We start from the raw sequence: 106,219 nt of genomic DNA on the forward strand, positions 1-106,219 counted from the left end.
GGGGATGCAGGCTCCCCGCTGAGCAGAGAGCCCAATGTGGGGCTTGATCCCAGGACCCTGAGATCAAGACCCATTGAGCCACTCAGGTGCCCATCAATTCTTATTTTTAAAAGGGCTCTTAAATACATCATCTATTATTAATGCCCATTTTTACAGATGAGGTAATTGCAGCTCAGAGAAGCTATGCTGTCCAAGATCATAGAAAAGCAGAAATTCTGACTCAGTCTGCCTGCCTCTCTAACCCTGCAAGGGACATCCCGGGAAAATCCGAAGATCTTCAATTCCGGGCCCAGGGAACAGGATGCGTGTTAGTGATTTCCTAAGCTGTTCCAGTCAGTTCCTTTCCCTGCTGTTATTTCAGATAGGATTGTTCCCTGCAGTCTGCCTATCTTTAGGCTCAGTGCCTCAGGATGGCACCTTGGAACACTGGTTCCTGGCCATGGCCTCAGAAGTCTTAGAAGTCTCAGATGTGGGCATCTGCCTTCGGCTTGGGTCCTGATCTCGGGGTCCTGGGATCAGGTCCCTTGTGGGGCTCCTTGCTCAGCAGGGAGCTTGCTTCTCCCTCTGCCTCTGCCTGATGCTCCCCCTGCTTGTGTGTGCTCTTTCTCCGATAAATAAATAAAATCTTAAAAAAAATTTTTTTTTAATAATAAAAGTTAAAAAATTAGATGCTGGGTGCCTACTTATCTTGGTCACATGACTTTTGATCTCAGGGTAGTGAGTTCGAGCCCCAGGTTAGTCATGAAGCTTACTTTAAAAAATTAGATACATGTAAACAATACTTTGTTTATATATATTTATAAATTTTATATAATACATTAATTTTATATAATATATAAATATATAATATAGTTTTATATAATATATATATTAACTTAAGAAAAATAATCAAAAAAAGCTTTAGTTAAGTGATCCATAACTGAGTAAAAATACAACAAATAGCGCAACAAATAAACAGTGAATGGATGGGGAAAAAGTTACTGCAAAGAAAGGAATAAGGGCAGGAAAGCCACAGATAAGGCAAGGCCTGTGCAATTGCCAGAGGCTGAGTGCAAATCTGATTCTGAGCTTCCTAACAGCAAACTCCAAGAAGGAAACGGGATTGGTTACATGATACACAACATGTATTAAGAGAGAAAAACTAAACTATTATTTTTTAAAGATTTTATTTTTATTTATTTGACAGACAGATTACAAGTAGGCAAGAGAGGCAGGCAGGGAGAGAGAGGAGGAAGCAGGCTCTCCACAGAGCAGAGAGCCCGATGCGGGGCTCGATTCCAGGACCCTGGGATCATGACCTGAGCCAAAGGCAAAGGCTTTAACCCACTGAGCCACCCAGGAGCCCCGAGAAAAACTAAATTATATCCATACATAGCATCGTATGCAGCCCTTAGAAGACTTTATTATAGAATATTTAATGATATGGAAAATATTCACAACATATTGATGAGTAACAATTAGCAAATCACAAAACAATATGGACTATATGAAAGGTTAGCCAGGGGACGATGCAAGTTAGAATTTGTTTCTTTCTGCATCTGGCCCCTCTCAGCATCAGCCCAGGACCCTGGAGGGTATTGTGCCAACCACACACATATGGCTATGTTGAGATATGGCTGTGTTTTATTACTTTTCTATTATTGGGTTGGGGGAGCAGAGGGAAAGGGAGAGAGAAAATATATTTAAAAAAAATTTTTTTTAAAGATTTTATTTATGTGACAGAGAGAGAAAGAGAGAGAGAGAGAGAGAGCGCGTGCAAAAGCAGTGGGCATGGCAGGCAGAGGGAGAAGCAAACTCCCAGCTGAGCAGGGAGCCTGATGTGGGACTCAGTTCCCCGGACCCTGGGATCATGACCTGAGCCAAAGACAGACACCTAACCGACTAAGCCACCTAGATGCCTAAGGCAGAGAGAGAGAATGTTTTTTGGTGTTTTTTTTTTTTTTTAAGATTTTATTTATTTATTTGACAGACAGAGACCACAAGTAGGCAGAGAGACAGGCGGGGTGGGAGTGGGGGAGGCAGGCTGCCTGCTGAGCACAGAGCCCAACACGGGCCTTGATCCCAGGACCCTGAGATCATGACCTGAGCCAAAGGCAGAGGCTTAACCCACTGAGCCACTCAGGTACCCCCAGAGAATTTTAAGCAGGCTTCATGCCCAGTGTGGAGCTTGATCCAAGATCACAACCCTGAGATCAGGGCCTGAGCCAAAATCAAGAGTCAGGTGCTTAACCAACCAAGCCACCCAGGTGCCCCTGAAATTATTTTAATAAATTTACTGCAAACAAAATGAATGGGGGAAATTGTCCCATTTGTGCAGTACAAAGGAGCAACTATCACTCACATGTTAGTTTAGCCAATTTGGTGAGAGGGAGTTCGGGGGGAAATTAGCCTTTAAAGGATTTAATGGTTTGTACCAGCACATTTTATATCATTAACTGTAACTTAAATCTGCTGGGTGTTGCTATGGGTTTCTGATCATTGAAAAGGCCTGTAGATCCCAGTTGTGGCCTTGGCTCTTTTTCTAGCTTCCTTGGTGGTGTTGCCATCAAGGAAACTGGGTAGAAGGACGCCTGGGCGGCTCAGTCATTAAGTGTCTGCCTTTGGCTCGGGTCCTGATCTGGGGTACCTGGGATTGAGCACCACATGAGGCTTCCTGCTCGGCGGGAAGCCTGCTTCTCCCTCTCCCACTCCTCCTGCTTGTGTTCCTCTCTCTGTGTCTCTCTCTGTCAAATAAATAAATAATCTTTAAAAAAAAAAAGGAAACCAGGTAGAGGACATGATGGGAGGGGTCTGATTACTTCAGAATAAAACATTTCATTAATTGTTTTTGTTTATTTCTCTCTGCTGGTGTCAATTTTCTACGGCTGTGTTTACAAATTACCACACACTTAGTGCTAATTACATTTATTATTTATATCATGGGTCTTGAATTATATCATGGGTCTTGAATGCAGGCATGGCTTAGTATGATCTTCTGTGCAGGGTTTCACAAACCTGAAATCAAACTGTCAGCCATTCCCTGGTTCTGCCCTGGAGCTCAGGATCCTGCTCCCTAGCTTACTTGGGAGTAAGCTCCTTGCGGCTGTGGGATTCAATTCCCTGTTTTCTTGCTAGCTGTCAGATCTGACAGCTGGCACTCTCCACTCCCAGAAGTCACCCAGAGTTCCTTGCTATGAGGCCCTATAAGCAGCATCACAGCACAGATGTTGTTTGCTTTTTTCCAGGTCAGGAGGAGCTCATCTCTTGGACTTCCTTTTTTTAAAAAATTATTTATTTTTATTTATTTATTTTTTTATTTGACAGAGATCACAAGTAGGCAGAGAGGCAGGCAGAGAGAGAGGAGGAAGCAGGCTCCCTGCTGAGCAGAGAGCCCAATGCTGGGCTGGATCCCAGGACACTGGGATCATGACCTGAGCCGAAGGCAGAGGCTTTAACCCACAGAGCCACCCAGGCGCCCCCTTGGACTTCCTTTATCTTTGATCCCTAAATCTCCTTTAAAAAAAAAAATAAATAAAAAATAAAAAAAAAAATAAATCTCCTTTTAAGAATCCACCTGTAGGGGCGCCTGAGTGACTCAGTTGGTTAGGTGTCCAACTCTCGATTTCAGCTCCGGTCATGATCTCTGGGTCATGGAATCCAGCCCTTTGTCAAGCACTGCTTAGGGCTCTGTGCTCAGGGCACAGTCTGTTTGTCCCTCTCCCTCTTCACCACCCACCGCTCCTGCCCCTGGCTCTGTTTTCTCTCTCTCGAATAAATAAATAAAATCTTAAAAAAAAAATTCACCTGATACTATATTGTACCCCTAAAACTAATATAACATTGTATGCTAACTATACTGGAATGAAAAAACAAAAAAGAGATCACCTGATGAGTTCGGTATCCTCCTGGGATAACCTCCCTTTTGATAAACATAACTGATTAGGGCATTTTATCTGCAAAAATTCCCTTTGCTGTATAAAGCGACATAATCACAGGAATAATATCCCATCATATCTATTGGATCTTGCCCATAGCCAATGGGGAGGATTGTGCAAGTCTATAGATCAATGGCGAACATTCTGTTTTTTGCATTTAAAAAAATTTTTAGGTTTTGTTTTTTAAGATTTTATTTATTTATTTGAGTGAGAGAGATAGAGCATAAACAAGGGGAGGGGCAGAGGGAGAGGAAGAGGCAGAATGCCCACTAAGCAAGGAGTCCAGGCTCGATGGACCCCAGGATCCCAGGGTCATGACCTGAGCTGATGGCAGACGCTTAACCAACTGAACCATGCCAGGTGCCTCAGTGGGGAACATTTTAGTATTATGCCCACCACACTGTTTATCTGCACTTTCTATTTCTTTTCTGTGACACATATGAGTTACTTTTGAGGTAAGGAGAACACCATGAACGTTATTAAAAAAATAGAAAGCAAACCAGTCTCCCATGAGAAATATAAGTGCTGGAGTTTAAGAGACATTTCTCTTGTGAGTCTTCCTAGAAAAGATGCTGTGTGCACCTCTGTCAGTTAAATCTCTACTGAAGACAGAGCTCCACGGGGCTGTTCCTCATAACACCCTTAGTGTGGGACGGTGGTGTCGTGCCAAGTTACAGTAAAAGTAATTCCAGAAACAACAAAGTCCAATTTTTGGCAGACCGCTTATAATCTCGCATTCACATGCAGCATCTGGTAAGAGTTGATTCAGTCTTGGTGATGAGCTGATTTACTCTGGGGCTTAAGATAGGCTTTGGAGGAGTCTTTTCATGAACATTCTAAAGTTTTGTGCATATATATATATAATGTATGTGTGTAGTACTTTGTGGAGAAAGTCCACTGGTTTTATCAGATTTTTGATAGAGTATTTTTGACTTAAAAAAACAAACCCACAAAAACAGTTAAAGACCCATTGCCCTGGGGTGCCTGGGTGACCATGGTCAGTTAAGCACCAACTCAGGTTCTGATAGTGTCTGGCTCTGCGCTGAGCACGGAGTCTGCTTGAGATTCTCTCTCCTTCCTCTGCCACTTCCACTTGTGCTCTCTCTCTCTCTCAAATAAATAAATCTTTAAAAAAAAAAAAAAGAATAATTGCTCTAGAGAAGAATTTCTTTAGCTGGACCCTATCGATACTTTGGGTTGCCTAACTCTTTGTTGTGGGAGGTTGTCTCGTGCATTGTTCAATGTTTAAGAGCATTCTCAGCCTTTACCATGGAGTGCAGGAACATCCTCTACTTGTGACAATCAAAAAGAAAAAAAACAAACAAACTATAAGATGTTGCCAAATATCTCCAGGAGAGAATGGACCTTACTTTGAGAGCCACTGATCTTCCGGAAGAATGGAGGAACCAAATGTAACTAAGGTGAAATCTAGATAAAAACTGTCCTGGAGAGGCGCCTGAGTGGCTCAGTGGGTTGAGCCTCTATCTTTGGCTCAGGGCATGGTCTCAGGGTCCTGGGATTGAGCCCTACATTGGGCTCTCTGCTCAGCGGGGAGCCTGCTTCCCCCCACCCCTGCCTACCTGTGATCTCTGTCTGTCAAATAAATAAATAAAATCTTAAAAAAAACCAAAACTGTTCTGGATGCAAATTGCATCTCTTCCAGTTATGATCTTGGGTAAATTACCTCCTTTCAGCCTTAGTCAGCTTCATGTGTAAACCGAGGATACAGTACCTACCAAACAGGGTTTCGATAAAGATCCAAAGAAATAAAGCATGCAAAGCCCTTTGCAGAGTACTTTATATGGTAGGCACTTAAGATATTGTAGCTATTAATGCTGTTTCCATAGGTGAGACCATTAGATATTTCCTCATGTGCTTTATTTCTTCATTCAACAGGTATTTACTAACTGGGGTCTGTGTTCCAGATCTATCTTTCTTTCTTTTTTTCTTTCTTTTTTGTTTTTTTTAAATATTTTATTTATTTATTTGACAGACAGAGATCACAAGTGGTCAGAGAGGCAGGCAGAGAGAGAGAGGAGGAAGTAGGCTCCCTGCCAAGCAGAGAGCCCCACCCGGAGCTCGATCTTAGGAGCTCGATCTTAGGACCCCAAGACCACGACCTGAGCCAAAGGCAGAGGCTTAACCCACTGAGCCACCCAGGCGCCCCTCTTTGTTTCTTTTTCAAGGTTTTATTTTTTTATGTATTCTCTAACCCCGATGTGGGGCTTGAACTCATGACCCTGAGGTCAAAAGTCACATGCTCCACCCACTGAGCCAGCCAGGGGCCCCTTAATTATTTTTCTAAAAAGTATGTATATATTTTGGGGGCGTCTGTGTGGTTCAGTTTTTGGGCATCTGCCTTCAGCTCGGGTCATGGTCCCAGGGTCCTGGGATCTGGCTCCATGCTCGGCAGGAGGCCTGCTTCTCTGTCTCCCATTCCCCTACTTGTGTTCCTTCTCTCACTGTGTCTCCCTCTGTCAAATAAATAAAATCTTTTTAAAAAAGTTAAAAAAAATTTTTTAAGTACACTCTACTTCCCAATGTGGGGTTCAAACTCACAACCCCACGATCAAGAGTTACATGCTAGGCGGGGAGCCTGAGTGGCTCAGTCATTAAGCATCTGCCTTCAGCTCAGGTCATGATCCCAGGGTCCTGGGATTGAACCCCACATTGGGCTCTTTGCTTGGCGGGAAACCTGCTTCTCCCTCTCCCACTCTCCCTGCTTGTGTTCCTCTCTTGCTGTGTCTTTCTCTGTCAAATAAATAAATAAAATCTTAAAAAAAAAAAAAAGTTACATGCTCAGGGCACCTGGCTGGCTCAGTTGGTTAAGCAACTACCTTCATCCAGCTAAGGGTATCAGGCTCCCTGCTCAGTGGGGAAGTCTGCTTCTCCCTTTGCCCCTTACCTCACTTGTTGTTCTCTCCCTCTCAAATAAATAAAGTCTTAAAAAAAAAAAAAAAAAGAGTTGCATGGTCTACTGACTGAGCCACTCAGGGTCCCCCAGATCTTTCTTAATGAGCTCTGCTTGAATTATTCCTTCTCAAACCCTTATCTGGTAGGTATTATCATTTGTGTTTATTTTTTGTGAATGGCCCTTTTAACACTAGCATAATATTCCATTACATCTATTTTTATTTCTCATCCTGGCCTCCCTTCTGAGATCCAGACCCATGTATCTACCTGGCGGTCTCTCCAAGAATGTTTAAATTTGGCATGTTTGGCCAATTAGCCCGGTGCCTAGCACCTAGTAAGCCTTCCATAAAAGGAGCTACTACTGGCCATCAATGTCATTTTTACCCCTGCCGTCTGATTTACATCCTCTTTCTACTCCTCAGTAGGATCCCAGAATCACTTATTTTTTGTCAGCAGTCCTGGCCCTGGGTTAAAGCCCTGAGTTGTTGACCATGTGTGGGGGAGCCCTTAGGAGAATCCACCCTCATTCTCCCACCTATGGGGAAGAACTGAAGCAATTAAAGAAGACCCTCTCGCTTCAAGTCCACACTACCCTGAACAATCATTTTGGTGGGGAGAATTTGCTAGCAGTAGACAGGATATAAAGTTCCCCCACAGCAGCTTTGCTGGGTGGGCCAGCAAACGCTGGTGATTCATAGCACCAAAGGGGCCTGTAGAGATCTAGATTTATGCTATGGTATGGTTACAGCAACGGTGTATGCTGCGTGCTCCAGAATGGTAGTTCATGGTTTGGGGGGCTACAACAGGGAGCAACTGGGCAGTCACACTTAGGGAAGCAGGGCAATGAAATGGTAACACTGGGGCACCTGGGTGGCTCAGTGGGTTAAAGCCTCTGCCATGATTCCAAGGGTCCTGGGATTGAGCCCCCCTTTGGGCTCTCTGCTCCATGGGAAGCCTGCTTCCTCCTCTCTCTCTCTGCCTACTTGTGATCTCTGTCAAATGAATAAATAAAATCTTTTAAAAAATAAAGAAATGGTAATGCCAGCAAGCTCTGGGTGGGATAAATCTGGGTTTTCAGTCCCACCTTTGCTTCTCATTATCTAGATAATAGTTAGCATGTGGCTCTGTCTTGCTGAGCTTCTCACTTTTCCCAAGTGTCCTGAGGTGATGCTCATTAGTTAACATTTAAGGACTGCTTATTCGTCAGTCAAACCAGAGGAAATTGTCTCTACTCAACCATTAAGAGTTATTTAAAAGTAGGATTTTTTTTAAAATACAGAAAACTATATATTCCCCACCTCACAACACACCCATTTTTAACTTGGTGACACTTAAAAAATAAAGAAAACACATACATGGTTTGAAAATGGAAGTCAGAGTACAAACCAAGAAAAGCTTTCATTTTTCGACCAATTTATACCTACAAAAAAGGCAATTTCATGGGTTTCAATTTAGTATGTGCCAGCCATCGTTCTAAAGCTTTATATGTTTTAACTACCTTAAATTCCTCAACAACCCCACGAGGTAGGTACAATTATTATCCTCCCTTGGTAATAATACAATTTCTCCCAAAGAGAAGCAAGAGGATCCGGGAGAGAGCACAGGCAACCTAAGCATACTCCACGTGATTTAAAAGTTTGAGAAACACAGAGGTCAGTATATGCAATTAAGTGCCAAGAAGGATTATCCGCCGGGTGTCGAAACACAGCCTGCTGGGGCGCCACACTCGGCAGGTATTTGGTCCGACGGGCAATCCCTCACTGACCCACACGCAACTGGGGACCAGCCGCTACGTGGTTCCCGGGAGAAGGCGCGCCGAGTTCCGACGCCTCAACCAATCTTGCTAGAGTAGGCGTACTCCCTGCGAACAAAAGCGTTCGGAGTGACTGCCCCTATGACCACTCAACGCCGAGCCCAGGCCCGCGCCTCCAATCACAGCGGAACTTCCAATTGGTGAGGCCTTTCTGAAGTGGGGCGGACGGGAGGAAAAAGTCCCGCCTCCCTGGGGGTTCTCAGCCAACCGGAGAGTCCAGGCGGCAGCCGCCGAGTTTCGTTGCGCTGTGTGTAATGATCTAGGGCCTGAGGGCGGGGCGGGGAGCAGGCCGGGGTCTGTGGGGAGGGGACGCTTCCTGCGGGCGCGCGGAGCGGAGACGGTGACAGCCACGCGCGCACGTGCGCGCCTGGCCGCAGCGCGGCCCCGAGACCTCCACCGGCCGCTGAGAGGCGCGCGGGGACTGGGCTGCTGCCGTCTAGGGGCCCCGTCCCGGGGCGACCCCAGCGTCCCGGGCCCGAGTCCCTGAGCGCCGGGCCGAGCCCACCCCGTCGGTTCTGGCTCGTGTTTCGTCCCCGTGGCCGTAAGGGCCCGCCCCCCAACTCCCCTTTACGCTCCCGGGGCAGGGTCCTCACGGCCCATGCTGGCCGCTGGGGGCCCTTGCCGACCAGACAGCTCCCAGGCCGGCCAGTTGGCTACCATGGTGGCCCTGAGGCCTGTGCGTCTCCTCCAGGGGGGCTAACAGGTCCAGAGCGCAGGCCTCGGGGCGCGAGGGTCCCGGGTCTGAGCCCCGCGCCATGGCCGGGGCCATCGCCTCCCGTATGAGCTTCAGCTCGCTCAAGAGGAAGCAACCCAAGACGTTCACCGTGCGGATCGTCACCATGGACGCCGAGATGGAGTTCAATTGCGAGGTAACCGGCTGGCAGCCCCGACGGGCTGCGGCAAGGGGGAGCCTGGCGGAATCCGGCGGAATCCCCGCTCGCCGGGCCCTGTCTTGGGTCGGGCACCAACTGGGGCGCCCCTGCCGCGGTGACAGTCAAGGTGGAAGCTTGAGGGATTCAGCTTATATCGTCTCTGAGCATAGACAGAGGTGACCAGAACCGGAAGGAGCCATCTAGGCCCAAATCCTCACGTTAAAGATAATTGCTGGTCATTTTTCATAGGGCTTTTGGGTTTGGAAGCACTTCCTGAAGGTTTTCATTCATTGTTGCTGCAAGAGGCTGGAAAAGCATCCGTGGTGGCGAATTCTGGTTTTCAGTGTCAGGCTTAAGTTCCAGCTCCGTGGGCTTTTTATTTATTTTTTACTTCATTAGATATTATTATGTGCCCCAGGCATTAAAAGTTGCATCTTGTATATTGAAAAGTCTGTACTTCTTTCCCTTTTCCAAAAGCTTTAAAGGAAACAGTTGATGACTAATACTTTTGATGCAGTTTACATTATGATGATAACAGTTACTATTTGTTGAATATATTCTAAGTGTCAGATGCTCCTACATTTAATTCTCACAACTACCCAATGAGGTAGGTATCCCAAACCATATATCATCTAGTAAGTGGCAAAGTGGGATTTTAAGTCAAGCTTTTAGTCAAAAGTAGTGTCTCTCAAGTAATTTAAGTCCTTGCTAGTCCAAAGTGTGGTCTGTGAAACAGCAGCATTGACAGTAGTGACCTAAGTCAGGGGTTCACAGACTTTTTCTGTAAAGGGCCACGTAGTAAGCTTTGCAGGCCATGGGATCTCTGTTACAACCACTTAGATCTTCAGCTCAGCTATTATAGCACAAAAGCAGCTTAGGATTCATTTCCATCATGATAGTGTAAGGGGTGTCATTGATCTTGCTCATCTGTAAGACTGGTGAAAATTACTTAAAAAAACTCAACAATTTAAAACATCTGGAAATGGCCCTAAGGGCAAACATTCATCAAATGAATAAACATCTGTTCAAGAAAATCCGAAAATTTGCTAAGAAAAAGGCGAGAGTCTATAGTATTTGAACCAAGGCTGCTACCTCTCTCCCCATTTCCAGCAAGCAAGGTGGAGATTCCATTCCAGACTGCTGCAGCCCAGAACACAGGGCTCCCTCTTCCCCTAGCTCCCCGTCAGACCACTTTCTTCCCAGGAGGAGCAATACTTCAGTGTTTCTTATCCTGCTCAAGCCTACTTGTTTCTGAGACAGTCCCAGGTGTGTGTAGTTGAAATATGAGTCTTCCTTCTTCTATCCAGCTCCTACTCACAGAATGGGAGCTGTGCCTTGAGCATGGCAAATGACTACTGGGGCTCCCCAGTTGCTCTTATCCCAGACCCAGCTTGCATAATGGTGGTTCCATGCCAGAGGAGGCAAACTGAGAAAATCTCAGGCTGTTGTGTGCCATCCCACCCCTTCCATCAAGGACTCAGATTTTACCTAGAGGGAGAAGAAGGCTTTAAAACCTGTGGCTCCTGCTCTCTTCCCAAAGACAGTTACTTCATTTGCAACAAAATGTGGAGAAGTTTGTGCCTAAGGGAATTCTTAAAAACTGGAGGATTTGGGGGGCACCTGGGTGGCTCAGTTGTTAAGTGTCTGCCTTCAGCTCTGGTCATGATCCCAGGTCCTGGGATTGAGCTCTACATCTGGCTCTCCACTGGGCGGGAAGCCACCTTCTCCGTCTCCCACTCCCCTACTTGTGTTCCCTCTCTCTCTGTCTCTTTCTCTGTCAAATATATTAAATCTTAAAAACAACAAAAACAAAAAACTGGATGATTTGGTGAAGGGGAGTTGGGAGGAGATTATGGATTTAATGAAGATACAGCCTGGACTGTAGACCCACTACTTTGCAGGAGAGAGTCAAAGATTAAGATGGGCTGGGGGAGATCCCTCATGGGATTGAATAAACTGTTCCCTCAAAAGAGTCACCTTTGATTGGATTATTTTGTAGATCAAGTTATGCCCCAGGGTCTGGTTGAAAATAATAGAACAGTAAGACACGATTAAAGGAGTTTTAACAGCTAGATGTGATCAGGGGAAGAGAAAGTGCTCTGCTGAAACCACTGTCACTCCAGGATGACTGTAGCCATAAACAAATTTGTGTGTCTTTGAGGAACAACAACATCATGGCCTTAACACTGTGTGAATGAAATAGATTTCACTAAAACATTCCAGCCATCACTAAATAGGCAAAGAACAATAAAAAGCCCTGGGGCTGGGGTAGGGAGAACCAGTACAGTATCTATATTATTTAGATGATATATTACTTAAAATGCCCAGTTTCCTGCAAAAAAATTGTGAGACATGCAAAAAAGTAGGGAAGTATGACCCAGAAGATGCAAACAGACTAGCAGTAGAAATTGCCATGACAGCGACCAGATGTCAGATTTAGCAGAAAAGATTTCAAATAACCATTATAAATACGTTCTCAGCACTAAAGGAAAGCATGATAAAAGAAGGAAGGTGTGACATTTTCACATCAAGTAGAGAAGATCAAGTAAAGAGATAGGAATTACAGAAAAGAACCAAATGAAAATTCTGGAGTTGTAAAGCACCGTAACTGAAGTTAAAAATTCATTAGAGGGGCTCAGAGTAGATTCAAACAGGCAGATGAAAGAATTAGCCTGCTTGAAGATAGAATGATAGAAATGATACAAGCTGAAAAACAGAAAGAAAAAAACAATGAAGAAAAATGTACAGAGCCTCAGAAAAATGTGGGAAATCATTAAGTGCACATATATATGGGAATACCAGGAGAGAAGAGAGAAAAAATATTTTAAAAAACAGTAGCTGACACTTTCTAAATTTGTTGACAAACAGTAGCATAGACATTCAGGAAGCTCAGTAGACTCCAAGGAGGATAAACACAAAGAGATCCACAAATAGAAAAAGGGAAAATGTCAGGGCACCTGGGTGGCTTAGTGGGTTAAAGCCTCTGCCTTCAGCTCAGGTTATGATCTCAGGGTCCTTGGATCAAGCCCCGCATCCGGCTCTCTGCTCAGCAGGGAGCCTGCTTCCTCCTCTCTCTTTGCCTGCCTCTCTGCCTACTTGTGATCTCTATCTGTCTGTCAAATAAATAAATAAAATCTTTAAAAAAAAAAAAAGAAAGAAAGAAAAAGGGAAAATGCGGAAAGTCAAAGACAAGGAGAAAATCTTGAAAGCAACAAGGGAAAAAGGACTTATACAAGGAAACCCCAGTAAGATTAACAGCTGTCTTCTCTGCAGAAACTGTGGAGACCAGAGGCTATAGTATAACATATTCAAAGTGCTCAAAGAAAAAAACTTGTCAACTAAGAATCCTATAATATTTCAAAATGGCTATTTCAAATATGAAGGTGAAATAAAGACTTTCCCAGGTAAATGCAAATTGTAGATGTTGTTCAAAGACCTGCTTTACAAGAAATATTAAAGGAAGTTCTTTAGGCTGAAAGCAAGTAGCCTCAGACAGTAATCAAATTTACATGGGAAAAAAAAAAGAGCACTGGGAAAAGTAATTATATAATGACAAAAGACAGTAGAAATTAATATTTTTCTCTTCTTTTAATTGACTTAAAGAGCAATTGTATAAAATAATGTATATAATGTACCGTTGGGCCTATAACATACAAATGTAATATATGTGTAGTGCACTTTCCAATAACAGCACAAAGGAGGTAGATGGAAGCAAAGCTGTAATGGGCTAAGGAAATGACCACTGATGGTAAAGTAATAACAACAATGTATTGTTGGGTTTGTAATTTTAATAGATATATGTATATACATATATATATATATTCAATTCAATATATATGTTCCTATATATATATAAAAAATTTTAGTATACAAATATAAGTAGTCTATAAAAAAGGTGGAAAGTGAAAGGATATATAGGTATATATAGATATAGGATCTATATATATAGATATATATGATATATATCACTGGAATTAAGCTAGTATAAATCTCAAGCTGATAAGATTATCTGGTAAACCCTGGAGCAACCACTAAAAAATTCCCCCAAAACACTTAAAAGCTATGATGAAGAAATCACTAAATAAATATAAATGCTTCATTAGAAAATATTCACCTAATGTAAAAACAAGTAGTAAAGGAGGAATGGAGAAACAAAAACGTGAAACACATAGAAAACAAAAGTAAAATGACAACTGTACTCCAAATAATTAGATAACTTAAATGAGATGGACAAATTCCTGGAAAGACACCAACTACCAAAATTTACTCAAGAAAAAAACAGGCAATCTGAACAGACCTATAACCAGTGAAGAGATTAAATTGGTAATAACAATACCCACAAAGAAATGTCCAGACTGTATGTACTAAAGGCCCAAATGGCTTTATTACTGAATTCTACCAAACATTTCAAGAATAATTAATACCAGTTCTTCACATGCTCTTTCAAAAGAATAGGAGAGCAGGGACTATTTCCCAACTTACTTTATGAGGTTGGCATTACCCTGATACCAAAACCCAACAAAACAATCACAAGAAAACTAGAGACTAAGATCTCTTATGAATATGGAAACCAAATTGGGTCTCAGTAGGTCATGTCTTGGATGTTGGAGTTGTGAGTTACAGCCCCATGTTGGGTGTAGATTACTTAAAAAATATATGGAAGCAAAAATTCTTATTTTTTAAAATTTTATCTATTTTATAGAGAGCAAGAGAGAAAGAGCATGATCTGGGTGGTGGTGGGGCATAGGGAGAAGCAGACTCCCTGCTGAGCAGGGAGCCCCAACACAGGACCACAGGACTCAATCCCAGGACCCCGGGATCTCTACCTGAGCTGAAGGCAGCTGCTTAACCAACTGAGCCACCCAGGTACTCCTGGAAGCAAAAATTCTTTTTTTTTTTTTCAAGATTTTATTTATTTGACAGACAGAGATTACAAGTAGGCAGAGGGGGGGCCGAAGCAGGCTCCCCGCCGAGCAGAGAGCCCAACTCAGGGCTTGATTCCAGGACCCTGGGATCATGACCTGAGTCGAAGGCAGAGGCTTTAACTGAGCCATCCAGGCACCCCTGGAAGCAAAAATTCTTAACAAAAATATTAGCAAACTGAATCCAGCATGTATCTATCTATATCTGTCTATCTATCTATATGATATACATATATATCATATATATATATCATACATCATAACCAAGTGAGATTTATTCCAGGAATTCAGGGTTGGTTTAATAGCTGAAAATCAATTAACATAATACATCATATCAGTAGAATAAAAAAAAAAAAATCACATGATCATTTCAATACATGCCAAAAAAGCACTTGACAAAATCCAGCAGCATTTCATGAAAAAAAAAAAAACACTGAACAAAATAGGAACAGAAGGGAGCTTCCTCAACCTGATAAAGAGTATCTGAAGAACCCACAGCTAACTATCATACTTAATAGTGAGATCAGGAATAGGAATAAGACAAGGATATCTTGCCCCCCCCTTTTTAAAAGATTTTATTTATTTGAGAGAGCATGAAATGAGCAAGGGGAAAGACAGAGACAGAGGGAGAGGGAGAAGCAGACTCCCTGCTGAGCAGGTATCCTGCTGTGGGACTTGATTCCAGGACCCTGAGATCATGACCTGAACTAAAGGCAGACGCTTAGCCATCTGAGCCACCCAGGTGCCTCTATCTTGTCACCTTTTTTTTTTTTTAAAGATTTATTTATTTGACAGAGAGATAGAGGACACAAGTAGGCAGAGTGGCAGGGAGAGGGAAAAGCAGGCTCTCCACTGAGCAGGGAGCCCTATGTGGGCTCCATCTGAGGACCGGGGATCATGACCTGAGCCAAAGGCAGCCGCTTAACTGACTGAGCTACCCAGGTGCCCCTATCTTGCCACTTCTGTTCAACAGTGTGCTAGAGGTTCTAGCCAGGACACTTAAGCAAGAAAATGAAATAAAAGACATTCATATTGGAAAGGAAGAAAATAAAAATATATTCAGAGATAACATGATCACGTATATAGACTCTAAGAAATCCCCTATAGAGATTTTCCTATAAAACTATTTGAACTGATAAATGAGTTAAGCAAGGTGGTGGGATACAAGAGCAATACACGAAAACCGCTTATAATTCTATATGCTTGTAACAAACAATATGAAAATGAAAATTTTATTTACAATAGTATCAAAAAGCATAAAATACGTAGGCACAAATTTAACCAATGAAGTGTCAAACTTATACTCTGAAATTATTAAAACATTGTTGGTAGAAATTAAAGGACCTAAAGAAATGGAAAGGTATCCCTTGTTCATAGATCATAAGATTTAACATTGTTAAGGGGGCAGTATTCCCCTAACTGATCTACTCATTCAGCATAATCCCTATCAGAATCCCAGTTTATTTCTTTGGAGAAATTGAAAATCTGATTTTAAAATTTATATGGAATTGCAAGGGATCTAGAATAGCTAAAGCAATTTTGTAAAAGAAGAGGAAAGTAGGAAGACTCATACTTCCTTATTTCAAAACTTACTACAACCATTGTCAAGACAGTATAGTACTGGCATATAGATCAATGGACTAGAACTGAGAGTCCAGAAATAGATCCATTTATCTACGGTTAACTGATTTTTGACAAGGCCTGTTCAATGGAGGAATGAATAGACTTACCAACAGTGCTGAGACAACTGGTGAGCCATGTGCAAAACAATGAAGTTGAACCCTTGTTTCATACCACATACAAAAATTTAAAATGCATCATAGATGTAAATATAAGAACTAAAACTATAATACCGTTAAAACAGGGATAAATCTTCATGACTTTGGATTTGGCATAAGATTCTTAGATCTAACAAAACCATGAGTAACAAAAAAAAAAGTAGTAGACTTCATCAAGATTAAAAACTTTTATGCTTTGAAGGATGCCATCAAGAACTGAAAAGAAATATTAGGAAATCATGTATCTCATGAGGGTCTTCTATCTAAAATATATGAAGGACTCTTATTGCTCAGTAATAAGAAGGCAAATAACTCAATTAGAAAGTGGGCAAAGGAGGGGTGCCTGACTGGCTTTTCAGTAGAACATGACTCTTGATATCAGGGTTGTGAGTTCAAGCTCCATGGTGGGCATAGAGTTTACTTTAAAAAAATGGGCAGAGGATCTAAATAGACATTTCTTTGAGGAAGATACAGAAATGGCCAATAAGCACATGAAAAATGCTCAACATCGTTAGTCATCAGGGAAATGAAAATAAAAAACACCATGAGATACCACTTTACCACAATAAGAGCCAAGCACTAGGATGATTAGAATCAAAAAGTCATATAATAATAAATGTTGGTGAGAATATGAGGAAATTGGAACCCTTATACACTGCTGATGGGAATGTAGAATAGTGCAGCCACTTTGAGAAACAGTCTGGCCATTCCCTCAAACAGTTAAATATAGAGTTACCATCTAACCCAGCAATTCCACTACTAGGTATCTACTCAAGAGAAATTCATGTGTATCTACAGAGAAACTTGTACACAGGTATCTATAGCAACATTATTTATAAGAGCCAAAAGGTAGAAACAACCCAAATGTCCATCAGCTAATGAAAGGGTAAACAAAAGGTGGTATATCAGTACAATGGAATATTATTTGGCAATTAAGAAGGAATGAAATAATAAATACGTGCTACAAATGGATAAACCTTGAAAACATTATTGCTAAGTGGAAGCAGCAATCACAAAAGAGCACCTATTATTTCATTCATCAGCAAGTCTGGAGTGGGGATATGTAGGGAAATGGAAAGTAGATTTGTGGTTGCTTAGAGCTGGGAAAAGGGCACAGGGATAGAGGAGTGATAGCCAGGGGATGCAAGGTTTCTTTGTGGAGTGATGAATATATTCCAAAATTGACAGGAGTGATGGTTTCACAACACTGTGAATATTCTAGAAACCATTGGATTGTGCATTTTTAAAAAAAGGTTATTTGTGAGAGCGAGAGAGAGAGCAGAGTGAGTGAGAACGTGAATGGGGGAGAGGGAGAAGCAGATTCCCTACTGAGCAGGGAGCCCGATGTGGGGCTTGATTCTAGAACCCTGGGATCATGACCTGAGCTAAAGGCTGCCACCCAACTGACTGAGCCACTCAGGTTCCCTGAACTGTGCACTTTAAATAGGTGATTTTATTTATTTATTTGACAGACAGAGATCACAAGTAGTCAGAGAGGCAGGCAGAGAGAGAAGGAGGGAAGCAGGCTCCCCGCTGAGCAGGGAGCCCGATGTGGGGCTCGATCCCAGGACGCTGGGATCATGACCTGAGCCGAAGGCAGAGGCTTTAACCCACTGAGCCACTCAGGCGCCCCTAAATAGGTGAATTTTTAAGGTACATGAATTTTATCTCAGGCTGTGTTAAGGAAGATGTGGCCTTTGACAAAATGGGAACAAAAGACATGACTTTGTTCCAGTAAAACTATTTGTGAACACTGAAATTTGAATTTCATATAATTTTCACAAGTGATGAAATGTTGTTTCAGAATTTACATTTAAGGGGCCACCTGAATGGCTCAGTCATTAAGTGTCTGCCTTCGGCTCAGGTCATGATCCTGGGGTCCTGGGATTGAGCCCCGCATCGGCTCCCTGCTCAGCGGAGAACCTGCTTCTTCCTCTCCCTCTGGCTCTTCCCCTGCTTGTGCTCTCTCTCTCTTAAATAAAGTAATAAAATCTTAAAAATAAATAAATAAATAAATAAGTAAATTTCACATTTAAAGATGGAAAAATTACTCTCAGCTCTCAGATGGTACAATAATAGATGGCAAATTAGGTTTGTGTTGTGAGCCATAGTTTGCTGATCTCTGATCTATCTTATGTATGTATGTATGTATGTATGTATGTATGTAATCTCTATACCCATTGTGGGACTTGAACTCACAACCTTGAGATCAAGAGTCACATGCTTTACCAACTGAGCCAGCCAGGTGCCCCCCTGATCTAAGTTTCTGTTTGGAAAATGTTGTGAGAGATTATGAGAGACTGACTGTTAGGGAAGGGGATTTTGTATGAGAATTCTTCAGCCACAATTCTACCATGAAAATCTCTTCTTTTTTTTTTAAACAGACCCCAGACCCAAAGAGAATGTACAATATTACCAGCTATCGCAGGGCTTCTCAACCTTGACACTATTGACATTTTGGCTGAATAATTCTTTGTCAGGGCAGCAGCTGTCCTGTGCCCTGTAGGATGTTTAGAAGCACCGCTAGATGCCAGTAGCACCTCCCCACCCTCCCAGTTGAGATAACCAAAAATGTCCCTTCTGGCGGTGGCGGGGGGGGGGGGAGTACCCTTCCTTCTCCCCCTCTCCCTGCCACTGTGTTGAGAACCACTAATCTATAGAAGAACGTAAGAGTAGTGATATTCAGAGAGGCAGAATGGTATAGCTTAGAGTCTGTCAAACTTAAATGTGCCAGTAAATGACCTGGGATCTTGATAAAATGAGAATTCCGACTTTGTACTTGTATAGTAGGATTGAGAATTCTGCATTTCTAACACATTCTCAAATGATGCCAGGGCTGCTGATTCAGGGACCACCCTTTGAGTAGCAAAGCAATAGTGGAAAGTGTATAGGCTTTGAAATAAAATAGGCCTGGGCTTGAATTCCAGCTAACCTACTCTGGCTTGGATAAGATACCTAAGCTGTTTGGACCTCAGTTTCTATGTCAGTAAAATGGAACTAGTAATACTGATCCTGCCAAGTTTTGTTATATTTATTTATTTATTTGGCCTTGCAAGGTTTTATAAGGATTCATGGAATGCATAGTGCCAGGCAGAAAGTAAGAACTAGAAGGAACTATCGTTGGCTTGAAGTCGGAGGCAGCTCAGGTCACCATGGTTACTGCCCTGTTGTGATTTGTCAAGCCGTTGCATATCATGACTTTTCAGTGTAAATACCTGTTTGTAAACGAGTATGTTCAAATATTCTGTTAAAAAAGTAACAGTAGGGACACCTGGGTGGCTCAGTGGGTTAGGCCTCTGCCTTCGGCTAGGGTCATGATCTCAGGGTCCTGGGATGAAGCCCCGCATCTGCTCTCTGCTCAGCGGGGAGCCTGCTTCCCCTCTCTCTCTCTGCCTGTCTCTCTGCCTACTTGTGATCTCTCTCTGTCAAATAAATAAAATCTAAAAAAAAAAAAGTAACAGTAGTTTGATTTATGAGGATAGAGCTCTGAGAAACTATCAGTCTTTCTCTCTTGCTATTTTTATGTTGTACATTAACTGAGGAAGGTACTAATGCAAGGAGATGACAGATGCATTTGGAAAAAAAAAAGAGGAGAGATGGTATTTGATGAATTCTTGACTTTTTTGAGGTCAACGGTAGGTGGTGGTCTAAGGATTCAATTTCAGAACCAGTGGTAGTTAACATATGAATCATGTTACCTTATGCTAATAAGTTCAGACTTTTTTACTGCAGAGATAGGGAATAAATCTCTTTCTTGCACTACTTGCTGCATTGCACAGTTGGCTTGTTGTTTCAGAGGATTTTTCCACTTGAGAGATTTGATATTTGTCATTTTGAGAAAGTGGGTGCTGAACGTAATTTGCCAGGAGGCTAAACGGTTATGTTATTTCTTATCTAGGCTGGAATTTTACTCTAATAATTCAATCTATCAGTAAGAAGAGCCAAATATGAAAAATCTATCCAAATTGAGTTGTGAGAGGTCTAATACCATCTTATATTGGAAACAAAGCCTCCTTCTTCTGTTGGTTGACATCCCAAATGTTTTCACATACCCAAGTGGGAATATGACTGGATTAAACACCAGCATTACAGATCATTCTAACATACAAGTGGACAAAAAGTAGAAACCTTTGAAAGGGGAAAACAGAAAGAACGACCCTGTTATTTTCAGTAAGATGTTACAACCCAGACACTTGAAGATTTAGGCAAATGCTTCCCTTCTAGGATGCAGACTTCTGGAGGGCAGTGGTGGTCATTTCAATGCTAGTTGTATATAGTAATGGGACTCTATATGAGGGTACTGAGAAACCTTTTTCTTATTTCGGAAGAAAGATTGTTTCTGCCTTATCTCTGTGTTCTCCCATGGGGTTTTTGCATGCCCACAGATGGCCTCTGTGGATATGGGACATGGGCAGTCAGGTGAATGCTGGATGTAGTTGTGCAGGTGAAGGTAGAAGGAAGCCAGACATACACTGACTGGTGCTGCCATCTGCTGGCCCCCATGTCTGCTCTTTTGTAGGAGGAAGGGCTAGGGAGTAACAGTTACTGTGTGCCAGGCCCCATGCTAAATGCTTTAAATGTACTATCTCATTTGATACAACAGAGACTCGTTCACTTATCCACTCAACAGATATTTACTGAGTACCCGTGTGGACATAGCAGTGGTCAAGACCTACTTAGGATGGAGGTCTTGTCATTGGCTTCATTTTCAGAGTGGGAATTGGAGACTCCAGCAGGGTACATAGCCTGCTTAAAGTCCCTGCAGAGCCACTGTCTATTCTGAAAGAGAAAGAAGAGGACAGGGACTGTGAGATAGTGGGAGAATCTCACTAATGACCAGTGCTTATTTGAACCTCACAACGAAGTTTTCAAGTCAGTTAGAGAGGTCTTTTTTTTTTTTTTAAAGGTTTTTATTTATTTATTTGACAGAGAAAGACACAGTGAGAGAGGGAACAAAGCAGGGGGAGTAGGAGAGGGAGTAGCATGCTCTCCACTGAGCAGGGAGTCTGAGGCGGGGCTTGATCCCAGGACCCTCAGATCATGACCTGAGCCAAAGGCAGATGCTTAATGACTGAACGCCCCAGTTGGAGAGGTCTTAGCTCAAGTTCCAGTTTACTTGTCTGGACTCTGAAGCAGCACAGCCTAGAGGTTATGAGCATCTCCGGAGAGATTGGTCTCAGGAGCCTGATCCTTAGCTCTGCCCTAACCAGCTCAATGACCTTAGACAGGTTCCTTAATCCTCTTCAGATGCCTGTTTCCTCACCTGTAAAGTGGGGAGCATAATAATTCTTCCTGCAAGGGATTGTTGCAGGGATTAAAACCGAGTCGTTGGTAAAGTACTTAGACTTTCTTTCTTTCTTTTCTTTTTTTTTTTTTGTACTTAGACTTTCTAACTCAGTCATTTGTCTATGGCATTATTTTATTTTTTTTTTTTTGCATTTGCCGTAAGATACCATTTCAAAACATTTTGTGAACTTGCCAGTGGGCTTAAATTTTGGCCAGTGGATGATGTGACTGACGACCTCTGTTGCATTGCCTCAGTGTCTGGTTTTCCTTTGAATCAAATGGACATTTTCCATAAGTGAATCCTTTTCACTTGCCATGATCCTGTTTGTAATTCCTTGCTTTTGACCTTCTTTTGCAACAGTTCAGTATTTTCTGGTTGCATATTTAATAAGCTTTGTGGTCCGAATAGTCTTTCCTATATTCAGCCTGATATTCTCTTAAATTTGGTGTGTGCAAATAAATAGCAATTGGTTAACCTCTCTATTCTGAGACCTTTTTATGTGCTTTGAAAAGTTAGTTATTTAACTTTGAAATCCACTTCCTTCTCCTCCACCCCCCGCTTCAGTTCAGGTTTGGAAAAGCCAATATTTAAGGCATTCAGGCACACAGAAAGATATTTAAGAGGGAAGGTCCCAGATTTCCATGGTGCTCATGGTGATTTAAAGTGGTCTCCATGCAGAATGACTTGAAATGTTTGGGGGTGGGGATGGGAAGAGTTTGGAAACAAGGAGCCCAGTTAGAAGACAAACACTCTGGGCCAGGTGTCACACCAAAACCTGAACTAGCTGGGGCCTGGGACAAAACTGGACTGAATCCAAAGGCCTGGGCACTAGGAGGATGAGGCCAGGGATCAGGGCCTTCTGTGACAAAGAATGAGTAGGGGAACTCTAGGCCCCAGATTCAGGAGGTACTACCAAGGTCTAGAGCCAGTCCTCAGGCCACAAGGACCTCCAAGCAGGAGGCAATTTTTCAGTCAAGCCTAGCCAGCATAGTGCTCAGGAGGTCAGCACACTTCCTGTATCTGGTCTGGGTGTGTAGTCAGGGTGTTACTTGTATAAACCCATTGAGAGCCCTGAATTGGTATTTGAACAACCTCTAGCTTCTAGGCAGAGCTCCTCTGTGTGATCTTGGCCATGTCTCTTCTTTCCCCCAACTCTAGGCCTCAGTTCCTAGTCTGAAAAATGAGAGGAAAGAACTTGATTTCCAAAGGCCCTCTGCTTTAGCATCCTATTTTAGGTGATCTGGGCGGAAGAAACTCATTACACAACTCCCCCTTTCATATTTCCTTCTTAGTAGGAAACCATCTTAGGATTTGAGCATGTAGGTGTGAGAAAAATCTGCTGGAGGACAGGAAGGATACTGCTTAGGGAACAAGAGCTGGCATCCCAATGGAAGGGGTAAGTTGGTTTGAGTTTAAGTCCTACCACTGCCACCTGCTGTCTGAGTGATCTTGGACTTACTTCTCTAAAGCCTCAGTTACCACAACATTAAAATGAGAAAAATACCATTTTTCATATAGGATTGTTTAAGGTGTGAATGAATGAGGTGGACCTTTATGGGCACTTATCCCAGGGCCTGACTCTAGGAAGCTCTTGGTAAATACTAGCTTCTCATGTTATCATGAGATGGGGGTGTGGGAGTAAAGCGGAAGGGTCTCATGTTAGAAGGTGCTCTGAATTTTCTCCTTTATTTTTTATTTTTACTATTATTTTTAAAGATTTTATTTATTAATTTGAGAGAGAGAGAGAGAGATCGCAAGTAGGCAGAGCAGCAGGCAGGGGGAGGAGCAGGAAGCTGGCTCCCCGATGAGCAGAGAGCCTGGTGTAGAGCTCCATCCCAGGACCCCGAGACCATGACCCAAGCTGAAGGCAGAGGCTTAACCCACTGAGCCACCCAGGCACCCCTGAATTTTCTCCTTTAATCATCTCCTTCATTTTCTTTGAATCTTTTTCAGATTATCCATGCCTTTGCAATTGTAGACTCTTAGACTCTATAATTATGAGCTGTATCTGTCACCATATTTCTGTTTAAGTATTTATTTTTAATTGATCTCTGTCTAGCTGGATGTCCACTGTGATAGCAGGATTCTCTTCTGCCATTTTTACTCCTTATTCTTTTGTCCCCAGTGTGTAGATTTCCCCCCTTTTTTTTGTTTCTAATGACTTCTCCAGTTATTCCGCTAGTTTTGCATTCTTGTCCAAGAACATTTTTGGTGCTTGTTTATTTTTAATTTTAGAAGTTAAAGGCATTTGAGGTCTTAAAAACCCAGAATTGAGTTTTCTTAGAGCTGCTAATCTTTTTAGCCAGCTGGTGATGAGGCTTCTCTGGTTTGTTACAGGATGATGTGTTCCATCCTCCTGTCTATGCTTTGTCTAATTTAGATTCTAAATCCACATGTTTTAGTACATTTTTAGCACGTAAAAATTTATTACCAAACTAGTGCTGACCTCAGGGGGGAAAAAATCTCGAATCAAATCTTCAGTCACTAGTGTGGAGACTGAAGGTGTTAGAAATCACTCCAACCGCCACTAGGTGGGGTCAGAGCACATCATTTCTATAGTCATTGTGTTCTTTCCCTCTTCCAGACCTCACTGCCATCCGACTTTTTCCTTCTTTGCCAAATTTGGACTGAGCGTTGGAAATTTCCAAAAGTTCTCTGTTAGTGAGTTACGTTACTTACAGTTTCCCCATCCACCTTGCCAGTTTTAATCTCCTAGTTGTAGTTGTTTTGATAATTTGACTTTCAGGTAAAACTTAAAACCAAAGCCCAGAGTCATTATTAAAGTTATCTGAACTGATCTGAGGTTTTAAATTCAGCAACAATGTCTTTATCTAGTTTATTGATTGGAGATTGACTGGAGATTAAAAAAGAGTCTCATAGGGGCGCCTGGGTGGCTCAGTCAGTTAAGTGTCTGCCTTTGGCTCAGGTCATGATCCCAGAGTCCTGGACTTTGAGTCATGATTTTGAGTCCCAGAGTCATGATCCCAGAGTCCTGGGATCAAGCCCCACATCGGTATTCCTGCTCAGCAGAGAGCCTGCTTCTCCCTCTCGCACTTTTCCTGCTTGTGTTTCCTCTCTTGCTGTGTCTCTCTCTGTCAAATAAATAAAAGTCTTTAAATAAAAAAAGGTGTCATAAATATATTAAAGAAATCTACAACCCACAGTAGTTCTCATCCATTTGCAGACATGTTTACCAGCCCTGTGCACTCATACCTAATCCTTCCAGCGTTGTTACACCAGTGTCATCATCGCCGATGACTGAAATGGAATTAAAAGGTCAAGCTAGAAACAGAACCCGAATGTTTAAAATTTCTTTCCAGGGGCGCCTGCGTGGCTCAGTGGGTTAAAGTCTCTGCCTTTGTCTCAGGTTGTAATCTTGGGGTCCTGGGATCGGCCCCTCATTGGGCTCTCTGCTCAGGAGCCTGCTTCCCCCACCCCCTCTCTTCCTGCCTCTCTGCCTACTTGTGATCTCTGTCTGTCAAATAAATAAAATCTTTTTAAAAAAATTTCTTTCCATGCTAGAGCTGGGGTTCTTCATGAGCCAGTTTGCCTGAATGGATTAATGCTCTTGCTCTGTTTTGGTGGGAAGTTTTTTGAAAGAATGTTCTTTTAAATACAGGCTGTAATTTTTGTGATGTCCAGGGCAGGAGGAGTTAATCAATTGGTTGATACTTTGTTATGGGTTTTATTTCGGTCTGTTGTTTTTACCTATTTAGACATTAAAATTGAGCTCTGTGTCTACCTGCACTGAATTTACGATTGTTTCCTATTTGTAGCTCTCTGCAGAATTATTCTCAGTATTTCAACATTTGTGATTGTTGATATTTGCTGAATGTCAGCAGGGTGCTAGGTGCTAAAAAAGGTTATTTTTCAGCAGCATTACAATGACCACTTTGGTTACATTAGAGAGTTTATTTTAATATAGTCAGCTCTTGATTATTATGAGTAAGGAACACAGCAGCAATAGTAGGACCTGAGTAAGGAAAAAGCACATAGAAAGCACACATAAATTAAGTCTCAAGTGTCATTTACATGCCTGAAATGATTTTAAGATACAGAATGGAATGTTACAGAATTAAAAGAAAATTATTGGGGCGCCTGGGTGGCTTGGTCGGTTAAGCATCCTCTCCTGGGATCCAGCCCCACATTGAGGACTCCCTGCTCAGCAGGGAGTCTGTTTCTCCCTCCCCACTGCCCTTCCCCCTGCTTATGCTTTCTCGCTTGCTCTCTCTCAAATAAATGAAGAAAATCTTTTAAAAAAAAATTATTACAGCAGTGGACAAAGTGCTGCATGGTTTATACAAAACCATCTCAAGCTCATAGACTCAGAGGGTGTTAATCCTCCAAGACCACTTGATGACTGTGGAAGCTGAGACCCAGAGAGGTTAAGTGACTTTCCCAACACAGCAGGTTTGGGGGTTTTGTAGCTATTTGACAAGGCTATGATTGCTCTCATGTTGTGAGCTAAATTCCAAAGATAGAGATTGTCTCCTTGGCTTTTGGGAGACTGTATTGTTTTTATAACACTATAACTGTATTGTTTCTTTTCGCTCTGTTATCTGTCAACTGACTTTGAAACGCCTCATCTTTTTTCATAGCATCATAAAATTGGGGCCTAAGAGATTGGGGCATAAAAATGGGGCATAAGAGATTGACAGAAGAAGAAACCGAAGCCCAGTGGAGTTGCGTGGCTCACTCAGGATTATATATGGGCTTGTGTGTGTGGTAGAGGGAGGGAGTTTAGGATCCAGATGTGTTCTCTAGGTTCATTCCTGCTCCCATAACCTCTCTCCACTGTGGCAGGAAACATGCCAGAAGCTACAAAAATAAGGACTTCTTTTTTCCCCTGGAAAACTATCGTTCATTTAGTTTTGAAAGACTGAGGGTCTAAAACCTCCATTTTGTGGCTTCCCAAGGGTCTGTGACTTGTTTCTTACTGTGGAAATTTTTCTTGGTTGGTTCTCTGAGATTTGGATTTCCTTGCCAAGGAATTTTTAGAGAGAAGAAATGAGTGTGTGTCACCAAAGGGGGGAAAATACATACCTTAAGGCCCAATTCTGCAATTTGAATTTTAATGTGGAGTGTCATAAATTCTTGCTTCTTCATTGCAATCATGACTTAGAAGACTGTTCTACTCAGAAGCATCATCTGGTCATCATCATCATCATCACCATCAACATCATCAGGCAACCAGAAGCATGCATAGACAGGGTGGCCACAGTTTATGGCGCACCTGCTTGGGTTCTGGGAGACCTAAAGTGTGTGTGTCTGTGTGATGTGTGCGTAGTAACCCTTGCCTTCAAGGAGTTTGTGACCTGTAAGACTGGAGAAAATACAGGAATCTTGGGGAAAGACAAACACCTCCTTTTCCTGTGTATGTGAAGTACATACTGACTCTTACCTGGAGTTGGACCGGGGAGAGGACAGTGGTGAGGTGGAGGGATGGACTTTAGAAGGATCTGGTTCTGGATAAGTGGAAGCACGTAGGTTTGCTGACTGGGGAGGGCACAGGCTGGGTTTTAACAAGCAGTGTAATTGGTTGCAGGGAGGAAGTAATTGGTGGAGGGCCTTGAAACCATTAATTTAAATGGATTTGGCAAACAACAGATGATTTAAGGACTGGGAGAGGAAATTTACTGGCTGTGGTTGATTAAGGCAGAAACTGACAGGCAAGAGATTGGAGGTGGGGTTTTTTGCAAAGAGAACGTTTTTGCTCGGATTTAGATGAGGGATGTAGGGGTTGTGATTGATAGAGCAGAGAAATTAGTCTCTTTTTTGGAGGATCCCCTTTTCCCTTGTGTTGGGAAATAATGGCTGATTAGGCTTGGGGTATCCTTTACTTGTGACAGGACATGACTCGATAGTTTTGCAATTTCGGCTCACGAAACACAAGAACTCGCTTCTGTAGTGTGATGATACCACACCCTGAACTGGGTCCTGTCGGTTTTATTCCTGCATTACTATACTTTTTTATCGTCATTGATTAACCAGAATAGATGTTAATGGAGCTCATCATTCACTTACTACACAGCAGAATCCTTTTTGTAACTTTTTCCATTGTGTTTATCTTGTAAATAGAAGTATTTGGCATCTAGTTGTTTTTTTTTCCCCCAAAATGGTTAAATAAAAGTTGTATTTAGGTTAACATCTTAAAGTTTTCTAGACTTTTGTAAACCGGTTCTTGTAGGCCAGTCATGACTGCAGAAGTTGGTCAGGATAAATATTGAGAGGGGAAATCACAGTCATCCTTGGTTTTCTGTTTCTGACAGTGATAGACACGTGGCACATATCCTGAGCACAGAGAGACACAGTTACTTCATTGCTCTATGTGTAAGGGGGCCAGCCTTTTGACAGTTTTTATGGCAAATGCTAGGGCAGCTTGTGAGCTAAACCCTAAGAAGTGAGTGCTGGGTTTGTCTGGTCTGTTCTCTTTCATCTTTTATGGAGTAGATAGCTAATCGAATAGCATTCTTTGTGTGGCCAAAAAATGCAGTCCCCCAGACCTCTATGAAATGGAATGTTGTTTCTCTGTAGCTTTTCCCAGATCTGAGTCTTTTCTGTAAAGTCAAAGTTTCTCTGTAGCCTAATTCTCAGGCATTTCACATATGGCGGCCAAATTCGATTCTCTTTCTTCAAGAAAGTTGTCGTTTAGGGGTGCCTGGGTGGCTCAGTGGGTTAAAGCCTCTGCCTTCAGCTCAGGTCATGATCTCAGGGTCCTGGGATCGAGCTCCCCGCATCAGGCTCTCTGCTCGGCGGGGAGCCTGCTTCCACCTCTCTCTCTGCCTGCCTTTCTGCCTACTTGTGATCTTTGCCTGTCAAATAAATAAATAAAATCTTTAAAAAAAAAAAAAAAAAGAAAAGAAAAGAAAGAAAGTTGTCATTTGATCATGTTGTTCAGCTATGGGCTTTTCCCACCATGTAGCTGGTTTCCTGTTGACCCTCCCTGGTTCTATCAGTAAGAAGAAGAGGGATTAGATTGTTGATGGCTGCACGGCCCAGAGAAAGGAGTGGGAGAATGCATTGTGAAGGCTCGAAAGAAAGAAATTTTAGGGCTGTGCGTTTAAACCTGGTCAACTGTAAGACGACCATTGTGGTTGTTATTCATAACGTTTCCTGGGGTAATAGACCCCAATCAGCGCTGTAGTTTATTGGTACCAGTTGCTTCCTACAACAGAAAAGCACTCTGTTCCTGCTGCGGAGGGTGAGTGCTTAGTGCTATTTACTTAAAACATTCTAGGTTGATAAATTATAAGCACTTCACTTTGGGTAAAGCTCATAAATCCAGCCCTTACAAAAAATAACAAGCTGACAGCACTTAGTCCTGTTTATAAAGTTCATACGCATCTATCTCTGATACAGGCACAAGTATATATCTATGAAATAGCACTGCAGCCTGTTAAAGTAATGGGAGAGCAGAGGCACAAAGCGAGAAGCCTTGTACTTCCAGGCTCACTACCATTAGCCCCCTCCCGCTTGAAGGGCACCTTGAAGACGAGGCCCATGGAGCAGGAGCTGACACACTGTAGAGTCCAGATTTGCGTTCCTCCCTGCTCTTCTCCCTGCAGATCGCCTTTCTCAGTCCTGCCGTCTGTCTTTTTCTGTCTGCAAAATGATCACCGGCCTGTGAGCGTCCCTGCTCTTCAGGAGGCTGAGAGGGGAGCAGTGTTGGTGTGCGTGGAGCAGTTCGAACACTCTGGCCAGGTGGAGATGTGGGCCTCAGTGAACACTTCAGCAGACCCAGGAGCTGTTCTGTTTTTGGCAGTCTGTCCGGGAAAAATGACAAATCCTAACAAAAAAACCTTTTAAGTAGTGTTAAGTGCAAAGCCCAAAAGGCTTATGGGCTAACAGGTATCAATCAGGAAAGGAAATATTTTGGTAACAAAATAAACATGAGCCTCATCCCCCTGGCCATGGCTCCTTAGAGACCTGGCAGGTATTGTTACGGGACGCATGGCCGTTCGGAACCAGGGACCAAGCAGCGTAGTTCGCTGTCAACTTGTGGAGTCCGAAGCGTCACATGCATTGGGCAGAAGCGTATTCAGTACCGCATTGAACATTCAGTACTGCAGATAGCGTAATTAGGCTGCTCGTCAGATACCAGAAAAGTGCAAAGAACATTCCTTCACTTTGCAACAGCTTGGACCTGAGTGGCAGACATGCTGTTCCTCCGGCTGGCATGACTTCCCTTTCTTTAGCCCCTTCACCAGGGTACCAGCTACTGCCTGGCTCCCCAGACCCAGCTCAGACAGTGTCCCCTCTGTGAAGCCCCTGACCCCAGTCCCTCAGACTTGAGCTGTGTTCCCTGTTCTGTTAGCATTTCCCAGGGTGCGTTTTCGTTATTCATTTACCTACCTGTCTTCCCTGTCAACGTGAATGGGGACAGCGTCTTGTCCTGAACTCATCATTTATCTCTTGTGCCGAGCACAATGACTAGGACGTAGTGGGTGCTCAATAAATGTTTGTCAAATGAGTGATAGCATGGGTAGCTCGATGAGAATTGATGATGCCCTTTCTGATCTGTCATCCATCATCCCTGGAGTGAAACAGGACCGGGAGGCTTTACACGGCACCACTTGAGAATGTAAGGAGAGGAGGAGGGTTTAGAATGAATAATAACCAGCCTTTATTGAGTATTTGCCATGGGCTGGGCACTATATTTACTAAAGTATTTAGGCTTTTAAAATATATTAATGCACTTAATCCTTAGTTCAATCTGCTAAGACAGGGTCTGTTTATCAGCCCCGTTGCGAAGCACAAGGAAATTCAATAACTTGCCCAAGGTCACACAGTGACAGCGCTGAGATTCATACTGATGTTAGGTAACTATCGCCTGTCTTTGCCTCTTAGACTGGCTTCTGGAAAGAATTAAACCCTAGTGGACAGAGGCAGCCATCTTAGTAATGATTTCACTTCTCTCCCATGTATCTAGAATATCTAGATATGGTTATATTCCATCCTTTGGAAGAAAAAAAGGAGAAAATAGTCACCTGAATAAGTTTTTGGTGGGTAACCACTTTCTGTGGTTAAAACGAGAGGTGGAGTTTGTTGACAAAGAATTGGTTTTAGATGGTACTTTTGGTCTTTTTAGAAGTACAGCGGTGATCTCCAGTCAAACTGAACTATAAATGCTTTCATTTCCTACAAGGACCATCTAAGCTGTTTTTTTTTTTTAATTAAAGATTTTATTTATATATTTGACAGAGATCACAAGTAGGCAAAGAGGCAGGCAGGGGGGGGGGGATCAGGCTCCCCGCTGAGCAAAGAGCCCGATGTAGGGCTCGATCCCAGAACCCTGAGATCATGACCTGAGCTGAAGGCAGAGGCTTAACCCATTGAGCCACCCAGACGCCCACCCCCCACTTTTTTTTAAAGTTCATTTAGGTGATCTCTACACCCAATGTGGGGCTAGAACTCACGACCCTGAGATTAAGAGTCACATGCTCCACTGACTGAGCCAGGCAGGTGCCCCCATATGAGCTTTTTGCCTCTAGACTTTTGCATATGCTATTCCCTGTGCCTGGAACACACTAACCAGCTTGCTCCTTCCCCAAGTCCAGTGTTACTTGACGCTTCCCTCCTACCGTGATAGTTGATTTAGATACCATTTCCCACCCCTCCAGGATAGAGGGTTCTTTCTCAGGGGTCCCTACACCCTCTGAGGGTCCCTGTGTGGTACTCACAACTGGAGTTGATTATTGTGTGTAGGGTGAGAGAGGTGATTATCTGTTCCTGATTGACTCATGCCCTGATCCTATTCTGTAAGAGCAGAGACTGTCTTCTTTCTCTATCTCCTGTACCTTGGGTGGTGCTTAGACACAATCTGTGTTCACCAAGTATTTCTTGAAGGATTTTAAAAAATCCTTTTTTAAAAAAAGGATTTTATTTATTTGACAGAGAGAGAAAGAGCAGAAGCAGGGGGAAGAGCAGAGGGAGAGGGAGGCTGCCCACTGAGCAGGAAGCCCATTGTGTGGCTTGATCCCAGGACCCCGGGATCATGACCTGAGCCAAAGGTGATGCTTTACCTACTGAGCCACTCAGGTGCCCCAGATTATTTTTTTGAGAGAGGGTGAGAGCGTGTGTGAGCTGGGAGGGAGGGGAACCGGGGAGGGGCAAAGGGAGAGGGAGAGAGAGAATCCTCAGCAGGTTCACGCCCAGTGTGGAGCCCAGTGTGGGGCTCAGTCTCATGACCCTGGGATCAAGACCTGAGCCGAAATCAAGAGTTGGACACCTAACCGACTAAGTCACCCAGGTGTCCCTTATGGGGGCTAATTTTTGCTTTAAGTTTTTGAGCCTTGGGCTTTTGAATTAGACAAGTCTTCTGTTGGATGGTCATTGTTTGCTGTGTCTTGTATGTACAAAGTCAGCTGGGTGCTATGGGCAACAGAGGATGACCTATGTCACTCTTGCTCTGAGGTGCCTACAATCTTGGGAGACATTCAGATCATGTTACAGCATCAGCACAGTGCAGGGGTCACTGATAAAACTGTAAAGACAGGCATGGTCCCATTCTGGTGAGTCAGCTGGCACCAGAGAAGCCCATTCACAACCTAGGACCTCCCTTCACAGAGTGTCATGGGAACCACCTAGAGCAACTGTGACTAGTGGTTCTTGTTTGTGAAGAAGGAGAAGCCCAAATTAGGAGGACTAAGTGAGCCTCATAAACTTGGGGAAAGGCATGTCGAAAAGTAGAACTTCATGTAGGTACACAACATGTTGGAGGTTAGATTTAACCCAAAAGAGAAACTTCGTAATGACTTAATGATAGAGCATCTTCTTTTATAAATAGCGCTACAAGAGTTAGAATCAAATGTATTTAGCACATTGCTACCTGGTTTCCTCCAGCACTTTAACTTACCCTAACACTTGGTTGCTCATCTATTCCCCCTGAAACTTGCTGTTCCTCCTGTTTGCCATCTCTCGTGCTCAAGCCAGAAATGCAGGTGTCACTCGTCATTCTTGCTCCCTCAGTCCCCACCGGCACTCAGGAGTCAGCTCTGTGACTCAGTCTGTCTTCCCTCTCTCCCACTTCCTTCATCCAGGCAGAGTTGGCCTCGTTTTTTCTTTTCTTGATTCTAGGCTCCTTTCCTCCAACCTGTTCTCTGCCTTGTTGATGGAAGCACATTCCAGAATGCTGATCCGATCCCATCACCCCTCTTCCCAAGAATCTTCAAGAACTCCATGGCGAGCCACCTGGCCCCACATGGCACCGAATTCCCACCACACCCCATCTTGAGTTTAGACTGTCTCAGCTCTACCAGATGACTTGAATTGCACTGTAGATATCATGATTTTCTTTTTTAGAGTTCTTTCTTTCCCTCCTTCATCTAGCTCTCGCTTCTTCTCTAATCTTTTTTTACTTAGGTCCTTCCTTGTGTCTCCCATAGGGACCATGAGTCCACTATTTTTGCATTCTCCATGTCTGGCATTGCTGGGCATAGAGGATGGGCTCTGTGGTGCTTATTGAAAGAGTAAGAGATAGTTGAGGCTTTAAATCATATTGAGCTGTAAAGAAGCAATATCGGGCTCTTCCAAGAATGGGTTTGGTTTCAGGGCAGGAGAAGAGTTTACGACATGAGTTTCTTTTTTCTTTTTTTTTTTAATTTTTTATTTTATTTTATTTGACAGACAGAAATCACAACTAGGCAGAGAGGCAGGCAGAGAGAGAGGAGGAAGCAGGCTCCCTGCGGAGCAGAGAGCCCGATGTGGAGCTCGATCCCAGGACCCTGGGATCATGACCTGAGCCGAAGGCAGAGGCTTTAACCCACTGAGCCACCCAGGCGCCCCTACGACATGAGTTTCTTACTGGAAAAGGTGGTTAAGGAGTGCAGGTGGAGACCCCTCAGATCAGGCAGAGAGGCTACTGAGGAACTGAGGGGTTGCCCACCTTAGATCACCAGAGAGAAGACTAGTGTCTGACTCAGAAAGCTGTCGAAGAATCTGTTACTCAGTTTCCTTATTTACAATTAAAGGGAAGGGTTTAACAGTAAGTAATTGCTCTGGCTCACATCTGACTCTGGCATTCTGTGATCCTTAGAGTCAAAGTTAAGAATCTAAATAGGGCATTCTGAATTGGTGGGAGAATTTCCCACGCCCCTACTCACTATTGGAAGCTTCTTGAGAACAAAGACATTGTCTCTTTGCATTTGGCAGGGATTGTTTTGCATTTTAAAAACAAAGAAGTAGAAAGGAATACAGGAAAACTGCATTCATATGATATTATGTTTGAGAATTTAAGCTCCCCCAAAGTCAAGAAACTCACTCACTCATCCTCTTCACAGCCTTGGTTGAGATGCACTGCTCATCCTGCTTGCAGACGGACGGCCCCTCCGCGGCCTTGGGCCCCCGCTGTGGCTGTGAGTTATGGCAGCCTGGGAATCGATGCCATGAGCTTCCTGGCCCTTGGGTGTTCAACTTCTCCAAGTTAATGTCTGTTCTTTAGCATTACATTATCTTGTAGAAAGGTAGTCATTTGTAATTTATGTACTATGTACTGGCTTAAAATAGAGACAAGAGGATAATCAGCATCCCGAAGCTTCTAGTTTTCCAAAGTAACATTTCTTCAGTGAAGTCTGCCTGTAGGAATTAAAACCTGCAGTGAATTAAAAAACCCTTTGTGCTATTATCAGACTGGAGAAACGGGTGTGCCGACATTTAGGGAGCCTTGCAGGAGATCATCTTTTTTTTTTTTTTTTAACATAGAACTTGTCATTTTATTTTATTCTACTCAAAATCATTTCTAAATACCTCAACCTTTGTAGTGTTCCAGGGGCCTCACCGAAGTCACAGAGAGCTGATGGGGCGGAGCTGGAAGGGCAGACAGGAGAAATGGCTCCAGTGAAGGACAAAAGCCAATTCATATCTCAGCCACTTGTCTGCTGCGGTTTTGGTGCCCTTCCATCTAGCTTGCTACTTTGCTCTTTGTAAACACAGAGAAGGGATGGGCTTTCCTGTTGAGTACCTCATAGAGAACACACTGTTCATTCATATATTAAAAATAGAAGGCCTACTTGAAAAATCCTCTGTACAATCAGGTTTTAGCAAAAGCCAATCCGGTATCAGAGGTCTAACTTACTTTTTCCTTTTGCTTTTATAACCTGTCTCTAACCCCTAGATTTTCTCCCAGTCCTTTTCATTATGCATCTTCCGTGTGCCAGGACATTGGGAGATTTCTAATGAGGGCAGAAGGACAGATGCTTCTGCACCCGAGTGGTCTTGCCCTTCCGGTGTCTGGCGACTTTGCATTTGAATCCCCAAATTATTCTTACTGTGACCTCCATCTCTGGGATGTGTCTCGTGTGCTCACAGCTGCACTGGGTATATATCCGAATGTCCACCAGATGGAGGGGGCCGGAATGGAGCTGGGGGCCCAGGGGCGAGCCTGGGGCTAGTGTGGGAACATCCTGCCTGATTAACTTGGAAACCACAAGGTGGCAACATTTACCAAGACGGCTGGGCATTTTCCTCTCTTAATAAGATGTTGAACTTGCTTTTCCATTTTCTCAGCTTGAAGCTTGCTTTAGGTCCTTTTGAAAGTGAAGCTGTAGGGTAAGCTTGCTGCAGAATATTGGTGTCTGTTCATCCCCCGAGTTTAAATACCAAGAGTCTGAAATTGCTCTGTGTGACTGTGGCTGAGTCCCCTCTCCTTTAGCCTCAGTTCTGCATTGGGTTAGGAGAGACCTGTGGTCTGGCTGACTGGTCACTAATGGTTCTTTTTGTGCATGATTTAGGACTTCAGTTACCATTTCCTCTCCTCTGTTGCTTTTTTAAAAAAACTTGCAGGAAGTCTAGTCTTTAAAACAAAACAAAAAACCTGATAGCTTTTTATCAAAGGACAGTGTCATGATTTTAAAAGAAAAAAAAAATCAACGACAGAGTCTCAAAGAAATTAATGACCTAGAAGCTAGCCATCTCCCTGGGTTAACTCAAGAGGCTGGACTCTCCTAAATGAAGGTGCTTATTTACCAGCTTTCCTAAATTAGCAGCTTTGGGGATATTAAGATCTATAAGGAACTGTCCAAGGGAGGTATTGTGTATGCTTTGCAGTGATTAAGCCATTAAGCTCTAATTGGTATTTTCCCCACTCATGGTTTATGTAGGAAGCTTTAAAATTATTGAGGGATTCTGCTGTGCTCGTCTTAGTGTCATCCCCATGTTTTGGAACCTGAGAGCAGGGAGCGCAGAGAAAAAAGGTTTTTGCTCAAGTGGATTATGACTTTTGCTCACAACACCCTCCCTTTTGGTCTGTTACATTTCCAGATGAAGTGGAAAGGGAAGGACCTCTTCGACTTGGTATGCCGGACCCTGGGGCTTCGGGAAACTTGGTTTTTTGGACTGCAGTACACCATCAAGGACACCGTGGCCTGGCTCAAAATGGACAAGAAGGTTGGGCTGGAACTTGATGAGACCAGTGAGGCTGGTGTGTGCTCTGGTTTTTCCCTGAGCATGTGCCTAGCTTCTTTGCTCATCATGGGGCCTAGGGACACCCAGTAGAGAAGGGGGCAAGTCCTAAAGTAAGTCATGTAGAAAACAGGTCCCCGAGACGCCACAGGCTTTCTGCTCCCCACACACTCTCTTACGCCCGCAGAACCAACCAGGAGGAAACTGTTGCCCTCCCTGGCTTCTTTACTCATCATCACTAAAGCTTCTGGCTTTATGCCGTTCAATTTATTGAACCACTACTCAGGCTTTATTTTATTTATTTTTTTTTATATTTTATTTATTTGACAGAGAGAGATCACAGCTAGGCAGAGAGGCAGACAGAGAGAGAGGAGGAAGCAGGCTCCCTGCAGAGCAGAGAGCCCGATGTGGGGCTCGATCCCAGGACCCTGGGATCATGACCTGAGCCGAAGGCAGAGGCTTAACCCGCTGAGCCACCCAGGCGCCCCATCAGGCTTTATGAATAAAATTACTATGATATTATCCTGTTTTTGTTTTTTTTTTTTAATAGTTTATATCCTTGAAAGGTTTGCTTGGGACTCATGTTCTTTAGGGAATGTTTTTAAGTCTTTGAGAAATACTGTGGCCCAACTCAATTTAGTCATTCACATGATCTAAGGAATAGAGAGTGCCCTGGTTCCTGTGGTGAAGAAAGAATATCCATTTTTTCTTTATGATTCTCTGAGGCTTCTAAGGCTTGAAAGACAAGTTGGAGCTCCCAGCAGTTCTAATGTGGCTTAGAAACGGATACTGCCTGGGAATAGGGAATTGTTGCTGTCTGTGTGGATTCACATGTGCACACGGAGGCACACTTACCTACTTACCTGCCTACCTAGCCAGGAAGATATTTGGGAACGGGGCCATTTGTTTTTGTTAGTAGCCACTAAAAGACCCCTCTCAAAGTAAGTCAGTGTCTAATCCTTACCCCAAATGTTACCATCTGCAATTGATTTTTATCATCCGCTGCATGGCATGATAGACAATGAATGCCTCCTGTTTTGTTTTTTTTTTTTTTACAAGTTTGACTCTAAGCTCAAATGTTCAAATTGTGTTTCCATATGTACACAGTAATCTGAATCTTCATGTTGGACTCTCCGCTGGTTATAAATTTCATATGGCAATTGCCAACGATCATAAACATGAGAGTGCCACCATGTGCCAATGTCAGCGTGTCCTAGATCTGGTTTATTGTGGGTCTCTTGGACATTGCCCCCTGGAATTTGGGTAGGGGCACGAAGAACTACCTAACTAAGACAGCAGAATTTTCTGTATGTTTTTGTGATTCTTTCGCAAAGTAAATTTTAAATCATACCTGAGTGTTGGCCAAATGGATATTAGATTGGGGGCATCAGGAGCCGTGGAACCTTGCTGCTCAAAGGAAATAAATTATGACACATGTTAATGGAGCCTTGTAGCCTGTCACATGGCATGTTTATGTCCTGAAATGAAATTCATTCTGGAGAGCAGATGGTTCAGGCTTTTCAGTGGGTGGATGAAATTGTTGGAAGATTAAAGGCAGCATGGTTTACTGACTGTGCTCAAGTATTTTGTAGGGCATCTCTAGAGGTTCCTTGAAGCAAAGGGTTGCCACCATGGACACATTTGTGTTTTGTTGCTCACTTAATGTTTAGGGGATTTCACAAAGATAAGGTCCATCATCTCTAAGCTCCCTCCCAATATGGACCTAAACATTGGGGGTTGGCAGCAAGAAAAAAGAAAAAAGGAAGATTCCACAAGTTTAGAAAATTTTAAAAAAACTACAGCCTACTGTAAAGGATAGTGCCCAAGACCTTTGAGCTAAAAATTTCTAGTTTTTAACTATCTCTGTGGCCTTGAGAACATCTGTGCCTTAATAATCTCAGTTCCACTCACCCCTTGGGGATATTGATTAATTTGGTTCAGAAACGCCATGGGTGGTGAACGTTCCCCCTTGTTACAGATGGCTTTGTGAACGGTTCAAACCGTAAGATCATAACCTTTGGGAAATGTGATGAATTTAGAGAGGGAAAAATATTTATATGCTCCCTGCAAAAGGCTCTTTGGTGGTGGCAGGGGAGGAACAGGAGCCAACATAGCTTGTTCTGCCTTCGCTCTGTAACTGCACAGGTACTGGATCATGATGTTTCAAAGGAAGAGCCGGTCACTTTTCACTTCCTGGCCAAATTTTATCCTGAGAATGCAGAGGAGGAGCTGGTTCAGGAGATCACGCAGCATCTCTTCTTCTTGCAGGTACACAAGTGCATGCTAGCCCTGCTCATTCTGTGAGAACTCCCCCAGGCCTGGTCTCCAGGGCAGCCTGGATGGCCCCCTCAGAGTTGACCACAGACGCCTTTGCGGTGTGAAAATGTTCTCCCTCTGGGAAGTCAGTCTGTTTGGTTCTGTAGTGAGGGGGAAGAGTCGTCAGGCTAGAGCTAAGCTCGAGTGATGTGGATGGGTGTCAGAGGAGATGGCAAAACCGTGGTGACATGGGAAGGGGTACTTGACCGGAAGCCTCTTTGAGGATGGATCCTCTTTTCTTGTCACTGAATGGAAAGTACCTAGGAATGACAAAGGAAGTCCAAAGAGAGGGTCTTAGTAGTTCTTCCGCAAGTTTGAAATCTGCTGTCATTGAAACAGGACTTCACAATGCCAGTAAGTTGGAGTTTAACTCCATGTGGCTAATCCCACACATTGGAACTTCAAACACTGTGCTTCATGCTGCCCATTATCTATAAATGTCTTATTCGTCTCCCGCTCCTTCATTAGAGTGTAAGCCCCTTACAGGCAAGGCTCACCGAATGCCCAGTGGGCATTCCAGAAGTAACCGCTCAACCGAATTGAAGAAAGGCTGAGCTCTGTAATTGTGGGTTCAAAGACTGCTAGTTGGCCGTTGGGGGCACAGTGATTGGGGGTTAGTGGGAGGATGAAAACCCTGTCAGTTTTGCTGGTGTTCTTACTGCTTGATCAGAGCGCTGCCCCGGTTTCATGGATAGTTGTAGTGATTGACGCTGGAGTTGCCCGTGTGCCCAAAGGTGCCTGCTGTCAGTAACGGAGAAGACTGCCCGGGGCGTTAGTTACGTGACTTCCCAAAGTGGATGTATGTGTGTTGTGACAGAGTCCTCGTATAATTAGTTTGAGCCTCGGATTGTTACGTCCAGTAAATATTAAGTTAAAGGTAGTAAAACCCCCAAATAATTTATTTTGCCAAAAAAAAAAGCCCAAGTGCATATATACTTACATATACACACATATATGCGTACATCCCTGTCCCTGACATTTTCCTTCAAAGGGATAGCCTTGCAGTTTTTCTGTAGTGTGGATTTTTTCCCCCTTTGAAAAGAAACCAAGGGGTTAGAAAGTTGCACTGCTTTGACTAAAACCACATAGGGATCTCCTAGGCCCCAGAACACGCTAGTGTTGCAGAGATGGTTTTCTTATTTGTGCTTCCTTAGAAGCAGTGCCCATCCCGCATGTGACTTAGGCTTAATTTTCCCTCATACTGAAAAACTGGAGTGTTTTTGTGGCTGAGCAAAGCAAAATTTACTACTCTTAGGAATCTGATGACTGTTGACATCTGTGACAAGGAAGTTGGCTTTCCTGTTGTGTTTATTTCACTGTGCCCCCACTTGGTGAGGCTCTCATTGCCTCTGTGTCTGGAACATCACACACTGCCCCATTCTAAGAAGTTAAATGCAATGAGATATGTTAATTCGACATTATAGCTTAAGAATTATATTTCCTGGACCTCACATGTACTTAAAAGTTTAATCAATCAAACTTTATTGCTTCCTTTTTCCTTAGATCAGGCATTTTGAATGTGATAGACTCTCCCCCCCCCACCCCCGCAGTCATAACTCAGTGGCCTTGCTGACTTTTCTCTTATGTTAAGACTTTAAAGTAGACTCCATTTCCTTCAGTGCTGTGTGCGCTCAGCAGGGGCCGAGGCCACAATCACCACCAGACCTGCTCCTCACACTTCCCGAATTCACAGCTCCCCTCTGTCATAGTCCAGAGATCAGTCTCTGTTTTAACCACAGAAAAGTGTTTTTCCTCTTCAGCATTTGATCAGGAACAGAAGAGATAAGGGTTTTTCTTATGCGTAGTCATCTTACCAATAGCTTCTCAGTCCCTGAACTCCCAACCTGTCTGCAGCAATAAAAAAAAATTGTACCCTTTGTCAGAAAATCATTAACAGGCTGGGTTGGCAGCCCTCGTTAGAACACCCTGCAGCCATCTGCCGTGACCAGCATGCACAGCTCACTTCCGCGCACACAGTGTCATGTCTCCCTTGTTGCCCCTTTTAGGTAAAGAAGCAGATTTTAGATGAAAAGATCTACTGCCCTCCCGAGGCTTCTGTGCTCCTGGCTTCTTACGCCGTCCAGGCCAAGGTAGGCTCGAAGAAGGCAAGTGCCTCCCTCCTTGGCATTAATGTGTGTCACGGGAATCACTGCTGTCTTTTGTTTCTTTGGGTTTTCTAGGCTTCAGAGAAACTTTCCCCAGGAGGGAGAGGTTTAGGACTTGTGGTTTGGGGGAAAGGAAACCATTATCCCTGTCCCAGATTCTGTGTAATTTTGTGAGAATTCTGGGGACTTGTCTGTCTGTGTAATCTCATTATGCACATGTGGTTAATTATAGTCACAGGACTTTTTATTAACCAGGGAAAAAGAACTTATGGTTTCCAGTTCGGGCCCCACTATAGCCTTTAGGTCAGAAAGGCCCCAAACTCATCTTTCGAGGACCAGCCACCCTGTATGCGGGAACCACACTAATGCCTAGAGAATGCCCTCCTTCATCGGTCCCTGACGGGCATGCTTGCTTGGCTGGGTACGGCAGGCCCCTTGATGCTCTGAGCCCAGTGGAGCTGCCGGGGTATCATTCACAGAGAAGAAGTCACCACGGATTGGGAGTTGTGGTGAAGGATCACACCGCTCTTGTGTTTTATCCTCTCTGTTTTCATAAGACCGACTCCAAGAAAAAGACCAACTACAGGGTCAGTCAGGGGTGCTTCACGTCCCTCAGGTACCCCTTGTATTTGGTTCTGCTGCTTCCTGCCTCCCACGGCAGCATAAGGAAAGGTCCCCAGAATTGGGGCACTTTCATTACTTTTGTGATTTTGCATAATCTTGTCCATTTTTATTTTCCTTTTTTGTTAGAGGTGTCCACAAAGCCATTTCCCTGTGACGTTATAAAAATTAGTAAGACACTCTTAACTTCTTAGCCCACTTTTTTGGGGTAGCTTAATAAAATTTCAGATCAAAGCCAGGAAATGACTGGCCTGTCATTTGGGGGGAAAAAAGTCTGTTCATGCTGGTTAGACTAACAGAAGCACCAGAATCAATTCAATGATTTGATGACTCGTCTAATATTTGCTGAGTATTCATCGGGCCTGTGGAGGGATTGTTGACTCTGTCACAGATACAGACACAAAAGCGAGTATCTGCTCTTAGCAATTTGCCCAAGGTCATTTGGACAATCTTGGGTAAAGCTAAGGGCAGAATTCATGGCTTTGGGATTGTGTTTTGTGCCTCCCCTATTCTGCTGCCCAGAAAAATGAGTAATTGAAAAAACAGAAAATGGGCCTTGATTCAACTAAAACATATGCTTCCTTTTATGCTTTGATTAAGAATATTAATAACAGGAAAAATGTGTCCTTTCAATCAGTATTGCCCTGACAGTGATGAAGCAGTCATTGTCACTCTCATCAAATCCGAGCACTTCCTGGCCCAGAACCGAGTTCCTTTTTAGCACGCTTTCTCCCCAGCTGAGAGGAGACCCAAACTCCCAAGGACATTACCTCTCTTTGAAGGGCTTCAGCCTCAAAGGCTACATTTCCTTTGCATGGATTTTGGGCCACAAATTCAAAGGCCACCTGTGGAAAAAAATAACTTTTCAGGGAACCAGCAGATGTTTGCTTAAACAGATTTCACTGTAGGAAAGCCCTACTAATTTGGATCCTACTAATTTAGAGATGAAAGTGATTCACAGACAGCATATGTGGTTCATATGGAGGAGGATGTTCTGTTTTTTCCGGTGTAAATTTTCAGGATCTTACAAATAAAGGTAATCTATGGCTTCTGCAAAAGATTATTATAGCTTGCTTCCGGTTTCTAGGACTGTTGGTTAATATTACAAAGGTGCCTCTGATTACAGTATTAATATGATCTGACGCACCTGTAATGTTTTACAGTTTTACAGAGTGTTACACATGAATATTTCGTGCAGTACTCAGCGTAGTCTTTTCCATGAGCCGCAGCTTGAGACTATTATGCCCGTTTTGCAGATGAGGAATTGAAGGCTCAGAAAGGATTAGTAATTTGTCTAATGTCATAATACTTTATGTTAATTCCTTTTTAATGGAATTTATAGCCCACTTATTGATGGACAGGATTTGAAGCAGAACGGAATGTGAGAGTGGAGCCAGGATGAGAACCCTAACATCCGGGTTGCCTAACTCAGCACTCGGCTCTTGCCTCCCTGTGTAGCGTGTGAGGGAGGTCTCTGGGAAGCACGCACTGCCTCGTACCAAATTCCAGATTCATTTATAGGGTCACATAAGTCCAAACTTTTCAGCAAACCATACTGGTTTCCTTCCATCATATTCAGTTTGTTTTCTTCCACAACCTTTCTGAAACAGAAAGGAACTTTAGAAGTGTGGTTGCGGAAAGGGAATCGGGCTCATTAACACATGGAATGTAATTATGCACAAATGTATTCATTATAGTATTTCAGCTGTTCGAATGATATAGACACAGCTAATTCCAAGGCATAAAGAAACAATTACCCTCAAAGTATAAATACAAATATTAATCGCATGGCTCAGTTAACAAGAACCGTATTTCTTGGTTAGAGTTTGAGTTACGTTTGAATATTTGAATCAAAAGTCTGAGCTGGATTTTGTTGGGTTTTTTGGTTTTTGGTTTTTGGGGGGTTTTTTTGGGGTCCAGTCACATGACACAGCAAACCATCTTGCAGTGTTTTAAGCCACCTGTTGGATTTTGGTGTTTGAAATGTTTTCTTATTAAAAATGACTTTGGGAGAGAGTTCTGTGTAGCGCTGGCCTGTAGACTCCTAGGGTTCAGAGAGAGAAATGAATGGTGGGAGAAGAGGCTTAGTGTTTCTTGGTACTCCTTGATGCCAGTTAGGGACAGAGTGCCAAAAGGCAATTAAGCAGTTGGGTATGGGGCACCTGTGGGGCTCAGTGGGTTAAGCCTTTGCCTTTGGCTCAGGTCATCGTCTCAGGGACCTGAGATGAAGCCCCACAACAGGCTGTCCGCTGAACAGGGAGCCTGCTTCCCCCTCTCTCTCTGCCTGCCTCTCTGCCTACTTGTGATCTCTGTCTGTCAAATAAATAAATAAAATCTTAAAAAAAAAAAGTTGGGTAAATGTAAAGTATAGGTGAAGAGTGGCAAGAGTTGAGGCTGGAGAGGTCTATAAGGGGCCAGATCATAAAGTTTTATGATCAGGTCTTAACTTGATCATGTGGGTGGTGCAGAGCCAGTGAAGGGTTCATATTTTAGACAGACCCTTTGGTGGCTCTGTGAAGGACGGATTGGAGTGAGGCAGGTTTGGAAGGAGGGAGACCTGTTAGAAGGCTATATGGTGGTTGAACTGGTGAGAGGTTCTGGGGTCATACCTCACGCATTGTTCAGTTGGATGGGAGGACACCAACTTGAAAATATCCAGGACTTAAAAGTTGAATATAAATGATGCTATACTTTGCATATCCCTCCCCCCTTTTTTGGCTTATGCTTTTAGACATTGATTTTTTTCCCCACTCAACATTGATTTTGAGATGTATTATGTTGTATGTGTAGATGTACGTTGATCTTAATTGTTATGCGGTGGACATTGATGAGTAAACCTAAGTTACTGATCCATCCCCCCTTTAAGGAAGAGGTAGGTTTAGTTCCCCTTTTTCTCCCTATCATAAACAGTGCTTTACTGAAAATCTTTTTATATGAGTCCTTGTGTACATGTGCAAAAACTTTCTACGCTTAGGGTTGATTTCTACTAGCAGAATTGTGGCTGTATCCCTGAATATAAAGAACTCTTGAGTATATGAGAAAAAGATAGCAAAAAAGTGGGTACAAAGGGCATGCATAACAGGTACATTATAGAAGAGAATATGAGAATGGTCAGTAAATACAAAAAGATGTTCCATCTCACTGGTACTGAAGAAAAAGAAAAATTAAAAGCAACACTAACATACCATTTCAAACCCATAAGGTGGACAAGGATTTGTAAATAGGAGAGCAGCATTTGAGTTCATGTGCTGGTGGAAAAGGACTGTGAACTGGCATGACCGCTGTAGAGCGATGGATGCAGTAAGAACCCATCAGAAGAGGGGATACCCCATCTCCAAGTCCCTGAAATCCCACTTCTAGCTCTGGTTCTAATTCCTCGTCTACTCTAGAGGAACTCCCATACAGCTGTCGTTTTTACTGAAAACTATCAAAAGAGATCGTCCCACTTAATTTTTAAACTACCAAACAGTATTTCCTGAAAAGGAGGGACTGGATTATTTAAATGTCTCTTTATTAGGTAGATATGTAGGTTTGTTTTTCTTCCTATTATTTAAGTGAATGCAGCATACATCTTTGCATATGCGTCTTTGGGCACATATGAACAGTCTTTCTCTAGGATGAATACCAAGAAATGGCATAACTGGGCCGAAGGATAAGAACCTTTAAAATTTAAATAATGCCAAATGAAAGAAGCCAGACACAAAAGCCTGCCTATTGTGTGATTCCACTTCTATAAAATGTCCAGAATAGGCAAATCCATAGAGACAGAAAGTCGATTTACTGGTTGCTAGGGGCTGGAAGGAGGAGGAAATCAGGCTTAACTGCTAATGGGTATGGGATTTCTTTTTGGGGTGATAGAAATATTCTGTTATTAGAGTGGTGATGGTTGTATAGCATTTTGAATATCCTAAAACCCACTGAATTGTTTGCTTAAAATGGTTAATTTTGTGTATTTATCAGAATAAAAAACATTAAATATGTATGGCTAATTTGTCCTCGGAAAGTTTTGTCCTAATTTAACTTTTAACAACAGTATGTGAGAATGCTTGTTTTTCTACATCCTCATCAACAGTGGATACTATCAGTCTTACAAAATTTTTGCTAATCTGACAGAAAAAGAGTTTTTTGTGGTTTTTTTGGTGTTTTTTTTGAAGCATTTATTTCCTGATAACCATGTGGGCTGAGAATCTTTTCACAGATTTACTGGTGATTGTATTTCTTTCCTCTGTGCATCAAGTGTTTACAGTTTGCCCATTTTTATTCTGTAGTGTTTATCTTTTTCTAATTGATTTATAGGAGTGTCATATAGTATGGGTGTTAACCTTTTGTCTTTTCTTACACGTATCAGACTTGTCAATATTTTTGTGTTTTGAGTGATTTTAGAATGGTTTCACCAGCCGTTGTTATACACATGCCCTGTATTTTGTTCTGGTATTTTTATGGATTTTCATTTATAGGTTTGGACCTTTAATCCACCTGGAATTTAGTAGACTGGTGCGTGGGTAGGAATCTATTTACTCTGTGTATGTATTGATCAAATCTTAAAAGATTTGTGAAATCCTGTTCAGAGCATTTGGTCTGATTTTCCATGTATTTGGCAGAGGATAGTATTTCATAACCAGAAAGAGCCTCTGTTTAACCTAAGAATTCACTTCAAGAGCCCTTTATTTATTTATTTTTTTAAAAGATTTATTTATTTGACAGATAGAGATTACAAGTAGGCAGAGAGAGAGAGAGGAGGAAGCAGGTTCTGCGCTAAGCAGAGAGCCTGATGCGGGGCTCGATCCCAGGACCCTGGGATCATGACCTGAGCTGAAGGCAGAGGCTTTAACCCGCTGAGCCACCCAGGCGCCCCTTCAAGAGTCCTTTAAATGGTGAGCTCCCTTCTTGAATTTAAATTCAGTTGGTTTATATCAGGGGTGGATCCAGGTTTTGTGGGGCCTGACATTGATATAACTTAGGGGTCTTTTCAATGCAAGAATACCAAATTGTGAATATAAAATTAGGGTCAAGCCCACACAGGTGCAGAGACCTCAAACCCAAACTTCAGTAGTTTCAAAGTAAATTCACTCCTGGTTATGGGGTGCCTGGATGGCACAGTCGTGTCTGCCTTCCGCTCAGGTCATGATCCCAGGGTTCTGGGATTGAGCCCCACGTTGGGCTCCCTGCTCAGCAGGGAGTCTGCTTCTCCCTCTCCCACTCTCCGCTTGTGTTCCCTCTCTTACTGTGTCTCTCTCTGTCAAATAAATAAATAAAATATTTTAAGAAATAAATTAAAAATAAATAAATTCACTCCTGGTTGTTATCAGAATGTATCTGTACACTGAGGATGAGGAATAGCCATCTCCGTCTATGGAGTGGTATGACTTTCTTTTATATTAACCAACTGCCACCACTTAAGGATTTTCTCCTTCTTCTGTTTTTTAAAGAGACATTTGAGAACAGACACAAGCATCAAGGTGGCTTTAAAGTTTTAAGTGGAGTTAGTCCAGTGGCGGAAGTTCTTTAAGCAGGGTCTTTGCTGCCTTTGCATTGCTCAGATGTGCAACATTTGATCACTGAAGTAGCTGGGAGCTCAGTATGATAATGTGGGTCGTTAATCTTGTAAGCCTTTGAAACCTGAATTTACAACTTTAACTTTGCATATCTGCTTACTTCTGCATTTAGAGTTTGGTCAGCACCATGAAGAGGTTTGCAAATGCAACTAACAAGGGCTTGCGTCAGCATCCTACCCCTTCAGAAATCAGAGAGGCAAACAGTGACCAATGTCATAAATAATGCAGAGGGTAACACTAGTACATTTACATGAGCCAGGCAGTATGGAAAATGCTTCTCCAGATCATCTTCATCCTCGTCACCCTCTTATGAGGCAGCCACGCTTATGACCCTGGCTTTCCAAATGAGAAAGCTGAAGTTGAGAGAGAGGAATCCTTACTCTAGGCCTCAGAGGGATACCAGAGCAGCTCCCCATTCAAAATCCGCTAAGACTGACGCTCTTATGTGACAGATGAGGAAACAGACTCAGAGGTAATACAATCTGAGTTTTTGTCTTTTGATATCAGGTTGTATTGAGTGTTATGTGTCAAGCATATTTTCACAATTTTAATTTAATAATCGGTATTATTTCATTTAATCCCCCCCAAAGTCCTATAAGACAGATACTGTTATTATCCCCCATTTAACAGATGAGAAAACCGAGACACAAAAATTTCCAAGGTCCCAGCTGATAAATGGAAAAGCTGGGACTGAACCTTTCGAAGCCTGCTTCCAGAGTTAGGCTCCTACCTGTGTCCTGCAGCTCTGTCCCGAGAGAGTGCCCTTAAAACTCCATCTAGTTACTTAACTCATCACATCCCTCAGGCCTTTGGGAGATCAAGAGAGGCCAGGTTCCTTCAGGTTTTTTTAAATGACGTGCCTAGACAGGGGTACAGAAACTGTGGCATATTTTAAATATTTAAGTTTGGTAAATTAATTGGTTTAACACAAAAAATGATGTGGTACAGTTCTGCTATTTGAAAGATAATGATGAGATTCTTTTTTTTTTTTCATTTTTTTAAAAATTTCTTTTCAGTGTAACAGTATTCATTGTTTTTGCTTTTGTTTTTTTGTTTGTTTGTTTTGTTTTTAAGATTTTATTTATTGGGCGCCTGGGTGGCTCAGTTGGTTAAGCAACTGCCTTCCGCTCAGGTCATGATCCTGGAGTCCCGGGATCGAGTCCCACGTCGGGCTCCCAGTTCCAAGGGGAGTCTACTTCTCCCTCTGATCTTCCCCCTCTCATACTCTCTCTCATTCTCTGTCTCTCAAATAAATAAATAAAATCTTTAAAAAATATATTTTATTTATTTATTTGACAGACAAAGATCACAAGTAGGCAGAGAGGCAGGCAGAAAGAGAGGAGGAAGCAGGCTCCCCAAGGAGCAGAGAGCCCGACGTAGGGCTCGATTCCAGGACTCTGGGATCATGACCTGAGCCAAAGGCAGAGGCTTTAACCCACTGAGCCACCCAGGTGCCCCATAGATTCTTTTTTTTTTTGTTTTTTTAAGATTTTATTTATCTATTTGACAGAAAGAGACACGGTGAGAGAGGGAACACAAACAAGGGGAGTGGGAGAGAGAGAAGCAGGCCCCCCGCTGAGCAGGGAGCCGGACGCGGGGCTCAATCTCAGGACCCTGGGACCACGACCTGAGCCGAAGGCAGATGCCCAACCCACTGAGCCACCCAGGCGCCCCCCCCATCCGCTTTTTTTTTTTTTTAAAGATTTTATTTATTTATTTGACAGAGAGAGAGATCACAAGTAGGTAGAGAGGCAGGCAGAGAGAGAGGAGGAAGCAGGCTCGCCGCGGAGCAGAGAACCCGACGCGGGGCTCGATCCCAGGACCCCGAGATCACGACCCGAGCCGAAGGCAGCGGCTTAATCCACTGAGCCACCCAGGCGCCCCCCCCATCCGCTTCTTTTTTTTTTTTTTTTTATAGAATAATACACTTTACATTATAACTATCCTGTTCACACATTAGCACTATGTAGTTTCAAGCAGAGATGAAATTCTTTTTTTATTATTATTATTTTTTAAACATTTTATTGATTTATTTGACAGAGTAGTAGGCAGTAGTAGGCAGAGACAGAGAGAGAGAGGGAGAAGCAGGATCCCTGCCGAGCAGAGAGCCCAATGTGGGGCTCGATCCCAGGACCCCGGGATCATGACCTGAGCCGAAGGCGGAGGCTTTAACCCACTGAGCCACCCAGGCGCCCCCCCCATCCGCTTCTTAAAGAACGTTAAATTCACAGTGCTTTTTAAGCAGGGTGGTGTGGGAATGAGGCACAGTTTAAAGTTGCTGATAAACGTTGTTCTATCCCAAGAGATAAGCTTTGATTTTACATTTATATGTTTATAATTTCTTCTAAAAAATGGCTTTATTTTGGGGGGTGCCTGGGAAGCTAAGTTGGTTAAGTGTCTGACTCTTCATTTTGGCTCCGGTCATGGTCTCAGGGTTGTGAGCCTGAGCCCTGTGTTGGGCTCAGTGCTAGGTATGGAGTCTGCCTAAGATTCCCTGCTCCCCACCCCCACTGCAAGCTCATGCACACTCCCTCACTCTGAAAAAAAAAATAGAGAGCTAAAGATGCCTTCGTTTTTTATTATTTCCTGGTCAGACTTAAGTTTCTCGGAAAGAGAGGGATATTTTTTCTAAAATCAGAAAGCGAATTTCTGAGTTATTATCCCTAAATGGTGGGTACCTTCAAATACAGGGCCCGTTTCTGGCCCCAGTAGTGACTTGCTCTGTAGCTTTGGGAAAATCAGTTAACATTTGACTCCTTAAACCTTTGACTTGTTTCTTTGTCTTTGCAATGGGAATGACAACGTTGGCATCAGATTTCTCTAAAGCACTTTTCAGAGCCTGAATGAAAGGTATTAAAACTATTGCCTGCATTATTATCAACTCCCAACCTAGCAATTGGCTCCAATTACCAGCCACTTAGAAGGATTTGTAGGTAAGACTCTTATCACACATTGCTAATTACAACTTTCACAGTTGTGTTTTGTTATTTCCTTTCAAAAGCTAATGTTTTGGCAGTGACTGCTTTCTTTGTGGGTTAGAAAACAGCTACATTTCCATACAAATGTCACATAAGCACATCACCCATCCATCCCTCGGGATTATGCAACTCTGTTCATAGATATAATCAGCTTTGTATTTTCATTCAAGGATAACAAACTAGCAAGGTTGAAATCTTGATTTGTCATTGGAACTGAATTGGAACAGAATTGCTCCCCAAGCCGGGAGGGGATAAGACATAGTCAAGCTCTTTTCAGAAATGGCAGTTGTCTCTAGAATCTCAATCGCTTGCCCTCCCTTTCTTCTCCTTCCAGTACGGTGACTACGACCCCTCTGTTCACAAGCGTGGATTTTTGGCCCAAGAGGAATTGCTTCCCAAAAGGGTAAGAAATCAATCCCCTGTTTGGGAAAACACAGCAGAGATGTGGTCTATGAAAAAGCTAACTGAGGGACTTGAAGGAATATTGTAAGTACACGGCGAAATCATTTAAATAAATATTTTGTAATCAGTCTTGAATAAAGAATGTAGAGTCTCTGTTCAGAATATTAAAAAGCAAAGGTTCATGGAGTCCATTTGCGGTTGCCAAAGCTAGCAGGGCCTTGAATGTGATTCCTGGGGAAGAGTGCAGCAGCTTGCCTTCCGCCCAGAGAGCTGAGCTGTTTGCAGAGGGGCAGAAGGGTTAAGATGAATTGAGGGATATTGTAGTTTTTAATCCTTGGTGCTGTTCATCTGGTTCATTAGCCACAGAAGCAGGCCTTCCCTCCCTTTGACTCCTCCCGATTTTATAGCCCTACTCATCTGTCTTGTGTAGTGAAGCCCTGCTTCTCACCTTTCTCTGACTTTCCCTGGTCCTTTGATGGCTTTCCTGCAGGAGGAGGCAGCAGCACACTCTGCTTGGCTGAGCTCCTCCCTCTGGGACATGCGGCCTGGGAAAGAGGGGCCTCAGCTGGGTGAGGGGTGCACCCTTCTAAGTTGTGACTCAAATTAAATGGTGCTTGTTTACACACCCACCCCTGCAATGTGACTGGGTCTTCCTGTATGCGGCTTTGTAATAAATAGCTTTGCTGTTCTGTAAAAATGATGCATAATTATAAAAATGGCAAACAATACCTAAACTTTTTTGTGTGTGGGTTTTTTATTTTGCTCTATTTTTTGGTAGGTAATAAATCTGTATCAAATGACTCCAGAAATGTGGGAGGAGAGAATTACAGCCTGGTACGCAGAGCACCGAGGACGAGCCAGGTGAGGCTGCTTCATTATCGGTTTACAGTTCCATATGGGCTTTTTTTTTTTTTTCTCAAAAGAACTACAAAATTAGGACATGCTTGTTGAACAAAAGGCAGTACCCGAGGTAGTTAGAAGGAAAAGGGAGACTGGGAGTAACTGGCCTTCAGTTTTGTGTGTGTCCTCCCTCTAGCGCATATGGTGTAAGATAGGCAGGAGCACAGCCTGTCCAGATGTACAGCCCCACTGCTTCCACTGGTGACTCAGTTTCATGTTAAGAATTAGAGTGTATGGATATCCCATAGCTTTTGTGTCTATTCCTCTACTGATGACATTTGCAGTAGCTATAGATTTTTGCTTCCTGCAGTATACAATCTAATATTGTTATATAATTAGATGAGTAGTTCAGAGGATACATTCTTTACAAGACTTGCTGAGTCAAAGGATGTGAGCATTTTGTGTTGACAGGTGCCACTAAATCGCCCTTGGTAAAGGTCGTACCTATCTACCTGCCTACCAGCAGTGGATGTGCGCGTCTCCCGCCCCCCCCCATTTCTCTTCCCAACACTCATTTTTATTAATCTAATTTTTGTAATCTAAAAGATGAGATAATATATCTTAAGTATTTGTTAGCATTTCCCTGATCACTGTAGGAATTGATTATCTTTTCATTAGCCTTTAAAATACTTTCCTCTTCTTCAAATCAACTTCCTAGTATGTATAGGGAAAAGTGGACAATACATAAACATACCACTCAGTGAATTATCACGAAGTGAAAACACTGTGTAACACCAGATGACAAGATAGCATATGATACCCCCCCACACCAGTCATAACTCCACATCCTTCCTCCCCAAAGCTAACCACTCTTCTGATCCCTAACTCCACAGAGTAGTGGTACCTGTTTTAAGCTTTACATGAATGCAGGGGGACGGCCTCTATTTTTTGTGTCTCTCTTCTTTTACTCATCATATTGTGAGATTCGGGTTTGTAGTATGTAACAGCAGTGAAATGTTCATTTTCATTGCTATGCAGAACTCCACTATATTAAAGCATGAATTGTCCACCCCACTGTTGATGGACCTTGAGGGTGTCAGACTGTCTCTTGGTTTTGCTGTTATAAATAGCAGCAAACAGTTTTTCAGAGTAATTGTACCAATTTACATCAGCAGTGTGTGTGATTTCTAGTTGCTCCATATGCTTGTCAACACTGTGTGTTCTCTCAGGTTGAATTTTTAAAAATTCATTTGAGAGCATTTTGAGACTGGAGAGAGGGAAGAGGCAAGGTCATTGGGAGATCCAGTTAAAATATTTCAATAGTGTATCTATTTGGGAGTTTTCTGCAAGTCATTGCTGCTTTAAGAGCTTACTTTAAATTTGACTCACAGCTTATAAGTAGGTGACGTGGCTTGAGTTTTACAGCCCAGATAGCTCTTGGCCTGACCTCTGACAACACCCAAAGAAATGAAATCAGGAAGCCTGCAGAGAGAATTGTTTCAATACCAAAACCTAGGTGAAGAAAGTTCACGATCAGATAAAGGAACAACTTAAATCACATCTGCATATACACATCCATTCGAGGGGAGAACATAACACCACGTGCTTTTCTTGAATCCTTGAGCCGGGTGTCATTATTTACCAAGGACAAAGCGTGAAATTGAAGCCAAGAGATGCTGTAATGAATCTGTTCTCTGGCTTTTATGGGGATGGGAAATTCTGCTTGACCTCGGTGTATTTCATAGACTCAGGGCTTGGAGGAGCCGTGTTGGTGTCTGCTCTGGGTGGCGTGTTCTGGCGTGCAGGTTGGTGTGCACCTGCCCTCTGTTTTCTCACTTAGCTCTGGTGACACTGTCTTTCGTTCTTCTCGCAGGGACGAAGCTGAAATGGAATATCTGAAGATAGCTCAGGACCTGGAGATGTACGGTGTGAACTACTTTGCAATCCGGGTGTGTTGAAGCCCCTTGGAGTTCCCTGTGTAGAAACAGAGACTGAATTAGAGGCAGACAGCTAAAGTGGGTTATTTCCTTATTCCAGAGTGACACTCTTTAATGGTTCAATGGAGGACAAGAGAGGAAGGGGAGAGGGTCTTACAGCCTCATTTTCTATTTCTGGACTTCAATTAGATCCTTGGTAATTAAGTGTCGGTTGAGCCCCCAGGGGGACCTGGGCCTGGTCCGGTGCTCAGCAGAAACCTGTTTGAATGCTCTGAGTGTAATGTTTGATTATTTCTGGCTCTGTGAGATCTGGCCCACAGGGAGCACCTGTAAATACTTTCTTCCTCCAGGGCACAAGGAGAGTAAAGCTGCTTTTATAAATTACTGATTTGTTTGAGTGGGACTCTCCTCACTAGCAGGCTAATTGGTTTTCTATTCCGACCATTAATAGTCCCACTGTCCTCTGGGAACCCACTGCTTCTGTACCAGAGGCTTCAGTTTTCAGTCCTGGCTGGGTGGGCCCCTTCAGCGTCTTTCTCCCAAGGTTCTGATGCTAGATGCAGGACCTACAAGCTCCCTCTAAAGGAATTCAGGCCATTGGCTCAGCCATTCCTTTACTGGTTCCAGACTGCAAATAAGTAGATGTTGAACAATCGTCCACAGTGGCTGGCCTGCTTCCCTCCCCGCCTGCCCTTCCTTCCTTCCTTTTTTCCTTCCTTTTTTTAGGGTGGGGAGGTGGGTGGGAGAGGGAGAGAGAATCTTAAGCAGACTCCATGACCAATGCAGAGACATGGGGTGGGGGGTTGGGGTGGGGTGGGGTAGGGTGGTGGTCCTTGATCTCAGGACGCAGAGATCATGACCTGAGCCAAAATCAGAAGTCAGATGCTTAACCAGCTGAGCCACCCAGGTGTCCCTGTGGTCCACCTTTCTCACTATAGTTATGGTTTGCTTTCCTTTTTTGGGTTGCAAAAATTTTGTATGAAGGGCACCTGGGTGGTGAAGTGGGTTAAGCATCTGCCTTCAGCTTAAGTCTTGATCCCAGAGTCCTGGGATTGAGCCCTCTATTGGGCTCCCTGCTCAGTCGGGAGCCTGCTTCTCCCTCTGCCTGCTGCTCCCCCTGCTTGTGTTCTCTCTGTCAAATAAATAAAATCTTTTAAAAAATTTTTGTATGAAATTTGAGTAAATTGTAATACATTTTAAATAATAGCTTTCTACCTGATTTGTTTTCCTTTTTTTTTTTTTTTTTAAAGATTTATTTATTTATTTATTTGACAGACAGGGATCACAACTGGGCAGAGAGAGGAGGAAGCAGGCTCCCTGCCGGGCAGAGAGCCCGACGTGGGGCTTGATCCCAGGACTCTGGGATCATGACCTGAGCCAAAGGCAGAGGCTTTAGCCCACTAAGCCACCCAGGTGCCCCTGATTTGTTTTCTAAATACAGACTTTTTAAAAACAGATTAGTTCATATAAAATTACATTGGCAAGTTTTGTTATTTCACATAGTAAGCAAGTGCCTAAAAGATTTTCGATAATAATACAAAAGGTTATTTTCTTAAATTTTACTAATTTCTATTTGCTAATTGTCTGGTTTATTTAAGGGCAGGCTAGTTTAACACATTTCTGTGGTTTTGGCAACATAACTCCTCTTGGCCCATATGTCCACCATCTAGATTTTAGAAAAGTAGTGTTTTACAGCCCTTAAAAAACAGTGTATTAGGAAATATTTCTACAGCAGTCAGACTAAAATACACAATTATGTGTGTGTTTTGTGTTACACTGTAGACATAGCCGATAGATATTTTAGTATCTTTTGTGTTCGAGTTCCTGTGATTTCACATCAGCTAAGGAACTTAAGTGCTTAAAACAATTGAAGAGACTGCTTGAGCCTTGCCTCTCTCTGTTTATTCTGTAGAAGTGTCAGGGGTCATGATAGGAATCAAAGGGTAGAACTTTTTTTTTTTTTAATAATTTGAACCAGGCACAAACATAATGAAATAGCTCCTTTTCCAAAATGTACTGTAGCACATGAAAGTACAAAGCCTCACTTATGTAAATGCAGTACTTTTAAGAGCTTTGCAGACTAAGAGGAATCTCTTTTAGGGTTTGGTAATAGCGCCTGACTTGAGGAGTGTTAGAAGGACTAAAAGATATATCTTAGAGTGCTCACTTGTCCACCTGACTCCTGCTCTTTGCTTGGTCCTTCTCATCACAGTCTGAGCACCTTCTTGGTTTGCAGACCTGTTTTGCTGTCCTTGAAACTGGTTCGATGTCCTAGTTGTCAGCAACGGGTTGGGCGCTTTAGGTCCTTGCGCAGGGAGCTTCCTTCCACCACCACACAAGGGACACACTACACAGCGTAGGTGACAGGGCCTCCAGCCTGAGGAGGTAGCCTCCAGGCCCATAGCTGGGTCAGTGACCTGAGGGTGAAGGGCACTTGTCCTCTGTCTACTCTGACTGCCAACCAATGTATATGCCAGCAGTTAAATTTTCGTAGAGTTTTATTGAGTATAATTTATTTTTTAAAGATTTATTTATTTATTAGGGAGAGAGCATGGTGGGAGGAGCAGAGGGAGAGGGAGAGAATCTCAAGCAGACTCCCCACTGAGCACAGAGCCCTACCTGTGCCTTGGTCCTAGGACCCTCAGATCATGAGCTGAGCCAAAACCAAGGGTCGGATGCTTAACTGACTGAGCCACCCAGGCACCCCAAGGTATCATTTATATACAATTCATTTTGGTATATTTTTTCCAACGTCCCATTATAAATAATTTCAAACATAAGAAAGTTGAATTTTACAGTGGATACCCATATATACCCACTTCTAAGTTCTTTAATTAATATTTACTATATTTGCTTTATCACACTGAGAATACATTTTAACATAAAACCCTTTGATCCCAGTTTTCTTTCTGGTGGGGCATCTGGGTGGCTCAGTTGGTTAGACATCCAACTCTTGATCTCAGCTCAGGTCTTGATCTCAGGGTCATGAGTTCAAGCCCCATGTTGGGCTCCACTTTGGGCATAGAGCCTACTTAAAAAAAAGAAGAAGAATTTTCTTTCTGGTAATACAACCACATTTTCTTTTAATGTAAGAGAGATTCGGTCCTATAGGTCTTTATTCTACATCTATGATAACCTGATGATAATAGTCTCCCCTGCGGATGCCTGAAACCGTGAATAGTACCAAACCCTATATATACTATGTTTTTTTCTTATATATGCATACCTGTGATAAGTTTAATTTATAAACTAGGCACAATGTAAGAAATTAACAATAACAATAAAAAACAGTTACAACAGTGTACTCTAATAAAAGTTATGTGAACGCTTTCTCTCTCTCTTAAAACATCTTACTGTACTACTCACCCTTCTTATGATGATGTGAGATGATAAAGTGTCTACATGATGAGATGAAGTGAGGTGACTCATTTAGGTGTTACAGTGTAGCATTAAGCTACTACCCACTTGACAGTAACTCAGAAGGAGAATCATCTGCCTCCAGACCTTGTAACCGAAACCATAGAAAGCCAAACCACAGATAAGGGGGCGGGGGACGACCGCTGTGTTTAACTGGAGGTAACAGTGCTTAGGTTGCTGCGAATAAAACCATCGAGCCAGTAACAGAAGCCCCCCGTGATCCCTCTCCGGGACACGAGGCATGAGAATGGTATTTTGTCTCTGCCTGCCCCAGTTCAGGAAGCTGGAGGCCCCCTGGGTTACACAGCAGCTGTGACTTCTGTTGGGACCTGTTGGAACTCGTCCCATATAATAGTGTGTGCCAGGTTCTTTGGGAAGTTGAATAAAATCTCAGACTTCCGCTGGAGCTGACGGTGGCTGCTCTTGATTGAATCTACAGAATAAAAAGGGCACCGAGTTGCTGCTTGGAGTGGATGCTCTGGGGCTTCACATCTATGACCCTGAGAATAGGCTGACCCCCAAGATCTCCTTCCCGTGGAATGAAATCCGAAACATCTCATACAGCGACAAGGAGGTAGGACGTGCTTCGCATGCAGACCTGCCCCAGCGCCACTCGCGGGCTTTCCCTGTCTCTCCTTCTCGCTGTAGCAGCCCCAGCCAGACTGCTCCTTGTTACCAGTAAAATCCTTTAATCCCCAGGCTTTGGGTTTGGGGTTGTTGTTTTCTGTTTAGAGAACAGTATCAGCATCCTTTATTCAAATGGCATCGCTAAACCCCTCCTGCTGACAAGAGGCTGGGGAGCTCAGCTTGTCCAGAAGAACCTCCAAAGAATAGTGAACAAACCAGAAAGTTATCTTTTCTTGTTATTTGCCTTGCTATTTCTAGTGAGAAATTCTCTGTGTATGTTTAAGTGTGGGGGACATTAAGTCCTCTCTCAGTGTCTAGTGCTTGACACATGTGGTGGGGATATCTATCTATCTTTCTATCTTATCTATCTATCTCTCCACCTGTCTATCTCTGTATGTGGCAGCAATGATACAAATAAGGCTATCAGAACTACTTGTGAAAATCTGAGAATAATTCAGTTCGAATAACTTGGCTGAACATGCTAAGTTAGAAGTCAGATATTTCAGTGCAGAATGGTGACCTTTCCCAAACACTGTAATCTTATGTTCATTTCTTCACTCGTTTGTTCTTTGTTAATTTTCAAGGAATTATCAAGCATCTGTTTTATGTTAGGTTTTGTAACAAAGATGTAGGAAATCCAGCCTCAGCCCTCAGGGACGTGAGAGCAAGGCCCTGACTGATGGTGCAGGTGATGGTGACCCAGTGCATTTCTGCTTTACCACTCACGGGTGCTCTCACCCCAACTCTGATTCCTTCTCCCAAAAACATGGAGCAAGATTAGGGGCTGGGTTTAGGGTGTCTGTGCTGTATCAGGGAGCGGAGCTGCAGAGGAATTAGGCAAGCTGTGATCTGTGAGGGGACTAGCAGGGGCTGAACTCCATGTTCCCTGAAGTCCTGGCCCCGGGGTGGGGTGAAGGGCTTTGGTGGTGGGGGGTGCAGAGTCCTGAGAACACAGGGAACTGGGCAGAAGGCAGCAGGCCCGGATGGTGCTCAGTGACGTATTGGCGCCTGCAGAGCTGGGAAGCCAAGTGTGGAGTGAGGAGCGGTGATGGCTTGTGTGGAGCCCCCACCGGAACAGATTTCCTGTTTTCCCTTCCCTAATAGCAACTCAAGAAAGGGAACCCCAGGCTCCTGGTTTCCAGTAATGTGGTTGAGATCTCCTCGGCCATGCTTGATGAGACAGATTGAGCTGCTTAATTCAAAACATGCTGGCTCTCGAATTTTCTGTAAGTAGCCCAGAAGAGCAGCACTTAGATATTTCTTTTTTAAAGTACTTCAGTTGAACGATCCCCGTGACTTAAAGCAGTAGGTATGCTATGGTGTGGTAGTTTTTCATCTCTAATTTCATAAAGTCTGTTTACTGCATATCCACGCATTTGTGTGCTAAAGGCTCCCAAGACACTCGTTTTTCACAAAATCCAAGGCTTTAAGTCTCCCCTAGTACGGCCTGACATAATAAACCCTAATATACCCTCTCCAGGGGCAGGGCGCCATCATGTTCCATCACGTCAATAACTCAGGCAGTAAGAGGACCTCAAGCTGACTTGACATAATAGGAAGTAGTCTTAGTAGTTATGCATGGCAGCTGTGCTGTCAAAACAGAAATGTTGGTTTATTTTAAGTGATCCATTGATTCTTTGTGCGCGTCCCGACCCAGCACAGAGCCTGTGGTTTCCCCACTTCTTGTGGTTTCCCACTGACAGCTCCGGGGTTTGATTTCAAAGCCAAAAATAAGCTCACGAAATTCACATATAACCTGCACGAAAGCAATAGTGCTTCCAAGTTGGCATGACTGAAAGCTAACCGAAGGATCATTTTCCTCGGTGTGCTAACTCCTCCTTGGACAAAATAACATGCAGAAGACATACCCAAGAATTTATCTTCACAGACGTATTTATCTGCTTAGCACATCTTTCTTGGGAATAGGTACTCATTTTTTTCAGTGCGTCTTTGCAATTGAGGATCTGACTTGTCTGATCAGGAATGGTTGAGAATAGCGGTTGCTATTTGTTCTTTGTATGCTTCCTTGCCTAGCGGTCTGGTCCTGGGATCTCCTACTTCGCTACCACCCTATCCTTACTCAGCTTTCTCTTCCCTTTGATTTCAGGACCAGTTTCCCTCTTCTACCACAGTCTGTTCTTCTTCATACCTTATTCCTTTTATTAACAGCTTTCAGCTAGAATCTCCATGTTCAGAACCCGGAGTGATGACCTCTCTGCTGCCCCATCAAACCCCAGCCTACCTCTGCCTTCCTCCCAGTCTGAGCCCATGATAGCGTTTTAGTCATCAGAGAGCTAATAACGTCTCTCTCTCTCTCTCTCTCTCTCTCACACACACACACACACACCTCATTTCCTTATCTCCCCCTCATTTCTGTTGCTTGCCCTGTCCCGAATGGCCCTCCGTCCGACCTTTTAACTTCCCTCTCATACTCTTTGTGTCTGACCAGCCGAAGTTCCCTTCCTACTTATGGTAGGTTAACGCTGAACCCCCATGACATTTGTGATTTGTGCTTCCCAATGAGGCACTAATAGATGATATAATTTCTTGAGTAACCGTCATTAGTCTGGTTCCAGCCAGATGGTGAGCTTCCTGAAGGCAGAACTGGGCCAGCGGCTCTGCAGTAGGCTTCCCATTGTTGGCCTCACAGTGGGGCCCACTGAAGGCTGGCATTTCAGGTTCCCAAGCCTAAGATGGTGCTGACAGCACACCTTCCAGGATCCTGGACTTCCACAGCCCCAGACTTGGCACCCTCAGCTGCTTATAATTTACCATGGTTTAGTGCCCGGGCACCAGGAAGCCAGGACAAGGCACAACAGCCTCGTGCTGGATCTTTGCCAGCTTGGTTGCTGCTTTTGTGGAATTTCCCAGTTGGTGCGCACACTTTAGGCTGTGAGACTGAAACTGTTTTCTGCTTCCTTCTTTCAGTTTACTATTAAGCCATTGGATAAGAAAATTGATGTCTTCAAATTTAACTCCTCAAAGCTTCGTGTTAATAAGCTGGTAAGTTGAGATCCGGTTTTTGTTACTGATAACTGTAGTTTTTCTGAGATACCTTTTTCTGAGTGCTTTTTTTTTTTTTTTTAAAGATTTTTTATTTATTTGTTTGACAGAGAGAGACACAGTGCAGGGGGAGCGGGAGAGCGAGAAGCAGGCTTCCAGCCGAGCAGAGAGCCCAATGTGGGGCTTGATCCCAGGACCCTGGGATCATGACCTGAGCCAAAGGCAGACGCTTAACGACTGAGCCACCCAAGTGCCCCCTGAGCGCCTTTTTTGAGAGTATCAGAGTAACCTCACATGAAGTATAGAGGATACCTCACCTGCTACACGCTTTTCTGGTAGACCTTGAAAGACTTTCCTTTAGCTTAACCTAAAGAGTCAAACCTAGATTTCATGATGTGGAATTTTTTTTTTTTTTTAAGATTTTATTTATTTATTTGACAGAGACAGTGAGAGAGGGAGTACAAGCAGAGGGAGTGGGAGAAGGAGAAGCAGGCTTCCTGCTGTGCAGGAAGCCTGATGGGGGCCTCGATCCCAGGACTCTGGGATCATGACCTGAGCCAAAGGCAGACACTTAACAGCTGAGCCACTCAGGTGCCCATGATGTGAAATTTTTAAAAATTATTTTTATGGAGGTACTTTTTACATATAAAAGGATAAGTGTGTGCATTAGGTGTAAAAAGGGGCAAAAATGAACATCTATGTACCCACTGCCCAGCTTTAAGAAACAACACACTTCAGTACTGTTAGAACCTCTCATGTTAGCATCCCGCTGGCTTCCCCCACCCACCTCCCCAAGGGTGATGACCATTCTAAGCTGTGTGCCTATTATTCCCTTGCTTTTCCTCAGAACTTGACTTCATATATAGCAAAATGAATATACTGTTAAGTTTCATGAACTTTTGAAATATACCAAATGCTGTCAACTGTCTGTCTTCTTCTGTCACCTTTTTTCATACATTATTATTTTCTGAGGTGTATCTCTGTTGATGCTTCAAGATACGATCCCTTTATTTTCATTGCTATATAGTATTCCTTTTATGGATATATATGTATATATATAAATGTGTGTGTGTGTATGTATATGTATTTGTCATTCTTCTATTAATAAATAATTGCTTTTTACTTCTCTGCCATTTTAACCAGGCTGTTGTGAACATTCTTGTACCTGTCTCCTGCAATAGTTTCTCTAGAGAGTATTTGCTTAGGAGTACAGATGCAAGGCTGTAGTGTATGTCCAAATTCAAGATTACACCATGTTGTTTTCCAAAGAAGGTGAATTAATTGGCAGATCCCATGCAGTGGGTGCAACTTCCTTTTTTGAATCGTCCGTGCTTATATTATCAGACTTCAAACTTTTTTAACACTCTTGTGCGTATGAAATAGTATCTCAGTGCCAAGTTAATGTGCATCTATCTATTTACTAATTTGTATATTTTTGGGCCAAGCTTATTGTCTTTTTTTTTAATTTAAATTTAATTAATTAACATATAATTTGTTTGTAATAATTAACATATATTTGTTTCAGGGGTACAGGTCTGTGATTCATCAGTCTTGTATATAATACTCAGTGCTCATTACAACACATGCCTTCTCCAAGCTCATTGTCTCTTTTGTCAAGCACTTGTTTCACGCCCTTTGGTCATCATTTTCTGGGATGTTTGTACTCTTTATTGGTTATATCTTCTCCCAGCCTGTGGCTGTTTTCCCTCCTTTTTTAATGTCTTACAAAGAATGTTTGATTTTAATATAGACAAATATATACATCTTTTCCTTAATCCTTTGCACTGTTTGTGTCTTGTTTGACATCTTTTTTTATCCTATGATCATAAAGATATTCTTCTACATTCTCTCTCTCTCTCTCTTTTTTAAAGATTTTATTTATTTATTTGACAGACAGAGATCACAAATAGGTAGAGAGGCAGGCAGAGAGAGAGGGAGGAAAGCAGGCTCTCAGCTGAGCAGAGAGCCCGATGCGGGGCTCGATCCCAGGAACCCGGGATCATGACCTGAGCCAAAGGCAGAGGCTTTAACCCACTGAGCCACCCAGGCGCCCCTCTTCTACATTCTCTTAAAAAATTTCAAGGGTTTAGTCTTCACATTTAAATCTTTAATCCGGGGCGCCTGGATGGCTCAGTCATTAAGCGTCTGTCTTCGGCTCAGGTCATGATGCCAGGGTCCTGGGATTGAGCCTGCATCAGGCTCTCTGCTCAGCAGGGAGACTGCTTCCCCCTCTCTCTCTTCGTGCCTCTCTGCCTACTTGTGATCTCTGTCAAATAAATAAAATCTTAATAAATAAATAAATCTTTAATCTGGGGCACCTGGATGGCTCAGTCATTAAGCGTCTGCCTTCGACTCAGGTCATGATGCCAGGGTCCTGGGATTGAACCCCGCATTGGGCTCCCTGCTTGGAGGGAAGCCTGCTTCTCCCTCTCCCATTCCTTCTGCTTGTGTTCCCTCTCTTGCTATGTCTCTCTCTGTCAAATAAATAAAATCTTTTAAAAATATAAAAATAAATGTTTAATCCTTCTGATTTTTGTGTACGGTGTAAGGGAGGAGCCCAGCTTCTTTTTCTCCACGTGAATCACCTGTTGTGCCAGCCCAATCTCTTTTTTTTTTTTTAATTTTTTTTAAAATTTATTTATTTGACAGAGAGAGAGAGAGAGATCACAAGTAGGCAGAGAGGCAGGCAGAGAGAGGTGGGGGTCGGGGAAGCAGGCTCCCTGCTGAGCCTGATGTGGGGCTTGATCCCAGGACCCTGAGACCATGACCCAAGCGGAAGGCAGAGGCTTAACCCACTGAGCCACCCAGGTGCCCCCCAGCCCAATCTCTTGAATGAACTTTCCTACCCTCCCTCCTCCGCAGAGCCACATCTTAGGAGAATGAAATGCAGCCAGAAGACATGCAGAAGTGTCATCTGTTCCTCTCCTCACTTGTGATTTTTGCGCCCCCCCCCCCCCCCCCCCGCCCCAGCATCCTTAAGGCATCTCCGTTTTGCCTGTCTCTGGAGCAGAGAGCCCTGGGGGCTGTTAGTAGGGAGGGCCTCGGTGTTTCACTCCATGCTTTATTTCTCAGGTTTCCTGCTGACCCCAAGAGCCCTGAAACCAAGATGCCATAGAGCTAGTGAGCTGGTAGGCAGCAAAGTAAACTTCTGACTTTAACATTGTCACTGCTTCCAACCACAGATTCTCCAGCTCTGTATCGGGAACCATGACCTTTTTATGAGGAGAAGGAAGGCTGATTCTTTGGAAGTTCAGCAGATGAAAGCCCAGGCCAGGGAGGAGAAGGCTAGAAAGCAGGTGAGCAAGACCGTGTCTGAACCACCGTTGTCACTGCTTCGTGGTCTTGGCCTGGGAGGTGAGCATTGGTCGTGGGCTGACCGGTGTTGTTCAGCCGTAGGTACACCTTCTCTCATTTTATCTCTGTTGGATCTTCACTGGCTGATGCCCAGCCGATGGGGTGTATGCTCTGAAATGAGGAATAAACTCTGACAGCATATGTAAAAGAAATAGTTCTAGTTATTTCCCCACTTAAGTAAGTGAGGTGTGATTAATGCAGGCTTGGGAAGGGATAGGCAAGCCTGTGTCCATCCATCTGTCCATCCATCCACCCATAGTCTGTCCACCTAGCTCGCTTGCTTTCTTTCTGCCTGCCTGTCTCCTTTGCGCTGCCTTGTCCTTTTCTAATTAGATGGTGATAGAATGCATGGCAGTGTCTTGTGCTTGCTGAGGGAATGCTAATTAGACTCTGGCCCCACTTCCCTGCCACAGGTCAGCCCAGGTGGCATGTTGCCCATGGTGGGAGGTGCTGGGAGTGCTTATCAGCAGACTGGACAGTCCGCATCGTTGTTTTCTACTCAAAATCATGTCGACTCACCGAAATCCGCACAACTAATCTGAGCCTCGCTGCCGAGAATATCCGCTGTGGTTTTGGACCAACTCCTAGACAGAGTAGCAGCAGCTGCAGTCAGCTGCCCTCAGGACTTGCAGGCTCAGAGGTGTAATCATTAGTCTGTGTGCAGCTCTCTGATGCGGGGACTCCAGTGAGGCTGGCTCCCTGCCCTGAGATTTGGAACGAAGTGCCCAGTTTGAGCCAGCATGCCTTCAGCGTTCCATCCCTTTGCTCTCTGAGAAGACAGACTGTTTGGGCTGCTTTGGGGGCCACGGTGGTGGAGTGGGTTTTCTTGGACAAAGAAATACCCCTGAGCCAGCACGGGTCTAAGTGGCAACTTCAAGAAGAGCCTTCTTTGACCTCTTTTCAGACGAGCAAAGCTTAAAAGTGAGAGATCTGAAAACGGCAATGAGTGCGACAGCCTCGGAGCTGTTGGCAGAGAATAGAATGCACACGGCCCAGGCCTGCACTGCTTGTAGAACACCAGAGACATGTCCCTGGTATCTGGCAGCCGCAGGCCAGGGACTTCATGACCCAGTGGAATAGACGCAGACCTTGGAGCCAGATGGGAAACTTAGTATGTGACATTAGTAAATGACTTACCTCCCAGACCTCAGTTTTCCCATCTGTCCAGTGGAGCTAATGGTACGTCTTCTCTGTCTCAGATCAGAGGACCATTGCCCCTGAAAGCCTTTGCGGACTGAAACGACCTTGCAGGCAGGAGGCCCCTTATTAGTGGGTGGTGGTCTCAGGGAAAGTGCAGTGCTGAGAACAGAAGGTAGTTTCCTGGGATTTTTTTTCAAGTGGAGAATAATGGAGGTACAGTAATCTACCTAATGGAAATTATAATGCAGTGGGAATTAGGAAAAAAAAATTGGCCAAGCTTTTCACTGATCTGCAAGTGGAAAATTGGAGAAGAATTTACAGTATTTTATTGCTGTCTTTGCATTATTCCTTTGAGGCCCAATGCCCTTTTTTTGGCTCAGTGTTTAGAAAAGACAGCAATCTTAAAAATCTTGTGTTTGGGAGAAGATTGAAGCAAGAAGTAATTAAATGTGCTCTATTTAAGGAAGAAAATAGTGCTGTGGTCACTTCTGGCTTCTGCTTTCTGAACTCAGTTAATACCCTACGATCACAGAGAATAGCACTTGTCCTGTGCTTGTTCCCCTTATTAAGCTCTGCATGTGGCCCAATTAATACAGTGATCCAGAAGGCATGGGAGGCGGCAGTGGCTTTGTACTGGTGCCTTAAGGACGGGGTTGGGGGAGGCTGCTGCGTTCCCTGCTCAGCTCCCTCCTGTCGCAGTCCTGGCCAGGAGCTGCCTCTGCGTGAGGCTGGGCCCCTGTATGGTGGCATTGCAGCTTCCCCACGGTGACACACAGTGTGTGAACTCCCGATGTCTCCCATAGAACCAGTCCATCTGACTCTGTGGGTCAGCGGCAGGAGCGACTGGGGAAGAAATTAGAGATGTGGGAGGGGTCCGTGTGGAAGAGAAATGGCAAAGTGGCTCTTCCAGCCAAAAGTGAGCGGTGTGTTTCTGGGGTTCTGTCTCAGGGAGAAGGAACCTGCATTGTGTCCTGTCAGCCGCAGGGCAGAGCCACGTGAGGTCTCCCAACAAAAAGGAATATTGGCAGGGTGGCCATTTCAGCACACAGTGCAGAAGAATGGCGCCTTCGATCCTGGTACACTTGGCAGGGCTCGCCTTTTTATTGTGTTTGTTCTCTCACCTCTAGACGTTTTTTGAAGAGACACAGCCTTCGATCCTGCAGCTGATTTCGAAGGACAAAGGGTGGTGGGTGACAAGAATGACGCTGGCAACCTAAAGTAAAGGGGAGAAAATAGGGTCTCCTAGGGAGACTCTGGACACTGGGCATTCTCGGGCCCCCGTGGCACTGCAGGCCATGGGCCCCGTGACTCAGTGGCCACTGTCATTGGCCCTCAGATGGAGCGGCAGCGCCTTGCTCGAGAGAAGCAGATGAGGGAGGAGGCAGAGCGCACGAGGGACGAGCTGGAGAGGAGGCTGCTGCAGATGAAAGAAGAGGCGACAATGGCCAACGAAGCTCTGGTGATTGGTTTGGGGGTCTGGGCCCCTGGAGTCTACATGGGAACTTGCGTGGGTTTAGGAAGTTAAGCCTCCCAACGACCACAGATTAGTAATACATGCTTTGACATTTCAGCTAAAAAAAAAGAAAAAAAAAAATCAGTGCCTTTCTTTCCACCTGTGTCGGCGGAGGCGGACTAGTGAAGTTCTTGTGCGGCCGAGCCCCACTTTGACCGAGGCTTGCCTTTAAAGCAGGGCTTCTCGGGGCACCTGGGTGGCTCAGTGGGTTAAAGCCTCTCTGCCTTCGGCTCTGCTCAGGTCATGATCACCATCCTGGGCTCGAGCCCCACATTGGGCTCTCTGCTCAGCAGGGAGCCTGCTTCCCCTACCCCCCCCCCCCCCGCGCCTGCCTCTTTGCCTACTTGTGATCTCTGTCAAATAAATAAAATTTTCTTTAAAAAGTAAAAATAAAAAAATAAAGCGGGACTTCTCAGCTGGTACTGAGGGCAGATCACCATTTATGGTGGGAGCTGTCCAGTGGCTCAAAGGATGTTTAGCAGTGTCTCTGACCCCTACCCGCTGGATGCCAGTAGCACCCCCTCCCCCACCACTTGTGACAATCAAAATGCCTCCAGACATTGTTACCTGTCTCCTACGGGAGCAGTCTCCACTGGTTTGAATCACTGATTTAAAAGGAAAAAACAAGGTAAAGTTGGTTTTCTTCCTCATACAGCATACGCCTCAGCTCAGGTGGACACTCAGAAAGGCGCTTTCTTCTTGCTCCCCGTGGGCAGAACCTGAAGAACCTTTCCAAACAGTTGGAAACAGTGTGGCTTGTCATCCCGTACCCAAGTGTCCTCTGACGGGACATTCAGTGGCAGGGCCCCAGAGGCCCTGGTTCTCGCTGACCTGAATGTCTGAGGCCACATCTGGTGGGGGATGATGGGTATGTGGTCCCCGTCTCAACTGACAGTGCTCTTCTCCAGATGCGGTCTGAGGAGACAGCTGACCTGTTGGCAGAAAAGGCCCAAATCACAGAGGAGGAGGCCAAACTCCTGGCACAGAAGGCTGCAGAGGCTGAACAGGAAATGCAACGCATCAAGGCCACAGCCATTCGGACAGAGGAGGAGAAGCGCCTGATGGAGCAGAAGGTGCTGGAGGCTGAGGTGCTGGCGCTGAAGATGGCCGAGGAGTCAGAGAGGAGGTGAGAGATGGGGAGTCCTGGGCCCCGGGGCTCAGGCGAAGACCCATCCAGTCATGCAGAGCTTAACTGTACTTGTCCGCAAGCCGCTTCTCCATCTTCTGGGGCAGGGTGAGGCTCCTCCCTTGACAGGTTGGTGAGAATTGGTACTTAAGCCAGTGTAGGGTTTGGGGGCTGGAATTAGTAAAAAGGCTCAGGAACACAGTTCTCTTGTTGAGTGGACCTTTGGTCATGCTTGGGCCTGTGATAAACCGCCGTCCCTCTGATAGCCGTGTTGGCAGGAAAGCCATCAAGCACGGCCGCCAGCTTCTTTCAGCTGAGGAGCTGTAAGGAGGCTCTTCTTACGTTTAAAAAATGTGGTTCTTTTCCCTTTTCATTTAGGGGACATGTGGGGAGACAGCAGCTATTTACCTTTAATGAAGTAAGGAAGAACCCCCTTCCCTGCAGCCCTTCTTGGTGCTAAGGCTCCTGAGGCAGATGGGGGGGAGGGCCAGGATCCTCTTTGTGGCCAGCTCACGACCAGGTTGAAGGATGGAACTGTAGTCTCTACTTCCCAAAGACTATTCTAGGCTCGGGATTGTTCTGGCCCTGCCATCTTCAGATAAACACTGGCACATTCCCCACAGTGTTTCTCTGTTGATTCAGAACACTTGAATTTGGCTTTTTGCTACCAAGGTGCATTCACTACAGTTTCCTCTCCACTTTTTGCATGTCGTTCTGGGAATATGGTTCTTGGTTTCCTGCCCTGTCTCGGGCCCCTTTCTTTCTGTGTGCGAGTCACGTCCCCTGCTGACTGATGCATGTTGGGCCGGGCCCCCTGGATCCTGTGTCTTGCAGGGTGAGGTGTGACGCCCTTAGCGTTGGTGCTCGTCGTCTTGCCTGAGGTTGGCCCCAGGCCTGCAGGTGTTTTACTTAGGGTCTGTGAAGAATCAGTTCTCTCCCATCCTGCCCTTCAGAATCCAATATAAGACCTCCGATCCACTGTACTGTACCTTGCCCAGCCCACTCTCACCCAGAACTGAAGCAGAGGAAGCTGCTAGCTCCTCCCCCACTTCTCCCCCTCCACCAACTGCAAAGGTTTGAACGTGACTCCTGCCCACTGGCTTCCCTGCTCTTCTGGTTTAGATTTACTGTTGCAATGAACAGAACTCAGGAATGTTGTCCTTGCTTTGGAAGTTCTGATTTTCACATAAATGCCCCCCCAGCCACTGGCCTTGTTTGCCTGATCTGGTGCCATCCTCAAGATTAACCCATGACCTTCATTTCCAGGGGAATAGTGGGGCAGAGGGCTCACTTTCGCCTTTGTGGAGCTGACTGGCTCCTCCTTTCCTTGCAGGGCTAAGGAGGCTGATCAGCTGAAACAGGACCTGCAGGAAGCCCGCGAGGCAGAGCGAAGAGCCAAGCAGAAGCTCCTGGAAATCACCACCAAGCCCACATACCCGGTGAGCCTGGCTGGGAGCTGCCGGCCTGGAGCTGCTGCAGACCTCACAGCTTTCCCTTCCCTCCCAGCCCTTATGCTCCCCTGCTTCCCCTGGTTCTCTGGGTGGGGCCATGGCAGAGTGAGTGCTGCTGTGGGCCTGCAGCTGGGGACTGGAGAGGATGCCTGCTCTGCCATCTAGCCTTGGACAAGTCACCTGTCCAGTTACCTAGATAATAGGAAGCAGGACCTTTCCCAGCTCTGAAATGTTTTTCTTTTTCTAAGTAGTATAGTCTCAGGTTATCCTCAGAAGAGGATGGGCTCTGGATGCCAAGCTGAATGTAACCTTCAGCTACCTGTGTATACCATATATTGTCATTGTAGTTCTGGGCAGGGGTACCCCGTGTACCTCAGAATGAACAATTGCCACGTAAAAACAAGCTTCCAGTCTCAATTTTGGGACAAGGAGGCAGACTTCAATTAAACAGGGCCACACAGGGTATAGAGAAGTCTCTTCCCTGCCCTTCCTCTGTGCATTCAGTTCAGTAGACTGTTCTGTTCCATGTAATACCAGGCAGATGCTCAGTCTGTACCCAGACAGGGTGCACAGGGGCCTGAAGGAGAATGTAGCCCAGCCTGCAGGGGCAGAAGAGGCATAGGGTGGCACCTGGGCAAGCTCTTAGAGGGGAAGTCAGAACGAGCTAGGTGGGCAAGAGACTGAGGGGTGTTTTCAGCCACCGCACAGGTGTGCACGTGTAACCCATAGGTACAAACACACGCACTGCCCACTCGTACAGCATAGGCAGTGAAGAGGTGCATGGGCACAGCGACTGAAGTAGGCCAGAGTTTGAGGTGGAAGGAAATGTGAGCAGTGTGCTCATGTCATCTGTTCCGGTTCTCTAGGCCACCCCAAGCCAGCCATTCCTTATTGTCTCACGGCCCGGTGGGTTGAGTGGGCCGATGGTCCTGCCACAGGTTCTCTGCCACTGTCTGGGCTGGGCACCTGAGATGTGGGGGGTTCCTGGCTGGCTCAGTTGGTAGAGCATGCGACTCTTGATCTCGCCATGGCGGGTTCGAGTCACACGTTGGGTGTAGCGATCACTCAAAAATAAAATCTTTAAAAATATAGAAATAAAATAAAACAATGCACACTGGAGCAAACTTTATACACTCTACACGCAGTAAATAAATAAGTCGTGGAGGAGTCCATATCAGTCTTTTAATCATATTTCGCTGTACGGATGGATTGTAATTCATTTAAGTGGTTCTCTATGGATGAGTATTTAGTCTGTTTTCTTCTGCAGTTGTGAACAAAACTGCAGAAAATACCCCTGAGCACAAATCTTCGCACATACGGTGAATATGCTGGGAGAATAACTTCTCATAAATAGAGCCGTGGGGTTAGGTTTTCCATTGAGATGTTCTCCACAGAGGTTGTACCAGTGTCTCTTCTCACCCACAGTGCAGCACTCAGCGCCCATCTTCTCAGAAATTTTGATGGGCTATAGCGTATATACAGAGAAGTGCCCAGATTATAAGTGTACAGCTTGATGAATTCTCACAAACCCAACACACCCATGCACCCAGCACGCAAATCAGAAAACAGAATGTTCTAGTACCCCAGAAGCCCCCTCTCAGCACCACCTTCAGCGCCCACGCAGACAGTCTGCCTCAGGCCTTGTCATCGTCTCAGATGAGTGCTTGGGGCCTCTCCCCTTTCCCAGATGCCGTCCCAGACTCAGCCAAGGATCCAAGGGTGAAGAGAGAGGCAGATCCTTCCTGCCCTTAGGAAAGTTGCCAACAGTGAAGAAGAAGACACAGCCAAAAGGGATTTTTTTTTTTTACGGGGCAGAGTTAGGGAAGTGCCCTAACAGAACCACAAACACAATGTTAACACATAGCAGAGAGTTGCCATCTGGCCAAGAGGGATCTAGAAAGGTTTTGGTGAGAAATCCTAGTATTTGAGAAGGGCCTTAAAAGAGAGATGGCGTATAGGGAGAGCAGTGGTTTAAGCAAAGGAACAGAAATGGTATGGTTCACGTTTTGTTAGGGCAAGGAATCTAGTCTAGGAAAAGCTAGACTAGATTGGGGCCATATTTGAGATGACCCTTTGTTTTGGGATGAGAAAGTCCTCACATCTAATCCCTTCATCCTCTGCTTCAGGCCCTCCTCTGTTTCCATCTGAACCCAAGCCCCTCAGCATGCAGGGTAGCTCCTTAGGGTCTGATCCTGTCCCCCATCCGCCTCCGTCAGCATTCTCGCTGAGCCTTCTCTGTGCTGCCCAGTTCCATGCCTCTTGCCGGTTAAGCCTTTTCCTCTGGTACATCATCTGGTGCCAGCAGAAGCAGCATCTCTTCTAGCAAGTCTTCTCCAGTTCCCTTGGCCACTCTTCACTCTCTGGCTACAGCATCTCTCTTACCTAACCATGATGGTCTAGGAGCACCTCTGTTTACTAGATAACACTTTCAGCTATTCCAAGCTAGGGACTCTGTCTTGTTCTCTGCATCTCCAGCTCCTAGCCCAGGGCCCGGGGTCTTCCTCAATGAAGAAGTGAGTAGGAGTTTGTTTTTCAGTTTGGCTGAGCACGAAGAGCTGTTAAAGGTTTGAGGGGCGAGGAATGGAATGATTTACCTGGATCTGAGATCTTTGGGGTCTGTCATCTGGCAGCAGCCAACACGGGTAGATCGGAGGAGGAGAAATGAATGACAATGGTGACGTGAGGCCATGGTGGTGCTGGGTGGGAGGCAGGGCCCGAGGTGCATCCATTGCCTCTGTGGCTGCTGGAGGGGGATGGTTAACACAGCAGTGGCCCAGTTCTCATAGAAGCTGGCCCTCCTAACTGGAGATTTCTCATTCATAGCCCATGAACCCAATTCCAGCACCACTGCCTCCTGATATACCAAGCTTCAACCTCATTGGTGACAGCCTGTCTTTCGACTTCAAGGATACTGACATGAAGCGGCTTTCCATGGAGATAGAGAAAGAAAAGTACGTAGTCCCCCCGACCTTGTATCCTCCCCAGCTAGAGCAGGGCCATCTGGACCTGGAGAATGTGGAGGGTCACCGCAGGAGCCTGTCACTAGCCCTGCAGGGGTTGCTCTGTTCCCACCCTCTGAAGGAAGAATTTCCTCATCAGAAGTGAAGGACATCACGCCAGCATTCAGTCTTGCAGGCTAACAATGATCCTTGATTGGTGACCTGGAGTTTATGGTGGCTTGAGACCTCATCTACAGTCTAGGACTGCTTGTCAGGGATCTCCGAGTCAGTCAGACTGCTGTTTGCACGGAAGTAGAGCCTGTGATAATGTCCGAACACAGGAAGAGAACAGGTTTCCTGGTTGTCTTCTCTAGCGCTTGAGACAGGCACGGGTGGCACTTCCCAGGTCTAGAATGAGGGTCAGGGAAGAGACTCGGGATCAAGGCTGGAGGAAAGCAAACATCTGAGTCAGGCTAGCTCTGCTGCTTGGGGCAACCCCAGGCTGAGCCCTGCCTGCCCTGTTCGTAGCGGCTTCTGCTATGCGCTCCTTCTTCCTTTCCTGGTTGGTGGAACTCAGGCAAGCAAGGAGTCTCGCTGCAGAAGAAATCCAGTTGCAGTTCCCCCAGTTCCCAGCCGTAGGTAAATTGGCCGCTTGTGCAGTCAAATGCTCTACCACTGAGCTATAACCCCAAATTGGCCGCTTGTGCCACGGCTTGCTGGAGAACCACGTAGAGTGCCTGGGTGGCGGGGCTTTCTAGCATTGTCTCATTTCATTCCTGCTAACGAACATCAAGCTGACATCAGAGGTAGGTTTTAGTGTGACATTTATAAATGAGATCTACAGCGTTTAATGAGCTCCTCCAGCATCACAGGGCTGGTGAGGGGCAGAACAAGGATTCAGCTCCAAGCCCATGTGAGTCTCTGTGTGAGGCCTGTGTGAGGCTCTCACCTTGTCCAGTATCCTTGGGCTTGTTCTCTCAGGACAGTGTCTCCTTGGAGCCCAGGCTGAGCAGCCACGGCCTCTTTATCTGTGGTATCTGCTGTCTGAGTTGCCCTTCCAGCCTTTCTCCATTGACCAGGCATAGTGAGCATTTTGTGGTTGTGACCAGGGTGAGGCTACTTTCTGTTCTGAGTCCTATTTTTTTATATTTTGTGTTTTCTTATTACCCGTGCACATGACAGACTCCACATACCAGCCATGGGCATTGCTACAGAAAGTTCCTGTGTTTGTTTTGTGTGGTTCGCTTGATGCCCTTAAAGGCAGACACTTTGAGGATGATTTCCAGATTTTCACCGTCACAGATACAGAGTGTCTACTTGCAGGCGATGGTGGGGATCTTTTTTTTCCTGGGGTTGCACCCTCTTTAGGAGATGACATCGCAAAACAAGTAGGGATGTGGCCAGGGCCTATTGGAAGAGGTCACTTGAACAGAATCACTTATCAGAGCAGGACTGAGACAAGGAAATTGTCTTGGTTGCTGGGAGTGTTGATTCATGTGTCATTGCTTGTGCAAAACTCAAAGCTCTCTGCAGTCATGGGTGTTTGTAGAGACTACTTTATGAGAGTTTACCAGGGGCCTTTCCTGCACTTGCTTTTACTTAATTCTGACCATAGCTCTGTGAGCATTACTGCAAGGAAACAGATTCAGACCTGTTAGGTGACGGGCCCAGGCTCCCTCAGCCTGGGAGTGGCTGGGCAGAGGGACCCTGGGCTGCATGGAACCCTGGATCCCATGTCTCAGGGCCACCAAAAGCTGTGACACACACTGTCCTCTTTCTGACAGAGTGGAGTACATGGAGAAGAGCAAGCACTTGCAGGAGCAGCTCAATGAACTCAAGACTGAGATCGAGGCCCTGAAACTCAAAGAGAGGGAGACAGCCTTGGATATTCTGCACAACGAGAACTCCGACCGGGGTGGCACCAGCAGCAAGCACAATACCATCAAAAAGGTATCGAGTCTCCAGTCCTTCTCCGATCAGGATGGTTGTTAATGAAATGTGAGGTTGGCATCTGGTTTCCTGAGCAGCCAAGTCATTAGACTATTATCATTTTTTATATGTACTTGAAATTTTTTAACTCATGCCAGAAAGGGAATTTAATCCACCAATGACTGTGAACCCATTGGCTTGATGGAAGGGGAGCCTGTGTTAAAAGCTCAGACGAAATGAATCACTGTTACGAGATGGGTTTTGATCCATCATTTAGCAGTAAAGCGGTTCTGTCTTTTAAGCCAAGGGGAGTTCTGCCCAGGGAGCTGCCTTACTTCTTGAGAAAGCAAAACGAAACAGAGGCTGTTGAGAATGGTTTTTTTGGGTTTTTAAATGCAAGGAGTATAAAAAAAATTCTGTTCTTGCTTTAAAGAAACCAAATCCTGAATTTTTTTTTAAAGATTTTATTTATTTATTTGACAGACAGAGATCACAACTAGGCAGAGAGGCAGGCAGATAGAGAGGGGGAAGCAGGCTTCCTGCTGAGCAGAGAGCCGGATGAGGGGCTCGATCCCAGGACCCTGGGATCATGACCGGAGCCGAAGGCAGAGGCTGTAACCCACTGAATCACCCAGACGCCCCCCAAATCCTGAATTTTTAACATTTTTTCATACTTAACACGGAACTGTCTAGAAGAACCTTAATGTTTTAAAAGGTGAGACTTCATTTATGTTGCTAGCAGTTTCAGATTGTTCTCTACTGATACTTTGAGCTTTCAGCATTTTAGAGAAGGTTACATCCCATATACATGTCAGCCCAAGAGTGTATTTCTCTCACATTGGGCAAAGCAGAAATGGCCTATCCTACTAGTCACCCGCTTCTGACTGATAGCCCAGGGTCAGGCACATGCCTGTAAAAGAGGTGTCATTAAGATTAGACTGTTCATTCAGTTTCGATCATGATGGCTTAGATAGGTTTTTTATTCTTTACCTTAGTCTTTAAAGTGGTGTCCCAAGTTAAGGAGTATCTGTTGTTGTTGTTGTTTAGATTTTATTTAAAAAAAAGATTTTATTTATTTATTAGAGAGAGGGATAGCGAGAGAGAGCAGGAGTAGGGGCTGGAAAGAGGGAGAAACAGGCTTCCCACTGAGCAGGGAGCCTGCTATGGGGCTTGATCCCAGGACTCTGGTATCAAGACCTGAGCCAAAGGCAGATGCTTAACCGACTGAGCCACCCCAGGAATATCTGTTTTCAATAGCTGAGCTGTATCTGAAAACTCCCAAGGGCTCCTTACCTCCTTGCCATTGTTGATGGGTACAGTCAGGAGCCCAGAATTCTCTCTCCGAACTCCAGTTTAGTATTGGCACCCGGTAGAGAATTCCTTTTACTAGCATAACCGAAAAGGAAAGACTACCCCAGTGCACATTCTGCTTTCCTCTGCTCCCGTCATTTACTGGGTTTCCCTTCCGAAATGAAATTATTAAACAGTTAGCAGAAGGAGAGGTCAAGTGAGGCCTCACCCAGGGAGCCGAGAGGTAAAATGACCCCTGGGCCAGTGAGCCAGTCCGCCCTTGAAGGAGCTACCCCAGCACCGTCCCCTCCCCAGCCCCCGGTTCCCCATCTGGGCACTGGAAGCAGTCTCATCTTTGCAGCTGCTGCGGTGAGCTGGGCCCTCAGCCACAGGAACCTGGAGTGCTGAAAGCCGGAGAGACCTGTTTCCCAGCCATAAACACAAACAAATGAAGTCACTTGTCACAATTTCAGGCCTGTCTGAGCATTTTGCAAATGGCACATGTGGCATTGTTGATATCACAGGGTATGTTTTTGTTTTTCTTCGTTTTATTTTGCTGGTTTAGCCTCAAGCCCAAGGCAGAAGACCTATCTGCATTTGAGCCCTCAAAGTAGGTTATTCCCAGGTACTCTGTATGTGGTGATGGTACTACCCTCTGTGATACTAACCCATGCATGAGCTTGCCTGTCTCTGTCCCTGGGCTATGCCGAGCCCTCCCGAGGGCAGGTGGTACCTGGGTACTGGCCGCAGCATGCTTTGAGTCTGAGAGCAGGCGTCCACCCTGCAGGGCCAGACCAGCCTCCAGGGGTCCAGAAGGCTGCCTCGTTCTGAAGAGCATGTCATGGGCTGTAGGACCGCTGTCCTTCACATCTTGTGTTATCGTTGGGCTGGGGATGGTCGTGGCTTCTTGTCCAGTGAGGTCTGTCTAAAAGTCCTTTGTCTCAGTGGTGTAGTCCTTAGACAAATAGCCTGAGCATGGAAACGGGATAAATTGGGGCATCTTTAACTCCAGATCAAAACCTTTCATGTGGTGACAGTTTCCGAAGACCCATGGTCATAGCTGGCCACTTCTGGTGGTGGAATGAAGGGGCTGCCCGCACTCCCTCGTTTTCTGTTAGAGCCTCCCCTTTCTGTACACATCCTCTTTCTTTCCAAATCAAGCCAACCACCAGCACAGCAGTCTGATCTGTAGTCCATCTAAGTGGACCGTCTGTCCGTCAGCACCGTAAAGGCCATCTCTGCTTCAGCTCCACCATAGCCTGGGGTAGAGCTGTGGCCAGCACGAACTCATGTTGGGACAGCCACCGGCACCCAGCACATGAGCAGAGTCAGTGGTTGTTGAGTGAATTAGTGGAATGATTGTTGCTTTCCTTCTGCAGTGCTTCATCATCCTCCCAACATGCCTCGGCAGTGGGGAGCATTTTAGTGCCCAGAATAACATAACACCCTCCCTATGCTCCTGATCCCCAGCGGTATGAAAGCCAGTGAGCCCACTGACACCCGACGGTCACGTAGGACATGTCCTTTGGTGTGTCAGCACAGTTTCTGCTATCAGAATAAAATAAGCTCATTGGAAGCTTTCTACCGAAAAGCGAGATCTGGCATAGGATAGATCTTATTTGCGGTTATTATCCAAGCAAGAGAGGTTCACTATTAAAGTCCCAGATGGATCGCATTACAAGATGGATTCTGTCAGTGGCTCCAAGATCCCATAGCATGAACCCCGATTTGCGTATGATGCTTTGAGTTAGCAGGCTCCTGTTTCTTCGGCTTTCATACCACACGTTGACATCAAACGCCCCAACACCAAGCTGTGCATGTTCTGAGCAGGGCGGTATGACCGAACCCCAGAATCAGGCAGGGGATCATCTGTTCTCATGACCCCGTGGTGCCCAGAAGACCATGGGGTGGATCCACTGTGGTTTCCTGGACTTTGTGGCTGGCAACGGGCCCAGCAGAAAGTCCCTTCCTGTCTCAGCCCGTGATGTCAGCTATGCCTGCCTATGACCCTACCATTCCACCCTGAGACGATTTCATCTTTCTTCTTTCTGTAATGATTGAGAACGATTAGATTCTTCAGGGGCCTGATTTTGACCGTCACTTCTCACTGAGCTCTTATTATAGACAAATGAGGTTTGATTTGTAGTCAAATTTGTACTGCTCCTAGGACATTCACAAAAGCCTTTTTTTAAAAAACATCTTAATGTGAACTTGTTTTCAAAGCAGGTTGCCATGTTCCAGTTAATCAAGGATTCTGATTACTCGAGGGTTAATAAAAGCATGGACTTGGCTTTTAATACAGCTGGACTTATCTCAGGATCACTAGATGAAATAATGGAGTTTTTGCTACACCTGAAGTTTGATACCGTTTCCATTGCCTGGACTTCGGTAGTCCCTGGGGCCAGTGACCGCACTTGCCTAGCAGCCACCTGCCTGTTCAGGGGTAGCTCTGGGGTCGTGCCCGCTCCTATCTGGGCCAAAGTGAGCCTACCTGAAGAGAGTACACCACGGTGGGCTTTGGAAGTGAGACCACCGAGAATGTAAAGGGCAAAGCTCCATCTGCAAAGTCCGGGATGAGATATGGGAAGGCTGGTGGTGAACTAGAGAGTTTCACTCCTGAGTCTTGGTTCAAAGCAGCTTGCCCTGCTTTTTGTTTTGTTTTTAATGTTTTCTGATCATTGAATTCTTCAAGAAAAGAATGGGTCTGCCTACCTACCTACCGTGATCCGGGCACGTTCCTCCTCCTCCTTGCCTTCAGTGCTCTTCTGCCTGACCGTGAGACTTCCGTGTCTTACACTGTCTGCGCAGTACCCTCGGGGATACTAATTTCCAGGGGTTTACCCTTTGGTTCAGGGGTTACCATGTTCCCTTAGAAATGCCAAGAGGCTGTCTGGTCTGGTTAACTGAGCTTACCACTGCTTTGCCACTTACTTTCTCCATAATTCTTACTTTCTCTTAAAGCCCAGTGTCCTCACCTACTATGAAAAGTGAATGAGACAGTCCTTAACTCCCAGGATTTTTTTTTTTTTTTTAAAGATTTTATTTATTTATTTGACAGAGAGAGATACAAGTAGGCAGAGAGGCAGGCAGAGAGAGTGAGAGGGAAGCAGGCTCCCTGCCGAGCAGAGAGCCCGATGTGGGACTCGATCCCAGGACCCCGAGATCATGACCTGAGCCGAAGGCAGCGGCTTAAACCACTGAGCCACCCAGGCGCCCCAACTCCCAGGATTGTTTTGAGCAGTAAATGAGGTAATACACAGGAAATAGTTCACCGTAAGACTTGAGCAATTAATTTCCATGTGTTTGGAGGTAAAAACTTAGAAAAAGCCAGAATTAACTTCCCTGATTCTTTTACTATCTGATTTGAGTTCGCAAGGATGTATTTTGCCCCTCCTGCTGATCTTAACTCCCCACATTTCCCCCCTCAACTGACAATCAGTGCAGTTGGTTTGGCATTTGCACCTGGCCCAAATTAGCACATAGTGATCAAAAGCCGTCTCCCCCACCCCCGAACGGAGATTCATTTCATTCTCAGGAAGAGCGACAGTGACACATATTCCTGGCCTCTGAGTCTTGCGAGTGAGGGAGCGAGGTCTAACAGTGAGACTGGGGTGAGGGGGACACAAGTGTCATGGGCTTCAGAGCCACAGTGCTAATGAGATGAGCAGTGGCCAGCTGTGCTGCACACTTGGGAGGCGAAAATGCAGTCCGGGAGCTTGCACACTTCAGGGTCTTGCTTTCATCTCCTCTCAAGGGACAGGTTTCAGTCCCCTGATCCCGAGCCGATCTGAGTGCCCGCAGACTTGTCATCAGTTCCGTGCCCCCGATCTCCAAGGAAGCACAGGATTTCAAAGGAAATCGACAGATGAGAATCATGGGGGTCATGGAGCTTAGAACGCTTGTTTTATTAGTAAATGGCTTGAGCCTTCAAGGTCCAGCTGTGGTTTGCGCTGGTGGAGGAGCAGGAATGAGGAGCCCTGACAGTACTCTGAAGCCGTAACTGCCTCTTGAATCAGGAAGACATAAAGTCCAATGTCATCTTCAATTTGCGCGGACTTCCCTTGGAGACACAGGCCTGGCAAAGTGAAGTAGAACACTTAAAACACCCGGGGAAGTGATAAATCACAGGGCAAGACTGCATATGCGTGAAAGGCGTCTCCCACAATTAAAACAAACGGCCAGAGCCTCCCTGGTGACCTCTGGTCAGCCGCCTCTGAACAGTTTCTGTTGCTGGTGTGTGGTTCATGCGTTCAGCCCTTCCGTGACTGTGGTCGCTCAAGCCAAGTGGCTCCGCCTGCTTTGCAGACTGGGCCCTGACCGCTGCAGCATCCTCCACCCTGACATAAGAAGCAGAGTACTGGCTCACCCGCTCCAGAATCTTCTATTGTTGCTGTTGTTGAAGGGCGGCAGAGGCTGGAGCTGGGCAGGAGAAGAAAGGGGGGTGGGGTGGGCGCACAGTGGAAGCAAGGATCACCAAGGCGCAGCAGCACGGCAGGTGCGGATAGAAAACACATGGAAGAGAGGGCAGTGGCAAACTCCTTCCCACTCTGGGGGAAGCCCAGGGAAGGCGCTGGGAAGCATGGCCTGGTCTCAGGGAATGTGGTCTCCCTGGACGTGGCTCCAGGGCTCACCCCCCGAGGGCCACTCCTACCTCACACAAGCACCAGCTAGATGTCCACAGGCCTCTCCACTGGGGAGGGCTTACTGTTCTCTTGCTTGTTTCTGGTAGCTCTCTAGGTAGAAGGTTCTGTTGGCCTCTCTTCCAAAAGACCATGACCTAGTTCCTCTTTTTGGTTGGGAGACTTTACCCCGTCAAGCAGTTGCCCTTTGGGGAGGCGTTGAGGAGCCTACAAAGCCTGCTTTGCCCTCCTAGGATATTTTACAACCGTTTGGAAGTGCCTGAGGACATTATTGGGCCTTATTTGATGCAGTAAAACATCCCATTTGGTCCCTTAGCACTGGAGATGTGTTTCAGTGCAGCTCTCCTCCAGCACCTGATTTGTTACTGCAACAGTGGGAGGGAAGAGACGGGATGCAAACTCATTCTGCCGGCTGGAGGTTCTGTTCTTACGATCCTTGCCGTGATTTCCCTTCCGACAGTGGCGATTTGAAAACGACACCCAGGATATCTGCACCTTCCTGCAGAGGTACTCGGCGCTCAGAGTACACCTTAGCTGTGAGTTAGCCTCTACCTGCCCAGTGAGGTCAATCAGGCTGATTAGTCCATTTTCCAGGCAGAGGAATGGGGTAGCAAAGGGCCCTGCCAGCATCACACGGGCAGCTCAAAACACAGGCATGCATCAGTTTCCAGGCATCTTCCTGCTTTAGGTCCCTAAAGGATTAGTGTACGAAAGAGGCCCTTGGGATTTTCCCTGGCTGATTTCTCTCCAGAGCAGATGAAGAAGCTAATAGCAAATTGAACGAATGTGTTAATTGGGATGGACTTGGCCTTTCATCCCACCCCTGCTTAGGGGTAAGTGTGCGCACAGCTCTCTCCCCGTGCACATCGCCAGATGGCATCTGGGTGCAAGCCGTCACTAGCAAGATGGCAGAAATGCTCAATCTGGCCACCTTGCAGCAACTGTCCCCTTTCCCTGGCCCTGCCCCCTCGGCTCTGATTTGAAAGGGGGAATGTTGATTACACCCAAAACCAAAGATTATGTTGGAATTTGCCGCTGCTGGATTTGGCTGTCACCTTTCTGCTCCAGAGTTGGCTCTCTCCTAGAGGATCCCAGCGCCAGAGAATCTGCATGTCCTTTTGAATCTGTGCCCTCCCCCGCTCCTTCATTTTCAATATGTAGTGGCGGAGAGGAAGTATAACATGATTTTAGGGCTTGCATTTCAATTCCACTGCATTTTTATGGGACAAGCAGAGTCTCCGAGCCTAGAGTTATTAGGTTAGTATCTAAAATGGGTTCAGGATTGTGGGTCTTATTGTTGAAAATGAATTAGACGGTCCCCCTCCCACCTTCCTTTCTCCTCCCTGGGGATGAGTGGATTGAGGCAAGGCCTCCAGAGACGAGTTGGATGAATCCTGGCGCTCTGATTAGTTTTGTTCTCCCAGCTTAATTGTAGCACTTCCTTTCTCTCGTCACTGATAGCCGAAGTGGCTCTGTGTCCTGCCCACCCCTACGCCACCCCTTTTTGCTTTAGGAACAAGATTATCACAATGCAGGCTTGTGAATCAATTTTCCCTATGTGCTGATGAAAGTGTAATTCATTCTTAATCAAGCAGCCTTGCTGCTGCAGGCTCCGTGCCGGAATACATTTCGTTACCCTCCCATCACTTTGGGAAATGATTCCCCGGAAAGGACTTTTAGAGGAGAGTTGGAAGGAGAGTTGGCAAATCGCCTCCTGTTGTGTTTTTCCAGCAGGGGGCACTCTTGGGAATGATGCTGGAGGATCCTTTGTAGCTGGGTTCCTTCCCCTGGGGGTGGGGAAAGGGAAGGGGTTGGTGAGCCTGGGCTTGTCACAGGTGCTTTCCAGGCTTGGTGTCCCCAGACTCTGGAGCCATTTCTCAGGATCGAGCAAGTGCCAGATCATTGTATCCCAAGGGGCTGCCCGAAATGCTGACCTGGTGAGCAGGAACCAGTTGAGTCTGCATCTGGCCTGCATGCCCTGGTTGGGAGCGCCTGCTGGGCACCCAGTCCTGCCGAGGCTTGAGAGCATCCAGCCTCCTCTGTCTCTTTAAGAAGGCATATATGTCTGCCGAATCTGAACTTGCTGGGAGTACACGGACGTGTCCACGTGGTGACACCACACACGCTTGTGATTGCTTGAAGAGGTGTAGCTCTCTGGGTAGCTCCCTCTCCCGCCCTTTCCCAGCCTGGTGGCTGCCACAGACAACTGGCAGTTTGAGGGACGAATGGGCAGGAGGCGAGGGGGACTCTGCCAGGCTCGAGGCTGTTGATGCTGGGCAGGAAGAAGGGTCCAGGCCCAACAGGTGGATCAGAGCCCCTGTAAGATAAAAACCAAGCTGTATAGATCTGCGGCAGGGAAAGCAGAGGAAGTTTGTCTCCTCAGAGTGGAATTGGATTAGTGACAGACTTGAACAGCCGGTTTGGTGGAGAGAGAACTTAATTCCTCCTGTATTATTCACACGGCTGATTTTAATCAGATGTGAAGAGACAGCTGGAAGAGAGAAGCGGGTCAGCCCAGTGCCTGGTGAGGAAACTTCATGTTCTCTTAGTCATCTTCAGGGAACTGGCAAGAGCACTGCGGGCTGGGGGCTTTGTGCAGGGCCTGTGTGGTTTGCCGCTTCCCCAAGGCGCTGGGCATGACCTCCAAGAGCCCTGTGGCTGGCCCTTGTCTGGATTCAGTGTGACTTTTGAATGGCGCGTGGCAGACACGGTCACTAGTTGTGTTCAGACAGAGCCCCTGCCGCCTGTCCTCGGGAGGAACCTAAAAAGGCGGACCAGATTCAGCAGGTTCCAGAATGATGCTGCCATTGTCTGCGAGGCATCCTGAGGCTTTTCTGCTTCAACACTTACTGAAGCTCGGAGGAGACCTCTTCCTGTCAGTGGAAATAAGCCGTGGCAGTGTGGTCCCAGAGCCCACGCCCCGAGTACTTGGGGAATTCGCCTTGCTCCTAGAGGCAGTGCTCCCTCATCCCGCAGCAGGTCAGGCTGGAGGGTGAGGAGGGGTAGCGCTGGGCCGCTAAAGAGAGTGCAGAGTGGTGGTGGGGGAGCTGAGAAACTGGCTTCAGTTCTCACGGTGTGACCCATGGGAGCTGACCCATGGGAGCGAGGTGAGGGCATTTGTCAGGCCAGCTCCGTGGCGCTGTGAGGAGAGAGCCGGACCTGTCGCTGAGCGACAGGCAGACCAAACGCTGACATGGGCTCTTACACCTTAGGGCATGAGCGGGTGGCAGGGAAACCGGGATGCTTGTTAGCCAATTCTCATGAGCACACAAAGACACACAGAGGCCGTTTGTTTTCTGAAGGGCTCGCTTTGTGCTATGATCCTCTGAACCCTCCCCTTCTCTCTTATGAATACCTCCTGCCTGGCTGTACAGTAAACGTGACAGTCAGTGAGGTTTCTAGAAACAGCAGGTGGTGACAGATCCCACAGGTGAGAGGAACCAGGCCGGAGCACAGCTGGGAGCTGCTGTTGGCAGTGTCCAGGAGGCCCTCCTGACCTCCGCCCCTGGGCTTCTGAGTTGCCGCCCAGAGGAAGGAACCCCAGGGCTTCTCCTTGCAGACCCTTCTCTCACTGGCTGCCTCCCCCACCTGCTTTCCTGCACGAGCACAGGGAGAGCTGGCTGGCTGACTCAGGAAGAGGACATTTTGATGTCTAAGATAAAGAATGCTGCTAAAGGGGGAGCAGGCAGAGGCCAGGGTGGTGACTGGACAGGTTCCAGCAGCAGATAAGTGGGCTCATGGAGGTAATTTCCTCAGACAGCAGGGTCCCTAATGGAATTAGGACCGCCAGGAGCCACATAACAGTCAGGTCTGCCTGTGGCCCGATGCAGGAGGCTCCCAGCATCCTCAGTGGTGGCAGCCCAGTCAGCCACCTCCGTCTGGTGGGTCTGCCTGTCGCTGTAGCAGCCTAGTGCCTTATGGAAGACCATGGCACTCTCTCCTCTTGCTGAGGGCATGGGTCTATGGTGTTTTCCTACTTCTGTGTGACTAAAGTATTTGACTTCACTCCAAGCCTTTCCTCGGGTTGGGGTGCCACTTCTGCTCTCGCAAGATAAGAGATCAGGCCGAGCCCCTGGCCTGCAGTGTCGGGTGCGGGTCTCGGGAAGCCTCTGGCCCACCGGAACAGGGTTTTGCATCCCAACAAACACAGGCTTGAGTAATGGAATGTGGCACTGCCGGAGCTGCCAGAACCTTCCCCTGGCACCTCAAGGGGACAGCCAGCATGCAACTTGGATAGAGGATCCAGGAATTCTTGGAGCCAACATTGTACAAATGAGCGGAAGGCTCTCGGAGGTCCCCGCAGCCCGGGCTTCCTGCCTGGGGAAGTGGCCAGGTCTCTCGGGGGCAGCCTCGTGCCTGGTCTCAGAGGCCGTGAAGGCAAGCACAGAGCTTGAGCCTGCCCTCTTCTGCACGCCTCCAGCCTGCACTCTGCCCTGCTCCCCCCTGGAAGGAGAGGAGCCAGAGCTGGGGGAAAGCAGGGTGCCGTGATGAGTAACAACAGCTGTTGAGTTCTCAGCGCACTTCACGCATGCTGCTGAGTGCCTCACGGTGCTTCCCAGTAACTGCGTGCCCCCCTGTGAGGAAGGGGCCCCACCACCCCCTCTTCACACGGGCTGCTGAGGGCACAGCAAGTGAGTGACCCGCCCAGGGCCACCCAGCTGGTCAGTGGCTTTGGATCAGGCAGGCTGGCTGTGCCTGTGTGTGACTCAGTGTGGGGAAGGGCTGTGGTGTCTCCCTGTCCCTCTGAGGAGCCCACCTGAGGTCTAAGAAACCTCAGTGGAGACATTGGGTTTTCACATCTTTTTTTTTTTCTTAAGGAAAAAAAAAGTTTATTTATTTGAGAGAGTGAGAGAGGGCATGCATGTGAGCATGAGTGGAGGCAGGGGGCAGCGGGAGAGGGAGAGACAATCTTAAGCAGACTCCATCCTGACTGCAGAGTCCGACACGGGGCTCAGTCTCAGGACCCAAGTGGAAACCACGCTGGGCTCTTCATGAGTGCAATGTCCAGGTGCCCCTGGGTTTCACACCTTTTGATTCAAATTCTCCCCCGAGAGGATTTTGTCCCAGTGAGTCTCAGGGTCTCGTTCTTTCCTGGTTACCATTGTGAGTCCCATTACCACAGAGCACATAACTCCTGGCTGTTCTCCTCTGACTGCGTTTAGGGAGAAACCCATCCAAACTTGGCTCCCTTCTAGAGGGAGTTCCATTTAAGCAAAGAAATGAAAGCTCTCTCCAGTCTTATTAGAGCTGGCTCTTCCAGAGGGCTTCTGAAATTTGGTTCCACCGAAGAAGACAGCTCAGACGCCTCCCTCCACTCAGCTTGTTAGTCAGGAACTTCAAGGCCACAAGATTTGGCAGGGTTTAAAGAGCCGGCTCTCAAGCTGTCTCCTCTGAGCACACTGACGCTGCCTGTGTTTGATGGCGAAGCGATGGGTTTTGAGCCTCCCTCCCCCACCTTTAGGGAGCAGAGATAGTACCAAGCACCTTTCAGATTTAGAGACTACCAGAGCTTGAGGGAATGGCCAGACCGTCCAGCTGGCTTCCGTGGTTTAACTCCAGTGGGAAGAGGCTCAGGTCCACTGAGGTCACACAGCAAGCTGGTGACAGAGGAGAGTTAGTGCCCAGGTCTTCTCAGCCCCATGTGGAGCTCTTGCCTTTCCTGTGCATCCCACCCTTTCTAGCCTACGTCTGATTCACTCAGCAAACGTTGGAGCTGCTACTAGGTAGGAAACAATAAGCTAAGTGGGTTTAGGGGATATGAAGGTGACCAGTGTCCCCCTTCCCTAAAGACCCCCTTTGCCAAGTCCAGGAACTGGATGTAGAGCACAGTCTCACCCAGGTGGGTGATGTCAGGAGTCGGATGCTTCTGTTGGGGGAGATCCTGGGAGGTGGCCTCCTGAGTCAGGGGATTGGGGTTCAGCAACCCAGGGGGTCACAAACTCTCTTGCCTTTGCCACCACGCCAAGAGCTCAAGCTCTGATCCTCCCCTTCCCTTCTGCTGCTTCCCCACCCTGTGTTTCTCAGGGCAGCAGCCTTTCTGGGAAGGCCTTGTCGTTTCCAGACAGAGCACTGCCCCTTGGACACCATCCTCCTTGCCCAAACCAGCCTCAACTAGAAAGCTCATTGCCTTCCAGCCTGTAGATGGAAACCCACTCTGAGCTGCCAGGTCACAGGCAAGTCTGCTTTGGGCCACCAGGGGAACCAGCAGTGGAAGGGACACACTCCTTCTTGTCTGACACAGGCCTGCCTTGCCTGAGGCTTGTGCTGCCGAGCTGGTCCTCTGAGCCCTGGAGACGATGAGCATCCCAGGCTGACATGACTACAGGCAGGGCCCCAGAGACGCACATTAGAGACTCTTGTAGATGGGAACGTGAGACTCTCTTAGTGTCCAGGGATCTCCTGCCCTCCGTGAAAAGATGACATTGATGACATTTTCCTGCTGACATGCTTCTGTCCACCAGCCATCCCTCCTGGCATGTCCTCATTTGTCACTTCCTCATTTGAGTTCCTGGGCAAATCTGGAAACTTACTTGGGACTGGCGGCCAGCTTCTTCAGCGTCTCTCTGAGCAGTCTTCCCTTTCACTCCAAACCAGCCCTGAGGTTGGACCCCTTAGTGCCCAAGGCAGGACGGCACCTGTCGCGAAAGCAGGAATCCAGCTGCCTTTCAACTTCTTCTCTGCTTCCTTGCAGCTCACCCTGCAGAGCGCCAAGTCCCGGGTGGCCTTCTTTGAAGAGCTCTAGCGGGTGCCCAGCCACCCCAGGATCTGTCACGTCTGCTGCTCCCGGCGCCAGAGGGATGGGTCAGACACCGTGGGAGTCCTCATAGGTGGGCTGGCTTGGAGCTTCTGTGGGAGCTCTGGAACTTTCCCCAGCTGAATGGAGAGCCCAACCCCCTTCATGTGCAATTGCCTTGAACTGTGACCTGCAGAGAGCTCTCTCGTGGGGTTCTAGTTCTTTTTAAAAAATTTTAAAGAAGTATTTGTCTTTCCTCATCTGATGTGGGGTTCCATACTTCCTTTGTCAAAGGCACCCTGGGGCGTGTGGGTCCTTGTCCATCGCTGACCTCCCCAGCCCAGGGAAGTGGCTGTAGGGAGTGCAGTGCACAGGAGCCCCAGAGACAGGGAAGCTGGTGCCCCTGCCCCCACCCCACCCTGGGTTCCAGAACATTCATCTCCACTGGTGAGGAACTGGCATGGAAAGAAGTGTGGCTTGCCTAGGCCCAGGCCCGGAGGGGCCAGCCTGCCAGCCTGCCTGCTACACGTCACTGGTGAGCTGGCGTGTGGCTCGTGACAGGCCACGCAATGGGTCTTCAGCCCAGGCACCCCCGAGGCCGCGCTCTGGTTGCCAGCTGGTGGGCAGTGGGGAAGGCAGCTGTGACCGGGGGAAGACTTTAGGCTGTGGTGACGGGCCGGCTGCCAGCAGAGGGGCAGGGAGGCCAGCAGAGCTGTGTGGGAATCTGCTCCACAGAACACGTGCTCACGCCTCAGACCAGGGAGGCAGGCCGGAGCTGTGTGTCTTCCTCACCCCCTCTTCAGCCTTAGTCTTTCCTGCCTGTGGCGGACTGGGGAGCTCCCTGGTCACTGGTAGTTAGTCCCTGGAAGCCCGGCCAGGCTTAGGGCTTCGAGTCCCCGCAGGTACTTCTAGCTGAGCCCCTCGTCTGTGTGGCTGGCCCAGATCACCTGTCCTGGCTGCGTGCCAGCAAGCCCTTCCTAAGCCTTGATTGTACTGGGCCTCCTTTTGGCGTTGCCCTTGCAGCCCAAACAGCCCTTTATCTTATATTCCCTCTTGGGCCATGCGGGGTCCCAGCACAAGCCAGGTGCACAAGCCAGGTGTCCCCTCGCTGTTGGTGCTCTGCACCGGCTGTGCACGGCTCCCTGCTGCTCGACCAGCAGCGGGTCCCAGAGCCACTCCAAGCACCGCACTGCTCAGCCCAGTTCAGGTGACTGTGTTTCTCTGGTTTGGTGGTGGTGCTGTGACCCACCGGCCATTCGTATCCCTCCAGTGGGGTATTACACAGAGCAGGAGATAAGTCAGAACCAGCGAGAAGAGGCTTATTAAGTGTAGACATGTGAGTGAGGGTCTGGAGATTTCCGGGGGGTGGGGGGGACGTTGTGGTTGTCCTGTGCGGTTTTGAGAAACTCACAAAGATCCTGCCTTCTTTACACAGTCAGGCTGACCTGATGGTGTCCCGTGTTGGCCACCCACACACACACACCTGGGGCCCCCTTGCCCTGAGGAAGGCAACCGTGTGTGTACTCAAACTTGGGGCATGCAGGGTGGAACTCCACCTCCACTGCTAAGTGTGGATGGCTGTGGCTGACAGGGTCTCCTTGTCCCTCAAAACCCTCTTCCTCCTAGATGTGGTCCCAGTAAAGCGAGTCCTGAGGCGTTTGTAATGTAGGACCTGGCTCTCATGTTGAGGCTTTGTCTCCCTGGCCTCACCACCCACCCTTGAATTTCCATGACGAGTTCCTTTCTTCCCGACCTGCAAATTGAATCTGTAACAGTGGCTGTGGGCATAGGAGCATGGTAGTGGTTTATATAAATGTTGTCGGGCTTTGTTTTTTTTTATTATTTAACTGCTGTGTGTGTGTTCCAAGTCCGGGAAATGCCGAGCCATGTGGCCACAAGGGAGCCAGCTGGCATCTGAGCTGTGGCAGGAGCACCCTCGGGCCCAAGAGCAGACTCGGGGGGGCTGGGGGTGCGGGCAGCAGAGCCTCGCTCATCCAGGAACACTTCAGCTCTCATTGGAGGCGGGAGCTGGCGGGTACCTCCCAGAGACGGTTGGGCGGAGAGGGTGATGACCCTCCGAAAGGCCCTGAGCCACAGCAGAAGGAAAAGGAAGGAAAGAGGAATGTGGTTTTCAGGGACTCGCGCCTGTGGCTCAGGTGACTGTGTTCTTTTCAAGTGAACATTTTGGGGGCATGGGAGCTTATTAGGTAGAGGCCTCTGAGTCCCCACTGGTGACACTCCATGTGGCTGCGCCGTTGGCCCTTTGCTGCTGCGCACAGACCACCTCGTCCGTCCTGACCGGGGCCCCGCGTCAGCCCCAGTAGCGCTCTGACCTGTGGCGTCCACTCAGTTATTCACGTACCTGCCAGGCCCCGCTAGACAACACCCCGTGCCATTATGTAACACTTCTCAAGTGATAGTGTTTTGTAATCTTGGGGACAGGCTTCTCTCTCCCTCTCTTCTCTCTGACAAATCAGAACACCAAATCCAGAGGCTGACAGCCAGGACAGGCACGGAGTGCTGCTCGCCGCTGTCGGAGCTGGGGCTGCAGGGGTCGCCTCAGTGCGGGGATAGCCCCTCCCAGCTGCCCTGGGGCCAGGCAGACCCCCTTGGGCTTCCAGGGAAGCTCCATCCCTTTTCAAAGATGTCAGACCACACTTGTTCCAGCAGGGTCTGAGTCTCGTTTCCTGTCAGGGCCAGACCACGGAAGGCTATTTTCTATTCCGGGGAGTTGTTGTAACTTAAATGATTGTTTTAATAAAAATTTTAAGCTGTCAAAAGTGTCTTGGGCTTCTTTGGTTTGCTTGCCGCCCCAGCATGGGTGGCAGGGCTCGCTCTTGTGGGCGCTGAGGAAACCTGGCCTCCATCCTCCCTGCCTGCCCCAGGGACCTCAACTCCGGTCCCGTGTCACCTGTAACAGAAGGATCACTTTTTCCAGGTCGACAAGAGCACCCCTTACTGCACTTTCACCTGGGAATGCCCTTCCTTCCCTACCACGCCCCGTGGGGCACTCGGTGTCTCGGAGAGGGCCGTGGACAGGGTCCCGTTGTGTTTCCTTTCCTCCCTGCCTGTCCTCAATGCCAGACCTGACAACTAGGGTGCTGGACTCAGCAACCCCTTCAGGTGCTTCTGCTTCCAGGTGTCCCCATTCTGGGCGCTAGAGGAGGGGTTGGGAGGTGGGGACTTGCAGGCCCCTGGGCACGGTCCACTGGACAGATGAGGTGTGCTGTTGTCACAGGCCACGTGGCATTCACACTTCAAGTCAGGAAGCATCGCTGTAGAGCTTGTTGTTTTCTGTCCTGTTTCTGTGGGTTTTGTTTTTTTTAGTCAGTAAAAATCCTTGGAAGACCACAACTACCATGGGACAGCTCTGTCTCAAATCATGCAGCCTAAAGTGAAAGATTCAGGCGGCACAATGCGTTATCAAGCCTTTTCGGGGGCCTGCCACACGTCAGAATACATTTCAGGTCTCTGTTGTACAGGCCAATCCCGAAAATAACCTATCACAATTCACAAAAATTTCAGGAGCTGGAGATAAGTATAGTTTTTAAAATCTATTTTGGAAAGATATGTTTGAAGGCATAAAATTAGAAAATGGCCAAAATGGAGACAATATTTATTTTAAATTTATAAAACTGGTAGCTAATTAAACTTAAATAATATGAAGGTGCTTCACTTCTTAAAAAATGTAGATTGTTATTTTCAATGATTGGAAATAGTTTGATTGCCCCTTATAGTGTGAGCCAGAGAAAGTACTTCATAAATACTGGTCATTTGAAACTGTCCAGACGATATTTTTACCTGACCTTTTAAAACCAACCCCCCAAAGATAGTAATATTCCCATGCAGATCCTGAAAGCTCCATTAAATGGGGTGAGAGCAATAATATTACCTGGTATTTTGGTACTGGGGACACCAGTTGAGTTCTACTCTGCTTTTTTTGTTTGTTTGTCTTGATCATACTGTAAACCCAAAGCCGCTGGCCGGACCTCAGGGCTCAATGGTAGCGTTTGCAGCAGGGTCCCGTGGGGTCCCCAAGTGGCCCCTTCTGACCTCCCCGCCAGCACTTGGTCTGCCTTTGGTCATCGCCTGAGAGCCAAGTGCCTGGTGGCTGCTCCCAGGGCTGCCCACCTCAGAAGCCTTCGCTTTGGAGGAATGGATAGCGAGCCATCCACGTACAATGGTGAATCCTGGTGGCAGGACGCTGGGTGGAAAGGTATTGGTGCAACCGCGTCAAATCCAATTTCTTGCACATCTGGGAAGGGAGAGTCGAGCCGTCCGCATATCCTCTGTCTCCCTCTCCTCTCTCTACTTAGCCGGCCGGCCCGCCGCGACGGGGTTCCCTGGCAGCCTGTCATGACTGCATTATGGCAGGTGGCTGCGGCCGCAGTCCTGGCTCAGCTGGGGAGTCAGGAGCTCGCTTGCAGGGAGCCGGCTTGGGCGGATCATCAGCGCCACCAGCCCCTGAGCTGACTCAGAGCGGAACCCTCGCCGCGTCCTCTCCCGGTGCCCACTTGATGCCCGTCTCACTGGGGCGGGAGCCCCAGAATAGCACCTGGCATCTTGCCTCCGAGCTGAAGAAATCCAGACCTGTGAGGAGTGCCGCAGTCAGAGCGGGGAGAGGCTCCCCCGTCCCTGCCGTCCCTGCCGTCCCTGCCGTCCCTGCTGTCCCTGCTGTCCCTGCCGGGCCAGGGACTCTGCTTCTCCAAACCCGCTTCCCCCTCTGAAAAGAGGGTTGACAGTGACCTCTCTGGGTACCTCTGGAATGTTGTCCGAATAACGTGAAGAGCAGGTTCTGAGCAGTACTCAGATTTCTAAGAAAAAGGGGGAGGACATGGGGCACTGTCACCATTATTTACAAGTAATAGAAGCGGCACTCGCGAAGCGGCACTTTTTTTTTTTTTTTTTTTCTTGACACCCAGCTGGGGAGAGGGCTAAGGAAACCATAGAGCTGAAGAACTCAGCCCTCCCTGACTTGGAACTCAGACTTGGGTCCCCATCCCTTCTCAGCGACTTGCCAGCCGTGTGACCCTAGGCAAGTTACAGGGTTTTTGTGGGGATTAATAAGAGCGCTCCTAGCACGGTGCCACTTGGTTGAGGGTGGCTCTTTAGGGGGGAGGCGGGGGGGGAGCTGAGGTGGGCATTGCAAGGAGGAAGCAGAGAAAAGAGCAGTGGTGACCACAGGAAGCCATGGCTCGGAGGGGTCAAGCCCACCAGCTGCCCCCAGTCGGGGGTGGGGCGGAGCCCTCCCTCCACCTGTGCCGCGAGCTTTAATGAACCTGCATCTGGCTTGTTTATCCTCGCTGTGTTTGCCCAGTGCCAGCTACAAAGCCCCGGGGATGATAGATAACCCAGGCTGGGGCTGCGTGGAAAGGATGTTCTGGTGTTGTCACATTAATGCCCGCTGCTCTGGTCAATAATTTACCGGAGGCTTAGGGCAAGAGAGGGGCTGGGTGGGCCGCACGGGCTCCGCACCTGGCGCTCTTCCCCAGCCTGTGGGTGCCCGAGCTGTCAGAACCCAACCGCAGACACCAGGAAGGCATGGCAGTGACCTGATTTTCTCTTATCAGGCATAAGGAAGAAGTCCCCACGGAGTCTTGCCCATTTCCAATATAAATAATGTAATTCCCCCGCCTGCCTGCTAGGGGAGGAAGGGGCACTCTTTGATCCGAAGGAATTAAGTCCGTAAACAAAAGGGAAAAGGCTGCGGAGGTGTCTCCTTTCCGGAACCTGCTGGGCCACTTGCCCCGAGAGAGCGGAGTTAAATGCAGATGAGTGAAGAGGATTGGTTGGGGGCCACCTCGCTCCCCACCCACCCCCCCATCTCCCTGAAGTTGCCCTTTGTCCCCAGCTGAGCCCGGAGACACTCCCCCAGGATCCCAGCCTCAGACCAGCCCCTGTGTGATGTCCCTGTTCCCCTCCCTGGACTGGCCCAGCGGGGACCGTGGGCAATTTTCAATGGAGGATGATTCTGGGGAAAATATGTGTGCCAAATCTGCTTGGTCTGGGATAGACAGCTTAGCCCAGGGACTCCGGGGTGGTAGAAGGGTGCCCCCACTCTCCTCTCCATCATGGAATGAAGGGGCCTGTGGCTGGTGGAGTCCCCCAGACTGTGTGCCACAGAGGGCCACTCAGGCTTCCAGGAGAGCAGAGCCTGGAGTATGGTCCTTGAGAGGCTCTCTGCTTGCAGCTGTGTGGCCTTGAGTAAGTCCCTCTACTCTCTGGGCTTCCAAGTCCTTGGCTATAGCCCAGGTTTGGGCCAGAGGAACTCTGAAGCCCTTTCTTGTTCCAATAGTCTTTGCACTGCATGTTTCTAAAGGAATTCCTCGGGCTGGTTTCCCCAGGCCCCGTCGAATCAGTTTCACCACCCAGGGAGCCTGATGGGAAGTGAGGGACCCTCTCCCACAAGGGCAGTCATGGCCAGCTGAGAGCTAGACTGGACCCTGGAACCCGGTGCCCTGCACAGCCGGCCAGGCTCGCCCCAGTCAGTCCCTTCTCCAAGCTCCACGCTCCTCTGGCACAAATGAAGGACGGACGGTTGTGGCGTCAGCCCCCAAGTTAATATGAAGGGCAGCGGGCATGGGGCAGGGGGCTGGCGTGGTCCCCCCTGGGCTTTCCCAGGGCCTCCTCCGGAGCCCGGGCTCTTGTCCGCTTCAGGGAGAGAGGATGAGGCGGCAGGAGCCCGACCGCTGCACTGTGGCAGTCGCGGTGCCGAATCCCGTGGGGACCTCCCTTCCTCGCCCACGCCTCCATCCCTCCCCCAGCCTCCTGCTCCCAGCCTGAAGTTCCCGAAGCTGAATCTATTAAGTCCTTCATATTAGCCAGCAAAGGGGGAAACAACCCTCTTTCATCTTAACTGGAGTGAATTTGCATTAACACCTGGGGAGTTCTGTTTGCCTTGAGAAAGCACATTGCTATTCTGAGCGGCACACGCTGCGGACGGAGTTAGTCGCAGTATCCTATTCTTTTATTAATACGGCTTTTCTCTCCTCCCTCCTCTTTCCCATGGAAGAGAGAGAGCGGCTGGGGATGCCAGGGCTCCCCGCCCCACGTAGGAGCGTCCAGGGAACCGCTGGAAGGGGGAGCAGGGACCAGCTGCCAGGTGGAGTGGGCACCGCTTGCCCACAAAGGAGGCCTGTGAGCTGCCCGCTAACCTCCCCATCCCCCGCTCTGAGAGGCCACCCGGTGCCAGGGACAGCCCCCTCCCTGGGCCAAAGCCAGGACCCCCATCCGCCACTCTCTGCTGGGGCCAGCCAGTGCTGGGTGTAGGGTGGAGAGGCCTGGGAAGGCAATGGGTGTCCACTCGAGGAAGAGCTCCCTGGGCAGGGAGGGGGGCCAGGAAATACAGATAACTCGGGGGTGGCTCCCACAGAGCTGAAGGGCCCCGGCAGTCACGATGTGGAAGTCACAGCATTACAGGCAGGCCTGACTCAGGGGCTGCTGCGTGTCTGCCCCAGGCGCACTGGTCCCAGACCCTCCAGCCGCAGGCCTGGCATCAGCCACCCCCATGTCCTGTCAGCCAGGAACCCATCCGTGCAACTTAGGGTGGGTGCACCCAGGAAATGTTGAGGCTAGGTTGGGTGTGGGGTGGACAGATTGCGGTTTTTCAAAGGAGGTTCTAGGAGAGAAAGGGGCCACGGGGACGGGGCAGAGAACAGTACGTGGTGACACATCAGCCCTTCTTGCTTTCTAGTCCTTCAGGAGGCCCAGCGCCTCCTTGGGTTCAGACCTGGAAGGGACTTGTGCCCCGTCTCCCTCCGCACAGCACTCACTGGCCCAGATTCGAAGCTGAGGGCTGCTCAGAGTCCAAGATGAGCAGTGGAACAGCCGCACAGGCAGATTACCTCCCATCCCACCTCCTGCTTCCTGGCAAGCCCTGGAGACTGGGGAAGATGAAGACGATGCAGGCAGACAGCCCCATCTCCTCTGGGGTGGGGAACTGAGCAGGGGGAGGGTGCCTTGAGGACTCCAGGTAGCACAGCAGAGCTGGAGGGGGTGGGATCCTGCTTCCTGTGGCACGTTCCTTAGCTCTCTCACATTTTTTCCTGCACAGTGGAATCAGTTCCCATTGACCAGAGGGTCATCGTGGGGGACGAACAGGGTCACGGACACTGGGTTCTGAGCAAGTGCCTGCTGCAGCGAGAGTTTATGAAACAAGACCGGTCACCGTGTGGTTTATAGCTCTTTACTATTAGCTTGTTCTAGACTCAGTGATCAGAGGAGACAGCTCAGGGCAGCAGGGGCTGTCATGGGCCAGGAGAGGCTCTCCCAGAGTTCCGCCTCCCACTCAGGCGTCCTAACCTGAGAGAGGTTTGCCTCTCTCCAAATCTCCCTGAGCTTACCCCAAAGAAGTGTGGGGTGGGGAAGGGAGGGGGCCCTCCCAGCACTGGAGCTCAGGCCATTTGTAGACTGACTCTGGAGAGGCGCTGGTTCCTGAGTGGGTGGCAGCTGCAGCTGGTTGGCACAGCCCCTTGGGACCTGGAGGAGTGTCTGGAGGGTCTGGGAACCCCGAGCCAGTATCAGCATTCCACAGGCATCCCCGGCCCCTCTGGCAGCCTGTCCACCCCCACCCCCGACTGGTCCCATGCCAGGTGCCACGGCTGCTCTCTCCAGTGACATTTACCGGCTGGGAAGTGGCCACTGAGACGCGAAATCAGTGCCAGCCTGGGGCTAGCCCACTTCATTACAGCCAGCTCTGCTCTGCTGGGTAGGTCAGCACAGGCCAAGCACGGCCCCTCCCAGAGCCCCCCACCTCCTTCGGGCTGGTCCAGCACCAGGCCTGGGTCAGGAGAGCGAACTCTAAAACCCCATCCCAGCAGTGACCGACCCTGTCTGCCTGCGGTCAGGATCCCCTGAGCCCCTGCTCTGGCCAGACACTAAGGAGTGTGAAAAGAATAGCACTGATCTGTGTTTGGCTTGGCGTTCTGGATCTCCCTCTTTAATCTCAGTGGCCCCCAGGAGGGCCACGTTCACCACTTTGCATACCAGGTGGCATTATGAGGCCCCAAGAGAGCCCTTTGCACTGACCCCATGTGAGATGGGAGGAGCCTGAGCTCCGGGTGCCCATCTGCCCCTCCCCCCTCCCCCAGCCAGGGATCCGGATCTTTCTGCTTCTCAGCTTCAGAGGAGAGCTCCTCCCCCTGGCCCAGCTCAGAGTGGATGGAACAGAGCCCCCCCCCCCTTATATTACCTCCAGGTGGCCATGTGCTATCTGAAGGGGCCCAGCAGTGGGGCCAAGTCCAGGACAGATGTGGGAGGGGCTGTCTGGGGGTGGGATCACATTCTGGAAGCCCCCCAAGGCAGAGGAGGAATTGAGGATTCCGGGCTGGGCTTAGCTCTGCTGGGATGCCTGGGCTAGTTCATTCCTGAGTCCCCCACTTGGCAGCTCCTTATTGAGCCAGGCCTGGGCCAGATATGTGGGCCCAGGAGGAGGGTGGAAATAACCCAAATTCTGGGTGCACAGGTGAGCTCGGCCTCGTCCCAGCTGGGGGGCTCCAAGCCAGTCACATCAGCGCTTGGAGCTCCAGTTCTTGAGGCTGAAAAACAGGGTCGCCAGTGCCTGCCTTGGATGAGGAAATGAGACAATGCACCTTAAGGGGTCAGCACAGCGCGGGGGTACCAGCGTGTCTGCCCCAGGCGCACTGGTCCCAGACCCTCCAGCAGCAGGCCTGGCGTCAGCCACCCCCACTGCCGGGGGGGAGTATCTGCTACCCGAAGGGCTGCTTGCCGCCACATCCTCATTGATGCCAAACTCAGTCCCGATCCACCTGTAACTTCCAGAATACCGGGCTGCAAGCAGGTGGCCAAAACCTTCTGGGCCGAATTCCCCGTGCCCAGCATAGTGCCTGGCTCTGAGTAGGCAGGAGCTCTCAGTCCATATTTGCTGAGTGAGGGAAAGGGTCTCAGTTTCCCTGTCTGTGCAATGAGGCTCTTAAGGCCCAGGATCTTACCCTACTCCCTAGGCTGCTGTGTGATTCAGATGAAAGGCTAGCTCAGAAAGTGTTTGCTTTTATCATTAAAATGCTGAGGAGGAGGGAGGCTGTGACTTCCCAGCAAACCCGCTGAGGGGGGCGCTGGGAGAGAGTCTGGGGCGCGATGTCCCCCAGCCAGCTGGTGCCATCAGCTGAGCTGTAATCACCAGGGACCTGGTCCTCACTCAGTGCCCCCCTTCCCCCTCCCCAGCCCCTCTGGCCCAGAGGGACATCCCTCAATGTCTCCTTCTCCCTGATGCCCAGACAATGAGCAGGTCCTGAATCTGGAGGGCCAGTTACTGCCTACCTCCTCTGCCATCAGTGGGAGGAGCGGGGGCCAGCTGGGAAAGAGACAGCCCGGGGGCCTCATCTCCAGGAATCCTCTCCTCTTCTGGGTGAGGGGACACTGTGTCCCCATTTTACGGATGAAGACATTGGTTCTGAGAGGCCAGAGAACTTACCCAGGGTCACAGAAGTGGGTCCCAGGGCTGTCACTCAAACACTGGTCAGTCTGGCCCCAGGTTCCCCACTTTTAATTTCGGCCACCCTCTTCCAGACCTCAATTTCCCCCGTGCCCCGGGAGAGCTCTGCTGACGTCCTGAAGGTTCGGGTCCCCACAGAGCCCGCCAGAGGTGGGTGCCGCCTGCCCATCCTGTCCCAGCATCCCAGGGACAGCATGATGAATGGGGATCTCATGGGGGGCAGGTGCGACACACCCACACACCCGCAGACCAGCCGGTTGGGTGATGGATCTTTTCTTCCTCTCCCCTCCCCAGGGGCTCCGTGCCATCTGGTCAGGCACAGAGCCAAGCTGATGGATAGGCCACCCACTGGGCCACACTGGCTGTGGCCACCGCCCTCAACCTCGCCACTGCACACCAGGGGCAGGAGGGCAGCTGCGTGGCCCCTCCAGTCGTTCCACAAACACACACTTATCAAGAGCCTACTATGTGCCGGAACATGGGGCAGGCAAGACTGAATGGGAAACCAGCTGTCACTCTCCCATGTGACAAATAGACGTGGCTGTGGGAGACACCAGGGAGGGGAGGCAGAGGCGTGGACTTGGGGTGGGGGCGGAGGGCTAGGGAGGCAGAGGGAGCGGGAGCCAGGTCAGCACTTCCAAAGACCCTGTTGTCTTGGGGGAGGGCACCTACTGAGGGTCTGCAGAAATATAGGAGCAGCAGAGGGGTTCTGGGTGGTGGGACCAGAAGAGACAGCAAAGGGGAGGATGTGAAAGCCTCTGGAGCCAACGGTGGTCAGTGCTGGGAGCCAGGGGTGATGGTACTGGCCCCACTTTGTCAATGAGGAAACTGAGCCTCGGACATGGGGAAGGGCTCGTCCAGGTCACCCAGGAAGGGAGAAGCAGAGCTGGACTGGAGAAGGGGTCATGCGATGGCCAATGGTCCCCAAACCCCCAGTATCCGGGTCTTGTCCCCAGACCCTGGCTGGGGTAAGCGCAGAAGCCTGAGGACAGCCCCCACCACAGGCGCCTCCTCATTCAAGGAGGCAGCTGTCCCTTCCGTGCTGCCACCGGCCCAGAGCCAGGCAAGAAATATCACATCATTAAAATGACAAATCCCTTCACTAACTGAACTGGAAGGCCTGCCTCCCTGCCTCAGGACCCTTCAGTCTCCTTCTTCCTGCCCCCCCCCAACTGCCCCACCAGCTCATCTCCCCTTCCAGACCGGCAGGAGAGCAGGCTAGGACCACCCACTTGTCCCTGAGCTGACCTTGGGTCTCAGCCCTCCAGCAGGGCGCCCCCTCCCAAAGGAGTAGAGGGGGAGCTCCTTTCTATAGGTGAGGAAGCAGCCTCCAAGGAGTAGGGGGAGCGAGGCCCTCCAACTGGGGCTCCCTCCTCTGCAAGGGTGCTGGCCATCAGCCCCCACGTTAGCAGCAGAGGGCTGCCCCGAGTGACCCCAAAGGCCCATCCAACCCTAGGATTCCATGGCCCCCCGCCCAGTCCCTATGCAGAAGAACAAGTCCAAAGCAAGCCTCACATTCCAGAATAGGGCCTGTGATCTGGGCAGAGCCTTTCTTTGGGGCCAAACCCATTTCCCACTTGGGTGGGACATTTTCCTGAGCCCCACCTGGTAAGGAGGATTTATAGGCAGGAACCCCAGGGGCCTTAGACAGGTTGCTGTCCTTGGTTTCCTCACTGATAATGGGGGCCTGACACCGCTCCTTCTGCCTGAAGCTGAGGCTGAGCTTGTATAGGACCTGGCCGGTGTCAACTGAGCACACGTCTTGCCTCATACCCACTGATACATGTCATCCTCTCATCCACGCTGGAGTGTGTGGAGAGGCCCGGGCATGCAAAGTGCAATGCTCCTGCCGGTGCGTGCAATGCCCCAGGTTTTGGGGGCCGGGACATTAAGACCCCTGCACGAGCATATCAAGCCCCACGCAGGCACACAAACCCGGCCCCAGACGCACACATCTGTGCTGTGCACCCATGCACGCCCACACCCCCTCACGTGTCCACCGGACCTGGCCGTGTACATCTGGGTCACATGGCAACAACTGTCGGGAGACCCACGTGAGGTCCAGGCTGTTCTGGGGAGCAGGGCAGGTGAACAGATGCCGAGAGATGCTGCCTGGCCCTGCAGGCGGCCCAGGTTCCCAGAATGACCCCCCCACACTCCCCATCCCTCCTCCAGGACCAGCCAGCAAGGACATGCCGTCCGCCCGCCCAATGTCCTGGTCTCCTTGGACGCAGACAGAGCCTATGGCAGCGTCTGGCGCCTCCGGACTTGGCCGAAGCAACGGCACTGCACCTCCGCCCCCCCAGCCCCCTTCCCTGTGCCCAGCCCTGTCCTGCCTGCCATTTCTCACCGGCTGGCAGCTGCATGAGCTCCCTCCCACCCCCCGCCAACTCACCACCTTCCTGGGTCCACGGTGAGGAAAGTATTTCTTTCAGGAATCACCGCAAGGGGTGGTGAGCCTTACCGGCCCTCCTAACCAACCCTGAGCGGGTTCTTCTTCTCTCAAGACCTCAGTCTTCCCCTCTGGAAAATGGGAGGGAAGTCAAACTAGAAATTTGCCAAGATCCTGTACATTTCTGGCTGTGCGAGTCTCCTGAAGGCCGGGAGAGAGAAGATGGGGGAAGGAGTCGGGTCGGAAGATACTGGGAGAAGGGAGAAGAATTTTAGGGACCAAGCCTAACAAGGTGGGTGGGTGGTGACTAGAGCACCCCGAGTCTGGGGACTGTGTTTGGTGTGCCTTCTCTTGGTGCTTCTGCCACCTCCCAGGGGTGCTTTGTTGCCATTTTACAGATGAGGAAACTGAGGCCTGAGGAGAAGTGCCCTGAAGCCCCCAGAGCCCCCCAGCTTCCTGTACTTCCTCACAAGAAGGGCCCCTGTGTGGGAGCCATGCCTGAGAGGACTCCGGTACTCCCAGTCCCGCCCTCAGTCAGGGAGGGTGGCATTCCGGGAATGGCTTTTTCTGGAGCCAGGCACCTCCCCCTCCCCCTCCCTGCTCCTGGCTCTGAGCCCACCCTTCTGCACTGCCCATCCATCTGCTGTCACTTCCTGGCAGGGCCAGTGGGCCGTACATCACCTGACGCTGGAGGAAGCCGGGCAGGGTGGGTGGGTGGGGCACTGCGGAGAGCTCAGACCCCTGGGCTCCGCCCACGTGGGAGCTACCTCAGGGCTGGGGTGGCACTTCAGGCACAAGGAGCTAGGGCCAGCAGAAGAGGGGTCTCCTGGGAGTCCCCAAGCCCCCTCCCCCAGAGGTAGCCGCTTCTTGTGGGGGGAGGATGACGGAGGCAGTCATGGGATGACCTGGCGAGAGGGGAGGGGAGGCTGGGCTGTCAGCCGTCAGGTGGAGGACACTGAGGCAGAGCATTTTGTCTCCCCACGCCCACCTGCCTCCTTTGCTGATGTGGGTCGCTGGGGCGCCATCTCCTACCTGAGCTACTGCACAGGGTTGGGGGCTGCGTCAGCCAGAGGGAAGGGCTCACACCTAGGGGTACCTTGGCCATTATCTCCGCCTGGCATCAGCTTCCTGCCCCCTCAGCCGGCATACTTCCCACAACCTGCCCTCAGTTCCCAGGGCCGAGTCTGGAGGGAGCATCTCCTTCCTTCCTTCCTTCCTTCCTTCATTCATTCATCCAACAACTATGTATGAGCACCTCCTGTATGTTACAACACTAGGGATGCTGCAGTGAGCAGAATCCAGGATCAGGCAAGAAAGAAGAGTCCACAGTATGTTACACTGTGGTACGTGCAAGCCTGGACAAGCAAGGCTGTGGAAGATAGGCACCATTTGTCTTTCTGTGTGTGTGTGTTTTTAAATGTTTTAAGCTAGGGTGATCAGGGAAGGCCCATTGGGAAGGTGATTTTTGAGTAAAGGGTTTAAGGCACGAGCGATGAAGATGTCCAGGGGGAGTGCATTCCTGGCAAACAACACGGCCAGTGCAAAGGCTCTGGGGTAGGCGTGGGCCTGGCACTCTGCTGGGAGCACCTGGGTAAGGCAGTTGGAGCCGGGGAGCAGGTGGGGGCCAGGAAGTGAGGCGTGAGGCATTTTGGGTCCCTTGTGACTTTGAATCTCTCTTGGAATAAGGCGGATGCCATAGTGAGGTTTTAAGGGGACCACGCCAGAGTTTAGAAGGACAAACAGTGGCAGGTTAGGGACCAAGGAGAAGGACCATGTGACGAGGGCCTTGGCCCATGATCTCCCTGTCCTCCCTCTCTTTTCTATTTTTCTTTCTTTTCTTTATTAATTAATACAGCAAATATTTGTGGAGCACCAGGCGTGGTTCTAACCTTTTGTGAATTCAATCCAAACGACGTTCCACCCTGCCTACCCTGAACACTTCACCACGTCTGCCCCAGGTGCCTGAGGTGGGGGCTGGGTCCACATGTCAGCCCACGTGTCCCTCACCAGGTGCAGCATGACAGCGCCACGTGTGCAGAAAACCTACCAAACACTGGTGTTCAGGGCGGGGAAGCCTCACACACACGGATGAGACTAGCACAGAACACAGGCAGAATGTCCTCTCCCCTCCCCCGGCCTCAGTTTCCCCGTATGAGAAAGGAGCAGGGTCAGAAGACCTAAGACTCTTCCCTATTTTAAATGAGGACACTTTGTGGCTACCTACAGTCCGGGGGCCAGACTGCAAGGACACAGGGCCGTGGCTCTACCTGCGTGCACAGGGACTTCGGTGCATGCAGTAAACACATGAGTAATTACGGTTGCACAGAGCCACGTGAGCCCACGTGAGCTCAGGGAACACACATATAAGGATACAGGGAAGGATGGGGCTTGTGGGAACCCCTCCAGCCTGTTCTATGAGGAGCTGGGGTGTGAGCTCTGGGGTCTTTCTGTGGAGTGGTCTCCAAGGCCTCTTCTCCCTAACATGATGGGGCATGGGAGGGACACAAGTCCCCCACCCTGGGACCTCATCCAGTTACCCCAGGAGCCCTGCTGGGAAGGAGGAGTCGATGAGCAGGAGGTCCCAGTGGGGATGAAGCCCCAGCCTGGGAAAGGGTCCTGCCTGCTGCTCCCTGCCCCTGGCCCCGCATGGACCCCCACTTCACCCTGGCCCCCCACAGTTCCTCTAATTACACAGCCATAAAGCACAAATCTCTAACGATCCAATTAGTAACGCCATTACTGCTCTGTCCAGGATTAAAATTACCAATTAAACTGCTGTCGATTTTATCATCACTTAGGCTCGACAGGACCAGGGCACTGTGGACCACAGAGGCCCATTAGCAGGCCTTTGGGTGGGGTTGCTGGCTGGGGCCAGGGCAGGAGGCTTAGTTCAGCCTTGGAGGACAGAGACCCAGAAGGAAGTCTTCCATCCACCGCCCCCCGCATCCTGGGCACCCTGCCCCAGCCCTGTCTCTCTCAATATCAGAGAGGATCACAGCCTGGTGATAGAACCCCTATAGAACTCGTGGTGGCCAGGGCAGGAGGGGCTCGGAAAGTCTGGCCCCCACTCCCCTTACCCCCTCTCTGCCACCGTAGAGCCCTCTCCTTGGCCCACAGGCTTGAGGTGCCGTTCTTACTCCATTTCCCCACTGTAGGGGCAGGGGGGCCACTCTGACGAGCTGCTCAGAGGTCAGTACTGCCTCCAGAGGACAGTTCTGGGGCCCCTCTCCCTCAGAACAGGGGAGATCTTGGAGGACAAAGAGCCCAGGGAATAGGCAAGTGTTGGCTCTGCCTCGGGGTGGGGTGAGATTCCTGTCCCTGGAGGTATGCAAACACCAGCTACCACTTGTGGCATGTGGCAGCAGGGGGAGACAGCAGCTCACACATGGGGAAGGCTAAGCCTGGGGCTCAATCGCTGCAACCAGGTAAATGACTTGGTCCTCCTGAGAAAGAACTGGAGAGATCAGGGTCTGAGATTCTCCAGAGGGTTCAGTCCTCTGCTCTCCACATCTTGCCCTAGAGCTGCTTCCGCAGAAAGAGAAAGCCAGGGGCCAGGGAGGGGGCAGTGGGAGGGGTCCAGGCAACCAGAGAGAGAGGTAGGAAGGAACCTGAAAACTCAGCCCCAGGGGGTATACTAAAGGCTGCCGGTCTGCAGCATCTCAAGGACCCCTGATGGAATAGTGATGCTGAGCCCCGGGCCCTGGGCTCAGCTCCTTCCGTGTCTTTCTCTGGCCATGCTTACCCTCCCAGACAAATGCACCAAGACCAAGACCAAGACCAAGACTCCAAGTCCCAATGACTTGCCTGAGATCACACAGTTCTTCTCTTGTGTCTGACCCCAGAGGACATGCTCCAGCCCCCTTGGAAGGGGCGGGGTATGCCAGGTGAGGCCACAGAGCTCACCCACAGGCCCTGTGTAGCTGATGTTCAAAGGGAAGTTTACACCCAGCTCTTCATGTCGCACAGAGAGAGGCAGAGAGGAGGGGGCAGGCCCGTGGGGAATTGCAGGGTCCCAACCTCACCCAACTCCAGAGGTAGCAAGACCTTGCAAGGAGAGGCAACTTCCGCCACCCACCCCCACGATGCCAGGGCCAGCCAGAGACGGGGCCTCTTCTGGGCGAAGCAGCCGCCCTGGGCAGGTCAGTCGAGTGTCTCATCAGAGGCAACAGACTGAGGCAGGGATCTGGGAGCCCAGAGCAATTAGGAGCTGGCTTGCGCCTTGTCTCCGACCAGCTGCCACAGCTGTCACTCAGGAAGTAGGGCTGGAGCACGGTCTGGACCAAAGGTACCCATGTCCCCTCCTGGCCAGCAGACTGACCATACCCTGGACATAGGCTCCCACTTCCCAAAAGGGGAGCCAGAGGCCCAAAGGGGATGAGGGACACAGATCTCTGTCATTTCCTGGGTGGGACATTCCCAAGTTCTTCTCACCCCTGCTTAGACTGTTTCCCCTCCAGGCCTTCGTCCTCTGGAGCAGTGGTTCTAACCCTGATTATACCTTAGAAGAAGCTCCTAGGGAGCATTTAAAAAATACCTTTGCCTAGGCCCATGCCCAGCCCAGTGGAAGCTGACTTTGGGGTCGGGGGCCTGCGTGAGCGCCTGTGCCCATCTCTCCTGGACCAAGTTTTTGCACATATTGACAGCAAACCCTGCCCTGAGGACTAGAATCTTGCCTACCTCTGTGGCCATGGCTCTCTCTGCCTTCTAGACTGCTCCTGGGCTCAGGAGAGTCTGGGACCAGAGAAAGAGGTTCTAAAGGTCCAGCCTTTCAGCAACAGGTCTCAGCACTGTGTGCCAGGGACAGAGGCACCAGGTACTGCCACCTTCTTCACTTCATCAGATCTCAGCAACCCTAATTGTGTGGTGGCTGCATCAACCCCATTTCACAGCAGAGAAAACTGAGGCAGAACTGGCATACTCAGGACACAGAACTGGTAACAGCAGTCAGCGTTCATCCCAGCCACATCGGACTCTGAGTCCAGTGCTCTTTTTCCATCACCAAGTTTCTTCTCAAGAAGCAATAAATTCAAGGACCTGTCCCCTTTGCTCTGTGTCCCTCTGATGGGCTCTGTCTCGTGCTCCGTTCTGTCTACCCCTGTCACCTACAGGAGCTGGAAATCTGAAGGTTTAGACTGGGTGCCCATGGCAGGGTGGGATCAGAGCAGACAGGGGCCTCTAGATTCCGGCCCACACACCCTCCCAGCTGGGTCGGCCTCTGCAAGTCTATAAATTCCATTATTCATCAAGTGACTGTGAGAGTTTGCCTAGACGATGAATATTTTATTCACCTCCAGACACTGTCCCCAGAGGCTTCTTGGAACAATATTGCTCCCTAGCTAAGGGACGAGGCCAGAGCCTCTGCCCTCCCTGAATACCCCCTTCCCCTCAGCAGCTCCCCCCGCAGGCCCCACAGTTTGGACAGCATTGTGGTTAGCAGTCCCGGATTGACCTTGAACTTGGCACTTGCCCTCCCTCCACTTTGATATCCTCTTCTGGACAGTGGGCGCCGTTGTTGCCGTGTCAGGCTCTCCATGGCTCCACAATTGCACCCTACGTGGCTGGGCCCAGGGCTTTGCCAGGAGCTCTCCCTGGTGCTGAACGTGGGTGGCAAGAGAATGTTGGCCTCGGAGGAGTTGCTTCCAGCCAGCGAGGGTGGCAAGCCTGCTAGTTTTGAGAGGAGAGGGTTCCAGTCTCTGGAAGGGAGGCACCTAGCCTCTGGACAGGGTGGTCCCCATTTCTGTCCCCTTCCTCCCTGCCACTGGGTGAATTCTCCCAGGGTCGCGTGGGGCTCACCTCTCCTGGCATCTCTAGCACCCTGAGCCAAGGACTTGTGGGCAAAGTCTGTGGAGATCCCTCTCTGGAGGGGCCCATAAGTTGAGTCTCCTGATGGCACCCCAGGGAGTGTAGTGTGATGGCGGCAGCACCTTCCCCAGATGGGGGAGCGACAGACATGATTCACACCATGCAATCACGCCATCTGCTCCCCAGTGACGTGCAGAGGAGAGGACGGGGCTGTAATGCCGAAGGGCTGGTGGGTTGGTGGGTGATCATTCATTCATTCATTCTCTCCTTCATTCATCCAGCAGAGGTTCAGGCAGCCCCTGCCAATTTCCCAAGCCCAGCCGAGTCCTGTGCCAGACAGCAGATCCAGGGCATATAGAGTCCGCCCTCCAAGGCGAAGGGTGGTCCTCTCACACTTCTGAGTTTTTGCTCACCCTGGCTTTTCCTCCTGGAGTTCCCTTGACTCGTAGTAAGAACTATCAATTCCTGTGCGCTGAACACTTCACATGCAGGATCTAAGCATTCATTCTGGGAGCTAGATCTGTTCCTATTTAACAGGTGAGTAAGCTGAGGTTCAGAGAGGTAAGTGTAGTCACCCAAAGGCATATGCCCAGGCCTGGGTTCTCAAGGCGACCTTGTGGCACTGCCTCACCCACCCCATGTCCAAGGCTTTTCAAGCTGATTTTGTGACCTTCCTCTACAAAAGCTGCCCTCTCTCCCCTCTCCCTTCACCAGACAACGAGCTGCCAGGTTGACCATGCTGCTCAACATTCTGATGCTGTTCTGTGAGCTCCGGGTACAAGCAGCTCCCTCTCGTCCTCTGACTCCTGGCCTGACTTGTTTGTAGGATCTAGCACCCAGGGGTTGCCCCGTGACCCAAGGGTCACAGTGCTGGAGGGCTGAGGAGGTCTATGATGGCTCCCAGCAGAGGCAGCCGACCTCTGAGCCCAGAGGGATATAATCAGAATGACCCAGAGCCTGGTTCCTGAAGCTCTCACCCTTACCCTAACCCAGCTCTTGCCATGGGCTCGAACCCCTGCCTTGCCTCACAACGATACATGACCCATCCTTGTCCCTTAGCAGGGTTGCCCTCAACCATACATGGAGGCAAGGACGAACTGCTTTCAGGTTATGTGCACAGCCCAAGTACCCAAGGGCAGATCAAGAAGGGGGGACAGGTGAGGCTGGTGACACATGGAAGTCCCCTGGGCCCACAGTCAGCTCTGTGGGTCGTGGCTTTGGATCAGGGAAGACACAGGGACTGGCCTGAGTCACCAGAGACAGGGATGTCAGGGATGGCCCAAGCAGTGGGGCATACCGTGACCTTAGGGCTATAAACCCCATCAGGTCCTGTCCCTCTAGCCTGGTGGGAGCCTGTCAGAGGAAGCAGCATCCTTGTCACAACTTGTAGAACTTGACCCTTATCTACAGACCAGAAGGAGGGCTTTGTTTCCCTGGATACTCATGCCCTCCCTCAGGGCAGATTCTCAGGTTCTGGCTGTGTTGGGTAGACCCATTCACTTGATTTTTGCTTAATTTATTCAAGAACCATTTCTGCCCCATCCTTTGGAAATTCTCTGCTGGGCTGTGAGCTACAGAGGATATAGCCTGCGCTGTCCCTCTGGCAGGCGGGTGACCACGTGCTCTCTAACAGCCCCTCTCAAAGCTGCTGGGAGCCGGGTTTCCCATCAGCCCCCTGGCAAGCTCCAGCCCAGCCTTCCTTGGTGCGGGGGTCCTGATTTAGAACTATGTGCCCTGGGCTGGTGCAGCCTGAGCATTCA

General features: G+C 47.9%; 1 protein-coding gene across 4 annotated transcripts; it reads left to right on the forward strand.

Moving 5' to 3' along the window:
• Positions 1-8,911: 8,911 nt before the first annotated feature.
• On the forward strand, positions 8,912-88,583 carry NF2 (NF2, moesin-ezrin-radixin like (MERLIN) tumor suppressor). 4 transcript variants are annotated; one of them, XM_046024738.1, is made up of 17 exons: positions 8,912-9,509; positions 35,756-35,881; positions 38,042-38,164; positions 40,219-40,302; positions 49,806-49,874; positions 50,652-50,734; positions 52,587-52,662; positions 56,507-56,641; positions 59,623-59,697; positions 62,880-62,993; positions 65,528-65,650; positions 66,613-66,830; positions 68,164-68,269; positions 71,105-71,232; positions 73,005-73,170; positions 75,005-75,049; positions 85,771-88,583. In XM_046024738.1, exons 1-16 carry the CDS (start codon positions 9,396-9,398, stop codon positions 75,038-75,040), a joined length of 1,776 nt encoding a protein of 591 aa, XP_045880694.1. In that variant the 5' UTR covers positions 8,912-9,395; the 3' UTR covers positions 75,041-75,049; positions 85,771-88,583. The 4 variants fall into 4 exon arrangements, with proteins under 4 accessions (XP_045880694.1, XP_045880693.1, XP_045880696.1 ...); XM_046024737.1 differs by lacking the exon at positions 75,005-75,049; XM_046024740.1 differs by lacking the exon at positions 85,771-88,583 and having other exon boundaries at positions 73,005-73,177; positions 75,005-75,132.
• The last annotated feature ends 17,636 nt before the right edge of the window (positions 88,584-106,219 follow it).

The sequence above is a fragment of the Meles meles genome, chromosome 12, assembly GCF_922984935.1.
Source record: "Meles meles chromosome 12, mMelMel3.1 paternal haplotype, whole genome shotgun sequence".
Lineage (NCBI taxonomy): Eukaryota > Metazoa > Chordata > Mammalia > Carnivora > Mustelidae > Meles > Meles meles.

What these genes read in the sequence shown, in the direction of transcription:
- NF2 (XM_046024740.1), top strand. Translation starts at nt 9,396, where the DNA reads ATGGCCGGGGCCATCGCCTCCCGTATGAGCTTCAGCTCGCTCAAGAGG. An exon ending in GGCTCAAAATGGACAAGAAG is followed by an intron (nt 35,882 to 38,041) that starts GTTGGGCTGGAA and finishes GTAACTGCACAG; the next exon opens with GTACTGGATCATGATGTTTC. An exon ending in CCACCAAGCCCACATACCCG is followed by an intron (nt 68,270 to 71,104) that starts GTGAGCCTGGCT and finishes TCTCATTCATAG; the next exon opens with CCCATGAACCCAATTCCAGC.